Here is a 144,179-nt window from a genome sequence, read left to right as displayed (position 1 = left end):
AAGATTCTTGTTATTTGTGCCTTCAAAAACTACTAATATTGCCGACACTGCATGACCTTTCACATAAAATGAATTGCATCAATGCACAAATATAATTCCGACTGGCATTTCAAGATTGAAATCTATTTCTTTCAAAAAGCATCTCGCCCTATTTTTTGTTTCGTTCTCGTCCGGATTTTTTTCCTATTGCATATTTGTTTGTGAACTTTCAAGTTTGCATTTTCTTTAAAGAGAAGGAAATAGCTAGCTGATTTTTTTTTAGACAACATCTACAAGACTGAAATGATGTATTCAAGGTCGGAACCGGGATTTTCCAAGGGGGCAGTTTTGTTCTGAAAAAAAATCTGACAAGCTTAAAAAAAATGTCTTCACTTGCGTATGCCAGACATTTTCCACTGCATTTCCTGTTTGAATATTTGTTGTGGCTCTCAAAGGAAGAGGGGGGGGGGGGGGTATGCGGACCGTATAAGCCACCGGATCCGTCACTGGATGTATTCAATTTCTTGGTCTTGTCTGTTATGGATGTCGGTGATACCTGGGAATGATAATGATCTGTAAATAAAGTGAGCTACTAGAATAAAACATTATCCACATTGTGTTAAGACACACCCACACGCACGCAGACTTCCTTTTCATAACAGAGGGTTTTATATATATAGCAGCAATCTAATTCTTTTTCCTCTTTTATGATTACATTATTTTCTCTTTGTCATGCTCCTCACTAGTTTCCACTCTCCAGTCCGTTATCTCCTTTATTATCAGTAAATTCATTTTTTACGATCAAGAACTTTCAGCCGTGTTTGTATAGAGGATTATAAATAATTCAGTTTTGGTTCTAGATGGAGATCGGGCAACATCATGGTGCGACGATACAGGTGGTAGGCAGGGGGTGACCAAAAGAAAAAAAATAAGGAGAAAGGGGGAAAAGATGGAGAAAAAATATGAGCATATTGATAGAGAGATATACATATTTAGTATAACCGTATTTTCCCCTGTGATTGAATTCGGCTTGCCCCCCCCCCCTCCCCTGTCCCTTTCCATGGTCACATCTGACAGTGCCGTAGTGGATATCTAAAAATCTCGCGGTAAATTCGTCAGTGTCTTGAGAATGATAGTTAAATTGATATTAGTGTGATGATATAATTATGTGCAATCATTTGAATTTATGTAATGCCCTGGAAGTCACATGTTGTTTTTCTTTCTCTTTCTCTCTCACACCCCCCCCCCTCTCTCTCCCACCAGCCCTCACCCTCTCACTCTCTCTCCTCTCTCTTTTACTCTCCCCCTTTCTCATTCCTTCTCTTCTATTTTTTATTTCACCTTTGTATGTGCCATCTCTCCCTTCTTTTATTTCTACCTCTCTTTTCTCAACTGCTTTAGTTCCCGTTTTTCTTCTACATACTGCACTTCTTTTTAATAATTTCATGCTTGTTTTAATATTTTGATTCGGGGTAATTATAGTAATGTATTGTATATGCTATTATGTTAATATAATCTATGTTATTTATGTATGCCCTGCTTGTTCTGTTACTCAGATATGTCCTGGGCGTTCCTTTCTTCTATGTTTGTATATATTTTATTCCTTTGTTTGAACGATTTGAATGTTAATAAAGTGATGAATTACTATACTATTAATAATAATAATAATAATAATAACAATAATAATGATAACAATAATAATAATATTATTATTTTAATCATCATCATTTCAGGGGCCGCGGAACGGTTTTGCAAGTGGGGGGGGGGGCTGACCATGCAAAAAAAATCACAATTAGATGGTAATTTTTACGTTTTTGGTACACGGTTTGGGGAAAATGTACAGGAGCTGAAGCCCCCGCAGCCCCCCCCCCCCCCCCGTTTCTGTGGCCCCTGCATCATCATCATCATAATTATACTGGTTGTAGATCCAACTCAAGATGATTGTTACAGCAAATTCTTAATTTTCTGCTTCCAACTTATCCAAGTTTATGGCAGCATGTCAGTACTCCCCTTTAATTTCACTTCATCAATTTTACAAACAAATATTGCGTGCTCCGGCTTTGAAAAGAAATTCCATCGATAGCCATAGTGTTATGACACCAATAAAACAAACTATAAACCAAGCGAAGGTTATAATAATTATGTCATTCAAAATCATAGCTTTGATATAGACGGTATCGGATTATGGTGCGATTAACGGTGGGATAATGCATCAAAAGGGAATGGTATAAATGGTTACCCCGTTGTGTCCGACAGAAAATAATTGTTCATAGTCAACCCAATTATTTGTAAAAATCTACAAATAGTAGGCAAAGTTTTCGGTGAAACACATTCACCAACATGACCTTTGAATTGTTTATCATGTATTTTGACCATTAACCAATAATCAAAAGGTGAAAATATTCACGTTTTGTGCTTGATGCATAATTTCAGTTTCAATTTCAGTTTCAGTTTATGTCCATAATTCACATATATACAAACATTTCACATTGGTTGACATGGGTATAACATATCATAAAATTAAATAAATGATTCTTTAGACAAATAGGAGTTTATACACAGTAAGAATTAAAACCAGCGAAGAATGGAGGGGCCTAAGTTGAAAGCATAGCTTGTGAGTTATAGGCCCCAGAGGAGAATAGAAAAATTGGTAAGGCTAGGATATTGTAAAAAAAATGTAAAATCAAAACAAGTAAGTAGTTGATATATAAGTAATGAACCAGTTTGTTTTTACACATCTGAAGCACGCCCTGAAGGAAGAATAATAGTTTTGAGGGAGACATGATAGTAGGAGATAAAAGTAGAATCGAATAGGCCTACCAACATATATAGATCTCATATTATCCTGCATAAAATTGCACTTTTCTGTTTCATGTGGCAAAGAATTAAAAAGGCAATTCAAATTCACGAGGAATTCCATGATTTGCCTGCATGATATCTGACAGATCGCTGTTTAAAATGATATTCAGCGATGCAAACATAATTTTTAAGAGCATATAGCGGTTTGATTTCATACATGCCAAGGGCTAGTGGTAGAAAGTGAGACTCTAATCTTTTCCCCGGTAATAATCATGCTGTAGCTAGGAGCATAATTTTGGTTTGGTTTTCCCTGTCATGAACAATTTATTTCAAGCAATGTTCTACTTCAACCAGTGGCGGATTCAGGGGGGCGGGGGCACAATTCCAGCCTGTGCCCCTGGAAAGCCATAGACAATATCTTTAAATTTAATATGCCGCTCTTACACAAGTGTGCCCCCTTTAAAAGTTGCAACATTAAAGGACAAGTCCACCCCAACAAAAAGTTGATTTGAATCAAAAGAGAAAAATCCAACAAGCATAACACTGAAAATTTCATCAAAATCGGATGTGAAATAAGAAAGTTATGACATTTTAAAGTTTCGCTTAATTTCACAAAACAGTTATATGCACATCATGGTCAGTATGCAAATGAGGAGACTGATGACGTCATCTACTCACTATGGCCCGTATTCTGAAGTCAGGTTTAACTTAGACAGCGGTCTAACTCAGTACTAAAATTATGGGGAGCCAAAAATTCAGATATTCTGTTTAAATTGTATATTTCTTATGTTTACTATTTTGTATCCTTTTGCTTTCATAATGAAGAAAAATACTTCAGTTATCATTCCCAGACAGTTAAGAGCAATATGGATGTCGTGTGAGTTAATAAATTGAATGTGTACTGTTAGGGATTTGTGCTCCAGTTGGCTCTCCATAGTTAAAACCAGGGTTTAATTTAAACCCGAGTTCAGAATACGGGCCTATATCTTTTGTATTTTATTATATGAAATATGAAATATTCTAATTTTCTCTTCATTGCCAAGTGAAACAACGATTAATTCCTCCCTGAATACGTGGAATTAGCATTGTGTAATATTATATGGTTCAGTCAAGTTGGTCCTTATTGTCAAATTTGTAAAAAATGAAATATTGCATAATTCAAACAATAAAAAACAAAAGAAATAGTGAGTGATGGACATCACCGACTGACTCATTTGCATGTCACTGAGTTGTGCATATCGCTGTTTTGTGAAAATTAAGCGAAACTTTAAAATGCCATAACTTTCTTATTTTACATCCGATTTTGATGAAATTTTCAGCATTATGCTAGTTTGATTTTTCTCTGTTTATTCATATCAACATTTTTCTGAGGTGGATTTGACCTTTAAATGGGAATATGTCGTCGATATACAAGTGAGGACCTTTTTGTTTGCTTGCTTGTCAGATCAGATTTTCCGTGGACGAAATGACATTCATTAGTGAAAACTTCCCCCCCCCCCCTTTGAAAATCCTGGATCCGCCCCTGACTTCAACTAATAATTCATAAATGTAACACCGTTTTGTTGTCAATGGGAATACTATTTTGCATGTTGAAATAGATAGATTAAACCTATACGAACAAATAATTGGTATTGCCTCAATATTTCTGTATCCGTAAATCCATATAAACCAGAACCCCCATCCATCCACTGTTTGCTTTATAACAAATAAGAAATACGGGACAAAGAACGGTTATAATCTGGTTATATAAGAACGTATAATATAAAATCAATTTTAATTCTCGCATATATTTGTAGGACTTTGTTTTCTCTCTCTCCCTTCCACTTTCTATTTCCCTCTTTCATTCCCCCTCCCCTCTCTCTTTCCATCTTTCATTCCCTTCCCCTCTCTCCCTCCCTTCCCCTTCCTCTTTCATTCCCCCTCCCCTCTCTCTTCCCCTTTCTCTCTTTCATTCCCCCCTCCCCTCTCTCTTCCCCTTTCTCTTTCCATCTTTCATTCCCCCTCCCCTCTCTCTTTCACTCCCCTTCCCCTCTCTCCCTCCCTCTTTCATTCCCCCTCTCTCCCTCCCTCTTTCATTCCCCCTCCCCTCTCTCCCTCACGTCCCCTTTCTCTCTTTCACTCCCCTTCCCCTCTCTCCCTCCCCTCCCCTCTCTCCCTCCCTCTTTCATTCCCCCTCCCCTCTCTCCCTCACGTCCCCTTTCTCTTTCCCTCTTTCATTCTTTCTGTCGGTATTTCATTCTACTACCATAATTTTGTATCCTTAGGCTTGCACTAAACTTGTATGAGAAGCAATTAAAAAAAAATGATACATAAGAGCTACATAATCATTGTATGTAAATATTCTTATTTTTTATTGACATTTTGAAATAAGACAGAAACTCGAATCAGATACACATGTAACAAGTCAACTCTCTGGGGATGATTACTTTCTAAAATAGTTTTCTGCACCATTAAAGAATGGGGAAAGGAATGTTAGACATGATAAGGTAGGTACAAAGATTTGACATTATCAGCTTGCCTTAATTTAATAAACAGATTTCAACTATGGCCTAAGTTAAATTGGACTAAAGAATTAGGGCCAGCAGGCAAAAAAAAAATTATCAGGGGCTACTTTTCACATCATACTGCCTAAATCTACAACATTGGATAAGCTTTAAAGGGATGGTCCGGGCTGAAAATATCTATATCTACACAAATAGAGTAAAATTCACAGAGCAAAATGCTGAAAATTTCACCAAAATCAGTTAAAAAAATAACAAAGTTATTGAATTTTAAAGTTTATCAATATTTTGTGAAAACAGTTATATGCACATCGTCATGAATATTCATTAGGTGGGCTGATGATGTCACATCCCCACTTTCTTTTTACTTATGTTATTACATGAAATCATAATTGTTTCATTTTTTCATACATGTGTAAATTATGTGCCTCCATTATGATGATATAAGTTGCGGCAATACATAACTAATGCACTTAATCAGTTGCCAATCCAATTGTTTTAGTTCTTCATAGAACATTTTTGAATGACCCTGATTTCATATAATAAAACACAAAAGAACAAGTGGAGATATGACATCATCAGCCCACCTAATAAATATTCATGAAGACATGCCTAGAACTGTTTCACCGGAATAATACTAATCTTTAAAATTCAATAACTTTGTTATTTGTTATCCGATTTTGATCAAATTTTCAGCATTTTGCTTTGTGAATTTCACTCTATTTATTGAGCTATAAATATCTCCAGCCTGGACCATCCCTTTAACATTGCAATGACCATGAATGGGGATTTCCAGTGCTCTTTTGAGCATTTCGAGGGCTAAATCTCCCCCAGCCCCCGGGTAAAATTTCATGTTGGCCAGTGAATCTTGTTCCACTATACGGGCGAGAAGACTAGAGACAATACACAGCTCATTGTCTTGGGTTCAGGTTCAATGTAATAATAATTTGTATCTAATTTGAAGATCATAATAATTTAAGAAATTAAAAAGTAAATGCATCAGAAGGCTGTAAGTACCCACAAATAATTAAAAAAAATCTATAAAAAAAGGCTGATGGTGCAATAGCTTCTAGACATCTGTGCGACAGAAATTCTTCAGGAGTTGAAAAAAAAATCAGCTTTTAAAACTGAAGCTGAATTCTTAAGTCCCTGTTACAGTGATTAATCTGGAAAGAAAAACAGAGAACTGGGCCCCATCTTACAAAGAGTTGCGATTGATCCGATCGATCGCAACTATGGACGGCCAGCAATGTCAACATCTGTAATGCATGTTTGTTCAAAATATTTTCTAGCTATGATGCATATTCATGCATTCATCGTTGTCTATAAAATTCACTGTGCTTCTCTTTGTTTACAACAGACAATGTGCACATTTCCTGTAGAAGAAAATAATGACACTGATGGATTTCCATAGAGTTACGATTGACTGGATCAATCGTAACTCTTTGTAAGACGGGGCCCTGGATTTCAAAACCTTCCAAGCATGCACTCATCTGAATAAATAACTCAATAAAACTCTCCAATTAGAGGTACAGTATCTAAAGTATCTACAGTAAAATCTAAAATCAAATACAGAAGCAATGAAGAGTAAACATTGCTGAGAATAAATTGCCACCCTTAAAAGCATCTCTAGGTCCCATCTTACAAAAGCATGTGTTTGATCCAATCGACCACAACTATGGAAAGCCAGGCACAACATCATCTATTATTTGTAAATCTGGGGCCCATCTTACAAAGAGTTGTGATTGATCAAATAAATCGCAAATATGGAGAGCCACCAAAGTCAACATATGAAATGCATGTTTGTTCCAAAAAAATTCTAGATATGAATTCATATCCATAAATTCATTGATTTCTTGACAATTTGGGGTGTTCTCCTTTGTTTACAAAGGACATTTTGCAAATTTCCTTTTTTTTGCAAAATTATGACACTTTTGGATTTCCATAGAGTTACGATTGATTGGATCAATCGTAACTCTTTGTAAGATGGGGCCCAGGGTCCCATCATCCTAAACTATTTGGAAATCTATCAATGTCATAATTTTCCTTACCGAAATTTTGCACTCGGTCCTTTTGTGAACAAAGAGGAGCACATCAAATTGTCAAGACAACTTGAGCAATGAATGTATGAGTATACATATATCTAGAAAAGGTTTTGAACATGCATTTTAGATGTAAGCTTGGCTGGCTTTCCATAGTTGTGGTTGATCTGATCAATCGCAACTCTTTGTACGACGGGGCCCCATTTAACGTGTTTTCTAAATACGATGTATACTTCATCTGATTGACATATCAGTGTGCTCCTCTGTTTCAAAAGGAAAATTGTGTGCATTTTAATAGATGAAGAATTATGTCATCGATTTTGTTTCATCTATAGCTGAGATTGATCAGGGGCCTGTTTTACAAAGAGTTGCGTTTGATCTGATCAATCGCAAATATGGAAATCAAGCAAAGTCAACATATAAAATGCATGTTTGCTCAACAAATTTTCTACATTTGAATGTATATCCATAAATTCATTGATTTCTTGACAATTTGGTGTGTTCTCCTTTGATTACAAAGGACATTTTGCAAACTTCCTGTGGAAATATTATGACACTGATGGATTTCCATAAAGTTATGATTGATTGGATCAATCGTAACTCTTTGTAGGATGGGGCCCAGTAAAATAACAGCTTTTTGTGAGACAAGGCCCTGGTCTTTCTTGAAGGGTAAGTTATCACAAATATGCTGTGATATGACTGAGGAGTGTTTCATGAACAAAAATGTGTAAATGATTTCTCTTATATCCTAATGAAATCCTCGCATCTGATTGGCCGAGAGAAAAAAACAAGTGGAACGCCTCTGGCAGTCTCGCCTGCATTACGCGATTTAATATAGCAGCTGTGCTAACTTTGAAAACTACTATAAAATAATCATTCACAAAAACACCATTCATATAATGACATAATACCACGTTCATTGACCATAGATGACATTTGAACGGTGACTTAAGACTTGTCAACTCCACCCATGTCCACATTTCATTCACTCCATAAACTTTCGAAGTTATGAAGGTAATTCAACAAATACCCCAACTTGACCAAAGTTCATTGACCCTAAATGACCTTTGACCTTGGTCATGTGACCTGAAACTCAGAAAGGATGTTCACTAATACTTGATTAACCTTATGTCCAAGTTTCATGAACTAGGTCCACATACTTTCTAAGTTATGATGTCATTTCAAAAACTTAACCTTAGGTTAAGATTTGATGTTGACGCCGCCGCCGCCGTCGGAAAAGCGGCGCCTATAGTCTCGCTCTGCTATGCAGGCGAGACAAAAATCACTCAGTGAAAATCCATTTCACAACTCAATTGATTTCTTGACAACTATTTGCAGCAGAATGAGAATAACTTTTAATTGGTGAACGAGTTGACAACTGGCACTCCATAAAAGTAAAATACCATCTAATGAGTTTAAGGCAACACACCAAGGTAAGTGTGGTCAATGGTCAGAGCACTGGACTCATAATTCTGAGGTTGTAAGTTTGAATCCTGGCTCGGCCATTATCTCCACTTAACAAAAAGGACCAAGAGTACTTTCTGATGTGTAAATAAGGTCAGACGCTAAGACCGATTGACTTTGGTTATATACCAGCTTGGCATTGATGCGGAGGAAAGCTGTTTTGCAGAGTTCCTTCAGGAGTTACTTTTAAAAAAGAGAAACCTACCCTTGCAAGGATCAAAGGACCAAAAGCTTTCCACTGCCTTCACTGCAACATATATCTTGCATCATGTATCCCTTTTTTCACTAAAATATCAGACAACAGTGACATTTCCTCCAAAATATGAACCTCTCATTGACTTCAGTCTTTCTGTAAAGTCTTATTTATAATCTTGTCCATTTATGAAAAATTAGTCTTCATCCTCATCATCGCCATCGCTCCTTGATTTGGAATTGGGTAACCTGAACTCCTTGAATGTTCCATCGTTGGACCAGCAGGCAGCCAGATTTAGTTTGAACTCAGCGATGGGCTTGGCAAACAATTTCTGTTTAATAACAAAGATGAAAATGAGGAAAAACTGAATGAAAAGCAGAATCACATATGATTATAATGTTCCACATACAGTATTACATATATATGGTTGATATACTATGACATTTGTCTTTTTTTTCCCATTAACTTTTGTGGTAAAAAAAGAATCATCCAAAAGATACAAAGAGAAAAATGATGAATACAGGGTAATTTGGTACATACAATTTTTTTTTTTTTTTTTTTTGGGGGGGGAATTTGAATTATAAAAACGATTAGCATGCAGGTAAAAAAAACAATAATACTAGTAATGATAATTAATAGTAATAATAATTTCAATAAAAACACATTTCTTTTCTTTCTTCCCCAATAAATAACAACTTCCTAAAATGAGACTGAAATATGTCAAGAATACAATTCCTTCAGGTTTAATAAAATGTAAACCATATTTTATAAAAACATCTGTAATAAAGATATGAATTAAAATAAATGGCAAATAATATATCATTAATATTGTTAAAACCAGATAATGATAGTAATGATAATAACATAATTCATTTATATTTCATAATGCATCAAGTATATTCTAATTTTATATGGATACTCATGTAACTTGCTATTGTTTCATTATATTTCATTTCACCAATGACCCGTGCAAGGTAAGACAAATGACCATAAAGCATATATAATTAGCGATAGCTTTTCTTTAACTGTTGGTCGAATAACCACTTAATTATTTTTTCATTTGTCAATTGAATTCGGTTTAATGAACAGTATATTTTTATATATAGACTAAGTGAATAACTTAAAAAGTGGGTAAACTAACTTTCCTAACTGGAAATTAGACAATCTTGGGATTAATTGCAATTAGACCAAATGGTGAGTAGACAATTGGTTGAAGACGTAGTAGAATTAGACCATGTGACACGAAACCATAAAAGAAAACAGCTGAAATTTTCGGAGTATTTCATTTTATGTCTATTTCGAACAATAATTATGGATTTTCATCACTTTTTTCATCATTTTCTTCATCATTTTCGTAAAGCTTTTCTTAAAGTTACAAGCAACTTTATGAATGACTGGTGATCTTATCTTAGGCGCTAAACCAACACTAATGAAAATTTGGTGTGTAACATTTTCTACAAGGATCACCAGTCTTCATAAAGTCACTCTTAAATTACAGACAGCTTTATGAAACACCCATCAGGTGTAGACCAAGTGGCAATTTAAGGAATCTACTTACCAGTATTCTTGCTTGTTCTGGAGTCAGAGTGTCACCTATATTACATACGGTATGGTCACTGGTAAGATGTATTACACCTTTCAAACAGAAGTAAAAAAATACATTACTGATAGTGTGTAACTAAAAAAAAATCCAAATGCCCAATGTGATGGCACAAAGTACATGCAATATTCATTTTGACTACTGGAATATATCAATTTGGTTTGAGAGGATTTTCTATGTCCCTAATCAAATTATGACAAATTGTGAACTTTTTAATCAGCATCATCAGATGTATTTAAACTAGAGTTGGATTAAATAAACTTTAGCTGTTTTATACATTGTTCCCACTGTCACGATTTGCGCCACGATTCAAACAGCAGTCTTACTCATGGAGTAATCGTAGTGATCTTATCAGATCGTATATGACCATATTGGATCAGTTGTGGCTATCATACTGGTCATAGAAAAACTTGACTGGTTCAAATATTTTGGCGATCAGTTACGAGAGGCTAATCGTGGCTTTTGTAAAGGATCGCGCCACAATGGGAAGGAGGTATTAGCTTCAGTGCAGTGATTGAGAAAGTGAATTGGCATCCAAGTACAGGTTACAGGTCATCAAAGATACTACACGGGGAAGATCGGACACTTCGGCGATTTCTTAAAATGCTCCCAAACGCCCGATAAATGCTCATGGGGAAGGACGCCCACTAGCGTTGAGTAAGTAAACCGTCGCACATCGGCACGCAGCTGTATATAAAACATATGGGGGAAATGAGAGGGGACTTTGGAGAGGGCTCAAGGGTGGTGCATGAGAATACCACCTTTTATTACCCAGAAACCTCTGAAATATATTCATCTTAAATTTAAGGAAAAAAAAATGAATGAAAAAATTTTTAAATGTAAAAATCGTCTATTCCTTCAACCCTTCACCATTTCTCTCATATGTTTTGTACACAACCATCTCGCGATACGCAAAGGTCAAAAGAGGTCGTTACTTACTCAACGCTGTGGGGCGCTCTTCCCGAGCGTTTCATTACGCGGTCTATGTACTGTCCGAACTTCCCCTTGTAGTATCTTTGAGGTCATGCATGAAGTAGAGCTTAACTTTATACAAAACAGCTTTGAAAAACACATCCTACCCAGTTACTGCACTGCAGTGACAAAAGCAAGAACTGAATTGCATTACCAGGCAGCCTATTTCATGCCAAGGAATGAAAGAGAGGATGAGAATGAGATTCAAGGAATAAAATAATAATAATGATACAACCAGGGTATTTTATAGTGTACATATCCACCTTGTAGGCACTTGTACATGTATACTGCCCCAGTTCAGCTACAACATAAAACTATATGCCAAAAGAGCGAAATACAATTTAAAAAAGTAGAAGTAGGGCAATCCCATAAAATATGTACGTCCAACCCCCTATTATGTGTGGGACCTTCGTGAAATTTTCTGTCTCTGCTTTGTTGTTCTTTTGACAGTCTGTAATGTTCTCAAAGGACCATGACTTGGTCAGTTTATAAAAAGAAGTAAGACTTGAGAAATATGGGGGTCGGACGTACAAAAGGTTTATCATTTTATGGAATTGCCCAGTAGCATTCATTGCTGGACCAACCTTTCTTGAGAACTGTTGGAAGACGTAATTGCCTGAGCTGTGGTTCCATAGAGTGTTGAAAGTCTTCTAAGGGGCCCTCGAATAACGTCACCGTTTCCGTCGCAACGTTTCCTGACCTTGCATAGTCTGCTTCGACAAACTCCTCAAAGTATCTTCAATAAGAATCAGGGGGGAGATAGGTTAATAGGTAATCTATTATTCATTATTATTTCAAGATTTCATCTTAGTTTAATAACTGAAGTTATGTTGGACGGTGCGTTTGTAGTTACACCATGTAACTTAGTCCTGAAAAGGACTGTTGGACGAAGAGCAAAGGTTATGTGCTAAAATGTCGAGAATAACCGTTCTTTTAAGAGCTATTATCAGAAAGATAAACAGTCCATTTCAGGACTGACTATCAAGGTATTACCGCAAAATTTACCATCCAGTCTTACGACCATGCAAACCTTTAAAGCTCACATTAAAGTTATACTGCTGTTTATATTTTACATGATATGATCACATGATATCATCGCGAGTCATCACACAATTATCACATGATAATCACATGATTATCACGTGACAACAGAAAAAGATGCATATGGATATTCCTTCAAACATCAATTAAAACAAAAAATCTTTATCACATAGTTGTTAAACCCCCATATCACAGAAAGCAATACTGCTGAAATAACCTTGGAGGACCATGAAATTTTCTTGATCTTTCCATGGTCTCTCACAGGTTTCATGAGCCGTTCCATAGAAGAGACAGTATATGTCACTGTTTGGAGACTGCGGAAAGTCCTTGCGAATTTCGGGTCTTTCAGTGTTCTTTGAAGGATTTCTGTGGAGTGGGGGCCTAAGTAAACAATAAATAAATAAATAATAATAATAATAACTATGAAAAGTTGATAAACGTGACTTACTCAACAACCTCTTCTTTGGTTTGGTTTGTGAAGAGTAGTCCCACGTTGCCTATCAATAGTTTGCTGACCCGGTGGAGGTTGTCCCTGTATTCTTCTTCGGGTGTCTTTCCTAGGGCCACCATCATCACCTTATTCTTTCCAAAGAAGAATCTAGCAGACAAAGAAGGGTAGGATATTAGAAATGATTAGCAAGCTACTGTAGGCTCCATGGACAGTATTCTAAGGTTTAGTTTTAATGCGAATGTTATAATAATCTCGAAGAAAATCGTTGTTTGGAATGAGATTAAGTACACTATGATTCAAGCCAAGAGAAGTAATCACCATATTATTTTGGTATGTTATGAAAACTGTATTATAATGAATGACAAAATTCCACAAAAAAAATTAAAAAAGAATAAAAAATTTAGGAACCAAACCACATTTTAGACTAGAGTTCAGAATGTGTCTTTATATATATATATATAAACACTTGCATATCGTAAACTGTTTTTTCCTGTAAAAATGGCTGTCATTCACTTCTGCTCTGAAAAAAATACATCACCCTGGCCTCTGTCACCTTTTCAGTCTTGTTTGGAAATAACATTTCTTGATTTTCTCAATTTTCTTGCTTGACTCTAACCTGCTCGGTCTCATTGTTCCAGTCCTATTTGGTTGATTCAAGGTTTGAAATCTAAAATCATGTGACATTTTCAATATAGATCATGAAGTGGTTTGTCTTTGGCAACGCTGAATTTCTGATGCATTCTTTATTTCACTAATCAGCCAGTCTCTGCCCATAAATCAGAGGCAGGCACTGGTCAAAAACTTGTAACAACTCATCCCTAGTCTAGTTCACATGACTGATCATGATTGCAGTCAGAAAATGTGAGCAAACCACCCATTCAAAGCTATAGGACTACTCCTACTGTGTTGCCATAGCCCTTAAAGAATGATTGGCATTCTCTTGTATGCATTTTCTTTGGCCATGGCTATTCCACCTACTGTCCAATTCCTGATATTATCTATCCATTAAGTCTTCCTCTGACCTGGCCTGGCATATCCTTCCACTTCACCTTCCATCGTACTTTAAACTACCCTACCTGGCCATTTCTAATGGCTGTATTTGGTTAGTTTTCTCTTCTTCATCTGCATTAGTAGTGTAGACCTTCACCTTTAGGGATCCTTTCTCTCTCCTGCATCCTTGCATTACTTTTCCTTCCTCTCCGACTGACCTGGAGCATTTTGCGCCAGACCGACAGCTTGAATGACAGTATCTTTTTCATGTGACTCTATTCAATTCAATGTCCAATTTTCTGCACCATAGAGGGCTTATATACAATGCAATTGAATGCCTATATTGGGGGGGGGGGGGTTGAACACTGGCCTACCTGCTATGCTTCCAGTTATTCCTGACATCTTTGATCTTGCTGTTCCTCATGTTCTCCACCGAGAACACGACTATCCGGGCATACTTGTCCACACTGTCTCGAACCTGGAAAAAGGAAAAAAAAGTCTTTAAAGACCCTGACAAGGAGCCTGTTGCAGAAAGAGTTGCGTTTAAACGCAAGTCAAAATATCAAGCGCAAGTCCCAAATACGGGTGCTTCATTGGCTGAAAATCAAGTTGCGCAAGATTTTTTGAGTTGCGTTTGATCGCAACTCTTTCTGCAACGGGCCCCTAAGCAATCAAAGAAATTGATGAATCGTTTGAAATGCTCAACTGATTGCTTCAAGCATTCAGGTACTCTTGCAGAAAAGTTACTATTATAATACCTCTGCCATCAAATGGTTACTCCCAAGGGATCCTTGATTTGATTGGCAGGTGAGCATCGTCACATTGGTACACTTTACCGTTAGATGGCAATGTTACCAAAATACTGAATATTATGCAAAAGGACCAACAACTATTCTGCTTATCATATTTATTTGCTTTGTCTGAAGAGTTAACCCTTTAATATTCTTCCTATTAAAATCAATGGACAAAAATATTCTTAAAGATAAATGCCAGTTGTGGTAACGATCTCAAAATGACTTTTTACAAAATCCAATATAATGACCACCCAAGTGTGTGTTTGTATGAATACAAAATATGTGCCAAAGGATTCTGGAAGAAATTGTGTAATTGCTGAGAAATAAGCATAACAAGCGCGGATTTGGGCACTTCCGTCGGGTTTTTATTCCAGCAATAATAATACACTGTCCCACGTGTGCCTATCTGTGTTGGCGATCTTCAGTGTGATCGTTTTTCAGCTTAGATTTTATGATTTCACAAAGTTCAGTTTATGTAACTGTACCAGATCTAGATCCATGATGATATACTAATACTTAACCTTGGTTTTACAGATTTTCTCACGAAATCAGTGTTTTACTGCAACTACTTTCATTTAGCTTTAAAAGATAACTCACCTCCTCAATCAGACTCTGCTTGGTCTCAAGACCTTTCTTCTTTGTTCTTGTAAGTGAAACTGGAATAAATACAAAGAAATAACTCAATTTTATCATACATGTTCAGCTCATATTAAAAAGAAACTCACTATACACTACACATATCTCATTCATTTGTCCATTTGAAAATGCTGCAAGGAAAATAAACCCTGCGGAAATATCCATTTGAATTGAAAGAGAAGAGAGATAGCGAAAAGTTCTAAAAAGTTTCATCAAAATTTGATGCAAAAAATTATGAAAGTTTGATATCTATGTATACAAGGTGTGCCTATGATTTACATTCTTTCAACAAAGACAAAGTCCTACATGTACCAACATTTGAACTACGATTGTTGAAAATATGAGATCAAAGTTGAAATAGAGCTAGCTGTTCATTCCTACTGACCAAAAATGTGCCTAAAATTCATACGCCTTTCACAAACCCATCCTCCAATTCAATAAAAATTGCATTCACAAACTCCGAAAATAATCCGCACTATTTTTTTACGAGCGCCCGACCTGAAAAAGGCGGATAATTGTCATGGCAACTGCACACGCCCCCTCCGATGGGGTTGTGTTGGAAAAGGGTGACCTTTTGTGACCGCACCATGGCAATTATCCGCATTACTTTGGAAATGCGTTCACAAAGCCAAAATCTGGTCCAGATGCTGCTATTATGCAGGTAATTGCAGCATCGAAATAATGCGGATAACTCTGGTCCCGCTCCGATTTTACAACCAAATTATGCCGATATTATCCGCATAATTGGGTTTGTGAAAGGGGTATCAGGTCATCAATTAGATAATGGAGAATAAATCTGGGCAAGATTTTAGCTAATAAAAAGATTGTAAGTTATCATTTCAGTCATCGTCAATATTCTAACTTGAAAGCTCCACTCCAGCTTTCACAAACAAAGGCAATGCCAGTCAACATTCTCGCCAGTGTAGAAAACACGCGTTGCATGTGACACGCGTGCATTCCACAAGCTCTTCATTCATCACATGAAAAGCGCGAGCGACACCGGGAAAAAAATCATACAAAAAGTGGGGAACAATTATCGGAAATAATTGTTGCATCATTCATCATCAATCCTCAAAGGTACAGGATGTTTCAGAATCATTTCAGCAAATTACGATCTTATCATTGATAACCGGATGATGTCCATGCATAGACACTGGCGCATTTCCACTTCCCGCCAGCCAGCCATGCTAGATTTGCCAGCGTGCCGGCGCAGCTAGCTAGGGCTAGCAGAGCCGGACATGCTTGTTTGGAACCGGATTTTCCGTGGTGCGACGTAGCCCTTTAGTTTTACATGATACCGTATTCTGATAGTTTTCAAGAAATTGTGATTTTGAAATGAATTGTTCCACATAATTTTCTCCGCTAATTACTTGCTAATTAATACTCTTATCGTTCTTTCTCTATTTCTCATGTCATTCTGCTGTCATCATGGTCATGTCACAACTTAAAGTGATGGCGGTACATAGGGCGAAACGTGTGTGCATGATTTTATGAAAGGAGAAAAGCGAGATGTAAAGTAAAGATACTATACTACAATGCAAGGGGAAGATCGGACAGTACAGACCGCCCCATGAAATGCTCGGGAAGAGCGCCCCACAGTAACGTATGCTTATTTCATCTAACTTACACGTACCGCCAAAAAACCTCTAACTTTCGCCCCCAAGATTTCTACTTTCTTTCTAAAAGATCTAGCCCTAAATCATGTACATGAGATACAACTACATTTCCGACATTTCTACGTTAGTGATTTCATTTTTAAACAAGAATTCATTCAAAAAACGAGAAAAATTTTATGAAAAGGGGAAAAACTTGCCACCGGCACCATGTTTATCTTGATTAGGGTGTCTGGAGAAAAATATTATTTTTCTTATTTCAAGAAAATATCACATTTTCTTTGTGAATTTGAAGAGAAATGACCTTCAGACTGACAGAAATGTAACATTTTTTAACAAAATCCGATTATTGGCTGCAAAAAAGAAGAATGAAATTAGGTCAATTTTCAGCATTTCTCTGCCATAGACTGTGTAGTGAAGAAATGGACACACACAAATCCAAATTTTTAGCTTCCGAGAGCTGTTATAAATTTATTATTAATGCCAAAAACTTGTCCATAAAGAGTCGAATAGGATTTTTAATGCTCTTTCTGATGGTATGATTTTTATAAAGATTTGGAAACCAGATCACAATGAAAAATTGCGACAAAGTGAAAAAAATTGTGCAAAACAGAAATTTCATTTTCCCATAGAAAACGCATGGGGAAATGGCAATCTCAACACACACAAAAATAAGGGTTTGCAATTTATCTCTAAATCCTTATTTAAAATGATCATATAAACTTGTCCTTACTGTCAAAAGAAGCCCCTGAATTTTCTCTTTCCATACATGCCAAACACAAGTTAATAATCAATTCAGATCACATTTTTCTAGTAGCCTGAACTTCCCAAAAAAATGTGCCATATTTTCCTCTAAATCAGCCTCTCTAGTCTCTTATGCTGACACTTTTCAGTGTGGCTTCAGACACCCTATCTTGATTTCATTGTCTTTCGCTTGGCGACAGTACGCAAATCGTACTGTCACCAAGTGAAAGACAATGTATTGGTGAGTGGAGCCAACAGAGTTCAGCGGAACAACCAAATACAAAGACTGAAGCTTTAGGTCTACCGTTGTTGTTGTTGTTGTTCGTTGTGGGTCGTTTCCACACCCCAATAATAGGGTGTCTGAAGCCACACTGAAAAGTGTCAGCCTAAAACAGGCTAATTTAGGGGAAAATATGGCACATTTTTTCGGGGAAGTTCAGGCTACTAGAAAAATGTGATCTGAATTGATTATTAACTTGTGTTTGGCATGTATGGAAAGAGAAAATTCAGGAGCTTCTTCTGACAGTAAGGACAAGTTTATATGATCATTTTAAATAAGGATTTAGAGATAAATTGCAAACCCTTATTTTTGTGTGTGTTGAAATTGCCATTTCTCCATGCGTTTTCTATGGGAAAATGAAATTTCTGTTTTGCACAATTTTTTTCACTTTGTCGCAATTTTTCATTGTGATCTGGTTTCCAAATCTTTATAAAAATCATACCATCAGATAGAGCATAAAAAATCCTATTGGACTCTTTATGGACAAGTTTTTGGCATTAATAATAAATTTATAACAGCTCTCGGAAGCTAAAAATTTGGATTTGTGTGTGTCCATTTCTTAACTACACAGTCTATGGCAGAGAAATGCTGAAAATTTACCCAATTTCATTCTTCTTTTTTGCAGCCAATAATTGGATTTTTTTCAAAAATGTTACATTTCTGTCAGTCTGAAGGTCATTTCTCTTCAAATTCACAAAGAAAATGTGATATTTTCTTGAAATAAGAAAAATAATTTTTTTCTCCAGACACCCTACCAATAAATGATCTCCTCGGTATGAGTCTCAGTGAGCTGTAATTTTTTGATATTCTGACCTCACATTTTGAAAATCTATAAGCACTGTAATCAAGAATTATAGGATGGGTATCTATCTCAACATTTTCTCAGTCTACCATTTTACAGCAATATCAAGAATTCATAGACACGTACGGTATTAACAGACGTCATTGTCGGTTAGTGGGACCGTGATGAAAAACTGAAAATGTTTTTCGTGCGTTATTTCAAAGAATTCTATATAAATACACCTGTCTGTTCTAACCAAATCACACACAGGACAATTAAATAAATGAAACTTGAATTTCATAAAAACTGTACTCACTTCGTTTGTCACGTCTTGATTTCGGCATCTTCTTGTCTTTGAATTCACACTTTCCTGCACACACGTGAGTTTGGGGTATTTAAGGTAGGCACTTATGATCCAAGTTTGAAAGGAGACTCGTAAAATGACGTCAGTCTCGCCGATGAATATTCATTAGATCGTGGTCGTGTGTGTTCAATACACACTGCGTGCAGGCATGCAGATAGTTATATGCGAGGAACTTTGGCTCCAGAGACAAGTTGTCAAATAACGTGTGTGTGTGTGCGTGTGTGTACCATCGGCTGGTAGTATGCCATGCTGTCTAAGACTTCAAACGCGTCGGAGAGTGCATGGCAATTCGGTAAAACGAAGTTTCCGATATAAGGAGATAATAAAATAACACTATGTACAGTACGCCCGGGGGGCCACTTATATTGACGAGTGGATACCATGCGCGACCAAAAAAACACGTAAAAAGGATGTCTTTTTCAAGAGAGGGCACGTTACGTACGTAACGTGATAAGGGTGTCAAAAACACAAAAATATTGAAAAAAGGGTATCTATTTCCAGTACGTTGAGAGGCAAATGTCAGATCAGGGGAGGCAGGAGTACAATCAGGTTTTTTTAAAGGGAAGAATAGTGTAGAATAAAAGGTATTATATATAGCCAAATGATCTAGGTGAGGGAAGTGAACAATGATGTTTTTAAAAAAAAGAATGAATATACCTTACCTGAATATTATGGCGAAGCCAATTTAAAAGGAGGTGAGCTCAAGTTTCAATGGAGGTTTTAAAAAAGAATAGACTGTATTATGGTGAAGCCAATTTAAAAGGAGGTGAGGCAAGTTTTAATGGAGGTTTTTAAAAAGAATAAACTGTATTATGGTGAAGCCAATTTAAAAGGAGGTGAGGCAAGTTTCAATGGAGGTTTTTAAAAAGAATAAACTGTACTACAAATTATGGTGAAGCCAATTTAAAAGGAGGTGAGGCAAGTTTCAATTGAGGCTTTTAAAAAGAATAAACTGTACTACAAATTTAAAAGGAGGCGAGGCAAGTTTCAATGGAGGTTTTTAAAAAAGAATAAACTGTACTACAATATGGTGAAGCCAATTTAAAAGGAGGTGAGGCAAGTTTTAATGGAGGTTAATTTTTAAAAAGAATAAACTGTATTATGGTGAAGCCAATTTAAAAGGAGGTGAGGCAAGTTTCAATTAATTGAGGTTTTTAAAAAGAATAAACTGTACTACAAATTTAAAAGGAGGCGATCGAGGCAAGTTTCAATGGAGGTTTTTAAAAAAGAATATAAATTATGGTGAAGCCAATTCAAAAGGAGGTGAGGCAAGTTTCAATGGAGGTTTTAAAAAAAGAATAAACTGTACTACAAATTATGGTGAAGCCGATTTAAAAGGAGGTGAGGCAAGTTTCAATGGAGGTTTTTAAAAAAGAATAAACTGTACTACAAATTATGGTGAAGCCAATTCAAAAGGAGGTGAGGCAAGTTTCAATGGAGGTTTAAAAAAATAAACTGTATTATGGTGAAGCCAATTTAAAAGGAGGTGAGGCAAGTTTCAATTGAGGTTTTTTAAAAGAATAAACTGTACTACAAATTTGAAAGGAGGTGAGGCAAGATTCAATGGAGGTTTTTAAAAAGAATAAACTGTATTACAAGTTATGCTGGTGAAGCCAATTTAAAAGGAGGTGAGGCAAACCTCAATGGAGGTTTTTGAAAAGAATAAACTGTATTATGGTGAAGCCAATTTAAAAGGAGGTGAGGCAAGTTTCAATGGAGGTTTAAAAAAAAAAAAACTGTACTACAAATTTAAAAGGAGGTGAGGCAAGTTTCAATGGAGGTTTATAAATAGAATAAACTGTACTACAAATTATGGTGAAGCCAATTTTAAAGGAGGTGAGGCAAGTTTCAATGGAGGTTTTTAAAAAGAATAAACTGTATTACAAGTTATGGTGAAGGCAATTTAAAAGGAGGCGAGGCAAGTCCGTTTTTAAAAAGAATAAACTACTACAAATTATGGTGAAGCCAATTTAAAAGGAGGTGAGGCAAGTTTTAATGGAGATTTTTAAAAAGAATAAACTGTACTACAAATTTGAAAGGAGGTGAGGCAAGTTTCAATTGAGGTTTTTAAAAAGAATAAACTGTACTACAAATTTGAAAGGAGGTGAGGCAAGTTTCAATGGAGGTTTTTAAAAAGAATAAACTGTACTACAAATTATGGTGAAGCCAATTTAAAAGGAGGTGAGGCAAGCCTCAATGGAGGTTTTAAAAAAAGATTTAACTGTACTACAAATTATGGTGAAGCCAATTTAAAAGGAGGTGAGGCAAGCCTCAATGGAGGTTTTTAAAAAGAATAAACTGTACTACAAATTATGGTGAAGCCAATTTAAAAGGAGGTGAGGCAAGCCTCAATGGAGGTTTTAAAAAAAGATTTAACTGTACTACAAATTATGGTGAAGCCAATTTAAAAGGAGGTGAGGCAAGCCTCAATGGAGGTTTTTAAAAAGAATAAACTGTATTATGGTGAAGCCAATTTAAAAGGAGGTGAGGCAAGTTTCAATGGAGGTTTTAAAAAATAAACTGTATTATGGTGAAGCCAATTTAAAAGGAGGTGAGGCAAGTTTCAATGGAGGTTTTAAAAAATAAACTGTATTATGGTGAAGCCGATTTAAAAGGAGGTGAGGCAAGTTTCAATGGAGGTTTTAAAAAAAGAATTAACTGTACTACAAATTATGGTGAAGCCAATTTAAAAGGAGGTGAGGCAAGCCTCAATGGAGGTTTTTTAAAAGAATAAACTGTATATGGTGAAGCCAATTTAAAAGGAGATGAGGCAAGTTTCAATGGAGGTTTTTAAAAAGAATAAACTGTATTATGGTGAAGCCAGTTTAAAAGGAGGTGAGGCAAGTTTCAATGGAGGTTTTTAAAAAGAATAAACTGTACTACAAATTTGAAAGGAGGTGAGGCAAGTTTTAATGGAGGTTTTTAAAAAGAATAAACTGTATTATGGTGAAGCCAATTTAAAAGGAGGTGAGGCAAGTTTCAATGGAGGTTTTTAAAAAGAATAAACTGTATATGGTGAAGCCAATTTAAAAGGAGGTGAGGCAAGTTTCAATGGAGGTTTTTAAAAAGAATAAACTGTATTATGGTGAAGCCAGTTTAAAAGGAGGTGAGGCAAGTTTCAATGGAGGTTTTTAAAAAGAATAAACTGTATTACAAATTATGGTGAAGCCAATTTAAAAGGAGGTGAGGCAATTAGTTAATGGAGGTTTATAAAAAGAATAAACTGTATTACAAGTTATGGTGAAGGCAATTTGAGAGGAGGTGAGGCATGTCTACAATGATTTTTTTTTAAAGAATGATAAGTGTAGAATATAATTCAAATGATGAAGCCATCTTGAGAGGTGCATGAGGCAAGTCTACAATGAGGTTTCTAAAAACAATGAATAGTGAAGAAAAAGATCGCAATTGCTTTTAATAATCCACAAAATTGTGTAGTCATTTATTTCATGCAAATTGCTATTAATTGATTATGCTCATTTGTGCATAATTAGTATACTATACGTACCTATTCCTCTAACTCCCTAAATAAAGCTCCAAATGTTCTAATTTTTGGTTTAGAAACTCTTTGTGGTGTTCTTCGATAATGTATTTCTTGTGTTTTTACCTTTGTATTGCATTGTTTTTTTTTCAACGATGCTCGGACTCTCGTAACAGCATAAAATAAATCAGTTTAGTTCAACAAAACTAAAAACAATTAGGCATTCATGAATTTTGGTTGAAAACGCATATTCCATTGACGTGGTACACAAATATCACAATTTTGAGCCATTTTTGTCTGATATGCACTTACAAATTGTTTGGTAATTTTCAGAACCCAGTACCCGGGCTTCGCAAAACTGGTCTCAAAACATGCAAAAGACTTTTTTTTTTAAATCGCAGAGCTCAGAGCCCCCCCCCCCCCCTGCGTAATAGGTTAAGTTTGCATTAATTTTGAACTTTTCCATTCCCAAATACGTAATATCCCCTCCCCAAAAATGCAATTGTCACTGAAATGGAATATACATAATATATTTTTTAATAAGCCATATTTGCAAAATAATCATCATGTCATCCTTTGTCAACAAGAAATCTGTACATGTCCTCTGGAAGAAAATAATACCTCGGCCGCCTATTAAATTCTAAGTTTTGATTTTGTAAGTATTTTACTTAGCAATTTGGCTGGCTTATCAAAATGCTTAAACTTGTATGCAGATCAGATCTCAGAATTTACCTTATCCAAATTGAACTAAATACTAATACCCATTGTGATGTTATAAATTTTGAGCCAAATAGTGCCAAATGTGTGAATGTATTTCTGTGCGTATCATTTTTGTATATGTAGACTTAAGTCTAGTAGATGGCTGACTTACATTTAAGCAAAATATTTAGCAAAAAAAAAATGAATTGAATACCAAAGATGGATAAGTATTTTACTTTTGCAAAATACTGAGTAAAATATACTTGAAATTGTGGCTTTAAGAGTAGCATTGAATACCGGCCCTGTTCCTCATCATCATTATCATCCCACTACCACACCAGTTTCTGCAGCACAAACTTTAACTTTCATAGGTTGAGTCCATTTCAAAGCCAACACTCTCACTTTAACTTTCTTTTTTCTCTTATAACATGACGTCCACACACTGCCAATCACATCCTTACAACACCAACTGTCAGAGGACAACAGAACTGCAGTTACCATAGCATTACCCCCAAAACACCACTCAATTTTGAATTGATCCAAATGAAATATGACTGTGTTGCACAAAAAAAAGCTATGTAGTCATAGTAGATTTTATTGACTTGTACATTCATAAGGCTATGCATATATTTTGAGTAATTGTTGTGTTGTCTTCAGTGATAGTTGGTACCCACTGTGCTTACGGCCAACTTTGGTAAAGGCATACATTGAATAAACTTTTATGTACTGAAAATGATGACAAATATATTCTAAAAAAATAACATTACAAATGCATGACAGGTAATACAACATATTTCAACATGAACTATTTCACAATTTGCCAACATGACAATAAAAACTAACCTTAAAAAATAGTAGAAGCTGATGTTGGATGGAAAAGAATATTTTTGTCATACAGCTTGAAAGACATTATATATGTATGCACTTAATGGTATCTACATGATCATTAAGTTCTTCTACACAGCTTGATATAATGTTGATTTATCCAGTTTGGCAAGTACTGTTGTGGTTGAGGCAAGGTTAATGGTTTTTCTGAATACTGAACCCCATTTTGTGTAACGAAATGAAATCTACCAGAGTTACATGACAAAGTACAATAGAAGAAAATACCAACAGCTAGGCAAGCTTTTTTACATAAATATTTTTTTCATATACTCTTTGATATTTTTTCTCAAAACAAATGTGGCCAGCCACCCAAATATCAACAATAAGTTGCCAGGGAAGGTTCGTAGAAAATAACCAAAATAGTAATTCAGTTTTCCAAACGCATATTTAGAATATTGGTTTATCCGAAGAAAAAAAAAGAAATTTCTTCATACTGTCAAAATGTGAGGTTGTAAAAGTTGAAGACAAAATACAAGACTTTGATATCCGTGTTTTGCTCACTGCTAAGTAGTTGAACTACATATTACACATCGCATGCTTAAGTGAACCCCAAATCTTGTTCTCTTATTTGTTGAAGCTCTCACCAAACTTCTTCTGCATTCAATGAAGTACTAGCGAGGGATATTATTGATCAATATTAACAAGATAAATCATTTTACAGCTTAGGATGTGATCGCTCAAGATCAATGAGAATCTTTAAATCAATGTATTTATTGTTGGTATTGGGGTGGCTGGACACATATAGCAATATATTCTCGCTGTTAGAAAAAACAAGTGACAATTACATTAGTTAACAGCAAGTATTATAAAACCAATTCATGATCATGGAAAGCAACTGCAGCTTGAGTAAATAAAAATATACGCTATAATACAGTTTAAAATACGTTTATTTTCAGTACTGGCAGGCCTAGGATCATGATAAAAGATAATAAAAGTTAGCAAGTACTGTGTGATAACGGCATGCATTCTAATCAAGTTTTTGCACAAACATCTACAAAGACTGTTGAGTGGGCAGCAAAAATGGTCGCAAATTATGTTCAAAATGATATGAGACAGTCTAAAAATACTGAATAAAACACAAAGGTCATATAATCTTGCATCAAATAGTTATCAAAGAAATTTATCAGCCTCAATGCAGATTAATGCTAACAAACAATGTATCATTATTTACACAGGTGATTCTCCATGATTTAACATTAGCAAGTATCGTAGGAATAAGAAACCCTAAGTTGAATGGATACAATTAGCCGTTAATGTTTTATGACTATAACTAAATGGATTCTCAACTACATGCAGTCAAAATTTATGGCACTGCCTTTGCTAGACCAAGAATATATTATATATTTACATTTTTAACATGACCTTGCTGACAATAGAAATTTGACTAAAAATCTTCACTCACACAAGAGGTAACCCAGGACCAAAATCCAATTGAAACCAGTTGGATTTCCAACTGGTTTCAATTGGTTTCAACTGGAATATAACAATTTCCAGTTGAAACCAATTGAAACCAGTTGGGCAACTGGAAATCCTAACTGGAACCAGTTGGGTAACTGGAAATGACTTCCAACTGGAAATGATTTCTAACTGGAACCAGTTGGGTAACTGGAAATCCTAACTGGAACCAGTTGGGTAGCTGGAAATGACTTCTAACTGGAAATGATTTCTAACTGGAACCAGTTGGGTAACTGGGAATCCTAACTGGAACCAGTTGGGTAACTGGAAATCCTAACTAGAACCAGTTGGGTAACTGGAAATCCTAACTGGAACCAGTTGGGTAACTGGAAATGACTTAACTGGAAATGATTTCTAACTGGAACCAGTTGGGTAACTGGAAATGACTTCCAACTGGAAAGGATTTCTAACTGGAACCAGTTTGGTAACTGGAAATCCTAACTGGAACCAGTTGGGTAACTGGAAATGACTTCTAACTGGAAATGATTTCTAATTGGAACCAGTTGGGTAACTGGAAATCCTAACTGGAATTGACTTCCAACTGGAAATGATTTCTAATTGGAACCAGTTGGGTAACTGGAAATCCTAACTGGAACCAATTGGGTAACTGGAGATGACTTCTAACTGGAAAGGTGATTAACTGGAAATTAATTCTAATTGGAACCTGTTGGGTAACTGGAAATCCTAACTGGATCCAGTTGGGTAACTGGAAATGACTTCCAATTGGTTTCCAATTGGAAATTTTCCAGTTACCCAACTGGTTCCAATTGAAACCAGTTAATTTGCATATTATCTGCCAGTGTGCACAGATTAATGTTTTATGTGATTCATCATCATTTAAAATGTATCTATTTAATTCTTTTCTAATTCAAGTACCATACTTGTTTCAGATAAGTGTTTAGAATGCTTAGCAGTGAAAACCATGTTCATAAATGTTATAGATTATAATTAAAACAGATTATGAGATAATTAGTACACCACTAACTGTTACCAAATTACATCAAATACAAATACATATATTTGAAGATCTTTCATATAAATATATATACATGAAGAAAGTCTGATTTATCAATGCCCTTTACATTGGTATTAATAAACATATAGCACTGCTTCTTTGTTGGCATGAGCAATAGTTAGTGCAAATTCTAATTAATTTGTCATTAATTAAGTTATTCCAACTGGAATTTCCAATTGGATCCAGTTGGAAACCAATTAGTTTCAACTGGATCCAGTTGAAACCAGTTGCCTCCAATTGGTTTCAACTGGAACCAATTGAAACCAGTTGCCTCCAATTGGATTCAACTGGTTTTAATAGGGAAATTGGAACAACTGGAACCAATTGAAACCAGTTGCCAACTGGTTGCTTAAATTGGTTTCAACTGGAACCAATTGAAACCAATTGCCAACTGGTTCCAGTTGCCCAATTGGTTTTAACTGGAACCAGTTGGCAACTGGTTTCAATTGGTTCCAGTTGTTCCAATTTCCCTATTGAAACCAGTTGGCCAACTGGTTTCAATTGGTTTTGCTCTAATTGGTTTCAACTGGATTTTGGTCCTGGGAATTTTCAAATTGATCCTTTCAAAGAATTCAGGAGATTAAAAAGTTATCAGTCAGAGTGCAGATTCATCGTAATCCTCTCGTGGCTTGTGTTTTGGTCTTCATCAAGCTCATTACATATGCAAAACATCTGTAGTCACAAATATCACTTGGAAGAAAGAATACGCTTTTTGAGGACATACTGTTATACCATGCACTTTGACCTCATGGGCTAACATTTCACCAGTCATATGCACAGATAAGCCATATTGGCAGTAGAACCCTCAAATGATTCTATAAGACTTGGGAATAGGAGATATTTTGGGTATACATGTATATTGATGTCTGTGACCTATGAACTTGAACTACTACTATTTACTGAGATTATCTGCCTTAAATGTGCATTCAGGAACCAAGCTTGAAGTTCACCCTATTGACAACTGTACAGTTAATATGAAAATGAACTATTTGAATTTATATAACGACTGCATATCTGTAATCTTGCAATATAATCAGATCCTTAGCTAAACTTCGAATATGAAGTTGATCCCATCCATGATTCTTTACTGAGTTACGGCAAGAACAGGATATATTATGTATTTGATGAGTCATTGACTTTTAACCCCAAAATCTGATCAGATCGTCTCTACTCAATTATACACACTTAGACCAAGTCTAAAGTTGATTAGACCAACGATTCTTAACCCTAAACAGGCCGGGGGGGGGGGTGAATCAACTCCCCCCTCAACATTTTCTGCGATCATTCCGCCGCGCAAATTTTTTTGACTGCACCACTTGCAAAAAAAAGTCTTGCGCATCTTTTGAGACCAAATTTACGACCCCATGTACACGGTTCTGAAATTACGCAACATTTTGTAAGTGCATATTTGACCAAAAATTGTTCCTAAACGTGATTTTATATACAAAGTCAATGCGAATTGAGTTTTCTCATCTTAGTCATAAAGATATGATTATTTTTACTTTAAACAGCTGAAATCAATTGATTTTAGCATAATTATGCTTCAAAAAGGTTGTGCAATAAATCTGGTGAAAAAAAAACAAAGAAAAACAAAAGGTTGAAAAACAAAGAAATTCATAAGAAATTTATAAAACAATGAAATACATAAGAAATTGATTTCCAAAACAATTTTTTTCAATTGAGATTGTTAAGAATGCTACAAAGAATAATTTTACAAAAAATTTGCATTCTAGGAGCTTTATTTAGTGAATTAGAACAAAAAGTATGATTTATGCATAAATTAGCATAATTAACTCATATCAAATAAAATCTCATTATTTTTGAAAATTTTATCATACAGCCTTGTAGATCACATCGCACACTACCAGCGTGCAAATTTTTGCGGCACTCGCGCCATCGGCGACCGAGGTCTTGGGGGGGGGGTGGAATCAACCCCCCCCCCCCCTGGCCACTGAACAGCCCTAAAAGCCCGGCCTAGTTAAGGTTAAGTTGTCGGGATATAAAATTAGCCACACAAGCTGGAATAAGCCTCCTGCAACCATTTCAAGAAGGCAGAACATAATCTTGTATATAGTTGTTAAACAATCCATTTTCACATTTTGTATATGGTGAAGATTAGCTTTTTCTTGAAAGAGCTGAACTTTTAAGTAAAGGTTGCAAAACTATGCTTCTACCCCTTTTGTCATTGGTGTGATGTAGTTTAATGTTCAACTTGTAATGAACTTATTGAAACAAGGTATAACTACACAATCACAGAGTAGACCTAATACAAATCAAATATTTTTTTCACAAGAGATACTGTTATGGAGTAATTTAGTACTGTTTTACAACAATTACATTAAAGGACAAGTCCACCCCAACAAAAAGTTGATTTGAATAAAAAGAGAAAAAATCAACAAGCATAACACTGAAAATTTCAGAATTGGCTTCACCATAATTTGTAATACAGTTTATTCTTTTTAAAAACCTCTATTGAAACTTGCGTCGCCTCCTTTTAAATTGGCTTCACCATATATACAGTTTATTCTTTTTAAAAACCTCCATTGAAACTTGCCTCACCTCCTTTTAAATTGGCTTCACCATAATACAGTTTATTCTTTTGAAAAACCTCCATTGAAACTTGCCTCATCTCCTTTTAAATTGCATGGCTTCACCATAATTCTTAGTACAGTTTATTCTTTTTAAAAACCTCCATTAAAACTTGCCTCACCTCCTTTTAAACTGGCTTCACCATAATACAGTTTATTCTTTTTAAAAACCTCCATTGAAACTTGCCTCGCCTCCTTTTAAATTTGTAGTACAGTTTATTCTTTTTAAAAACCTCCATTGACACTTGCGTCGCCTCCTTTTAAATTTGTAGTACAGTATATTCTTTTTTAAAAACCTCCATTGAAACTTGCCTCACCTCCTTTTAAACTGGCTTCACCATATAATACAGTTTATTGTTATATCGAGGTTTTTTACCTGACTGCTAGCTAAGAAAGCACGAATGCCTGTGAGCAAGCAACCAGGGGACCGACAGCTTAAGGTCCTCTCCGAGGGACCTAGCTGGTAATGAGGATAAATGCCTTACCAAAGGGCACTAGCGCACCACTTGGGAATCGAACCCGGGTCACCGGAATCCGAAACCCCCGCTCTACCGACTGAGCTATCGCGCCTCCACTTCTTTTTAAAAACCTCCATTAAAACTTGCATCACCTCCTTTTAAATTGGCTTCACCATAATACAGTTTATTCTTTTTAAAAACCTCAATTGAAACTTGCCTCACCTCCTTTTAAATTGGCTTCACCATAATACAGTTTATTCTTTTTAAAAACCTCCATTGAACTTGCCTCACCTCCTTTTAAATTGGCTTCACCATATATACAGTTTATTCTTTTTAAAAACCTCCATTGAAACTTGCCTCACCTCCTTTTAAATTGGCTTCACCATATACAGTTTATTCTTTTTAAAAACCTCCATTGAAACTTGCCTCACCTCCTTTTAAATTGGCTTCACCATATACAGTTTGTTCTTTTTAAAAACCTCCATTGAAACTTGCCTCACCTCCTTTTAAATTGGCTTCACCATAATACAGTTTATTCTTTTTAAAAACCTCCATTGAAACTTGCCTCACCTCCTTTTAAATTGGCTTCACCATATACAGTTTGTTCTTTTTAAAAACCTCCATTGAAACTTGCCTCACCTCCTTTTAAATTGGCTTTACCATAATTCTTAGTACAGTTTATTCTTTTTAAAAACCTCCATTGAAACTTGCCTCACATCCTTTTAAATTGGCTTCACCATAATACGGTTTATTCTTTTTAAAAACCTCCATTAAAACTTGCCTCACCTCCTTTTAAATTGGCTTCACCATAATTTAGTACAGTTTATTCTTTTTAAAAACCTCCATTGAAACTTGCCTCACCTCCTTTTAAATTGGCTTCACCATAATACAGTTTATTCTTTTTAAAAACCTCCATTGAAACTTGCCTCGCCTCCTTTTAAATTTGTAGTACAGTTTATTCTTTTTAAAAACCTCCATTGACACTTGCGTCGCCTCCTTTTAAATTTGTAGTACAGTATATTCTTTTTTAAAAACCTCCATTGAAACTTGCCTCACCTCCTTTTAAACTGGCTTCACCATATAATACAGTTTATTGTTATATCGAGGTTTTTTACCTGACTGCTAGCTAAGAAAGCACGAATGCCTGTGAGCAAGCAACCAGGGGACCGACAGCTTAAGGTCCTCTCCGAGGGTCGACCTAGCTGGTAATGAGGATAAATGCCTTACCAAAGGGCACTAGCGCACCACTTGGGAATCGAACCCGGGTCACCGGAATCCGAAACCCCCGCTCTACCGACTGAGCTATCGCGCCTCCACTTCTTTTTAAAAACCTCCATTAAAACTTGCATCACCTCCTTTTAAATTGGCTTCACCATAATACAGTTTATTCTTTTTAAAAACCTCAATTGAAACTTGCCTCACCTCCTTTTAAATTGGCTTCACCATAATACAGTTTATTCTTTTTAAAAACCTCCATTGAACTTGCCTCACCTCCTTTTAAATTGGCTTCATCATATATACAGTTTATTCTTTTTAAAAACCTCCATTGAAACTTGCCTCACCTCCTTTTAAATTGGCTTCACCATATACAGTTTATTCTTTTTAAAAACCTCCATTGAAACTTGCCTCACCTCCTTTTAAATTGGCTTCACCATATACAGTTTATTCTTTTTAAAAACCTCCATTGAAACTTGCCTCACCTCCTTTTAAATTGGCTTCACCATAATACAGTTTATTCTTTTTAAAAACCTCCATTGAAACTTGCCTCACCTCCTTTTAAATTGGCTTCACCATATACAGTTTGTTCTTTTTAAAAACCTCCATTGAAACTTGCCTCACCTCCTTTTAAATTGGCTTTACCATAATTCTTAGTACAGTTTATTCTTTTTAAAAACCTCCATTGAAACTTGCCTCACATCCTTTTAAATTGGCTTCACCATAATACGGTTTATTCTTTTTAAAAACCTCCATTAAAACTTGCCTCACCTCCTTTTAAATTGGCTTCACCATAATTTAGTACAGTTTATTCTTTTTAAAAACCTCCATTGAAACTTGCCTCACCTCCTTTTAAATTGGCTTCACCATAATACAGTTTATTCTTTTTAAAAACCTCCATTGAAACTTGCCTCGCCTCCTTTTAAATTTGTAGTACAGTTTATTCTTTTTAAAAACCTCCATTGACACTTGCGTCGCCTCCTTTTAAATTTGTAGTACAGTTTATTCTTTTTTAAAAACCTCCATTGAAACTTGCCTCACCTCCTTTTAAACTGGCTTCACCATAATACAGTTTATTGTTATATCGAGGTTTTTTACCTGACTGCTAAGAAAGCACGAATGCCTGTGAGCAAGCAACCAGGGGACCGACAGCTTAAGGTCCTCTCCGAGGGACCTGGTAATGAGGATAAATGCCTTACCAATTAAGGGCACTAGCGCACCACTTGGGAATCGATTGACCCGGGTCACCGGAATCCGAAACCCCCGCTCTACCGACTGAGCTATCGCGCCTCCACTTCTTTTTAAAAACCTCCATTAAAACTTGCATCACCTCCTTTTAAATTGGCTTCACCATAAAACAGTTTATTCTTTTTAAAAACCTCAATTGAAACTTGCCTCACCTCCTTTTAAATTGGCTTCACCATAATACAGTTTATTCTTTTTAAAAACCTCCATTAAAACTTGCCTCACCTCCTTTTAAATTGGCTTCACCATAATACAGTTTATTCTTTTTTAAAACCTCCATTGAAACTTGTCTCACCTCCTTTTAAATTGGCTTCACCATAATATTCAGGTAAGGTATATTCATTCTTTTTTTAAAAAACATCATTGTTCACTTCCCTCACCTATCATCATTTGGGTATATATAATACCTTTTATTCTACACTATTCTTCCCTTTAAAAAAACCCATTGTACTCCTGCCTCCCCTGATCTGACATTTGCCTCTCAACGTACTGGAAATACCCTTTTTTCAATATTTTTGTGTTTTTGACACCCTTATCACGTTACGTACGTAACGTGCCCTCTCTTGAAAAAGACATCCTTTTTACGTGTTTTTTGGGTCGCGCATGGTATCCACTCGTCAATGTAAGTGGCCCCCCCGGGCGTACTGTACATAGTGTTATTTTATTATCTCTTTATATCGGAAACTTCGTTTTACCGAATTGCCATGCACTCTCTCCGACGCGTTTGAAGTCTTAGACAGCATGGCATACTACCAGCCGATGGTACACACACGCACACACACACACGTTATTTGACAACTTGTCTCTGGAGCCAAAGTTCACCTTAATTCTTCGAACGAAGAGGGCGCTAAACCAAATCTGAAAAGTAAACACTCAAAAGTGACATAACTACGAAGCCCCAAACCGGACATTTTTGACAACGAAAAAAAAAAATTATTACATGTTCATAATTATAAAAAGTGCTTAGAACGTCCAGTTTTTAGGTCCGAATATCATTTGTTTGCAGCTCGTACGTGCGACTTTAATCTTAAAGGGCACGAACAAAAGTTTCAGATTTAGAAACAATTTATTGATGAGAGCGGAAAAGTTTGAGACTGAGATCTAGAAACTGAATACTATATTTGTAATTATGAAAAGGATGGTTATCTTCCTTCATGAATAATGCGAGCGCGAAGGAATACATATAATGCAACTAAACAATAATTGATGCGGCGCGCGCAAAGCGCGAGCGGAAAAGTGTGAGATTTAAGAAAACGGGATACTCTATTTTGTATCTATATACCTAGAAACGGGACATTCTAACCACATTTTGTCATCAATTATGAAAAGGATAACTACTCAGAAGGAAAAACCAGTAAGACCAGTAAGAATTTTTCCTGGTTTCCAGTATAATTTTACTGGTTTCCAGTATATTTTTACTGGGCCAGTTGATTTTTAACTGGACCAGTAAAAATCAACTGGAGACCAGTTCCAACGATTGCATTCCAGTTGAAGCATTTAGTAATACCAGTTAAATTTTTTTTCATCAAACTGGTGTTTCTGGTCCAATAAATGGTTTTCAGTAGATTTCTACTGGTTTCCAGTAAATGTTTACTGGACCAGTTGATTTTTAACTGGACCAGTAAAAATCAACTGGAGACCAGTTCAAACAATTGCATTCCAGTTGAAGCAAAGTAGTAATACCAGTTAAATTGTTTTTCATCAAACTGGTGTTACTGGTCCAATAAATAATGACTTTATTTCAAGTCATCATTTGACGAATTATGGAAAATGAATCTTGCAATTCAGAGAAAGTTATTATCGTTATCATTGTTATCATCATTCTTCTTATAATTATCATAATTATTATTATTGTGATTATTATGATCATTGTTATTATCATTCTTATTACTGTTACCATTGTTATTGATATTGTAATTATTATTATTAATATTATCATAATTATCAAGTATTAACATTATCATTAAAATAATTATTTCCTTTAATTATGATTAAGATCAAAGCAAGATATATTCCTCTGATATAGTCACTAGCGTACCTACGGGGGGGGCAGGGGGGGCACTCTGCCCCCCCTGACGAGTCACAACCCATGCAAAAACGTATCTTTGCCCCCCCTGACGGGCTTGAAAAAAACTTTTTTACCCCCCCCCCTGACGAGCTTTAAGACCTCTAATGCCCCCCTGACGAGCTTGAAGACCTTTTTTTTTTTTTTTTTTTTTTTTTTTTTTTTTTTTTTTTTTTTTTTTGTCAAATTTTTGGGCGGACGGTTTTGCCCCCCCTGTGGAAAATCCTAGGTACGCCACTGGATATAGTCAACTGGTCTAAAGTAGTTCATTGTTTGAAATTGAACTGGTCAAGACCAGTAATACCAGTAATTCTGATGATGCTGATCACGTGGTTTACCTCATTTGCATATTTTCTATTTCAAAAAGAAAAATCAGGATTTAGAATCGAATATCCTTGCAATGGCACTCATTGTTGTTTAAAAACTTTCCAAATAAGTGTGTGAACTAATTCACAATGAAAATGTGTAATTTCATATATCACATTTAAAATAACAGCAGAAAGATTAATTTACTAACCATCTTTTCCATCACATTTCACTGACCATGGTATATAACAAACCAAATGCATGTAATAAATTGATCCAGTAAGACCAGTACGAGGACCAGTTCGACCAGTACGAGGACCAGTTAGACCAATAGAAAATATATTATACCAGTAAAGACCAGCTTGAATTAGATTGGATACCAGTATGAAGACCAGTGAGACCAGTAACAACCACCAGAAACAAGACCAGTATAAAATTCCAGTAATTCAAGACCAGTTTAATTTTTATCTGGACCAGTAAAATTTTAACTGGACCAGTATGACCAGTTAGACCAGTAAACCGATGTTCCAATTTCCAGAGTTACCAGTTAAAATTCTACTGGTCTAACTGGTCCAGTGGAACTGGTTTTTCCCTCTGGGTATTTTTAGTTCCTGTATCTAAGCTCTAGCTGAAAATATGGTTGATATTCCGATCTGAAAAAAGAGACAATAAGGATTATGAATTCTTAAAAAGGATTTTTTTTCATTTAATAATAGGCCGAATGAGAACGCGAAATTTTGGAATTCATACAGAAGTATTCTTACTAACCAAAATGCGAGCGCGTATAGTGCTAGCTGATATTACAATCAGACCTGAACAAAAGGGATTTATTTAGTATTTAATTATTACGTACGTACGTAGTATTTATTACGTACGTACGTAGTATTATCACGTACGTACGTAGTATTATCACGTACGTACGTAGTATTATTACGTACGTACGTAATATTTATCACGTACGTACGTAGTATTTATTACGTACGTACGTAGTATTATCACGTACGTACGTAGTATTATCACGTACGTACGTAGTATTATCACGTACGTACGTAGTATTATCACGTACGTACGTAGTATTATTACGTACGTACGTAATATTTATCACGTACGTACGTAGTATTTATTACGTACGTACGTAGTATTATTACTTTTGATGGATGTCAATCTTTCGATTTCCACACCTTTTGTGACTATAGATCTGCTGGTCACCCCTCCCATAATAGTGTTGGCATTATAATATTTATACATTATGTGGTCGAGCTAAGTCAGTTTGTGGAGTAGCAAGAATATAAAAGTTAGCATAATGTACGTTCATAGAAACATTGCTATTATCAACCACATCCTAAAAGATTTTTTTAAGTGCAGGGGTCAGCAAAGGCGGATCCAAGAGAATAAGACAGCGCCTCCCCCCCCCCCCTTCCCCCTATTGGCGGCGCAATAATAAAAAACTTCGGGAGAAAGAAAAAAAGGAAAGGAGAGGGTAAAAAGAATATGAAGACGGGTCACGAGTGAATAAACTGAGGGGGTCAATTTATAAAAGTTGATATGGAGCTTGAAATATTCAATTTTAAGTCAGTACACAGTCGGTACATCAAAATTTGTTCAGTTCGCGCTTCGCGCTCGCATCAATTATTCAAATAGATACCCATCCTGTTCATAACTACCAAAAGTGCTTAGAATTTCCAGTTTTTGGTTCGGACATTAAAATTTGTTTAGCTCGCGCTCGCATAAAAATGTTGAGATAGATACCCATCCTATTCTTAATTATAGTGCTTAAAGATTTTCAATATTTGAGGTCAGAATATCAAAAATTATCAGGTCACGTTTCGCGCTCACATCAACTGTTTGGATATGGACAGTGGCGTACCGTGGGTCACGGCATTAGGGGGGGGGGGGGGGCACCAGCAAAAATTTTGAGTCACTTAGTGAAGCGAGCTCAGTTGCTAGGTATATTGACCTAATAGAGACATTTTAAGGACAGTGCCATTAAACGGATATGTATGTCACTGATCAAAATTAATAATGCGAAGCGCTAGCTGAAATTTTCGTATATAATCCCAAACAGGGATATTTTAAGGACTATATTTTAGGAATCCATTAAGAGTATACATATCTCACCAGGGGCGGATCCAGCTTTCGCCAAAAGGGGGGGCCGAAAAATATTTTTATCAACATTTTTGTCGATTGGCCGCTATAATCTGATTTTGTTTTGTTGGTTTTTAGGGTGTAGTTCTAACTAAAGATCGAAGTCTTAAGTATATGTTAGTTTTTATTGTTATAAACAAGATAAGGTATCTCATGTGGTCTTAATATATAATGCGAGCGCGAAGCGCGAGCTAAATTTTTTGATATTTATGTCCTTAAAATTGAATATTCTGAGCAGTTTTTGTAATCATGAACAAAGATAAGTATCCAACGAAACAATGCGAGCGCGAAGCGCGAGCCGAAATTTTATTGTAGTAACGTGAAAAGAGACTCAATTAGAACTGTTTGTAGTGATTAATGAAGAGGATACAAGTATCACCAATTAAATAATGCGAAGCGCGAGCTCAAAATGTTTGATATTCCGACCTGAAAACTGAACAGTCTAAGCGCCTTTTTATTTAAAATTAAAGAACAAGCTTTTATGTCTCAAACAATTAAATGCGAGCGCGAAGCACGAGCTTAATTTTTTGATATACTGACATGATAAAGGAGCATTTTGACAAATTTTGGAAAGAATTTCCAAAGAGGATAGGTATCTCATAAATCAAACAATGCGAGCTGAAAATTTTGATATAACAATTTGTGTAAATCAAACAAATAATGAAAGCTTGATGTGCAAGCTAAAATATTGTGTGTAAAATTGATATCAGAACTGGATATATGAAGTGTCATTTAATCCTCTTGAATGGGATTCATTACATAGGTAAAGCGCGCGCGAAGCGTGAGCAAAAATTTCTATATAAAGTTTATTTTCCAATTCTTCCCCTTTCAGGGGTCGGGCCGGCCGTTACGAGGCTGTAAATTGCAAATCATTACTATAATACCTATTTCTTACTTTTCTTTCTGTTTTTCGTAGTTTCTATCAAGATAAAGAGTACACTTTTTTTCTGCAGGCTGTCAAAAAATAGGGGGGGCCGGGGCCGGCTCGGCCCCCTGCTGGATCCGCGCCTGCTCACCATAGTTACGCCACTGGATATGTATACCCATCATGTTCACGGTTGCAAAAAGTGCTTAGAATTTCCGATCGGGAAATATATAGATGAAAATATCCCCCCCCCCCTTTGTTGGCGAAAGCTGGATTCATGCACCCATGGTAAAGAAATTACAGCTCCCGCACACATAATTTTAGTAGGGCCTACCACTCTGATGAAAAGTTAAACTAAATTGAAACCCCAAAGTGCTTAAAATTCTATGTTTTCTGGTCGCATTTATTCTTTAAAAAAAAGTGGCATTACAACATATTCGTGGATATTTATTTTTTCATAAACACATAAAAAAGTGATCTTCGATTGCCTTTTATCATGTGATTATGAAATAATATAATTCAACATACATTTAAGGCACCTATGATTGCCTGGCGAAAAATTCACAGGGGCGCCAAAATTAGGTTGGGCCCCTTGGGATGCAAAATTCTGGATACGTGCCTCAATTTGGGTGCAGTTACCTAAAGCTTGTAGCTTATTTGCCACTCGTCACGTTGGATAGTCTCTGGTAGAGTAAAAAAAAACCCATGTGTTTTAGAGCCAGGGTCAGTTTCATGACGAGAGTCTCAATGCGGCTGAGCATTTTGAAATACTCCCCCCCCTTTAACCACTATTTTTAAGTATAGGTCTTATATACTTCACAATTTTCATACAATTTATTTTTTTTGCCCCAATGATAGCTTCATTTATTTCTAGTTCAAAAATACTTTGATACCGTCGGCCAATTGCCAATTTGAGTCTCAAGTTATATTTTATTTCAAGATTCCCTGTATCCTAGTATGGCCTATTTGAACTGAAGTCAACATGACTATACTCGGAATGTTCTCGAAAATTCTTGCCCGATGATGCTTTGAAAAAAAATAGTGTAATTTCTGCGAAAATGTGATGTCTAATGACAATACCCGAAGTTCTTTACAATAAAGCCATATCTACCCAGCCAAATCGATTCAAAAGGCATATTGAAATGCTTTAATACAGAAACTTGAAAATGAAATTCCTAGAACTTAAATTATTAACAATATATGTTAAACTGAAGTACGCATTTGGAACACCTCTGACAGTCTCTTACCTGCATTACTACATTCATTTTTACATCATAAAATTTTCCATTTACCCTTTAAAATAATCCAAGACCCAAAGGGGACATTTCTGGATGCCCTAGCTGTTGAGTGGTCTTATTGTCCCTTTGAGGAAAAATTGCTGACTTTTTACAATAATTTTCCCCATTTGTGATGTAATAAAGAAATAGAAATATATTTTTAAAACGTGTATATAGGCCTATACATGCACGCACAGAACTATATTTGACAGACAAGCTTAATGATCGTTTTACTTATAAACTATATAAGAAAATATTAATTCTCATCTATTTTTTTAAAACTAAAATTACATTTGACCTTCAATGAATTGCCTGTTCTATTCACTAACATAACTGCTGATACATGACCGTCCACATACATGTTATACAAGCCGCACGCGGAATATGAAAACAAACAAACAAACAGTATTTATTTCAGGGGACTCACATAAACAAGCGATGCTTTCCAGTAAGTTCCCTTTTTTCATTTCTGCTATTCATATTCTGATTTGTTCTTACTTACTTTGTAAATTTGTTTGAAATGAAGAAGAATAAATTCAATCAATCAATCAATCAATCAAACTTATTTGATTTTAGGGTCAAAATTTGAGAAAAAAAATAGGCATACATTATGTGAATAAAAATCATCCAAAGTTCATTGATCTAAAATGACATTTAACATTGACTTGGAAACAATTATCAATAGTGGTATCCAATTACCATCTCACACAAGTTAAATCAATTCTTTATCAAAGAAATTAAACAAAGTAATAATTTGTATCAAAGTAATGAAACGAGCCCTTGACCTTGACCCAGTGACCACCGTCAAGTCAATCAAACTATAATGACCTATAATTTTCAACTTTGTTCGAATTTTGTATGAGTAGATACCAGTTCATTGACCCCAAGTGACCTTTGACTTTGGGCTAGTTTCCTGAAGTTGTATTGATCTATTGCAATTCAATTCATGTTATTATCGTTCTATCGCTAAAAACTTAGAAATCTCCATACATATTATGTATGGAGATTTCTAAGTTTATGCTCCACCCTCTCTACATCCAAACAGTATAAGCATAAACGTTACATTTCTTTGCAACATTTTCTATTGGGAATTCTCCTGTCTTTTCTGTGAAGTTGATTTTTTTGTTTTATAATTAGGCCTACTTATTTAAAATAATGTTGTTCCTTGAAACCCTTAAAGTCATGGGAAGCTCGAAATATGCCCAGTATTTTGTAAAAGACGTTTTATTTGTTTCTCTTGACATAAACTCACAGAAAGGATACAAAAATGAAGATAAAAATCAGAAGCCATCATTCACCACTATTTTGACTCCCTCACACAGCCCCGCACAAACACATACAAGTCAAACACATCGACATGCTTACGTTGACAGGAAATAATACTCAAAGAAATGCGTGTGAGATTGACAACGGCTGGGGTCTCGTGTAACCCAAACCGTGTCACGTGATGTGTTGCAGGGGTAGGGTGTCTTGGGTTGGCGGGGAAGTATAGCCTATCGTGCCTGCCCAAATTTAGTTCAGCAGCCTATTACTTTATCGTCTGCGCATGACAAATGGGAAGTAGTGGAGTATAGTGTATAGGCCTAATCACTTCATGTTGAAGGGAAGGTCTTTTACTTTGTGCGTGTGTTTGAGTGTGGGGTGAGTCGGGGTGTGTGCGTGTGTGTGAGGGTGAGGGTGTGTGTGTGTGTTAATTCCGCGTTAGATTTGTGTATGACTGTATTCATGACCGTGGAGTCGAGGCGCGTTATCCGCGCGAGCGATCTACTGAAGATAACATCGACACCCCTCATTTCCTTTATAGTGACCGCACTATCACCGTGCGATCCTCGTACGGTTTCTTTTCGAATAAATGAATTATTACGACAATTAAATTTCATTAAAATTTATTTTCATTGTTTCCTCTTTTTTTATTTAGCAATGTCTATGGATCTGGAGCAAATAATATATGATCGCGATAATTGCTCGACTGCAAAGCGACTATATAAACCGATTATGGACCAGTTTCTTTATCTTCCAGGGAGATAGGACTATATATTCTTTGATTATTTAAAATCCTAATTTGTCTAATGATGATGGTGACAATGGTGAAGATGAAGGCTAGATGGCTCATGGTCGAAATAATAATGCTGATTAAATCGAATGAAGAATGATTTCATGATAAACTAAAACATTGACACGAAATATTTACTTGAAATATTCTGGAAATAATATGGATTTAATATATGCCTTTTATGAGTAAAGAGACGAGCATGTTTTAAGAGACTCTGGAACTGACTGGAAGAGACTTTCATAAAATAATACCGAATACAATGATTTTTTTCAACTTCAAGCCCCCCCCCCCCTCTTTCAGTTGTAAGATGGCCAGTTTTCATAACATATTTATGTGTTTGCCCCTCCCTCACTTTGATTTCACATTCTATTTTTGCTGCCCAAGTAACTTCTTCTTTAAAATCTCCCAACTTCCGTATAATGCATGTGTTTTAATGTTAAATTCTTAGGCCCGTATTCTGAAGTCGGGTTTAACTTAAACCCAAGTTGTGGTTTAAGTTTGGCGAGCCAATTGTTATATAAAACACTAATAGTAGAGATATCATACTTCAGCTCATTTGGCTCTCAAATCATTCATAATTGTCTAGGAAGTATAAAAAGATTATTGGCTTCACCATCGATGAATCTGGAAAGAGCACAGTAAACATAAGAAACATACAACTTAATGACAAATTTGATACTTTTGGCTTCCCATACTTAAACCACAACTTTAAACCTGAGTTTAACTTAAACCCGACTTCAGAATATGGGCCTTAGTGTTTAAATATGTAATGACTAATGAGTCACTAAATTATATGTCTTACCTCCATTCCCTTCTCAGTCTGAAGATTCACTTAAAGGTCAAGTCCACCCCAGAAAATTGTTGATTTGAATCGATAGAGAAAAATCAAACAAACACAATGCAGCGAATTTCATCGAAATCGGATGTAAAATAAGAAAGTTATGACATTTTTAAATTTCGCTTATTTTTCACAAAACAGTTGAATGCCCAACTCAGCGATATGCAAATGAGAGAGTCGATGATGTCCTTCATTCACTATTTCTTTTGTTTTTTTATTGTTTGAATTATACGATATTTCAATTTTTACAGATCTGACAATTAGGACCAACTTGACTTAACCATAAGTGTTAAAATAACGGTAGCTCCACAGGGAGGAATAAAATTTTGTTTCACATGACATTGAGGAGAAAATTAGAATTGTTCATATTTCATATAATAAAATACAAAAGAAATAGTGAGTGGGTGAAGTCATTAGTCTGCCAATTTGCATACAAGCCAGGATGTGCATATAACTGTTTTGTGAAATTAAGCGAAACTTTAAAATGTCATAACTTTCTTATTTTACATCCGATTTTGATGAAATTTTCAGTGTTATGCTTGTTGGATTTTTCTTTTTTATTCTAATCAAATTTTTGTTGGGGTGGACTTGTCCTTTAAGCCGTAGCCGCCACTGGTATTGGTTCTGTAAGTAATACCATCTCCTCTTGTTGGTCGACCTGTAACCCAACCCCCTCAATGTCTTAACTCATTATCATCTGACCCCGACCTTCTTCCAGTTCCTGCTTGTGGGTAATTTTTAATTCCTCATTGTAGATTGGGAATATAGGAGGTAACTACCATCCGCCCTAGCAAGGGATCGACAAAATGATTTTAAAGGTAATCATTTTCAGGCACCCAATATCACAGCACAATGTTTTGATGAAAAAGCACAGTCTCTGATTTGTATGGAACTGGAGGTTGATCGGAACCTTCAGTGAATGATTTTTATTAAATTTCTTGCTTATTCGAATAATTTATAATTGATTCTACAAACAGGCAGCAAATGACCATCTTCGTCTTTACCACACATGCACACACCCACACACCCGCATACACACACACGCACCCTCTTGTACATCTTTCAATATGTTTTTCGTGATATCATATGAATTATCACATTTCATACCTATTTTTGAAATGTCTAACTGTTTAATAACTTGTGTATTCTTGTATTTTCTTTTAACCACGGCCTCGCTGAAAAACAGCTATATGCTGATTGCGGGTAACTATTGTATTTTGTTTTTAATCGTGAGTGAATAAAGTCAATCAATCAATCAATAAATCATACAATTTCACGGTCTTGAAACAAAATGTAACAACACGCAGCCTCACACTCCCTCTCGTTCTCTCTCTCCCCCCCCCCCCCCCCCTCTCACGCATGCACACCCACATCCAAGAAATGAATCTGTCTCCTATAGTATCTGTATTCGAATCCTCGTCCTTCCCCCTAATCTCTCTCCCTCTCATTCCTTTCCTCTCTCTCCCTCTCTCACGAAACACCCCCCCCCCCTCACACACACGGTCACATGCACCCAATATCTGCCATTCACCCCTGTTTACCCATCATAGACCATGATTCAAGAGGCAATTAATGCTGGCAATAAAATCTCGTTGGATCTCGTTCTATATACTCGGCTTACAAAAGTGAGAACTGCAAGTTCAATGTTGTTTTGGCGCAAATCCTTTGATCACACCAACTGTCCGTTCGTTATCACTTCCAAAGCTGACATTTAATAGTAAGAGTTTTAAAGGGTGATGAAGAGCAAGTAGGCCTACGTTATCATTTCAGTGCACACAAATGTCAGTTCCTGTAGCAAAAGGAATAATGATAATCAGAAAAGTTAAGGTTTCTCTTAACAATGATCGTATTAATACGGTAAAAATTTATATTGGCATATTTTAAACAATCATGTTAAATATTAATATCGTAGTTAAATAGTTTTAGAAACCACAATCATTATTATCAATATTATCATTATCAAATATATTCCATCAGGATAAAAATATCAATATAAACAGAGTGGTTGATTATATTCTAATCATGAATTTTATATGTTTATAGGCATATAGGCCTATACATCTTTGTATCATTATGTGCCTATACGTTATTTAATTATTATTATATTTAAGTGTATAGGTTTCATATAATACGATTATATGTTATGAATGTTTGATTTATTTCTTCAATGGTAAAATATAAAATATGTTTCAATACAGTGCATTTGTGTTTTGTATATGTTTATGTTTCATGATGAAACATCAAAAGAATTATGATTATACACATGTTTGAAATATCAAAGTATGAAGGAAGATAAACTACATAAAATTTCATATCGGTCAAATAACGAGGGAGTGATTTTTTTAAGGGGGCATCTTTGTCATGTCTAATTCCCAATCAACAAATCCTCATTATCTTCTAGAAATTATATTATGTCTATGAAACCAAAAGCAGATCTCCTATACAGGCCAAATGAATAAATGTGATACAACAGCTCCTATGAGAATAAGTATTCACAATTTTAAGTATACACGGTCTAAAAGTTTTCAAACTTCCAATTAGAGTAAAGCATGGCTGATAGACATGCAGTAGCATCTACATATCTCCCGACATATCTGTATTGAATTGATCCCGTCCATTTGGTATGTCAGAAATATTTGTTAACACGCATTACTGGGTAAATTTGACGAATGATTTAGAGTATAGAGCGCGGGAGGGTTGATTATTTGTCTATGCGAGCCGATCAGCGACCGGTGACAGCTATAAAGACATGGCGGGCTGGACCCTATCACCTCCCTTCGGATGCCCTAACGCATACCATATACCTCGCGATCGAATGTCGGACCCAAATACTTCATTATTAACGGGGCTGGAATCTCGATTAGTGCAACGCGTGTGAGAGCGAGAACGGGGTATAGTCGGTTATATCACACGCACAGTATACTCTCCCCTCCGTCTTTCGCTTATCGCAGCCTCGCTTGCATGCGGATCATCCACGGTCTTTCTGTGCTAAAACTCATGGCGTAGGGCATAACACGACCCAAGTAACCTTTCTGGAATACCATTTGACTGGTAGCGGACTTCATACGGAAAGAAAACATTAACTACGCCCGACGGGACGCTTTCATAAAAACTCACAAGGAATTAAGCATCCAAGGTAGGTGTTTTGATTTTGAATACAGCATGTTCGGAAGTGATGGCTCAATAATAAGTTTACATCTGATGTAGATAGTGCATGAATAAATGTGAAATGGTCGCACGCTCTGTTATGCACTCAATCCGTAAAGATGTAAACTTCATTGCTTATGAATGTTCAGTTATCTCATGTTTGTCTATCGCCTCGCCCTAATGTATATCTGTTATTGTCATGACGTCTTTAACATTGTTAGTCTTTAACATACCTATGTGATAAAACATTGCCAGTCCTATCTGATAGTGCATGCTAATGTTTGTGATATGAAAATGATAAAATGAAACATCATTGCAGCTTGTATACAAGTCTATCGAATTTGAATGCAGTTTTATATGGATGTGGGGTAGGCCTACATCGAAAAAAATCCTTCACGGAACGTCTGATATTTTTCATAAGTACCCTAGTGCATCTTATAATATTGCTCTGCGGTGTATATACAATAAAAAGATATATACCATACCAAGGGACGCACATCAATTTGAAAGCTGTTTAAAAAAATGTAATAAAACATGAGCCATGTGGAAAAAATATGGTGAAAATCAAAATAGAACATTATAACGGAAATTATTCAATACAATGTTGATGGACAGAAAAAGAAGCGGAAAATAAATGCTCACAGATTTGGAAGAAGTGCATGATAAAGTTTATGTATATCTAAGGTTCTGTCAAGGAAAATAAAGAAATATGAGTAATGATGAAAATAATAATGTTAGTAGTACTTATACAAATAATCAAAAGAAGAAAAAAATGAAATGAAATGCAATGTATGCAAATATATCAACGTTATATCTTTCTGTAAAAACAATGAAGTCAGAGTTAAGTTCCCCATGGTTCATTTACATATACAATCCAATCCATTCCAAAGCTAATTTTATTTGATATAGCGCCTTTTCCTTTCGGTTACAAAGCGCTGCACACACACACGACTCCATGTTCGGGCCACTTAAACAATGATCAAACACCGCAGCATGGTCACCTTATTCCATGCCTTTTATACTAAAAAAAAATAGCGAATAGTATTACAAATTCTTAATAATGGAGAGTCCGTGTAGTGGTTCATTCTCTTTAAATCTCAACCTCTCTCTTTCGCCTTCCTTCATTTGCCCCCCTATTCATTTTTCCTTTCACTCCCCCCTTGCCGGGTTCATTGGTGTGAGGGCTGTTCCCCATATCCTCTCAAAAGAAACCTTTGACAATCGTTCACAGCTGCGAATAACTAATGCCACTATTTCCACACCATCATTGTTATCTATATTGCCGAAAAGAGAGGATAACACCACTTCCGAATCCTACCACCCTTCCCCTTTGGCTCCGCAACCTGTGCCATCCTTGCATGCCACCTTCGTCAATTTATCAGACCAGCCATTCTTGCCACCAATACCACCACCACCACCATCAACAACAACAACAACGATACCAATGCCTACATTGTTATTGCCGAACGGCTTCACCCGGCCTACCATCATCGTCGTGTAATGAACGCCACAAATCCCAAGTATACCACTTTAACAATATACATGCCATGCATGTAGGCCTATATGTTAACCTTCAACATCACCCTCATCATAGCAACAGATGCGCCACCACCGTCATCGCCACAACACCACTACCATCACCAAATCCACCACCATCACCATTACTACTACCACCAGCACCACCTAATTAATCCGAATGCACTTCTACTTCTACCACGACTTCAATCTGCGATAAAACAACCCCTCCACCACTTTTTCCACCACTTATACGTCTTCCCGCCACCACTCTATTGCTACTTACACACCAGTAACTCACAATTACCACCATGGCTACCAACATAATGCATACCACCAGTCTGCTACAAATACCATCCACGGTGTCCCACTGTGCATCGCAATGTAATTGACACCAGTCACCAGTACCATCCGATGAGGTATCCCCGTGGCATACAGTCATATACACATCTAATATCATACTGTCTTCATACGGTACTCTATTTGTAACTATAATGTACAAATAACATATTCGATCCGCTCAAACTTCACGAAACAGCAACGTTTTAAAAATACTCCGCAATGCCTTTCATGTTCATATGCCATGTGGACATATAGGCCCTATCCAGTATTTCTTCTACTACTACTACTACTACTACTACTACTACTACTACTACAGTACTACTACTACTACCACTACTACTACTACTACTACTACTACTACTACTACTACTACTACTACTACTACTACTACTACTACTACTGCTGCTGCTGCTGCTGCTGCTGCTACCACTTTTACTACTGATAATATACTACTACTGCTTCAACTACTATTACTACTACTTCTACTACTACTACTACTACTACTACTACTACTACTACTACTACTACTGCTACTACTACTACTACTTTTTCTTTTTCTTCTGCTTCTACCACTATTACTACTACTATATACTACTACTACTACTACTACTACTACTACCACTACTACTACTACTACTACTATACTATTACTACTACTATTACTACTACTACTACTACTACTACTACTACTACTACTACTACTACCACTATTACTACTATTGTGGCCCAGTGGATTAGTCTTCTGACTTTGAAACAGAGGGTCGTGGATTCGAATCCCAGCCATGGCGTAATTTCCTTCAGCAAGAAATTCATCCACATTGTGCTGCACTCAACCCAGGTGAGATGAATGGGTACCTGGCAGGAATTTATTCCTTGAAATGCACTGAGCGCTGGAAGGCTGCTTGAGCTACACCCGTGGTAATAATGTCCAAGTCCTTTGGAAGCTTGGACATTATGCCATAATGTGATATGCACTATACAAGAACTGCGTATCATTATTATTATTATACTTGACGACGACGAATTCCCTTCTACTACTATTACTACTACTACTTCTACTCCTAAACTACTACTACTACTACTACTACTACTACTACTTCTACTACTTCTACATTTCCATCACCACCACCACTACCACTACTACTACAACCATCGCCGCCACCGTCACAAGCAACGTCACATCTACTACTACTACTACTACTACTACTACTACTACTACTACTACTACTACTACTACTTCTAAATCTACTTTTACTATTACTTCTGCTATCACGTACTACTGTATACATTACTGCTGTTGTATAGACATTAGCCCACTACTTTTATTGCTTCCAATTTTGCTCAGGACTTTTAATTTGAACCAGGAAATTTCAAATCATCCAATTACCAATGGGTGAGGTTTTACATACATTTGGTATATTGAGCATGGCCCCAATATTCATGTTAGACAGACAGGAATTCTATTGCACTAGACATCATTACTTTCTACTTAGTTTTGACATGACCGCAATTCAATTCGTGAACATGATAATACATCCTACAGCTCTTTTACCACTGACGTCATGAATGCCTTTGTATTACCTTAAAGAGTATTGAATCGAAGATATTGGGCTTCTTCGGAACAGTTATTGATGAGGAGTGAATATTTCCGACTTATTTGCTAAAACAAAATCAGTTTAATAATAGCAAGTAGATTAATGTTACCCATCGTCATTATCATCATAATAATCGCGTGTTATTTCCATTCAATGGACAGAATAAAAGAGCAATGTATGTGGAATCTTAATTATGACAACTTTAAAATAAATACATCTGTGAGGCGCATGCATAATTATTATATTCATTTCACATCGGACCTACATAAAAGAAAAGTATCGAAAAGTCATAATTGGCTTTGAATAAATAATCCCCCTAAAAAGAATAAAAATCAAGAAAAGAAGTACATAAATGTATAAATAGACAAATAAATATAATGAAATAAATAAAATAAATGAAAATAATAAAGTTAATCAATCAATAACAAATATATTATAAATAGATAGATAAATAGGAAAAATACAGAAAATGGATTTAGAAATATCGGAATGGCTGACATTATAATGACATTTAGAATGCACATAATTTCAAGTCGCTTTTTTGTCTATTTTTCGTATATCCTTCGAATATATTTGTATATCTTCCAACGCCATTCTATTTATGCTCCTATATATAATGATATAAGTCGGGTAGTTTCATTTGTATGAATTATTCATTTTTTTTACAAAGATATGGCCCAAATTGTTGATATTTGCACACCCTTATCAAAATGATGTCAGCATATCGGAAACAGATGTTCAAATTCCTCGTTTGATAAGGTTTTGAGGATGATTTGGGATATCGGGTTCTCAGCGCCTAACTGGTTCTTGTGTCTTCTTTATTTAAATTATACAACAATCATTTCACGATTGAACTAAAAACAAGACATCCCCGTCGAAATGGTCATGGGGCACCCCTACCCATATTGTCTGTGTATGATATGTCGTAATCAATGCATGCGCGACACACAATACTCATTAATCATTTACGAGGTACACTGCACAGTGACGTAAGCTATGTCACTGGAGTATAATTGTATCGCTCATCTCAGTAGGTCATTCGGGGGTACCACTGTACACTCCACCCCACCCCACTCCAATACACATACATACAGTCACCCTTACACTATGCAAACACACATACACAAACACACACAACCTCACCGTAGTCTGAGAAAGTGAACAAGTCAGAAAAGAAACGTACTTTTTTCAAAGTAAATTCCGATTTTCAAACTACACGCACACACATGAAGATTTCCGATATTTACTCTGTTTATCTTCGGGCTATGGTTCTAAAAATAAATTTACATATTTCATAGTATATATAATATTTGTTCTTCTTAGACCAAAACAATTACCCTAATTACATAGTGACGTAGAATTTCAACTATCAGGTCATGTATTGAAAAAGTTAAAAGTAAACCATGACATTTTATACATGTGCGTGTATCTATGAAAATAAACTTTGAGCTATGGAATTGAAATAATGTATAAAAAAAAGAAGAAAAGTGGGGGGGAAAATTGGTTAGAAGAGAGGGGGAAGTGGAGAAAAGAAAAAGATAAATATGAAATGGTAGATCTGGGTAGATTTACTATAATACCAGTCTTATTCAAAAGAAAAACAATCATGTCTCTTTAAGTCGTCTTTCATTGTCCTGGCACCCCTGTTTTATTTACTTTTTGGGGCCCGCATTTATTGGTGTTGTTCCACTTGTAACGGAATCTCCGATCCGCATCTGTCTCTTCCATGTGAGATAGATCAAAGCTAAATCAACTGTTGTATAGGTCTGTAACAATGATTAAACGTGGGCCATATGATATTACTAATCGGATGATACATAACTTAGTTATGGTGTTTCAAGTTTAATGGATTATAGGGAAAAAGTAATAAATTATACATGAGGTCTTGTATGCAAATGTCGAGCTGTTGTTATTCAACAACTGATAAGTTGACCTATCCAGTGGGTTTAATTTTATGACATCTGAAATATATACAATAGATAAATAAATGTGACATTATCACCCCCACTCCCCCTCATTTGCCCACAGTTTTGTTCACTATGTCTTGGAAACATAAATGTATTTTCCCAAATGCTCTACATGTAAGGTACTATTAAACAACCGATTACCATGGTAACTGTTTTGTACAGTCCACCTTTTCATTCTGATCAAATTAATTTAGAGTTCGGTGTCCCATTTACGCTTATTTTGGTGAAAAAATACATAAAATAAAACGTGAAACAACTGCAGAAGCGTAAGTTAATAAGTAAGTGAAATAGTATTTATCTAGGTAGGTGGCGATGTTTATTTTCAATTCGTCGAATGCCGGTTCGTCCGATTGCCAACTCGTCTACTATCATTTGGTCTACCATCAGTTCGTCCACTGTCCACATGGTCTAGGTGCCAATCGTCCATTCACCAATTCGTCTAATAACCAGTTGGTCAAATAGCCGTTTAGTCCACAGGCCATTTGGTATAATTGGACTAAGTGTTAATTGTGAAAAATGAATGAAATTTAATTGGACATTAGACCAACTGGTTATGAGACGAAATTGTCATAAACGAAATGGTGATTAGACGAAGTGATGCTTGGACCAAATGGTTGTTAGACGAAATGGTGATGAGCGGAATGGCATTAAACTAAAATGAAATTAGACCATGTGGTGAGTGGATGAGTTGGCAGTGGACAAATTGGCAATTTACCGGTAGCGAACCCCTTACAAAAATATCCAGTCAAGTTCCCGAAATGGCGTTTAAAATCAATAAAGTATCAATGTATAGGAATTCTTGGGTAAACTTATAAAACTGTATTTCGGTAATAAGATGTATAGAACATTAAGAAAGACCACAGATAGAATTAGAAGGCATTACAATGGGCAACTTGGAAATATCCGTAGTGAATGACAAGATAGCATCTTTAAAGCACGGTTTATTAATTACCGTATTGTTTCCTAATATGTTTTTACAGATAATAACCTGACATATACGGACAGAACAGGGTCAAATCGGTAAGTATAATGGTGTTGTTTACTATGGTTATATTTTTATTGGTCATTTTTGGGAAGCGTGAAAATCTGTTTTTTTTTTAAATGGCCTACACTCTAAAAAAAGGTTTACCCAAAATTGGGTGAAATGGGAACATGCATTTTGGTTGGGTAAAGATTCCAAACATTTTGTAAATGTTACGCAATGTTACGTTGAAATAGCTATGGGGTAAAAATATTACCGGCTTGTGCTACAAACAATGACTCCATTTAATGTCTCCATGTTGCCTTAATACATCAATTGTCGGTCTGTTCCCTTTTACCGGGGAAGATTGGTAATTGAATACAATTCAATTTTGGCAGTTGTGTTAAATCAAGACGTTAGGATGAAATAAATTTCATATAGTTACCCGAAAATTAAGGCTAAACATATACCTTTGAAATTGCCCGTTTCTGTATGTGTTCATGATGATCTACCAAATAGGAAGTTATAGACAGCTGGGATCGAGGTCATTTGGAAATCTAATTTGTTCAAAATGTCACCGCTAAGTTGACTGATCTAAAACTTTGCGAACAGAATGAATACCACGTGATTCTGAAATAGCACATGTGGGGGAGGGGTGGCAGGGATTACAAAATTTCCTCCATAGTTTTTTTCTTTGTTTATTTCTTTGGGGCATTTTTGCCACGATCGAATTTTTAAGATCTTTCTTATTTTTTGAAGGGAAAATGTTCTGGAAATGGCGATGGGGCTTCAGATAATTCCCCCTTAACATGCCTAAGATGTCAAATATGTTTTGCCCAGGTTCCCAGCAGGTTATCCAGGTACACCACTGCCTCCACCGCATCTCCTCCCCCCCCCCCCCATTGGAATAATTCCGGTACCAACCCTTTCCATTCCAGGGTTCCGTTTCACAAATACTTGTTATAATAACAAATGCATAATTTCTATAACAAACTTACTATCAGCCAATCAGATTGAAGGATTTCGGTAGCTTTTAACTGTCACTGAAAATGTGTTATTATAACAAGTTTAATGAAACAGGCCCCTCAGTGGCGGATCCAGGGGGGGTGGCGCAGGGGGCGCGCGCCCCCCCCCCCCCGCGCGCCCCCCCCCTCCTCCTAATATTTGAGCGGCGCCGAAGGCGCCGCTCAAAAAAAATAAAAGAAAAGTAAAAGAAAGAAAAGGCGCTGCTTGAAAAAATAAAGGAAAGAAAAGAAAAGGCGCCGCTTAAAAAAATTATACACTGATAGCAACAGTAAGGAAAGACTATCCTCCAGCAAAGCACAATCATATCATCTTCCTTATCTTTTCTTTTTAACTACCCTTTTCCCAACAACTTCGCCGGTTAAAAATAATCAGCAGTGCGCTGCTTGCATATAACTGGCACCAATCAAGAATAATCAGCGCCACCTTGATCTAAATCGGCGCCGGACAAGAATAATCAGCGCCATTTGGTTATAAATCGGCGCCAGTCGAGAAAAATCGGCACTGCCAGAGTCTTAACCGGCGCCGATCAAGGATACTCTGCGCCACCTAAATCTAAATCGGCACCAGATTAGAATAATCAGCGCCATTTGGTTATAAATCGGCGCCGGTACAGAAAAATCGACGCTGCCTGAGTTCTTAACCGGCGCCGATCAAGGATAATCAGCGCCACCTAAATCTAAATCGGGGCTGGACAAGAATAATCAGCGCCATCTGGTTATAAATCGGCGCTGCCAGAGTCTTAACCGGCGCCGATAAAGAATAATCAGCTCCACCTAAATCTAAATCGGCGCCGGGCAAGAATAAACGGCGCCATCTGGTTATAAATCGGCGCCGGTAAAGAAAAATCGGCGCTGCCTGAGTTCGTAACCGGCGCCGATCAAGGATAATCAGCGCCACCTATATCTAAATCGGGGCTGGTCAAGAATAATCAGCGCCATCTGGTTATTAATCGGCGCTGCCTGAGTCTTAACTGGCGCCGATCAAGAATAATCAGCTCCACCTAAATCTAAATCGGCGCCGGACAATAATAATCAGCACCACCTGGTTAAAAATCGGCGCCAGTCAAGAATAATCGGCGCCTCCTGATTCTAAATCGGCGCCAGTCAATTATGAATTGCCGCTGCCTGAATCTTACGTGACGTCGGTAAAAATAATCAGCACTACTTGTTCTGAAAAAAATCGGCGCCGGTCAAGAATAATCAGCGTCCCCTGGTTCCAATAATGAGGCGCCGGTAGAATAATGAAGAAGGGCCTATTGCCAACCAAATCTAGATCGGCGCCGGTCAAGAATGATCAGCGGCACCTGGTTATACATTTTATTGTTGAATGGTCATAACAAAGCTTATTGCATGCCCTTACAGAGTAGACTGGGGCGGGGCAGTTGCCCACAGAATGACATGCAGATGTCATGAAATCTTTAATTTATTTAAAAAATCCCAGAATCATACAAAAGCGTAGAGCAAATCCTTTAATTATGATCTTATTTTCCAATGCTTTAATAAAAAGAAGGTCAGTCACTTTTTCTTCTTTACACATTCCACATTGTGCCATCTCTATGGCCTTTAGTTTAAGACAGCTACTATAGTGTTTTATGAAGATGATTCGACATTTTAGCCCAAAACTTTGCTAAAACCCGTTGCTAGTACCGGGAGTGTATAATTACGCAACCAGTCGTATATTGAAATTGAGCTACACAACTCGTTCTTTGTTTAAAATCGTGCTTAAATTATCCGCTTCTCAGATTGGAATATAAAAATTTTCAGCTCGCGCTTTGCGCTCGCATCATTTCTGTAGCAAAACCCCATACTTTTCATGATTAAATAGGTGAATAGAATGTCCCTTTTTCAGGACTAAACGTCAAAAGAACTCCCGCTTCGATTTGCAATAATCTTTTGCTGGATATAATCTTGTTCTTTATTACAAACGTCCATTAAACTGTCATTTTTTCAGATCTAAATATCAAAATTTTAAGCTCGCGCTTCGCGCTCGCATCTACTGTTTTTTTAGATACCCATCTTAATCATTGGTAACAAAAATGCATAGAATATCAAGCTTTCTGGTCAGAATATAAAGAAATTTCAGCTCGCCCTTGGCACTCGCATTATCTGTGTAGTGAGATATGTATCCTCCTCATGAGTTACTACAAACAGTCCTAAACAGGCACCTTTTTCCTGTTTTCAGGTCAGTATACCAAAAAATTTCAGCTCGCGTTTCGCGCTCGCATTAATTTGTTGGTGAGATATGTGTTTCTATCTCATGAGTCATATAAATATATATATACATATGCATATGTGTGTGTGTGTGTGAGTTTGTTTGTTTTGTGTGATATCGAGCGCCTTTGGAAAGTTGATTCATGATTTTGCCCCCCAAATCTTAAAAAAGGATCGACGCCCCTGTGTATATATATATATACATATAGTAAAAAAAAACTTGTATCTCTATTAATATACAAAAGTATTGGCCTCATCGCAATAAAAGGGTTAATACACGAGATTTTGAAATCGCACATAACATGCATAATTTGTGTTACTTTTTGCTTGTTTCTTTCTTTAATAAGTTTTTCAGTCTCTCTCTATATATGTTTTAGAAATATTATATGTTTAAATTGATGTATATTTTCTGTTATAATGAGATATGTTTAAGTGGACTTCAGGGAATGGTCGTACGCAGCAAGGGTCGAAGGGGGGGGGGGCACATTCGCGATCTGCTGTTGTGAAAAACAATTTTTTTCCCTTAACATTTCATAAAAACTATGAAAAGTGTGCAAATGTGAGATGTGCACCAAATTTTCGAGTCTTGCCCCCCCCGGAAATATTATCTGCGTGTGGTCATGCAAAATGGCATGACTGGAAATCCTACATTTTGAAAAGAGCATTTGACAGGGTCAGACTTTACCCCTTTTTCAACATTTTCTTTTATGGCGCCGGTGAAGTGCAAAAATATGTGCGCCGCTCGGCAGTGCGCCCCCCCCCTTTCGCCAAAAGCTGGATCCGCCTATGCCCCTGGTCTTCGTTCAATCATACTCAATCCTGGAAAAAAGAAAGTAACCCCCAATCACAGTCAAAAAGGCTTTGATGACAAGTATAACAAACAAGGGGTAGTCTATCGTGAGGGGTGGGAGGATTCGACCTACAGGGCTTCGATAAACACCCGTCTAGCTCCTTGAATGACGTGTATGTGTCCACTGACCTATAACCAGCCATTAATCAAAACATTTAATTGCTTGCCCTGTGAATACCGTTAGGGTTCAGAGAGATGGAGATATCTTAAAGGGGCAGGTTTAAACCGATACTTGATTCGCCCTGCTCTCTCCGCACGCTTTTGAAGCCGACCGGGTATTAAATCCCATCCTGTTCAAAGCCGTGACGATCAACACACTCTAAATTGCAGGGATTCATTAAATCCATGCAATTTAGGGACCAATCAAATTCTGGATTTATTTTTAATCCTAAAACTTTATTTTTAAATCCCGAGGATTTGAATTTAAATCCCTCGCGATTTAATAATTATTCTATAGGAGTAAAACTTAATTCAGAATTCGACCCTCCTACAGCTCACCTGTAAATACCTGCAATTTAGAGTGTATGGCCATTGAGATATATACTAATAATTAGTATACATCTCTATGTGTAGGGCTCAGTGACGTAATACAAGAACAGAATAATTGCAAAACTTACACTGACCAATCAAAATCATCGTCGCATCAACACATAGTCCAGAGAAAACCGCAACCAATCACAACATTCGTTTTATAGGCGCAGTTGATTGTACACCCTTATGTCAAAGCCTGTTATTGGGGGCAGATCTAAGTAAGATGTGGACTTACTGATTTACTATTCCCTTTTATTTGGCCATATTTTTTAATCACCTCTCTCTCTCTCTCTCTTTGTAGAACATTACCAGGGAACGTGAAGAGGCAGGCAATTTGATTTAACGTTCTTAAAAAGAAATTCAGACACTGAGGAGAATCTAGCTAAGGAACAATGTCAGGTTTGTTTTAACAGCGTTTATATGCATGTATATATAAAAGTTTTTATTTTGAAATGAGGGAAAAGTTAATGTTGTACCTTTCCTGTCAAATTTAGGTACAATGTAAAAAATATTGGGTAAAATTTTGATCAGCATGAGGGTAATTATGTGTCCAACCAAATTTGGGGCAGTATCTTACCCAACGCGGGAAGCTTATTGTCCTGTAAGGTTAAAAAAAATAAGCAGCAGTTGCTTTAGAGGTTTAGAATGGGTACAATTTTCATCACTGGATGAATAAAAATGCCCAAAAGAAATTCCCAATAATTACCCTCATAGAGCAAAATTACTCAATATTTTTTAGAGTGTATTAATAAGCTATGATAGAAATATATTTAGGCTGTAACAATACATTATTCAAGCATCTAACTGTTTTAAAAGTTGTTTAATACATTTTGTGCTTTTTCTGCAATGTAAACGATTGAAATAAGGCCCATCATATTTTATTTGTGATTTCATATGATAAATCTGTATTTATTTTGTTTTTCCTCTCCACTGGTAATCCTTATAATAAAACCGATATATCAATTCTGCGCAAAAGCAAGTAAGTATCGAACATTTAAAAACGAAATGGAATTCACTGATTTTTGGTCTGCATCTTTGAAAAAGCTCACCCGACCACGTTTTCATCCTCCATTTTGTTTTATTGCTCAGACAGAAAGACAAAGTCATCTTCTGGCGTTCTTAACCTATTCATTTTAAAGTTTAACCAATCTGTTGCCATAGTAACAGATTTGGTTGTATAATCTTTCTTTTGAGCTTAAGTCTGCCAAAAGAAGACGAGTCGTTTTTACCTGCAGCGTTCCATATCCAATTTAATCATTTTTTAACTTTCATTTGGGTCGTCGCATGGAAAGAATAGCAGGATTAAATACAGGGTGTTTCTATAAAAAAAAAGGGGGGTGAATCGAAGTTCAAAGGTCAGCTATATCAATAATACCTGATTTATTCTTGTAATTTCTATTTTAAATAATTGAGTAACTCATTAACTTTAATTTGACACCTACCTTGCATCACATTTGTAATGGGTCACATAGTTATAGTCTATCGAAGGCGAAGGGTACAAAACCCACTTTTTCTAAGTGTTGGGTTTTAATGTACATGCACGAAGCCAATTTGGTGCAAGGTTTTGGTTTCATGAGAGTTTTCCCTTCAAAATTTATTGACGGACGCAAGATGTTTAATTAAAGTTGATGAGTTACTGACGGATGTAGAATATAAATATCAAGAATAATATATGATAGCAGACCTTTAAACTTCGGTTACCTTTTATACGTTTTTTTTATACACCCAGTATATACACGTTAGAAGTTATCTATGCAGCAAATTAGTTGCTTATGAGGATGACAAAATTATGTGATGTTACTTCAAATTTTAAGTAAAATTGATTTTCATTCTACACTTTCCCCATAGTGCAACTTAAATATCAAAATAAGACAAAATAAAAAAGAAGTTTATATTTGCAACAGAAAGAAAACAAAAACAAACGAAATGGGCTGCCATAAAAATGCGATATTGTGATGATCTTCTCTTTCCTCTTTAAATTCACTATTTCTAGCTGTCTTGGTTCGCAATATTATTTAATATCTCTGACATTCTTTTAAGCGACGTCTGCTGCATAAAGTGTCCAAAGTTTTATTTAATTGCCAGTTTTGTCCATCAAAAAAGTAAAGCGTTTGCTGTTAGCCACGTTGTCATCAAGGGTTATCATGTCATTTACATTATTTTGTTCTCAGAAATCTCTACATTCCATAATTCAATTTATTAATCCATACATAATATACATGTATATAAAAGGTATCTCATCATTCGTTTAATCATTCATTCCTGCCTAATACTGTTTGAATGAAAATAAAATTATCAAAAAATCTCATCGGCTCATTTCAAGACTATGTTATATTCATATTGGTAATTTATCACATTTTCCAATCTTTGAAAATAAACACAATTCATTTTATGAAAAAATTCTAGACAATGCTTGCAATAAAACGCAATGTATATATTTCATTTGTAAAAACATGGTTATATGCAATTAAGTTTGATGTGATTGTATTACAAGCTATAAAAATATCAACATTAATGCTTTGTACATGTATTCAAAAAAAGGTTGTGTAAAAATGAAAGGTTACCTTACATGTCAACTTGGCAAGATGTTCAATTAGCGTATTGAGCATTTTTTTTTTACACAACTGTCTATGAGTGTTGGTTGTGTTCATATCACCATACCATAATTTACTTATTCATTCACTCCATCCATGTTGTTTCTCATCCTTTTTCTCCACCCATTCGTCACCTACCCCATTTCTTGTCATCCGTGTATGTTCCTCTGTTAATCATCCTTTGCATGTGTGTCCACTTCTTCCTTTCTTCTGCCCATTGGCGTTTGAAAATGCTATCCTTTCCTTTTCGTATGTCTTTGACGTGGCTGTTTGTCTCTATTTCTCTCTCTTTCTCTTCCTCTGCTTTTGGTTGACTCCTTTCCCGTTTCTCTTTCAATTTGTCCGTTGGTCTTCTCCCTGATCTGGCTCTACCTGCCCTTATTCTGTCTCTTAATTTCGTCCCCCTCTGCTTGACTTTCGTTTTCCCGGTTTTGGTTGTTCGTCCGCCTGTCTCTGGCTTTCATTCTTCCCTTCAGTTGGTAACAAGCCAAGCTACAAGGGGCCCAAGATCGAGGTCCGTCAACAGTCGAGGTCGATTGAAGAAGGCAAGAGAGTCAACCTGTTCTGCAGACTTACAGAAGAACCCGAATCAGGTTAGTGATACTACGAAAATCCTGTAGGAGCCCGAAGACATGGAAGACTTAAGACACGTTCCCGTTTCAATGAACTTATATTCAGCAACAACAATTTCAATTCTCCTTCATGCTCGCCTCTCATATTCTCAACTAATCACATTTGATGTTTTCAGTACCTTTCGACAGTAGTTGGTATAACATGGGAGTCTTCGCTTTCAAGACGACCGTCGGATTCAAGAACATGAAAAAATGGATCGTCAAACGCCCTTCATGACAATGAGCAACCGAGAAGTCTTTGTCCAAAATTGGGATCAAAATTAGCAGTTTCGTCCTAGACTCTTGACAAATGACAAATTTGCAATTTTCGTCATCCCCTAAACTTCGGACGAAACTGCTGTTTCGGTTCACCAATTTTCGACAAAGACTTGCCAGCTGTTCATTGTCATTTGACGGGTATTTTGATAATAATGATAATAATAGGCATTTATATAGCGCCATATATCTAGAAATAATCTATTCCGAGGCGCATTGTTTATTATTATTACCCCAGCTTTAGCTCGAGCTGCCTTTCAGCGGTCAGTGCATTCAAGGAATTAATCCTGCCGGGTACCCATTCACCTCACCTGGGTTGAGTGCAGCACAATGAGGATACATTTCTTGCTGAAGGAAATTACGCCATGGCTGGGATTTTCAATAGATTTACTTTGTTCTTGAAATCGTCGTGCGTAATAACCTGCTAAAAACGAATCATAGTCCGGATATTTAGAAAGGCAGGGTCCGAGACAGACAGATGTGAATTTAACAGACCTACTGGCACCGTTTCATAAGGTGTCATCAATGACAGTCATGTTTTCATCCACTAATAGTCACCAAAGTAACGGTTCTTTTCAGTCAATATCATCGACACTGAATGACAAGTTTCAGTGGCAACCTTCATGTCACTGCAAATTAACGGAACGGTCCTTTTCAGTCAATATCATCGACACTGAATGACAAGTTTCAGTGGCAACCTTCATGTCACTGCAAATTTTCGGGCGTCTTACCTGTTTAGTAGGACCTTGATCTTGTCGGATGTTACGCAAAAAGTTTAGAGACGCTGGAAAGCATTATACATTGACATTGTAACAAGTTCTGAATGTTATCTTCTTGTGTCTAGAAAGGGTTGGGATAAAAAAGAGAATAAAGTGCCAAAGATACATCTTTAATCCAAATCTCTCTGTACATCCCTCGCCAATTCCTCTGCTTTCTTCTTGTTTTTAGTACACTGGATCCTGGATGACGAGGACTTGAAGAGCGGCGGTCGGTTCAAGGTTTGGAACGACAAATGCGATTGCTACTGCCAGATCCTCGTCACCAAAGAAGACGACGCCGGGCTCTACGTCTACAAGGCCCGCAACAAGCGGGGAGAATGCTGCACCACCTTCAGCCTCCACGTCATACCCGCCGTCAAACCTCTCAGTGACGTAGACGTGAAGGAGCTTCTTTGGCAGAACACCCAACAGAACGAAGAGCTTGTAAAACCAATAGTATCTAAATAATTTTGTTTTTTTAAATATGCAAATGTAAAAGACGTTGTTTGGCATCAAATGGGTTCCGCGTCAGACGTCACCACCACCACCATCATGCATGAGATCTTTATGCTTGAGATCATCAGACATTTTAGTTCTGGCATGGGGAGCGTTCATCAGCATGTGTCGTCTGATAAGTTGTCGGATCAGACAAATTTCATTAAAATTTGATTGGCTGAAAAGCACCGTTACTGTGGTAACTGTCGGATAAAACAGCACCTGTTGGATAAACCAGCCGACAGGTGTTTCCATGAAACGCCCCCGGGACAGCGTCTCATTAAAAAGTGCCGTGAGAGAAGTTGTCCGATCAGACAACTTTCCTTGATATTGATTGGCCGAGAGGCACTGGTGTCTGACTGTTACCATGGTAACTGGCGGCTACAGCTGACCTTGTCGGATAAAACACCCGATAGGACCTTTCATGAAACGCACAAAAAATCTTTTGGAAGACTTGTCAATGTCTGTCCCATGCAACAATACAATGAATGTTCCCAGCTTCAACTGTAGAAATACCACAGTGATTGGCGTTGTCACGGGACGGGACAGCATTGACAACGTTGACGCTGTCTGATGGATGATAATCATAACAATTATTATTAGCACAAAGGCAATCTCAATCGCAAATGCGATTCATGAGCCCTCGGCTTGTATCCACAGGCCCGAAAGCAGGTGGCGATGCAATCAAAATAACTCCTTAATGACTGCAAACTGATATGAACGCGCGCCTCCAGCCAGTTAACAAGAAGTTCTCCTTCAATAATTGTGGCAAAAATAAATTCTACATAATTATAAGTGGCACCAAACGGCCGAATTTTTATGTACCATTATCCATTCATCTACCACGATCCATTTTCATTTACTCAATTGATTTCAAAATCAACTTTTCAAATCCATTTTCTTGAATACGCGGTACCCGTCTGATGCTTAACATTGTGGGATTTGTTCATTTTTTTTCGAGGACAAAAATCCAAGTTTTTGATTTTTAAAAGTGGTTCGTTGAGGTCTTCCTGCCAACTTGGTTCCCTCCGCTATATCCAGATATTAAGAGGTCTTCCGAGTTTTCATTTAAAGTATTGATATGATATTGATGAGATGATGTTCATGTCAATTGCGATCTATACAATGAAGGTGAATTGTGTCTGTCAAATTGAAAAGCAACTCGTAATTTACTCGTTCTGTAAAACAGTATACTTGATGGTAAATTGTATCTGTTGAATTGAAAAGAGAAACAATTTGCATTGTAAAATGTTATTTATTCACTGGAGGTAAATTGTATCTGTTGAATTTAAAGGAGAAAAAAAAATCTGTATTGTAAAATATTATACAGTGAATGTAAATTGTCTGGTAAAATTAAGTGAGAATAATCGGTACGGCGTTACTCTTATTTTATTTGCAGGACGTTCGATAATCATCATAACTCTTTGAAGATTGTCTTTGAAAATAGCAAGCAACAATTATTATCTTTATCAGAAGAAAATGGCTTTCAATGCAACGGTTTCTTTCATTTATGTACCGGAAAACTCCCTGAATATTATATAGGCCTATGTACATGTACAAAGGACTATTGAAAATTACCACACTAGATAAAACATAATTCCTTTATTGACTTCAGAGAAAATACCAGTTACACAATATAGCTTGTTTTATAATAATTTCTTTTTAGAAACTTATTACTAAAAGCAGTGAATGGGAAAAATTTGAAGGGCAGGTTTTTAGATATGGTGAGATAATCCTACAATAGGTAAACGGGGAAAAGAAACAATATTGAATCATTGATCAATTTTGTTCGTCCAAAGTTTTTGTATGTCGAATCGGCGAAAAATTCAATGAAATTCAATTAAGGAATAGCATGTACATAATATACAGAACAATTATTTTTATTATATATATTTTTTAGAGGGAGACACCCCAGCCCCAACCATTTAAGCGCGTGACGAAAAACGAACAAACAAACATTTTGTGACCCGTTTTCATCTTTTACTGACACCCGACTACATCAAAGTCCAATCATCATTAGCATTCGGTTATCAAAAGCAGAATGGGTAGTCTATTATGGCTCCCTTAGCTAGCAGATTCCAACTTAATTTGTTATTTGTCATGTATTGTTGAAGTTACATAATATTATTATCGAATTTATCGGGGTTAACAAAAATGATCTTATATGCCAACCCCCTCTTTCTCTCCCCCTCTCTCTATATATCTCCATCTTAAGGCCCCATCACACTTATTCGGAGTCAGCAGGAATCAAGCAGAAGCTAGAACGAAAAAAATATTAAAAAATAATCTAGAAATTTTTGGAAGGAACTTATGAATTCACCAAACTGGAGTTGAAATTCAGTAAATCGACTAGGTGAATCATTATACACTAGTCAAAATGAACCGCAATGGAGTCAGATTGACAATTCTTGCTACATTCTTGTACATTCTAAATATTCTGACTGCATTCGAAATATTTTTGTCATTTCGTTTGGCCGTCCCGAAGGTTTTGGTCATGTTCAAAACATTCGAGGGGTATTTTCGAACGGTGTTCGAAGTAGATTTAAATGACCATGCAACTGGTGGTCGAACAATAGTCCTTTCATTCCGGTCAATTCTGCTTGATTCGGAATAAGTGTGATGGGGGCTTAACCCCTAAACCTCTTCCTCTCTCACATCCACATATTTCTAACGCCAAGATCAAAAATAAATGTTGTACATAGTGTATATCTTCATTGGAGACTTGGATTCCTTTTTGCAGTGTCTGTTTCAGTAGAGATTGACCCTCGCCCCATTATCCTTTTAATCGCCTCTTGTTGGTCACAAGTTTTTAGTATACTTGAAAATATATACATCACTTTCCCATTGGTGAACAGAAAGACGAGAGCGGCAATACAAATAACATTTCAAATTTCTCTGTGTGGCATGAAGAGTGATGCGAGGTTCATTTGCATAAGAAAACCTCAATATGCGAATTGCAGGAGCAAGACTTTCCTGAATACATGTGTGCAATGGGCTTCATTTTTTTTTCTTTACTTCTAAGATTGAATATTGATATGACCATACGCAGGGGAGGGGGCAGTTGCCCCCCCCCCCTGAAAAAAATGTCTGCGTATGGCCATGAATATTTCATATCTAGCTTTAATGGTAGCATATATTTCTTATTTACCGATACCAAATGTAATATTCAAAATACCATATACCTTATTTCAAATTATGATTTGATTCAGATGTGGGCTTTTGAAAAATGATCACAATTGTTATTTCAAATGTGTGCTTTTTAATATTCCCTTCCATTCGTGTGCTATTTTTCAAAGTATGGTGATGGAATTGAAGTTGTTTAAATTATGCAAGAATAAAGGTAAGCACGATCGTAGCCTCTCTTCCTATTTTATACAACACTTTACCCAGAATAATATTAACTGGGTCTTGCATTGATACACGGAGGCTGATGTGGGATATAGATATAGCGGCTTTCAACCATTTTGTGCCTTTCAGTGTTAAGCAAGTTACTGAATATACAATGTTGGTCGAATTCAAATGCCTCGGTGCCTTGAATCTAAGAGAAAATGAATTTTAGGTGTACATGATCTATGCTGGGTGGGTAATATATTTTTAAAAGGAAACGCATTATTTTTGGTTTCACATTTTAACAGTTTCTGTTGGGTAAATATGGATGATACACTGTAATGTAATACTTATACTTATATCGATGTAAAGGTTGTCATGGAATTAAATGTGTTATCGTTCACCTGTTTTAAATATATACTATGCATTGGATTTGTTGTACTTGACGTGTTTGAGTGAATTTGTCATTTCAGAAGAATGATCTAATTTACCTGTATATTATGACTATTTCAGTTTATCAGATGCACAAAAATCTTTTCACCAACTTTTCTTTTACAAATTATATAATATTGTCCTTCAAAATTTTATTTTATTTTTTTTATCAAAAATTATTTTAGTTTCATGGCATGAAACTTTCACTTCTTAATTCTCTCTCTCTCTCTTTATCTCTGTCTCTCGCTCGCTCTTATAACACTTCTTACATATATTTTAGTTTTATCAGAATATCTATTTTCTACGACATCCAAACACATCAGGGCCTCGTTCCATAAAAAGTTACTACTATAATGGTAACTTAGCCATCCACTGATACTACGCATAACCATTAACAACGCTCAACAACCAATAAGAATCAAGGATTTCATGACAGTAAACACTTAATGGCGAAGTTACCAAAAAGATTAACCTTTATATCACAGGGTCCAGGGTCTGACATAAAGAACAAGAAGTTTCTCATTCTCCCACAAGATCGAGCTATCATTCTTTGGTAACTTCCTTTCAATGGTGTATCGGGGGGGGGGGGGGGGGGGAGTGCACATTGCCCAACATTTGGGGGCTAAAAAACTTTAAAAAGAAGGAAACATAAATTGTAATCTAATGACAAAAAAATACTGGCCTGACAAGTTGGAAGGCCGGAAGGGGTGAGGCATCAGTGATTTCCCAAACATCTTGGGCTCGTTTCATAAAGGACTTGCAACTGTTGTAACTTTGCCATTATGGCAACTACCATGGCAACAGGGCTCAGCAGCCAATCAGAATCAAGGTTACCATGGTAGTTGCCATAATGGCAAAGTTACAACAGTTGCAAATCCTTTATGAAACGGGCCCCAGATGCTCGCCTTGGGTACCGTTTTAGCTAGATAAGCTATTAATTCCATTTGCCCACAGACTCGATGTGCAATGCACTGGAACATGAAGAATCATGCAAGACTTAAGTGTCTCATTAAAGGACATTTTCTTTTTAATGATGTGTTAAATGCAGGAATGTCATACAATTAAGGTGGGGAGACATTTGAAGAATTGGAAATGAGAACAATACTTTTTTGTATATAGGCCGGGTTGAAGGAGAGAATGTGAGGGTAACAGAGAGGGGGGGGGGGGAGGATGGGGGAGGAGTAAGAATAAAAGGTAAGCAGAAAACTGTTTTTAAACAAAACCACATGTATATATCTGCTAAAATAAACACAAATTTCACATTAATAAGTAGCCGATCGTTCAAAAAAGCATCTAGGCAACAAAAAGGTCTGAAAAATGTATCATAGAAATATAATTCATTGTGGCAAAGAACTTGTGACTCAATTGAACATAATGTAACATATACCATAAATCATTTAAATGGTGTTAGTCTCATCCATCAGTAAATAAAGCATCAAGGTTTATAAAAGCAAGCAACCAGAGGACCAAGTGATTTACATCTTATCAGAGGGACAATGAAATGTGTATTAGTGCCCTTCTGCAGGGCTCTAGTGCACTTTGCTTCGAACACTGATCACTAGATCATACGACCCCTTCTCTACCAACTAATACCCCTTTCATAAACCCATCCTCCAATTATCCGCCTAGGAGTAATGCGGATAATTTAATAAAAATTGCATTCACAAACTCCGGAAATAATCTGCACTATTTTTTACAAGCGCCCGACCTGAAAAAGGCGGATAATTGTCATGGCAACTGCACACACCCCCTCCGATGGGGTTGTGTTGGAAAAGGGTGACCTTGTGACCGCACCATGGCAATTATCCGCATTACTTTGGAAATGCGTTCATAAAGTCAAAATCTGGTCCCGATGCCGCTATTATGTGGATAATTGAAGCATCGAAATAATGCGGATAACTCTGGTCCCGCTCCGATTTTACGACTAAATTATGCTGATATTATCTGCATAATTGGGTTTATGAAAGGGGTATAATATGCAAAAATTACACATACACTTGATTGCCAGAAATCCTCTACATATAAACTGAACGTAGGTATAATATGAGGTATGTAAAAACACAAACTAAAATAATGATGTAAAACCAGACATTGAAAATGCATACTGCAACTCCATTTCAATAATACAAGTAGGTTTGTACGTCAAACTTGATTTAATACTCAGGATGCAATACAAATATAGCACAATTTTTTTAAATAACAGATTACTCGATTGTTCCCACTTATACCAAATTAAAATTGTATTACATCAAAAATTGAATCAATGTCAGCTCAACAACTTTCACCAATAAACATATTTTTGTACTATGCACATAGGATTCATTGAAATATATGAGAAATTTTATGTCGTGCTTCGGGCTTGCTGTTCAAAATTCTTAGCAGTATTAGAAAAGGAAAGTCCAAAGACCTTTCCATCAAGAGTAAATATCATCCTTTCTCACAGGAATATTATAGTAATCCTAAATGTTTTCCTTATACATTGTATTTATGTAATGTTTGTGATTATAATCATGTCCCTTGTTTAACATAACACCTTGACCCTCTTAAGTGATTATTCATCAGAAAAAATAATACAATGTAATAAAGACTATTATGCCCATGCACTGCAATATTAAACAATGCTATATGATATGATTTACATAGGTTCTGTAGATTTGAATCAATCAGTGATATGTCATCATGACTATAGCTGCAACGATTGCTTTGGTTATACACTGCAAAAACTCTGGTGTTGATTTAACACCAGCCCGGAATCTGTATATGTCCACACCAGAGAAGTGTTAAACAACAGTGACCAGTTTTGTTTTGGTTTAACACCCGATAGGTGTTTATACAACACCAATTAGTATTAAAACAGCATCGGTTTTATTCCAAACTGGCGTTGTTTCAATACTTCTCTGGTGTGGACATATATAGATTCTGGGCTGGTGTTAAATCAACACCAGAGTTTTTGCAGTGTATATTTTGAGTTTGACATCGCCTCAGTGAAAATAACTGTGTTGTGTTGTATTTCAGACCGACGGCGGTATATTCGCTGAGGTGACGTCACTCACTGCCTATAAGTTGCATATTTTATTCTTGATGTATGCACTAGTGTGAATGTATAGATTGCATGAAGCATGTGCTAGCTGCGTTTTTCTATTATGATGTAGACGAATCAGAGCTGCAGCAAACGTTGCGAGTATATCGTGAAGCCAATGCAGACTCTGACGGTGAATCTACATAGACTATAAAATACAACAGATATTCCCTGGTCTATATGTTTAATGAATAACATTTTAACTGTCCTAAGCTATTCTCCCCTTGGGGAATATTTTCCCTCATCGTAGTGCGCTTTGGGCAAAATATTATCCCTCGGGGAAAAATAAAGCTGTCTGGGAAATAAATGATATATTCCAATTCTCGGTAGGCAAAATCTGTACAATCTCCACCATTCAGTGTTTGATTAATTTGCAAATTCTAAATGGCCAAAGCTATTGCAACATACATCGTACATAAATGGCACATTTAATGTATAAACAAAATGCACGTATTGTCTTCATAGGATTAGCAGCTTACACACAATTACCTTGCTTATAGATTCCAATTGCATATTCAAATGACTCTCTATATACAAATAATGCAATCAATCAGTGGCAAACTTACTCCAATCCATAAGTTGTTCATAAATAGAATGTAATCATAGTATTCTCAATAAATCTTACCATTTAGATATCATTAGATTTATCGTAATCACTAAAAGCTTTTAGAGTAGATTATACAAAGAAATGTCAGAAGGAGAAAAAAAAAAAAGTCGATGACAGAGAATGTGGGGGAGAATACATAGGATTGTTGCGTCGGTGCAAGAACGTCCTTAGCAAAACATTTTCGCGCACCTCACGCAATGCACCGATGGGTGCCGCTAAGGGCACTTTTGTATACATGTGATGCGCGAAAGTGGTGTTAAGGGCATTCTCACACCGACCCAACAACATAGAGGTTGGGAAAATGAGGGAGAGGGGTAGGGAGGGGGAAGAGAGGGAGGGGGAAGAGAAGAGGGAGGTGAGAGAGGGAAGGGAAAGGAGAAGGGAAGAGGGAAAGGAGAGGAGGCGGAGACAGGGAGAGACGAAAGAGAGTGGGGAGAGAGAGCAAGAGATTTTGGGAAAAAAAAACAAATATCAATTACATGTAATACCATGTCATCTGATGAGCCCTTGAATCTGACCCCTCTGTTGGAAGGTCAAAGGCCAATTTTCAGTGCCGACAACCATGGTCTTCGTCAGCACTTCATACGCAGCCCTGAAGTGGGGATTGAAAAATACAGTGATGCATGCCGGAAAGAAGAACGCCATGGAAAAGTTCTTGACTAACGACCTCAGCAAAGCTCTATGGCATTGGAAAGAACACATAAGAAAAGTTTACAACTAAATATGGTTGCATTTCAGAACACAGGATCACACACTGAAGATCCAAAATAATGACATTCCTTTACATTGTACATGTATGGTCACAAAATTATTTCAAGCCTCTATGTACTGAGAAAGAAATGGGAAATAGAGTTAAAACAAAAGGCTTTACTTTTGGCTTAAAACATTATTCGACAAAATACTTGCTCAATATCATGAAGTAAAGAAATTGCAAATAGATCACTCCTGAATAAGTATCCCCCCCAAAAAAAATTGACAAGCAAAAAAAAAAAAAAAAAAAAAAAAAATGGAGAAGTTATGGACCCATGTTTAAGCCAGTATCTAAAAATTTGGGCCATGGACCCATGTTTAAGGCCAGTATCTAAAAATTGGGGCCATGTTTAGGGACTTTCCAGCATAAAACCATACCCCATGTTCAGGGACTTCTTCCAAAAAAGTGACCCATTCCAGCGGCACATCCCTGTATGCCTAATTTCGTGAGTACCCCCCCCAGACAACTTAGAAACATAATACATTTGTCACCTTTCAGGTCGGATGAATATAAAAATTTGCATAATTCTTTGGACCTGTTCCTGAAGATGACCCCTTCTCCCCTCGCCCTCAGGCTTGACCAATGGTCATTACTCACTGTGTAAAACCAACACTGTCAGGTAAGGTGACCTGGACCCGTCCTGGACCTGCTGACTGGACCTGCTCCAGCGAGATAACCCTCAATCGCATGAAGAACTTGCCTGGTGTAGCACCACCGAGAATCCGATTGACGCTGCTGCATAAAAAGAAGGTCTGTCGAAAAAATGAATGAGAGAAAAAAAAGACATTTTATGATGGAACTTTCATTCGAAGTTAGTTCATTATCACAAGAACAGGATATTTTCAGTTATATAATGATCCCAAAATGTAATCGCATGACCATTCTTCCAAAGAAATTTGATATTGTGATTGACTAAGCAACTACACCCATCAGTGATTTTTTGTTAGAATCCAGAGAGCCATGTCATAAAGCTGTTCGTAAGTTAAGAGCGTCTTGAAGAACGACTGGTAAACTTTTCTTATGCGCTAAACCATCACCAATGAATAAACCATTCACCGCAAGAAAGGATCACCAGTCGTTCTTAAAGTCGCTCTTAACTTACAACAGCTTTATGAAAACCAGGACTAAGTTACTAATTTTCTTTAAACAAAATAGTTATCTTTTAGAAGAAATTGAGCCAAAATATTTTTGGTCACCTACGGAATACAGTATACGTCTACTTCACCTCATAAATGCAGACAATGATTCTATAGATGAAGGCAAAGAGAAGCATCTGCTGAAGTTCTTCCAACGATGTGTCCTCTTCAATTTCTTCAACCAAGAATCGCATCATGAAACCTGTGGTATCACTGCTGGGAGTAAGAAAATAAAAAGCTTTCATAAATGATTGAATTTTAAATTTTAAGATTTAATTGATTGCATTTTCATTTTTTAGATTCCTGTCTATAACTGGGCAAAAAAATTTCATAAAAAATTAAAGTATACCACAATGATTATCATTTTTATACTTTTGTTATTTATATGTTTATCATAACTATCATAATTATTATCATCACTGTTACTAAAATTATCACTACAATCAATTATTATCATTCTCATCATTGTTACTTGTTACTATCAATTTCTATTATTATCATTTATCTTTATTTTTAGGCATGAGTCATATTTTCTTTCTACCATAGCTCGCCATAAATTTTTGGTAGAGACTGGTGGACCAGCAAAAAACAAGTGTCACCAAAGACTGAAAATTTGCAAATCTAAGAACTATATTTCTTTATCTAGGCCCTACATATCAAAACTTTCACAGGATATTCAATTTCAACCAATTAGAACTATATTTCTGAGCTGGAATTCTCAATTTTCTTGCTTGAAGTTGTTGGCCCATAATGTATGATATAATTGCATTGCCTGGCCATATTCGTTTTTGTGTGTTTGAAACTTATCGTACTTCGATGGACAACTGGGGTTAAACTTAAAGTGACATCTTGGAGCCAGAAGCGAAGAATGGTAGTTAGCTTTATTTTTTAAACACATATAGCAGCCCGAATGCAACAGTATAGCGTTATGGGCCAATATCAAATTCAAGCAAGAAAAAAAGTTTCTAAGTCCAGAATGGTAACATCCATGGTCCCACTCAATAATCTTGTATTAAACTCTGAGGAAATTTAGTTAAAACTTGTTAAAAGTATTGTGAATTTCTTAGGCACTCTGTTATTTCATTGGTCGATATGTCTACAGGAAATGACGCCAGTGAACTCAGCATTGGGCAGGCACTGGTGGACACCTCGGTTCGACTCTGCCCTAATCAATCAAAAACACCATAAAAATTAGTTTTTTAAACTTTGATGCAGATAATATTTTATAATACAGTAATTCTGTTTATGATAACTCCCGTAGGAACTCGGCAGCACAGCGTTTTTTGCCGGTAAATGCCAAGCTAGTAATGACCAATTACCTAGAAAGCATATTACGTCTAGTTAATCAGTCATATTTGCCGACCTTATAGACAACAGATATTACTCTTGGGTCTTTTTATCAAAGTGGAGACAATTGCAGAGTGGGGATTAGGACTCACAACCTTGCGATTATAAGTCCAGTGATCTATTCAAACCACTGGACCACACGACCATGGATTAACACATTTAATTCTGTCATATGTCAAGAGTATTTTTTTCCTACAAATCACATGAAAAACATACATTGTTCCTTTTTTGATAATTTGCCATATCCCTAAGGCAACCAAGTTGGGCAGAGGCATAAAAGTAACCAATAATTTCAAAGTGTCAATAAATCCTGCTCATTCAAAGCACTAAAGTTTATAAGATGTGTCTAATTAAAGTCTATTATATTGCCTTGAAAGTTGAATTAGTGATAACAATTTGTGAAATTTATATTTACGCTTTGATACAATGTATATTTTTGTTTTTTAACAATATATTTCCTTGAATTATCAAAAGTAATTATTTTCCATCCATGTGACTTCATGTACATGTATGTACATGTACTTTTTTTTTTCATTTAATATTTATATCCTTTTAAGTTGCAAACATTTTTCAGCCTTTGGCCGTTACGCCAAAAAATGTTTAAAATTAAAATGAACTGATTCTAACCTGATTCCAAGGTAGTCGATGATGATCAACATCAAGCCTAACTTTGCAGAGAAAAGGAGGAAGAAGTCAATCACCTCTGCAAAGACACGCCGATATATTGATGGCACTGAAAAGTCTAAGACTGCAAAGAAATCAAAGAATAGGTTTACAACTTTAATAGAAATTTGCCTACGATGCTTTGGTACAGGTTTACTACTGTTGATTATTACCCGTATCAGACATCTGAGCTTGTTATTTACAAAACCGTATTGCCCTAGATTTTCTGAATATCGGGAAAGGATAGGTATACTGTTTCTATTTTGCGCAGTCTCTATGCATGCGTGTATTGAGTTTGCATGCAGAGACAACACAAAATGTACCTTCGTATTTTCCCTGGTCTCACATCCAGGCATTTGAGGATGCGTAGAAAGAGATACGCTTCACAATGATCCGCGCAGCAACAAAATACGTCATAATAAAGACAACACTGGATTCGGGCATTGGATGTGTCTCTGGGGACGCAATCTTATAATTACAAGTACGTCATAATGGTAAAGTGCAGAGCCTGGCCCCTGATATAAACATGACACAAAAGAACCATATTCTTGAAAGAAACAGAGCTCCATTTTCAGGATTTTTGCTCTAGATGTCTGATATAGATGATAATAAAAATATTGACTGTCTCTTTTTTCGGGGAACATAAAATATATTGCCATTAAAAGAGCCATATTGCCCTCGTCTAAAGACTCGGGCCAATATGATTTTTTTTGTGGGCAATATATTTGATGTTCCCCTCAAGGCCAGTCAATATCATATACATGTAATTATTTACTTAACTATTAATAATAATAGTATGATTAGTATCATTTTTCATTCAAATCATACAGTAGTGACCATGTCTGTTATATCATTTTTCATTGACTGATACTTGAAAATTGGAATACATGTTATATGTAAACATTTAGTTTTATCTCATATCCTGCAATTTTCACCCCATTCCCACAATCCATCTTTTAATGGAGAAAAAGGAAATTAACATAATGCCAGCCTTTTTCAGTAATTCAGACTCCTAAAATATCAGAACTTTATTTTAGAATCATATCTTTCACAGTTCACACACATATACATGTATACGATGCACGGCCCTTCGGGGGCCATGCACCAGGTGAGGGTCCAGATGCAGGGATGATTACTTAGAAGGTTCTGTCAATAGCCCTCTTGAATGTGTTTGTTTTATCTGAAAATGAATTCAATTTTCAAGAATAAAATGAATTATCTTTAAAATTCAGATCAGATCAAATATCTCTTTTGATATTCTCAACCCTACCCACTTTTTTTGTAAATTTGAGGAATAGGTCTAGATCCACAGCTGGGTTTATTTTAATAGTAGAAGACTACTCCTTTTTTTAAATAAAATTTAAGAATTGGATGCAGGGCCAGGGATTAGATTTATGAAGATCGAAAGTCTAAACCTACATCTTCATAAATTTAAACTAAGATCTAACTCAGAATCTTATCTAGAATACAATTCAAATTATGTTCAATAAATATCAAGATCTTGATTTTCTTGATGTCTGAGAATGAAAATTGAGATGCAGTAAAAAAAAAAAAATTGTGGACCTGGGGCCCAGAGGATCTGGGGGCCGTTTCACAAAGCTGTTCATAAGTTAAGAGTGACTTTAAGAACAGTTGGTGATCCTTTCTTGCGGTAGATGTAAATGACATTTACGATTATCTGATTATTATTTAGCATGTAAGAAAGGACCACCAATCGTTCTTAAATTAAAGTCACTCTTATTAAGACTTTAATGGCACTACTAATGATGTGACACGTTTCCATGGCACCTCTCAGTCTCAGAGGCTCACACAGTCTAGGTCAGTATACAGACTTTGAAATGCATATTTTAGCCACTAGCCTATGCAGTATAGCATATAGGGATGGACCAATATCCTACATGCATTTTTCAGCACATTTTATGGAGTATTCTTCTTCTTCTTCTTCTCTATAAGTACAGGCCTCCGTCTGGCGTATTGACTATTGTACTGTATTTAAGCCTTATTTTTCACTATTTATAAAATTTTGAGGTAAGTTTTGGGCAATGTCTGTCAGGGATGTGTGTGTTAATGCTAATAAACTAGGTACCGATAGTAGATCTATAGACATGAGTTAGAAATTATGTTTAGTTTTTTAATTGTTTTTAAATTTAATTAGGCCCTAGCCTAGGAAAAAATAGATCTAACATTAAGTGATTAACAACGTTAGATCAATCATCTAGATCTATATAGCTACCTGCAATCTGAGGAATATTGTTTCCAGCCTGGGTTACATTCTGCTGATTTTGGACACCGTGGGCTGCTCGTATATCATTTTGTATCTGTTGATTTTGTCCATGAATTTGACCTCCCAACTGTTGTTGCTGTCTAGCATTGTTAAGCGGTTGCTCGCGCGTCACTCCGCCAGAGGTCTGGCTGGCTGTCGTTCCCGTTCCCGCTGACTGTTGTTGGAGAAATGAAGCAAATGTCATGTATGGCATCATTAACATCATATGTTGTTGCATATACATATGCGATCTGTACATAAAAATCCACCTCCTGAGTCTTTCATAGTACTCTGCCATCGAGCTACACCGGTGATGTTGTAAAAACTCATGATTTTCTCCGGGAATCTGATCTTGTTCTTGTTGAGATTGAGAAGAAGACGAGGCTGAGCCTGACGAAATGGGATTTTCCGTTGCAGCTGCAGACGAATTTCTCTTACGAACGCTTGCAGTCGGTATTTCTTCTGCCATTTTCTTAAAATAATGGATTCCGCCAGACCACAGCTGACTGTTCAATGATTCAAGCTGCTGAAAATACAAGAAATTTCGTATGTTTTGTTAATTTTTTGACGAAAGTCAAAGAATGTTGTCATCCGTTTCTGGAAATTTACTGCAGCTGATATCAATACCGGTTATTTGATCGGCGCCGGATATATACCGTATACCGGTACGTGATCCGATGGTGGGCGTGGCATTTTGGGGAGGGTCCAAAGACCGCCAAAGACCTCCTCTTTCTCATTACGTCATAATTTATCACTGTTGTGCATATTGTTTTGTGAAATATTAGTAAATTTGAACCTACACATCCAATTTTGAAAAAATTGTTCTATTATTATACATGTAGTCCTCTTTTTCTCTTTTTATTCATCACTTAAACGTTTTGTTGGGGTTGACCAATTCCTAATAAAGGAGTTTGACTCCTATTTCATTTCCACTTGCTAAAGCAAACAGGCTATAGACCCACATGACTTCATTGTGGTTAGACCGAGTAAAGAATAAGATTAGCCCTAGGATGCCTAGTGTGAATCAGAAAAATAAAATAAGGATCAAAAGTTTTTTTGTTTTTTTTTGCAATTATGGAACTTTCAAGTGATAAAAAAATAAAAATACTGAACCTTTCTCCATTATCACTTCCCAATAAACTATTTTTTTTAATTGTAATTTACTGTTTTTATTCCAGTTTATATAGCCTATAAAGCTGTTATATATATCAGGGTTCCCAGCTTTTCAAGAAAACTAAATTCCCTGATGAAGTCTAAAAATTTCAGACCCTGATAATTATTTAAACCCATCCTGGCAGTTTCGTATGTTTTCTAAGTTGTTGCAGTGAATTACATTTATTTTCAGTCTAAAAACAATAATGTAAAACTAATTAGTACCACCATAACAGTCATTCAATTATGTTGTTTTGATAAGCAACAAAATATAACAGAGTCTGACTGACTGCCAAGCTTTCGACTTTTGGGCTGATCAAAATTCCCTGATTTTCTCTCATTTGAGGCATTTCCCCTGATTTTAAGAATTAAAAAAAAATCAAATTCCCTGATTTTTCCCTGATTGGAAAAAAGTTAAATAATTTTCCCTGATCGGGCTGGAGGTTTATTTCCAATTCGTCTACCAATTTGTCCAACTGCCAACTCATCATTTGGCCTACCAGAGGTCATGATAAAAAATTGTACATTCTGAGGTCAGTAACTGAGAAACGTAAGAATTCTTTTTACATAAGAATGAGGAAACCTTGGAATAGCCTAAGTAATGAATTAGTAAATGCACCCAGTGTCCACAGCTCCGAGAATGAACTGGATAAGTATTGGAGATGTGAACCTGTGAAGTACAAGTTTGATGCTGACCCACCAGAACATGATCCAGCCAACCTAAAGATGGAGACAGAATTTGGAGCTGAATATAGAGTCTTAGACTGCGGTCATAAGCATCCATAGGTACCCATAGGTATCAGATCGTCCACTCTAATAACCAGTTGGTCCAATAGCCAATTAGTCCATATACCATGTGGTCTAATTAAACTAAAGTGTTAATTGTGCAAAATGAATGGAAAGAAAATGAGTGTTAGACCAACTGGTTGTTAGACAAAATGTTGATGGACGGAATGGCGTTAGGCTAAATGAATATAGACCATGTGGTGAGTGGACAAGTTGGCAGTGGACGAATTGGCAATTTACCGGGCTGGGAATCGTGATATATACATACTCTTTTATGTTAAAAATTGTATAATTTATATTGAAAAAAAAAATACTGCTCCTATGTGCCTTCTTTTTAAAAATGTTAACTAATTAATCCGGACTGGCTTCCTTCCTATAAATCAAGTATCAAATTTTAGCACTCTTTTTTTGCAATGGCAGAAAAGGGTCTCAGTTTTCTATCTATTTTTTTTTGTGGGGGCAGGGGGTGCAACCTTATATCTCTTTCTCCCTCACATCATTCCTTTTCCCTTGCTGTAGCTTGTTTGTGGTCTTTATTATGGTTGTTCCACGTTATATGTTTGTCATTTTGCCTCCGACGAAGATTCTGCTAGGATCGAAAGCTTATAGGCCCCTTTTTGACTTTCTAATTTACTCCATTGGCTCTCTTTTATTAGATAAGCAGTTTTCAGCAGCTTCTTTTTGCCCTTTAAATTATGTCTGGAGCTCTCTTTTCATTGTCAATTTTCAAATAATTGCACACAACATTCATGCCTCACTGGGCCTATCATATTTTTGGTAATATCAATTTCCTGTTCTAACCTTTCATCTCACTCCTTGCTGGCTTCTCATCAATCACATTTCCTTCCACAAATTTCATTACTACTTGGTCTACAAGAGTTGGTCTAATTTTTGACATAATTAATGTTCAGAAAATAAATATCATGTCACCCTTTTTTTTTTCCTTCTCTCTTTTCCAATATTTTTCTCGTTGTGAAACTTTTTGTGGGTCCATGCCCCACCTCATCTGTATGTTAGTGGTCTAAATGACATTCAGACATTTTGGACTTATTTCATCGTACTTCCCTTAGTTTTCATATTGAATAAAGGTGATATAGAAAACATAGGCAAAGTGGACTTAAACTACTAAAGTAAGTGGATATTAGACAAACTGGGAATATCCAATAACTAGAAATTAAACATATTAGTAAATTTGCTGTATGGCAAATAGACGAACTGGTCATTGATAAACCATGGGATTAGAGTTGGGCCAATTGGGAAGAGAACAAATTAATGGTAAATGGATGAAGAGATTGTAGACTAAGATATAATTTTAACCAACAAAATGACCTCTTCATTCAATTTATTCCTTTCGCTTTTTCTCTTTCCACCGCACGGATCTACTACTCCATTTTGAAACATACAATAATCACAATGAGGAACAGAAATCTCAATGAATACATATTTTTACTGACATTGTGCACAGGGAACAAAATAACATCATAATTACATTTAAATCAAAGACGGAAAGGATGACTGCAAGCTAGTCAAAGGGTATTACATTATGGCTTCTACATGACACTTGTAGTATAATTTCAAATTATCCATGAATATTTCCATAAATTTACCTTCATTTGTAAAACAAAATGTCATTTTCAAGAATATGTGAAAAATAGAGGGGTAGATAAAAATAATTCTGAATCATGATTTTGAAAAAATGCACATCAACCAAAATAGTTGTACTGTACATTTTTTTTTCGGTAAAAAAAAATCCCTTTGTATCTGATCAATGTTTCCCATGCACGACTGAATATTATTTATAAGAAAATCCCCTTGAGTTACTAAAAATATATATTGATAAAATGAGATGTGACATGTTATTCAAGAAAAACAATCAAGTTCATCTGTGTAATTGTAACCATCTGCCTCAAAATCTGTAAGCCAAAAAGAAATTTGAGATTTTTATGAAGTTTGAGGAAGCAGATCCTGAGCACTAAAATGATACATAACTTGGAAAAATTTGATCAACAATATCCCACACAAGTGCTTGATTCAACGTAGAATTTTTGTGAAGAATGCCTTGTTTAGATTATATTTGGATAACTCGAATTACACATTGTCTCTTTCGATATCAAAATTTGGGTTTCAACTCCAGTGATATTGCTAGAGATAAAATTGCATTTAAGGCTTTGTGATTGTGTTGACAAGATCTCAATATGCAAGTCAATATTTTAATAATAACTTTTTTTTTTCATTCTACCTATAATTATTTATGAATATAATGCACAAACACACAATATTCAAACAATATTGAACATAAATGCACTAAACATTTAGGTAGTAAGACAAAAGAACAAATGCAATCTTTGTTTTTAGGTTCTGCCTTATTAAAAGTATTTAGTATATTACTGTTATTACATCTACAATACAAGTTCTTCAACCCCGAAAGAGTGAGAAATTTCTTAGAGGTTTCCTTTCCAACAATTTCAAAAGGTAATCTCATATATCTTTGATCTGCAAGAAAGCTTATCCAACACCTAGGTTCTAATTGTCAGGCCTAAATACAAGGTTCTTGCCTCATCCTTTCAGAGAGGCAGTATACAACTCCCTAATACTCCCTCACTTAGAATACTGTTGGGATCCTCATCTTATCGCAGGTAATCAAAACTTTGTTTTGAAAGGATCCAAAGACAAGCAGCTCTCTACATCCCAGCTGATTACCGAAGAACAAACTGTAACCAGCATGATCGACCCGGGAAGGGGTCAAATATATTGCTGTACACACGCATGACCAAAAAACGCGTGTAAAGGAGTGTTTTTTCTGTTTTGGACGCGGGCCGCGCGTGCACCCGTTAAGGGTATCAAAAACACTGATTTTCAAAAAAAGGGGTAGTTTTGAAAGGCTGGTCAATGGTCAATCACAGGGTCAAACGTATTTAGTGTTTTTTTTTCAAAAGCTTTTTTTTTTAAGACTAGCCAAACGTGTTTAGGGTATGTTTTTTTCCCCAAGCTTTTTCCTCGGGGTCATGATCTTGCAACAACTTGTTTAGGGGCCAAAATGTGGAAATAAAGCCCGCAAAAAACTTGTTTAGGGGGTTATTTTGCACACAGAGAAAAAACTTGTTTAGGGGGTGTTTGGAAATAATTTGGCCACGTGTGTGTACAGCAATACATTTGACTGCCCCCCCCCCCCGGATGATTGACCACACAGTTGATGTGGCCTAGCCTCTCTTCAAACACATTACAAGCAGACTCAGTATTTTGTGTAGGATGGTGAATGACCTCATTGAAATACCCCAAGACAAATTCTTCTTTTCGAGCACCTCTGTCACTAGAAAAATCATGCCTTCAGACATACCGTCCAAAAGTTTGCCTATGCCCAATGATCTGAAAGCAAGTAGTTATACCAAGTTTCACTTGGCAGATTCTGGAATCTCCTGTTCGAAAATATTTAGATAATGCCCCTCAGTCCTCATAACTTGCACACAAATTAACTTTCATCTTCAAAATAAGACTGCAGAACCCTTTAAAGATTACAACTTAAGAATAACGATGGTAATTATAATAATAAGAAGCAAAGATGAGATGAAACTAATGCTACATATATAAGCAATAAGTATAAATATAAGTAATAAGTATAAGTTCATAAAAATAAATATTAGTTCCTTCATGTATTAAACTTTCTCTACATTTCAATTCAGCCTATTTGGTATATATATAGCGTATGACATTATCGTTACACAGCAAAGTGAAAAAAAAAAACCACTGGATAATAACCACACGACAAATAGACTCTATGCTTTATTACGAACATGCAAGGTGACTGGATACAAGTACATATAATACACTATTAAATCCAAGGTGAACATTCAGCCTATCAATGTGGTCACAAAAAGACCTGCCGAACAAACAAAAAAGTGGTAAAAATATTGACATTATACAATTGTAGCTGAATAAAAATATGACCAGCATATATCCTTGTTTTAAATAAGTTTTTGTTCACCAATTCAACTGTATATAATGATATTTTTCCTAGGATAAAAAGCCTCTGTCTTCATTTTGTAAAAAGGCTGGAAAGTACCTGATCCTTAAATAAATCATCAAATCAATTAAATAAGTCTTTTAATTTTTTTTTTACTAGAGTTAATCTTCAAATATTGCACAAGTACTAGAAGTTTTATTAGAAAGTAATTCATAAGGTAACAAGTGGAATGCCTCTGGCCGTCTCACCTGCATCACGCGATTCAATATAGCAGCAGTGCTGATTTTGAAAACTACTATAACTCGCACAAGATGTTTAGTGATACTTGGTTACTCTTTATTTCCACGTTTTATGAACTAGACCAATACACTTATAGAGATATGATGGCAATTCAACAAATACCCCCAACGTGGCCAAAGTTCTTTGACCTTACATGACCTTTGACCTTGATCATGTGACCTGAAACTCGCACAGGATGTTCAGTGATACTTGATTACTATTATGTCCAAGTTTTATGAACTAGACCAACACACTTTCAAATTTATGGCTGTAATTCAACAAATACCCCAATTTGGCCAAAGTTCATTGACCCTAAATGACCTTTGACCTTGATCATGTGACCTGAAACTTGCACAGGATGTTTAGTAATACTTGATTACTATTATGTCCAAGTTTCATGAATCAGATCCATAAACTTTCAAAGTTATGATGGTAATTCAACAGATACCCCCAATTCGGCCAAAGTTCATTGACCCTAAATGACCTTTGACCTTGGTCATGTGATGTGAAACTCATGTAGTATGTTCAGTGATACTTGATTAACCTTATGTATAAGTTTCATGAACTAGGTCCATATATTTTCTAAGTTATGATGACATTTCAAAAACTTAACCTTAGGTTAAGATTTTGATGTTGATTCCCCCAACATGGTCTAAGTTCATTGACCCTAAATGACCTTTGACCTTGGTCATGTGACATGAAACTCAGGCAGGATGTTCAGTAATACTTGATTAACCTTATGGCCAAGTTTCATGAACTAGGTCCATATACTTTCTAAGTTATGCTGTCATTTCAAAAACTTAACCTCAGGTTAAGATTTGGTGTTGACGCCGCCGCCGCCGTCGCCGCCGCCGTCATAAAAGCGGCGCCTATAGTCTCACTCTGCTATGCAGGTGAGACAAAAATTAATGTTTTATCACAGCCTCAAAACAGAATCATCTCTTGATAATACATACAAGTATGCAGCATAACAATACTATCTCAGTCAGCTTTTGCTGGCTCCCGTAAACAAGAATAATAATCATTTTTATTCTTAAGTATTTTTTGTGAATTGAAGACTGTAAATGTATGAATGGTAGATAAAATTATATATGATATCAATGAATACATATTGCACCAAGTAGTAAATAAAACAGTTTTTTTTTCAAATAAATAAACTTCTCTCTATTAATTTTTTTTCTACAAGATGTATTACTTCTTGTAATTTCCCCAAATGCTTAGAGTCAATTCAATGATGTCTGCGTAACAAATCATGACAGGGGAAATGAAATATAATCAAAGTCCAGATGACCAAGGCCCTGCAGTCTAGGACCATGGCACATTTTCCAACCAAAATGAACGTACATGTTTATAAAGCAGCAAACTACTCCCTTTGTATTGTAAAAAATTAGCAAACTTTGATAGGAAACTTGCCCAAGCCTTCAATCCATATCCATCGATCACTTTATTTCAATTGGCTTTAATTTGGTGTCTCCAGATACCACTCTTGGAATACATCATGATTCATGAAATTATGAACTTATATCATAGTCAACTTTTTTGTTTTGAATACTCAGGCAGGGGCCGCGGAACGGTTTTCAAAGTGGGGGGGCTGAGCCAAAAGTGGGGGGCTGACCATGTTAAAAATCACAATCATATGGGCATTTTTACGTTTTTGTACACGGTTTTGGAAAAAAGTGGGGGGCTGAAGCCCCCCAGCCCCCCCCCCCCCCGTTCCGCAGCCCGTCAGGTACAGTACAGGTTGTGTGGTCTAGTGGTTACAGGGCATTGGACTTATAATCATAAGGTTGTGAGTTCTAATCCCTGCTCTGCTATTGTCTCCACTTAATTGAGACATATAATGTAAACACAACAAATGAAGTAATGAAGTAATATGAATACATCAGACATATTTTTTTTTCCATAACTACCATAACCACACCAACTAGTGAATAAGCTCAATTTAAATGACAACCCAATTCCGGAAAAACACATCAAAAAGACTTACAAACCAAAAATGTTTTAAAAAGAAAATAAACAAAAAGATAAAAAAATCAAATAAAATTTTATACAGATTATAGAGAATTAATACCTTTAATATTCTCTTTTCACATTATTCACCTTCATAATCAAAAGCATCACTGATTAACAATGTGGCAAGATCCTTCTCCATAAACTACAAATAGAAATATATATCTTATATAATTATATCTATATTGTACATAATCTACATCATTCAATACGTGCGCCTGAGCACAAACCACAAAAATAAATACGACGTGAGAAATACACTTGAATTTTAAATCAGCCGTGTTGAATGATAAATACATCTCCTTTTGAGTACTTTTGAATTTAAATTTAAAAGCACCATTGATCCAACATGGCAAGAAGTACATGCACAAGCAATGAAATATGCAGTGTAACATTTGAATTCCACAATACACAAACAATAACAATTTTATCTATAAAAAAATAGCATAAAAAACAATAAAAAAATATTGGTGAAGGTTTGAGGAAAATTCATTAAAGATTGAGAAAGTTATTTGAATTTTTTCTTTTTTTTACTTGTGATGACATAATAATAGCCAATTTTTATAAAGCGCTTTTCCCAGAATGGCTCAAAGCGCGTTACAGCATATTATTACCCCAGTCATTGGATTCATTTCAATCCCGCACGAAAAGTGCACAATTTCCACTCGCTGGGGAGCATTCCTTGCATTCATCGCAGCCTCATTATGGCGCTGGCAAAATCAAACATACAATATCTTTCGCATCCTACCGGGTACATATGTATACGAGCAGCTGCCTCATATGTCATATAATATAAAATGCATAAATTTCAATTTTTTAATGGTTCATGATGACTAAAAAATGTTCTTCTTTCAGGATCGGGTGTGAAATGATTTGTCTGTTGATATACTGAAGGTACAATAAAACCCATTTTCATTTTTTCAGAGAAAATTACATTTCATTGATTTTATAGAATTTACGATTCATAGGAAGCTGCTTGCATATGACGTCACCCCCCCCAACAAAAAAAAAAATATATAATAACTTTTACAATATTTAATGGATTTTCCTCAAATTGTCACCAATATCTATGACTATTTCTTCTGTTACTTTTACAATAAACTCTTTGTAAGGGTGAGCTTCCCGTTTGATGCACAAATAAACACTAACATTGCAATTGATTTTTGTATATTACATAGGATAATCTTGTTCTTTATACCAGTACTATCAATGTTACTTTGGGTTTCATGCAGACTAGTACTATATAACTGCGCTGACAAGAACTTCATGGATATATATAATGGCATGTATCACATTTGAATGACTCATACAAGCCTCTAGCTGTGTACAGTACATACAGTCAAACCTGTCTTAGCGGCCACCCGTCTATAGTGGCCACCTGCTTACAGTGGCCACTTCAAATTCCCCCGCAGGAAAATCATGTGTTGTTGACCCTGTCAATAGTGGCCACCTGTCTAACGCGGCCAGCGGCCACTCATTTTGCGTCCCTCGGTCAATATACCATCCTCTATAGTGGCCACTGAAATCAGCTTCACTGAAGCTTTTGACTCTGACAGTAATTGAATTTGCTGGTCCTTACGCTTGCAGCTGCATCTGAACATGAATCTTACCGTACTCTTAATATGATTATACAATCTACATAAGTATTTGGTGGATTGGAATAGATCCAGGTATGCAATTTTATATTTAAAATAATTAACTCATTTAGAGACACATACTGTATGTCCAGTATATTGCACAATATCTACAATACATGGCATATTCAAGATGGCTGCCAACCTGTCTATAGTGGCCACATTTGTTTCCCTTTGGTGGCCACTATACACAGGTTTGACTGTATATATAATATATGATTGTCATACATGTACATGTATATTAATCTGTTTTATTTCCTTGTTACATAAACCACACAATATCATACTACAGCGATCAACATTGCTATTATACCCTGTAAATACATTATTGGTTCCATCTGCCTTGTGAAACTGTGCTTGTATGATGAGGAGCATACTAAAGTCTGTTTTATCCAACAGTTAACGTAATAGCAGTCAGACACATATGCCTCCGAGCCAAATGAAATGAAGTTAAATAGTCACATCTGACAACATGCAAAACAACAAAAAAGTTCATGAAATTTACAATCCCCCCTGGGGGGCATTTCATCAACAATTTTCATGCAACAAGTTGTAGATCTGACAACCGATTGATTTTGATGGCTATTTTTTATCTGACTTTGTCAAATAAATCACCCTGCAAGTTCTTTTATAAAATGATCCTCAGGTGTTTTTTTTTTTAGTGTTAAAAGAAGTTTGATAACATTTATGCAGGAAAATTATTGAAAAATTATCCAGTTAAAGTAATGTTTTATCTGAAATCTTCTTCATGAATTAGCCAGTATACCTTGTCAACGTAATTCAACAAATAGCATACTGCTGTGTAACAATCTAAAGCATAAACCACATTTTAATTAAATCAGACTGAATTATAAAGAATTAAAAAATTTTGAATAAAACAACAAGAACAACATTATAATGCAATTAAAAATCTTACACTTCATGTAAACTCTTTATCTCTTTTACCAAATGTTGCACTGAAACCTTAATCAATATGTATTGCACATAAACCATGTAAATGGACATGATTTTGTTACAAATTATCCTTTGGATTAAAGAATATATCTAAATACCATTACATTGAGAGAATACTGTTGAGAACCACACCTGTCATATTTCCTTTGGTATTTCTAGCATGAATACTTCTAAATAGATTTTTGGAATGATCATTAATTGAAAAGAAGGGTATTAGATTCTTTCCTCAAATATATATACGAAATACAATTTTGATTTGGATGTTAAAGCTGATTAAATTGGAATGCAAGCACCTACATGTACGCTAGACTGCATAGTGTATATTACATCTGTGCCCTGAAGCACATAAAGGTATAATCAATCTACAATCACTTGTAACTCTTAATTTTGTACACAACATGCCAAGGATTATGATCCAGTGAGAGATTCTGTATCTGTCATGGATCAGGTATCAAAGAATATGTCATTGATTCTGTGATTAAAAAAAAGTCCCCATTATGAACTGAGTTGGCCCTTTTTTTTATGATGATAGAATTCTTTGCTATCGACAATAACCAAAAGTTCCTGGATGTAGGTCATGCTGTGTACTGGTGTGACCCAGTAACTTCTGATACCTTGAAGGTAACAATTAGTATACAGTGAGAGGGATAACATGACCCAGTAGCAAATTTTACAATGATTCCTCCTCGAAATGTAAGAAGAGACTGAAAACGGTGAAAGCACAGATGCGACCAGCCTAGCCCTCAGCTACGGTAAGCGTAGATCGGAAGTTGTAGGGTCCCACATCACTAAACAGGAAGTAGGATTTTCTAGTTCAGTGCACAAAATTAATTGAAAATTCACACTTTGTGCTACATATCTGGGGCCTGTTGCAGAAAGAGTTGCGTTTAAACACAAGTCAAAATATCAAGCGCAAGTCCCGAATACGGGTGCTCCATTGACTGAAAAATCAAATTATGCAAGATTTTTGGAGTTGTGTTCGATTGCAACTCTTTCTGCAACGGGCCCCTGGGGTCTCTTGGTTATTGTCCATATAGCAAGAGGCTTGAGGCTATCAGTATTCCATGTGTAATCTTCAATCTCTAAACAAAATGGACCACAGAATCGTCTTTCATTTTAATATCTAGGAATGTATGCACAGAAGCTCCATTTACCACAAGGTGCAATCTGGTGTAACCTTGGTGTTAATTAAGTGCCGTGGTGTAGGTTTTGAATGTAAAATTCCCGGATTACAAAATCACCTGCAGGTTCAATAGCTATTGTGGTGGTGGGGATGGATGCATAGAGGTACCATTTGGTTGGTACAAGATGCAATATGGTGTAACCTTGGTGTCAAGTGTTTATGTGGGTTTTGAATGTAGAGTCTAAGCATGCCTGGATGGTACACTCTCATTAACACCTTACACATTCTGAAACTCCCTGCTGGCTTGGTAAGGTGGTGGGAGGGACGAATACACAGAGGTTCCATAAGGATACACCATGGTGCCTAATTCTGGTGTAAGCTCGGTGTCTGGTGATATGTAAGATGTGAATGGGGGTGGTGGTGACCTCTCGGTGTTGGTGTCATCCTGCTGCACCACAGAGTACGGTGGCAAGGCAACTCCCTCTTGGGAGAGGACTTCCCCATGGCCAATTGGATAAACAATGTCTCCAGCTGCAAATAAAGAAACAAAAACAGAAGAAACATAGGAAAATACATACACGGTTTATGAAGACAAAACAAGATTAGCAATCGAATATCTGATCGGTGCACACGCTTCGGTACATTTTTCACAGACCAGCTAACAGGTCAAATTTCCAAGAAAGGTTCCAAGAAAGCAGTCAAGGCCCCCCCGGCCCAGCAATGGCAAGAGGCACATGAAAAAAAAAAAGAATTTTAGTCCACACATAAAATAAAGTCTAGAGGTCATCTTCTATATTAATTCTTTTTTTCAACAGGGCATAGCTGCATGGCAAGCCAAATTACCTCCTGGCTCTTGGGTTTAAATGGGATGTGCCGCCTGACACAAATTTCTGGAAAATACAATAATAGAAATAAATTTTGCTTAATGTGTACCAATTCGTGTTTAGCTAGAAAAGTTGTAGCTTTTGCACAGTGCAAATTCTCACCATCGATCTCAACTTCAGCTTCATCTCTTCACTGCAGATATAAATATATATATTTCTGTATTGCATTGTACCATCTTAGATCTTTGTGAGTTGGTACCCACGTGTCATGGACAAGCACAGATGGAAGTCTTACTTTCACTTCTCCCTTCCCTGCTCTCACAGAACTGCAGCTCATAATGAACGTATATATAGAATTTTAAGACTAAGCAAAATATATCATGTTATTGGCGATGCTTTGCTGGCGATAATCAACTAACACTGAAATCAAATATCAACCAGTACTAATCCCACAACTCAACAAATTTCCAATGAATGGAGAAAACAATATTTTTAATTCTTTACAAGAAAGAATTTTGGTTTAAACAAAATTAAAAGGTTCCATTTTTAAACATGCACTCTCTTTGATCAATCGATTGCTTCTTTTACCATACAAACTGCTAGGCAAATTACCTGAGGAATACGGGGCTTGATGAGACATCCCTACAACAGGTGCAGTCGAAGGAAGAGTGTCCACGCTGGTATGCAGAGGTGGGTGGGTGGTGGGCTGAGCTTGGGCGTGGAAAGGCAGGCTCTGATCCTCGGGGTACGCCATGATGCTACCGGGAAGGGTCACAGGATACACCGATGGCTGGTCGTACACATGCACTACAAGGACACGGTGGCAAAGAGATAACCCAAGTTTGAATACACTTCTTAAAGCAATGTCTTTATCAAGGTCAATATCAAGAGACAACAGATGCATAGGCTGACTCTGCAGCAGGCAAAATTTTCCTTTTTTTAATTTTTTAATATATTCATTCATTTTATTACTATTATTCTATATATCTATTTTAAAAAAAATTTTGAGGGGGGGGGGCTACTTTCACGATCTACTGCATAAATCTGGATCATTGGAAAAGCTTTACTATTGCAGTACAGTGAAAACATATTTTTTTCTGGGGCCCTTTTGATGAGCATTATTAGGGCAAAATCATCCCGAGCACTGTGTAAAGAACGAACAAACCAATCAATCTTGTCAAGATTTATCTCGTAACCTGATAACATTACATCATCTTTGACAAATTTTGATTTTTTTTTTGAAAGCCAGTAAATAATGAAATAGAGGGGTCTTGCAGTTAAATTTAGCTCAAATAGTCTGCAATTTTCATATCACTAGAATTCATTAACATTTATTCTTAACCACCATTACAATGACTTTACTTTTTCATACATAACAAAAATATTCAAAATGCTGATTGTTCTGAAATAAGGTTGCAGTCTTCAATTTGGGGGTTATTATTATTTTAATCTATATATTCATATATTCATTTGTCTATCTTTAACATTATTATCTAATAATTTTCAGTTAATCTTATTTTTGCAACTTTATTCTAACATTTTTTATTCCTAGACAATTATAATTTATTTCTATATTTATCTTTCTATATCTATATTCATCTATTTCTATTGTCATCTTTTAATTTTCAATGAATTTCCCTTTTACAATTTCATTCATTTTTTTAGTGAAGGGGGGGGGGTAATTTAGTTTCCATGGTAACCAGAATAGCCTAAAACTTACATGGCAAGTTAGCGTGATTCTGCTGCTGCTGTTGTTCATTGGTCATTAGGCTCGCATTCTGTCCAGAAGTGTAAATTGTCACCCGACCACCAGATGATGGGAAAAAATGTTGTACCTAATGGCAGAAGAAAAGACTTGGTTAATATACTATTCAGGTAGAAAAGTAAAACTTTAACCCTTTGAACCCGTAAAGCCGGAATACCAGCTTCACCATGAACGTGTAGTCGCGCATATACCAGAAAAGCCGTAACACCGGCTACGAGTCATGTGATTCGAAAAGCAAGGGTTTTAGATATCAGTTGACCTTTAAAAATGATGTCACTTTACATATATTAAGTTGATAACTTCAGTTTACACTTTCGTCAACGATTGGCTTTCAGATTTTAGCATAAAAAATGACCAAAATATACTACCCTACCAACGAGGCTTGTGCGATAATACACGGCGAGGCGCGACCATGCGTAAACTATTAATTTTACTTCCGTCAAAGCAGTGAGTTTGATACAAAATTTGAGATTATCATGGGAAGCTAAACAACATCAGCCGGGCCAGGCCAGGTACCAGCGGAGTGAGCTGCCGCTGACATGGTTGAGCTCGAATCAGAATAGAGCATTTATTTCAAATGTCATGCATTCCTTCATTTTGCCGATTATCTTGATATCTGCAAATAATTCAGGGTTCAAAGGGTTAAAGGGGTACTCCAGGCTGAAAATAATAGGATTTGAATAAATAGAGTAAAATAAGACTAATTAGAAATACACTGGAAATTTCAACAAAATCGGAAGAGAGAAGAAAAAAGTTATGTCATTTTAAAATTTTGCATCAATTTATTAAAACAGTTCTATGCATGCCTTCATCAGTATGCAATAAGCAAGCTGATGATGTCATGCTCCCGCTTTCCATTTTCTTGTTATTAAAATCGTCATTATTACGATTGCATACCTATTGCATATTCATGATGGCATGCATATATATATGTTTTCACAAATATTGCTAAACTATAAAATCCAATCAATCTTTAGGCTCAGGATCATGACAGGCTTAATGCAGTCTGATGTTTTTGTGCCAGCTGACTATTCTCTAGACTTCTAGCAACCTTTTCATCATCAGTCGGGTGGTAAAACCTTGTATAGATCTCGAAATTTAATGAATAAATCATTTTAAATTATAAATCAGTTTAAGAATTAATGATAGCAACAGTGTATGAAGACAGTTTCCTTATTTCTGTAGACAATTCTTCCTTGGCAAAAGAAGGTTGCCATTTACGTGATAACTCTGAAATAGAACCGTATACTTGAGCGCCTAGGTTGGCAGAGCTGCCAACCTCTGTTGACCAAAAAACATACTGATCCATTATTAAAATCATATTTTGAAGGGAAAAAAAATATTTTGGTACAAAAAATGATAAATTACGCATATGAAGCATGTGAATCCAATTAAAAAAAACCATATATGGCAATTAAAAATCATATTTTTTCACTTTTGATTATGAAAAAAACATACAAATATCGTTAAAACATATTAGTTGACAGCTTTGACTTAGCTTTTATAGCAGTCCTGAAATTTCGATAATTAAAAAAAAATTTGAGATACAAGATGTCAGCAGCTGACCAATGTCTTATCACAGTCACACCAATGATACAAGGCAAAAAATTAATAAAAAAAAAAACGTCTGGGGCTACTTTTCACAACCTACTGCCTAAATCTGCAGCATTGTGAAAGCTTGAACATTCCAGTGAATGAGGATTTACCGGGGCTCTATTGGGGCATTCGGGGGGCAAAATTGCCCCAAGCCCCTGTGTAAAACCGACTCCAATAACCAATAGTTTCAAATCGGTCAGTAGTCGGTTTGATGTGATCGTGACATTACAGCTAGTGAAGAGACTTACCACGGTTTGTGTGGACACGGAGGCCTGCGTGCGTCGACAGGATACGGAGATGGACATGATGGAGATGATGCACTCCATCAGACCGACAATCGCGACAAGAACATCCACCGAGATCCTACCAGCCTGGATGAATGAACAATTGAAACATGGTAAATTGAAGCATTACAGCAAATTATACCAACCAGTAGCCTTGTTTAGCCCATCGAAAGTCCTCAACTACTTAATGTTCCTACATGTGCCCCACAAAACAACATTCTGAGCACTTATCTTGATTAAATGCAAATAAATTCAAAGTGGACAAGGTGATAGATGTCACTGCATCTATGTATTGGTTCAATTCAATTTATTTACATTCTCAATAAAAACATGAACATACATAAAATACATAAGTAATACATTGTCACAACATACAGAAAACATATTTATGAGAATGAGGGGCCAACAAAAAAGAGCAGATAGCCTTATCGACCGACAATCGAGACAAGAACAAAGTTGAATATTGCAGACTTGTACATGTAAACCAGGAAGACTTTATACTAAACATCTTCTTTTAGAAAATTACAATGAAGTATCCAATTGAAAGAAATGGAAAGGTCTCTTGTCAAAAATTGCAATAGAACTAATGGCGATGTCTTCTAGAGCGCACACACCCTCCAGGCGCTCATGGCGCTAGCGCAGCTACAGTTGCTTTGGATATATACGTATACACATAAACAACTACCAATAAAAATGTAAACAAAGTCAACAAAGAGCTTTGGGAGATGTTAACATCCACTACACTCACCTGTCCATTGCAAACAGTAGTGCAGTAGGCAGCATTACAGGTATGTCTGCAGAATGCGTACTCCGTACTAGCAGCGACCAGCATCGCGATCAACATCACAAAAGCCACTATGGCCGACATCACTGACATCACCATGAACGAGGCCACCTTCGAGAAAATGAATGAAACATTATGGTGTAATTATGTGATGGGTTGGTCCGGTTAAATGTGTTTTTAACTTGTTTTTATGGTATAAATATAATTCCTTTCTATTACCAAATTTTATATTTTATCACTTAAATTAGCATTAAATGTTATATTGTAGTTTCAATGAGACTTATTACAGGGTGGTTGTCTCCACAAACGTTTAAGGTTTATACAACCACCCAAATCCAATTATATTGTATCTTTTTATTGCTATATGTATCTGTTTATTCCCCTGTTTTATCTTACATTTGCTTGCCTTTTCATTGTTGTACATTGCTATTACTCTATTCTATACTTTGTATTGTACTTATTTTTTATTTGAATTGAATTGAACTGAATTGAGAGAATGGAAGTCTATCTCTTGGTCAAATTGAGTTAACATGATAAACGGTTGCCTAGACATGAGCCTATCTTGTGTGTAGGCCTATTTCATATCCTAGAATTCCACCAAGTGCCCAAAATGAATTAAACTGAACAAAATCCTCATCGGACATGCACGAAAAGTAATTTTGCTTTTCCTATTATACTCAGAATGAATTATCATGAACTTAGAACATGAACTCAATTTGGTAATGAGAGAACACAGAAAATTAAATTACAAATAGATTGAAGAAGTAGTTTTATGAGACTGCTGGAAGGGTTGTGAGGGATAGACCAAACACAAATCAATTCACACACATTATCTTATACAGGGATGATATAAAGTTTCAACTGAAGTAATCTGTTCATTCATTCAATGATTGTTATCAAACAAATAGGCTCAAATTCACAAAGGTTGTTTTGAAAACCCACGGTCGAATCCATGGTTTATACAGTTTCCTGTATAAATTACGCTTATTTTAGCGCGTATCGGGCGCGTGTATAAAAAATGTCCAATGCTGATGCGCGCTTTTGTCACAGTATGCCAAATTGACGCCCGTTACCATGGTTAGATATGCTCTTTTATTCATGAGTCCACTGTTTGAAGAGTGAACTCATTATTCAAAACAGTGGACTCCTGAATAAAATAGCGTGGATAACCACGGCAGTAGGCGTCAATTTTGCGCACTGTGACAAAAGCGCGCATCGGCATTGGACATTTTTTTTAATATACGCGGTAAAATAAGAGTAATTTATGCAGGAAATCTGCATAAGCCATGGACTCAACCGTGGGTTTTCAAAACCACCTTTGTGAATTCGGGCCATAAAGTTTCATACCACTATTTAATTTTGTATCCCCCACAAAAAATGTACATATGTAGGCCTATTTACATGCATGAGCATATTTGGATAAAAGATTATAAAAACAAATGTCTAAGTTTGTAATTAAAGAGGCAGACAGGTAGTGACAAAATATATCTGTTGCCTCTGATCATTCACTTCTTCATCCAAATTTCAAAAGCGTACAATTCAAAGCCTTATGAATATAACAGCGATCACTTACAGTGCATGTGTCATTTGGGCCTGCTGCAATGCCGAATATCCCAGCAACAAGGAAAAACTGTGGCAACAGAAAAATGGTAAGAGTACAATGTTACCAGGGCCTCGTCTTACATAGAGTTACAATTGACCCAATCAATCGTAACTCTATGGAAATCCATCACTGTCAATTTTTTCTACAGGAAATTTTCACAATATCTTTTGTAAACAAAGAGAGGCACAGCAAATTTTCAAGAAAGCAATGAATGCATGAACATACATCATAGTTAGAAAATATTTTGAACAAACATGCATAATAGATGTTGATGTTGCTAGCTTTCCATAGTTGTGATTGATCGGATCAATTGCAACTCTTTAAAGACGGGACCCAGAACTGTGAAAAAAAGAAGTGTGGAAAAAAGAAGATGGAAGGGTACAAAATAACCAATTTTCGCACCCACTCAGTAATATCTTACCTGAATAATATACTGGATAAAACATGTACAAAATTTCATAATTATATTTCATTATCTATTCACTGCTGCAACCATGAAGTTGAAGGTTGGAATAGTCGTAACATATATTGATTTTAACTTAAAAAGAAAGCTTTTTACAGGTGCCCTCATTCAACGTGGCCTTCAAATGCAACCCCTTCCCCCCTAAAAAAAAAGAAAAAGAAAAAAGAAAACTTAATTTGATACCTAGATTTGTTGCACAACAGACACTGAAGCTTAATATATTTACAATGAAAAAACTGAAAATCAAACACCCTAATGTCATACAGATATTAATCTAAAAAGTATGTCAAGTACCCAGTAGAACACAATTATGACTTGAAGAAAAATCATTTCCGAGCACATTAGTCTACTACTTCAACACGTTTTCACTCTGTCTATGAATGGACTACCGCAAAGAAAATTGTCAAGCTCCCCCCTCCCCACCCCCTAAAAAAAATTATCATCCCACTCATACTGTTCCCTCACCTTATGCCAGGGAGGGGACACATTTTTTTAAATTTTCTCTTGTCTTTTTCAAAAATTGTACACATTATCTAGCCCCCCCCCCAACAAAAAATAATCTGCCAATGCATGGCCGGCCACTTACCGCTAATCCTGACCAGAGCGGGGAACCCAACCAGGCCACTTGGCACCTCAAGATGAGCGTCACGATACCCAAGAGGATGCAGAGGGCAGCACACGCAATGTGGGACCATCCCAGCTTCCTGGCAAAGGCTGCATTGTAGAGCGTCGAAGGAGCGGAGCCACTGTCCGCCCTCACAGTCTGGACAGAGAGAGGCTGGGAGGCCGACGGGCCAAGTATGTTGATTGAGTGAGAATGGCAGAGGTTCTCACCCGCTTCGATGGACATGCTGAGGCGAGTGGTTCGGGATGTCCTGTTCAAGAGGAAATCCATGGTTGCGTCTTCCTTCCTGTTTAAAACAAGAAAATAATAAATTATCTTAAAGCTTATTATGAACTAGGTTTGACCATGCACTCAACTGTCATGGTCGTGAAGAATAAGTAAAATTCAGATTCAGATTTTATTTCCAACAGAACATAAAGAATAATACAAATTATTATCTTACATTTATAGGAAACTTTTACAATATGAATCATTGTCATTTGAATTATATTCAATAACATCAATGATAATTAACACAGGTATTTACATAATATGGTACATTTTGTAGACAAATTATAATGCATGATTTAAATAGAAAAAAAGGATCTGTGGAAATAGGAGATTCACTCAAAAGCATAGCTTGTATAATGTGAATCTCCCCAAGAGAAAGTAGAGAGAGAGGGAGTGAGGGAGAGAGAGAGAGAGAGACGCAATAGTTGCTATTTGCCTAAGGAGACTTGCTGGTAACAGATGTCTAAAGATAACACACAAAAAGAGAAAATTAAATAAGAAAAAAAAATAAAAAAATAACGAGACGACAATGCGGAGATATAAATATGAGTACAAACAGGATGGATTGCGACCGAACATGTAGAAAGAGTTTGAAATAAAATAATGATGAAGACATATAAAAATAAATTGTGGTCTTAGGGGAAACTGAGGTGGGAAAATTAGTTTTGAAGACCTCTGTAGGATTTGAGTAAAAAAGGTTTTCAGTTTTCTTTTAAAAGAATATAGAGAAGGGCTGTTTTATTATGTTATTGTCGAGGGAGTTCCAAAATCTGGGACCATTGAACATGAATGCACTTTTTGCCAATAAAGTCCTAAAACGGGGTAAATGAAATTTGTTAATTTGTCTAGTAGGGTAATTATGAAATGACCTATCAAGAGGAAACAAATGAGAATCAAATGAGTTGAATAACAAAATAATATCTTTATTACAGGGAGCAGGGTCATATAGACTTGAACCCAAAAAGACGAGAGCCACTCGATACACACATGATCAGCAAAAAATGTTATAGATTTGAGTTTTCATGTCAGGTAACAATAAAAAGACTCATTTTGATGCAAGTTGTTTCCATTTTATAGTCATCTAACAAAAGTTCACTAATCCTGGTGTTTATTTTTTATTCACTAGAGCACTCAAAAACTGTAATTTCAGGCATTGTGCGGTCCTCCATTGGTGGAAGGTAAAAAATGTATCCCACAATTTTTTTTGTCAAAAAAATATATAGTTTTGACTTTTTGGCCCAGCCCCATGGCCAGGCATCAGATGAATCACTAATAAAGTTGTCTACTGATATGCAAAAAATTATGCACTAACATTACATTTCGAGAGAAAATATTTGAAGAGAAAATAAGCAAAATTGCCAAAAGGCTACATGACCCGTGTTCGCCATTGGATTCGGAGGCAAATGATAGGTGTGGGGTACTGCGGACCGGCTTCAAATCACAGATTTTGAGACGTTTACAAGAAAGGGCAAGTAATCTTAGAGACACAGCCTTTTGTGTTTTTCTTTTGATTTCTTGCTTTCAATTTTTGGACGAGGTTGCATTGCTTGTGCAGGATTGTGTGTTCAGTCCCAGGTATTCACTTCGGTGTGGGGATTTAATTCTATCTATGGTTGAGATTACTTGTGAGTATGTATGTACACTAAGTTTCTGGTTATATGAATGATGAATAAATCTATCTTTATATCAGATATCCTTGGATTATAAACTCATATCCTTTTTAATACTCTTATTAAAAAAAAAAAAAAAAAAGGTTTGATAATTTTTATTCACCTGTACTACTGTAGGCCTAGGCCCGGCCTACTGCTGTACTCCTGTATATACTGTACCGGTACTCTGTCAGTGTCAGTGTCACTGTCAGTTTGTATTGCAGAGCTGAGCAGAGAGTGGGAGACAGTCACATAACTGCCTGGATTTGATTGCAAAGTTCTGATACTAACAGAATATTCAATGATATTAGGCCTAGATATATAGCAGTATTAGCACTATTTTTAAACTTAAACAGAATAAACTTTAGATCTAAAAATCTTACGTAAAGAAAAAAAAAAAAAAAAAAAAAAAAAAAAAAAAAAAAAATCAGTTAACGTTACTAGTGCCGTGGTCTGACATTAGATTCTCACTTTTGCTAGGCTTTTTCAATATTATTGCTGCAGCATGGCTAGCGGAAATGATATAGAAAATTTGGAGACTTCTCAATCACAGTCTCAAAGTCATAGACATAGTTCTAGCATTAGTAAGGCTCGCTCCAACTCGAGCAAAAAAAGGGGATATGTCAATGACTCTGAAGACGATTCACGATGTATTGGGCCTTGTGGCACATTGTACGGCAACTCTTCTGTTGAAATGCTAGAATGTGATTGCTGTGGTGGGTGGATGTGCTATAAGTGCTTGCCATACAATAAGTCAGAAAAGAAATTGTTGTCTAAACCTGAAATTCAGTGGAAATGCCCTTCTTGCGTAAATTCTCAACACGTCGGTAGATGTACTAATGGTGGTGTCGTAGATCAGTCTGCTCAGGCGCAATTACCTGTTGACAGATTAGCAAGTATTGAGAGCAAGTTAGACCAGACTATGCAAATGTTGGCAGCTAGTGTCCAACAGCTTAACAGTAAGCTGGAACTGAAAGCAGATAGATCTGAGGTTGTTTCCATTCAAACTCAGTTGACGTCTGTTCAATCAGAGCTGGATCTGTTGAAACGGAACCATGAGGATCCTGTGAATGCGAGTATTGGCCCCTGCGTAAACGAAATATTAGAGAGGGAGGATAGAAAAATGAATGCTATCATTTTTAATATCCAGGAAAGTGACAGTGCTGATGTGGATATCAGAAAGAATGAGGATGTGGAACTTGTTAATGCAATGCTTGCTCAAATTGAGACCCCTGCGGTCACCATCACTGATTGTAGACGACTTGGAAAATATAGACGTGAGGTTGCAGCTGCTAAGCCTAGGCCTGTTCGGATTAGCACGGCCACTGTTGGGCAAAGAGATGCCATCCTACAATGTGCGCCTAAACTAAAACACTTTGACAATACAAAGCGAGTCGTTATCCGTAAAGACCTCACCCCAATGCAAAGGGAAGAAGAAAATACCTTGCGCAAAGAATGGCAGAGGAAGAAAGAGGAATCTATCCAACAAGGTGATGTGAATGCCCAGTGGGTAAGGAGAAGAGGCAAAGTGGTTAACATAGGTATGTACATTTCAGAAGCGCAAAGGCGACAAAACCAATCTCAAAGTCCTAGTCGTGGTAATGTGCAAAATCAAAGTCAGTTTCAAAAAAAGGAGGAAGTTGTCAGAGAAAGAGTCAGGGTAAACACGCCGACTCCTCCAAATCTAGCGAGCAACGAGGATTTTCCTCTAATAGGTGCTCGTCCTTAGGTGTAGGTCAAGTAAAATGTGTATATACTAATGTAGATTCATTGTTAAATAAGAGACACGAGTTAGAAACTTTCATTTCATTGCATCATCCTCATGTTATTGGTTTAAGTGAAGTCAAACCTAAAAATTCGCGTTATAGTGTTGACCCAGCTGAAGTTAAGCTGGATGGTTTTGATGTTTTTCATAATCTTCATGACGCTGGTCGTGGTGTTTGTTTGTATATTTCTAAAGACCTCAAAGCAGAGGTATATGTAGGTTTTTCTCATCTTGCTTTTAAGGAAGCAGTGTTTGCTTGTGTGGGACTGAAAGATGGCGGTTCTCTTTTAGTTGGTCTGGTGTATAGAAGCCCTAATGCAAGTGATGAAATCAATGATAAATTATGTTTGTTACTTCAGGAAATAGGACAAAGCAAATTTCAGGAAGTTTTGTTATTTGGGGACTTTAATTACCCAGAAATTAACTGGGAGCTGGAGTCATGTTCATCTGGTGAAGAGCACCCAGCTCATAAGTTTTTGGACTGTAGTAAAGATGCATTTCTGATTCAGCACCAGGTTAAGCCTACACGCCACCGTGAAGGTCAGCGTTCAAATGTTTTAGATCTTGTCTTTACTCTAAATGAGAGTGCTATCTCGAGTATTGTTACTTCAGCAGGTCGTGGTAAAAGTGACCATTGTACTCTGATTTTTAACTTGAAAGTTGGTGGCCGTTCGAGGCTCGATGATCGAGAACGACTGGTATATGGTAAAGGAGACTATGATGCCATGCATGATAAGTTAGTTGATATTGAATGGGCTGATGAATTCTCTGTAAAGTCAATGGAGGACTCATGGATCTTTTTCAAGAAAACGTTGCTTGATGTATTTGATCGCTACATACCTAAGAAAAAATATAGAGAACATACACGAAATAAGTCATGGGTCAAAGGAAAAACACTTGATCTTGTTCGAGAGAAACACAGGCAGTTCAGAAAGTGGCGCTACATGCATAGTCAGAAAAGTTATGGAAAATATACTCCCTCAGAGCTCAAAAAACAGGAAGAACGCTATAAGAGGGCAAGTAATCAGGCGAGGTGGTATTGTCGGAAAGCTGCTAGTGATTTTGAGCGCTCAATTGCTTCAGGTGTCAAACGAAATGCAAAAGGTTTTTGGTCGTATGTCAAATCAAAGACAACAACTCGCGAAAATGTAGCAAATCTTACAAAGGAAGACGGAAGTGTTACCTCTTCTGACCAGGACAAGGCAGAGATTTTGCAGGCCTTTTTTTCGTCTGTTTTCACAAAGGAGAATGTTCATGATATTCCTCCCCTCTCACAGGAAATGCATTATGATTCCCCTCTTAGTGATGTTGAAATAACTTCAGGCGATGTTTTTAAGTTGTTGTCAAATTTGAAGACTAATAAATCTCCTGGACCTGATGGTCTTCATCCTTTTCCATTGAGAGAATTGGCTGATGTATTGGCGCTGCCGTTGTCCTTACTGTTTAACAAGAGTATGAATTGTGGCTTGTTACCATTGGATTGGAAGTCTGCTAATATTTCACCTATATTCAAGAAAGGCAGTAAGGCTGATTGTAAAAACTATAGACCAGTGAGTCTAACAAGCATTGTTTGTAAAATTATGGAGAAGTTAATCTGTGATAAATTGTGTGTATATTTGGTAGAGAATGATTTAATTTCTATGTGTCAACATGGCTTTGTTGATGGAAGATCAACTGTCACTAATCTTTTAGAGGTGCTTGATGAGTGGACACAGGTACTGGATGAGGGTGGTACAATTGATGCCATATACATGGACCTCATGAAAGCGTTTGATACGGTGCCTCATCGGCGTCTCCTTCTAAAGTTGGAATCCTTCGGTATCTGTGGTAAACTCCACGTATGGCTTATGTCTTTTTTAACGGGAAGACGGCAGCGTGTAGTTGTTGGTGGAAAATCGTCATCTTGGGGAGAAGTACTGAGCGGCGTACCGCAAGGTAGTGTGTTGGGTCCGACCCTCTTTTTGGTTTTTGTCAATGATCTGCCAAGTGTTGTTAAGTCTAATATTGTAATGTTTGCAGATGATACAAAGATGTATGTACGTTCTGATAGTGTTGTTGGTGTCAAACAACTCCAAAAAGATATCTCCCTTTTAGAAGAGTGGGCTAAAAAATGGCAGCTACGATTCCATCCGGATAAATGCACCGTCTTAAAGCTAGGAAAAAACAGTACGGAAGAGCAGACCCAGTATTACATGAAAGGAGAGTCTAATCTAATTACTCTTAAGGAGGTACAAGCAGAAAAAGACCTAGGGATATTAATTGATTCAAAGCTGTCTTTTAAAGACCAAGTGTCACAAGCAGCATTAAAGGGAAACAAGAGTCTTAGGAATCATTAGAAGATCTTTTGTTTGTCTGGATGCAGTTACAATGTCATATTTGTTTAAAGGTCTTATCAGACCCCTATTAGAGTATGGACAAGCCGCATGGTCACCACATAAATTGAGTGAACAAAGAAAGTTAGAAAGTGTTCAGAGGCGAGCCACAAAAATGATTCCAGGTTTTAGAAATCTGTCTTATATGGAACGTCTCATGAAACTAAAATTACCGAGTCTTGCTCATAGGCGAAGGAGAGGTGACATGATTGATGTCTACAAGTACATGACTGGAATATATTACACACAACACAACCTTTTCACTAAGTCGCAAAGGAGGTCTAGAGGTCATAGGTTGAAGTTGGAAAAGAAATTTTCTAGGCTTGATATTAGAAAGTACTTTTTCAGTAACAGAGTTGTAGATATGTGGAATAGTCTTCCTGACAGTGTTGTTTCAGCCTCTTCAGTCAACTCCTTCAAAATTTGTCTAGATAGGCACTGGTCAAAGAATTATGATTTGCTCTATAAGCCAGTGTAGGCAGTATTGTCTTTGTTTTCCCAAGGTTTTTAGCACACATGTACAAACTTCTGATAGTCCTTTCTCGTGTTAAGTACCGGTATATATATTTTGTTTTAATAACATGGATACTGTACTACCACCAGAGGAGATACTACGATCGATGAACAGGCACTCAACTCAAGCCTACAGCATCGTGGACTTAAAGTAAAAGTAAAGTAAGTAAAGTAATTTAGACTGTCTTTACTCCGACCATAAGTTCGGCATAACTTAACCTGGCTTAAGTTAAGCCTTAGGCTTGCCGCAAACTGGCAAAGTAAAATAAAAAATATGATTTTAGTTTTCCTAACAATATGCCACACTCTAAATAAAATAATTTTACTTCTTGGTCTTGGAACTTTCATATTGAATACAAAATGCAATTTCTTGAAAAATTTCATCACACCGGATTGCATAGTGTGAGACCCGACGGGCTTAGCTTAGTTTTAGCGTTAGGCGTGACAGACTGCTGTTGACGTTGCTGACTTCATAAGATATTGAACTACCGTGCCATAATGCAGTACAGCGCAGCAGCGTATTGGTCATTGCATTCACTTCGCTGCGCATGCTGCAACAACGCAAGGCAAAGCCGAGCGAGGCCCGAACGAAGATAAAATTTAGAAAAGAAAAAATAAATAAATGAATTATAAAGTCATACCACTGGTACATGACTTGAACTTTGCCAACTAATTCCTGGTGAGGTACCCAAATAGAAATTTACCATCTGCTACTTGGGTCGTCTTAATTCGTAGTCTAATTCCCTAATTGAAGGGGAAAATGGCAGTGTGGGACTGCGACTTCTCGCTGCGCTGATGATGATGCTAAATCCGCACGACTTTTCTTTCTGTCACGTCGTGGATCGTCGCGGCGCGCTGATGTAAAGAACTTGCGAATCGAGATATCTCTCTCTAAATTTTCGTGTAGTAACCTCATGCATACCGGTACTACGAAAGACCGTATCCGTGGCCTATCATCAAGACGTGTGTATAGATCTTTCTTATATATCTCCTTCATTAACACAGTACATTCAACGACAGATGGCGGTCGACAAATTGGGCGTTCATAACGTTTTTTAATACGTTGGTGAGAAGAGTAGAGTATTAAAGAATAAGAATAGAACAATTTCTACAAATATGATCCTGCCTATTTAATATCTGTAGGCCATTATTATTGACTTGTCATTTTTGTCTCACATTCAGACAGTTGGGAGAAACTACACGGCTCGCACAACGCATCCTGACGCAGTCACAATCTGCAATATCTGATGAGCGGTGACAGAGTCGATAACAACGGGGAACTTCGGCGACAGTAATACACCAACATCAGACTCGGACATGGCGGCCGCGAGTACCGGTAGGACTCAATCCGAGGAAATTGATGATGTGAAGTTATCACTTGAAGGCATCAACCTTCTGCTCAACAATGGCTTTAAAGAAGCGATGGAAATATTTTCCAAATACAGGTGAGTTTTTGTTAGTTATGTTACTCCATCATGTCCAGGCTGAAGCTGAAATTATTTACAGACATGAAATTGAAAATACCAGTAGGATGGGGGATCGGGTGTCCGGACACTTTATATTTTTGAAGCCTTCTTTTTTGTCATTAGATTACACTAAAAATATGAATTCAATAGTTGTAATCATCTTCTATTTTGTTCTCTATAATATTTTCTAAATTTTTAAACTAAAATTTGATGAAACTTCGCTTGTAATTTTTTCCAAATGACTTTCTAAAATTGATCGTCCGGACACACAACCTGTCCGGACACACAACAACTGGGTATACGACAATACACCAGACGGTGGACTGTACTGTTTCCAGAAGAAGAAGAAGAAGATTGATACGGTAAACAAAAGTCAAAAAGGATAAACAGATATTTAAAGATTGACAATGAATGAGCCATGATTGACACGATTTTGAACTTAAGCCTGTTGTGATATTTTTAAGATTTGCATAGGGAAAAGTTCCTTTTGCGACAGCCTCGTATTCATAATATATTGCATTATTTCAGTGAAACATTTGTATGCATAATTAATATAATGCAATAAGCAAGCTGATCATAAATTATAATTGTTGATTTTTTTTAAATAATCAATGGATTGACAACCAATTTAAATATGTAGACAGGACTTACTGTAAAGTGTGAGATAAATCATTGCTGCAACTTATTTCATTACGCTAGTACTAAGTAGTACTTAGTCTAAGACTAAGTTACTGTAGAGACATCTGTCATGTCTGTGCACATCTACATTGTAGATTTATATAGTAAATATTGCATTGCCTATTCATGACTACATGCAGATGTTTTACAATGTTATCTTTTATCAGATGAAATGTTCAGTGTTTTACTCAAGTTTATTTAGATCTAGATCTGGATATGATTATTTTCAGCCCAGAGTATACCCCTTTAATGATAATCATATCTAGTCTAAAATTAAAGCAAAGAAGACCACCAAATATTCTGCACACCCCCCCCCCCCTCCGGACTATGTAATACTTGTTGGTCTATTGAATATTGTCCCGGGGGGGGGGGCAGTCAAATGTATTGCTGTACACATGCGTGACCAAATAATTTCCGAACACCCCCTAAACGAGTTTTTCTCTGTGAGCAAAATAACCCCTAAGTTTTTGTGGGCTTTACACATTTTTGCCCCTAAACAAGTTGTCTCTAGAATATGACCCATAAGGTTAAACAAGTTTTGTCTCGAGCCCAAACACTTTTCAGAAACGAGGAGGAAGAAGCCCCAGGGGAAAAGCTTGGGGAAAAAACATACCCTAAACATGTTTGGCTAGTCTTAAAAAAAAAGCTTTGGAAAAAAAAATACCCTAAATACTAACATTTGACCCCGCGATTGACCACTGACCAGTCTTTCAAAACCATCCTTTGTTTTGAAAATCTGCATGTGTAGCAATACATTTGACTGCCCCCCCCCCTCCGAATATTGTCAAGCACATTTACTTGATCAAATCTGCACAAAAATTAAACAATAGGTTCTTAATACTTGTAATCATGTAGGGTCTACACTGGACACTGTTAAATACATGTAACAAACCACTTGTTCACTGCAACCACCCTGCCTGTGGGGAATCTACAGGTTGGACTATGGCATGCCAATGCTGTACAGAGCACACACTTTAAAAAATGATTAAAATATCACTTTTGTGACCAAAATTACTAATTTCCGTGCAGTTGCAATTTATTTTTCATTAGTAACTTGGGAATAATTTTTGTATTCACTAGAGCGCTCAAAAACTTGAATTATTGGTGGAAAATAATATGGCAAGAAAATTTTCATTTTTTTATCTCTATTTTTAATTAAGAAAAAATAATTTAAAGAATCAAATTTACTTTAAGGGCCAAGTTGTATGACAAATAGGTGTAATGGAAACTGTCAGTGTAAAAAAAATCAAGAATTTGTCCCAAAGAAAAAGAGAAAATAAGCCAAACATTGCCATCCTTATTTTGCCACACATGGAGATATAACTGAGAACAAGGTTATATCATAACCTTGTTCATTGAATGAGTGTAACAAACTTTGAGCAGAAAGAAGTTGATAATAATATAATTATTATTATCATTATTATTATTATTATATTTTTATCATTAATGATAATGTTATTATGATTATTATTATTATTATTGAACTATTATTCCATATTACTTAGCCTATACTGCACTTGTTCCAAAGATACAAGGAAGTTGGATGAAGCATAGTTGACAATGCCAATGGTTTCATCAGGCTAGAAAACATTTATAAATAGACACCAAAATCAGTTCAGTAGGCCTTCAAATTAAAGTAAATTAGGACTTATTCCATCCTCAAGAGACAATGACTCGGTATTTTTAGGCCATGCATCCTTCAAAATAGTCTTTTTGCCTGCACTGTCCCACTTTTCAACCAATTTTCTTCAGTGGTGTCATAGGACAACAATCTGCCTCATATGAGATGTAAAACTTGGTGTTGAAGTATCACCCATTTATATAGCCCACCTCTAGTGAAAAAAAGACCTGGAAACTCTGCTACAGATATATCTAGACTGCACTTTCCAGTACAGCCAGTAATGATACCACAGCTGCGAAAGAGTTGTTTATTTTACACTGAATGAAACATGTAGAGTTCAAAAATAGGAATAAGCTGTGAGTTCTGTGTCCATGGCATGATAGCATGGCGTGATTCCCCAAGTTAAGGGTCTCAATGTGCAGCCTATAATGCCTTGTGTATTGAAACAGCATTGAAACAGCAAGTTTTATGTGTTCTAGTCTTTGCATGGAGACCCACTTGTTGATCAATGTTTCAATCGGGGTCTGTGCCTGCAGACTACCTGTCTTCCAAGGAGTATCATTACGATAATTTTTTTACGCTAACTTTTTTCTCATGTTTCTTGTTTAAAATGAAGGCAAAACTTTAACAAAAGTCAAGTAGTCTGATTCAAGTCATTAAAAAAAAAACAATTTGGAGACTTAATAAGCTCCCCCCCCCCTCAACATTTGTTGCAATAAATCTGCTGCGCAGAAATTGTTGACCGCATCGCTTGCTAACTTCTTACTTTCAAACCTCGCGCAACTTTTGAGACCAAAATTGCGACCCCCAGGCCCTGGTACATGGTTCTGAAATTAAGCAATATTTTGTAAGTGCATGCAGACCTAGAAATGCACATAAATGTGAATTCGTGTACAAATCCAATGCAAATAGTGTTTTTAGCCAAAATTCATAAATCATTAAATGTATCATTATTTTTCCTTTTACTGATGAAAATCAATTAATTTCATCTTGTTTATGGTCAAAATAAAGTCCCAACAATTTTCATTGAAAAAGAAAACAACAAAAAGTCAAAAAAAGAAATACATAAATATTTAGAAAACAATAGAATACAAAAGATAGATGTGATGTTGAAATTTTTTTCAAGTACATTTTATCAGATTTCATAAAGAGTCTGTGAACCAAATATTAGTATTTTAGGGGCATCATTTAGTTAATTCCAGTGAACTTTTGATTTTATGCATTAATTAGCAATGAGATGTTTCACGGAATTCGATCCTATAGTTTTGTAGATTATGCCATGGGTAATGAGCGCACCAATTTTTGTTGCGATTGACGGCCAAGAATAGCCCAAGATCATAAGGAGGCTGAATCAGCCCCCTCCCCACAATAAAGGCATCGAAATAGCCCAGTCTATGAATAGGGTTAAGCAGATTAAAAACATCCATTTAATCTCAGATTTTTTTTCTCTTAACATACATGTAACACATCCTATGTAGCACAAAGAATTGAAAGGTTTGTACTTTGTGATATTGTCAAACAGACATATCTTTAATACAATGCATGGAAATATTGCATGCAAAGTTCTTGAAATTTCTATCTCGTCTTGAGAAACAACCTGTTTGAACATACAACATTGTTTATGTACATGTACATGTTTGTGTTGTAATGATTATAATACAAAGGATGAATGTACATGTAGATCATATTAACCAGCCATTCATACAGTAGTATGTAATGTTAGATTGTCATTGACTGTACATGTATACATTCATGGTATGCTATTATTCTTCTTGCAGACATTATAGCCCTTTGATGAGTGCAGGGTCTAGCTTTGTCAGTTTTATGGTGAGTAAGCCTCTATCTGTTTATAATTTTTCTTTTTTTCTCAAACTTTTCTAATGTTTGCCGTAGTATTTGCTCTTGTACAAAGTCCAATTCAATTTAATTCAATTTTGGTTTTATTGTGAGAAATGATTACATGACAAAAGTCTGAAGACTTATCAATATCATATTTACAAAGTAAAAACATGTACACATACATATATGATTTTGACCTAGGTTTTAAAACAATACAATGTATAAAAATGACGGTGCTAGCCTATTAAACTAGATACATTATAAGGCCATATTATGCAAATCATTCTGGCAAGTTCCAAAGATTGCAATTGATTAAATAAAGATTAAAATCATAAGATTTTAAAAGTCAAATGGACAAAAAAATAAAGTGTTTGAGTATTAAAAAGAGTAATTTTGAAAAATCAGCAAAGCTGTATGAAAAAAAATATATTAATGTAAGATAGATTGTCGAATGATATTTTTAAATAGTCATGTTATTAAAAGTGGGCAAAGACCATGCAAAATAACAACTTGAAAATAGACAATTTAGATTTACAGAGAGAGAGAGACAGAGAGGGAGAGAGAGAGATCATCGTGAGATTGCAAACCAGGGGCCCATCTTACAAAGAATTACGAATTTACGATTTATCCGATCAATCGCAACTATGGAAAGCCAGCAATGTCAACATCTGAAATACATGTTTGTTCAAAATATTTTCTAGAAATGATGTATATTCAATTTCATACATTAACTGTTTTCTTGACAATTCAGTATGCTTCTCTTTATTTTCAAAGGACATTGAGCAAATTTCCAAAAGAAAAAATTATGACTGATGGATTTCTATATACTTGAGATTGATCGGATCAATCGTAACTCTTTGTAAGACGGGGCTCTAATCAATGTTGCGAATGATTAAATTACAATTAGAATTATTTTTAGAGTTGTGGTATGTACAGAAATCAAAGGATAAGTAAATATAGCCATTCATAATAGAAATGTACAGTCTGAAATTAATATTGATAGCACGCATTATTTACATGAAGAAAACAGGAAACATCCATTAAAAGTAGACCAAAGTTACTTGGTACATCATAAGTATTAAATAATGGAACTTCAATCATTGAAATTAAAAGGTGACGTTTTAGTAATGTACAAGAAATTTTGGTAAACAATAGGGGGTGGAGTAAGTGGTACACATTGCTCAAAACATGGACATTGCATTACATTACATTACAATGTAGCATGGGAGGAAATCTCTCCCTAAAGGTAGGGGGACCAGGGGCGGATCAAGGATTTTTTCCCCTCGGAAAATTTAACGAGCAAAAAAAAAGAAAAAAAAGAAAAAGGTTATCACCCTAAATGTAAGGTAATTTTGTCCAAAATACATGTAGGATCCCACATGATTGAATGATGTATTTTTCCCATCATAAAAGACCACAAATAGTAGGGGGGACATTTGATATTGTGTCCCCCCCCTTTCTGAATGGTAGGGAGGATGCGCCCCCCCCCCCCCCCCCCCCCGTCCCCCCTGGGATTTCCGCCATGATTACATTACAGAGTAACAATTTCACAAATTGGGGTATTTAGAGATAATGTGCATTTCTTAAAGAAAGTTCAGTCCTAACACTTCGGGTTTCCGGCAGGAAGTGGCGATGTCATTTCGATTTTAGCAATGAGCGTGCAAATCCCTCAACAAATTCACTTCGCCTGTCTCTAAGAGATGGCACATTCATAGTACAATGTATGCAGAAGTTCATTGTATGGCAAGACATTCGGCCCTCTTCTGAACTAGCTCAATGATTGTTGGTAGGTAATGCTAGAAGCCCAAGCAGGCACAGCAAACTCAAATGGTCTAATGTAGATCTTGTAGATAGTGACAAGTTCCCGACATGTCACACCTTCTCTCTGAAGGAATATTAAGAATGATCAGCCTACGGGAAGCATTACTATAATGCACTATCCAGTCCAGAGAGGTCCTTATAAAGACACGTGTCTTGCCGCATATGTTTGTATTCATAAACGTGACTATGCATTTATTATCATCACCAGACATAGATAGAGGAAGTGAAGTACTTAGGAAATGTTAATTGCAATTGCATAATAATGAAAAAACACACATATACATGTATGTGTGTGTATTTTATTCAATGGTCAAGGGAATGAGCTTTGTATCACTCTTGTAGGATTTAACGAAATCATTCAAATCATAAATAAATCAAGATTTTTATCTCTCCTTTTGCATACAGTACATGTAGTTTCATTAAATTTGGTGTGATGGCAGTAGGCAAATATGGAATTGTTCCAGTTATTAACATTTGAGCACTGTTATTTTCTTTTCCTTTATCACATTTTTGGAAAATTGTATGAGAGAAGAATTCAATGTATATACATTTGTTGCCTGTTTCAGAATGCCCTGATGACATACGAAGACGACAAGCTGGACGCCGCCATGGAAGACATCAAGGAGACGGACAAACTGTGCAATTCCTACCAGGATGGTTTCATGAAGTCCCTCAAACACAGGATCCTGAAGAAGGATTCCTCAGAGTCCAAGCTCAGCGTCGAGGAGAGGCTCCAGAGGAGGATCCTGTCCGCAGATTGTCAGCTCTACATGGCCATGCTCATCTTCTCAAGGAATGAGGTCACAGGGTTCATCAAGGTGAGGTCAAAGGTCATATGCTGATGAGGTCAAGCACTCTGACTCATTTATTTATTTGTTCGTTCGTTCATTCATTCATTCTTTCATTTATTTATTCATATGTCTTATTTTAGTAGGGTGGCTCCATCAGTAATTGGTATACTGTTGTACGAGGCCCCACAACAACAGAAACAAATATTACAAACATATGAGAATCAATATCAAAGGAATATCATATTGGGAATGTTTTGAGGCGTGCTGGGGAAGTGTGAATAGTCAAAAGTTATTTTTCATTTGCATGATTAGATTCTGGATATATATATACATGTTTTACTTCAATTGACAAAAGTTAAAGAATTTTTTTAAATATTTAGTGCATGGTGATTGTTTTCTTCCCCATTGAAGATTGAAAAGATATGAGTATAGTGGTTGACAAAATTCTGTTTGTTATACAGGGTGGATGGTTAATACGTAAGGGCTACAAGCTCTACGAGAAAGCCTATCGGGACATTGGTAAAGTCTACGAAGCCCGTGGGGAAAAGATGGAAGAAACGCCCGTGATGCTCGTGGAAGATGCCTCGGCCGCCCTCGAAATGGAGCCAAATTCAAATTCCATGTCAGCCGAAAGTGCCTCCAACCACAATAATGAGGTCGCGACCCTTGACCTCGACGACGATGCCTCGTTGAGCCAGAAGGACCTTGTGGCCGTGGAAGAAGATGCCTTGGCCAGGTTGAAAGGGGGCGTGTCCTTTGGCTATGGAGTCCTGCAGCTGGTGATATCCATGATGCCTCCGAACCTGTTGACGGTTGTCAATCTCCTGGGCTTCCATGGAAACAAAGAGTTTGGTCTGAAATGCCTGGATACGGCTAGTCACAGTACTGATATGAAGGCCCCCCTGGCCATGTAAGTAGAGGTATCTTTAAGGCACTTGCACACCAAACACCATGAGGGTAACCATACCACATCAAATCGCTCGCAGAATGACCACTCCTTTAATCCTCGGCGTTAAGCTAACAATATACACATGCAATTCCTTGATTTGATCTGTAGTTTGCAGGCAAAATTCCATGGTTGTTTCATTATACAGTGGTCTGAATTTGAAGACTAGAAGGGAGGGATGGAAATTGTGTACTATACCTGCTCAAACCCTGGCAGAAATTGAAACATCTAGTAGACCAAATAGATTTAGACTACCTCAGATATAGACCACACAGGTCGTGTGGTAACTTGGTTAGAGCATTGGACTCATAATCGCAAGGTTGTGAGTTCGAATCCTCACTCTGCCATTGTCTTCACTGTGATAAAAAAAGGCCCGAGAGTGATATCTGTCATCTATACGGTCAGCCACTATGACTGATTAACCTAGACGTAAAATGTTTCCTAGGTAATTGGTTATATACCAGCGTGGCGTTTACCAGCAAAATGCTGTCCTGCCGAGTTCCTACGGTAGTTACCATAAACAGAAGCAGAAACAGAAATGAAATAAAACCACTTTACTTGTGTTCATTTTTTGTTTGATACCTATTTTCAGGTTAACTCTCCTGTGGTACCACACGGTAGTCCGTCCCTTCTTTGGTATTGACAGTAAGAACAAAGCTTCCTGTATCCAGGCAGCTCAGAAGATCCTCGGGGAGAGGAAGGCAGCATACCCCAACTCAGCATTAGTGATGTTCTATGAAGGAAGGGTACAGAAACTTGAGGTTTGTTCCATTTAGTGATTTTATTTGGTTGTGTCTGTAGCAGTCTTCAATATGTCCTGGTGGGTGTTTCATAAAGCTGTTCGTAAGTTAAGAGCGACTTTAAGAACGACTGGTGATCCTTTCTTGTGGTAAGTGGTATACACCATTGGCGATGGTTTAGCGCGTAAGAAAGGTTCACCAGTCGTTCTTAAATTCGCTCTTAACTTACGATCAGCTTTGTGAAACGGCCCCTTGTTGCAAGACATAATAATAATAATAGAGTATTTGTATAACACATAAGTGCTCAAGGTGCTCCTATATTATATTACTCCTGTTCAGCTAGTCTACCGATCTGGTGCTCACAGCTTTTTGAGGAATCCGTTCCTGACGGTACCCATTTACCTCACCTGGGTTGAGTGCAGCACATTCTGGATCAATTTCTTGCTGAAGAAAATTAAGTTATAGCCGGGATTCGAACCCACAACCCTCTGTTTCAAAGTCCGGAGACTAACCCACTGGGCCAAAACGATAATATGTTGTTCAGCATTTGTTTCAAAGTAAATACTGTCAAACCTATTTCAGCGACCGCATGTACAGAAGCACCTGTCAATTAAGACCATAAGTTTGGATTTGCTTGAATTATTTTGCCAAATGGCAAAGTAATTCAAGCTGTGTGGTCTAGTGTTTAGAGCATTGGACTCATTATCATGAGGTAGTGAATTTGATTCCCTCTTTGCCATTGTCTCCACTTTGATTAAAAAGGCCGAGAGTAATTTATGTCGTCTATAAGGTCAGCCACTATGCCTGACGTACAATGTTTCCTATGTAATTTGTTATATACCAGCTTGGCATTTAATTAACAATAAAAAAAGCTGTCCTGCAGAGCTCCTGCACCAGTTACCATAACCAAAACAGAAATGCCAATTGAAAAAAAAATAGTATCACAGGAACTGTTCTTCAAGAGCGACTCTGCTCACAAAGACCACTTGTCTTGTCTTGGTACTCTAATAGATCATCTTTTTACTCATTTCCATATCAACAAATGCACACATTAAAAATGAAATTTATGACATCACACTATGGTATTAGATCTTTTTACTCATTTTCTTATCAATATTACAGGGCAACTTGGACGGTGCCTTGAAAACGTATGAGGCTGCATTGGAAGCCTGCTCAGAACAGAGAGAGATTCAACTTATATGCCTTTATGAGCTTGGATGGTGTAATCTGATGCGGCTCAATTGGGAAGAGAGCCTGCTGGCGTTCGCCCGGTTAAAAGAGGAGTCTAGGTGGGCTCAGAGTTACTATGCATACCTCACTGCAAGTATGAAGCCATTTTGATTACCTCAGTCTAGGAATATAATTACCTTAATTAAAGCTTTTAAGGATGAATTTGTTTTATAATGGTAATGTTATTGATGACAGTGTTTCCATGGTGGTGGAAGTAGTGATGGTTATTTTGTCTTTTGAGGTGATTAATAGCATTCCTTTAGAAGAACATTTTATATCTGCTGGCTCCAAAAGTATATATACTGATGCTACAAGATATAAAGTACATTTCAAGGTACTGAGTGATGTAAGTTTTAGAGACAGTGATTTTCCGTTTCAAAAAATGGTCTTTTCCGTTTCTGAAAATCTGTAATTCTGTTTAAACTTTGTCAGGAAAATGCTTGGACACAAACAGATTATGAAGTCGAGGAAGATTAAGTTTAGTCTCCCTTTATTATCAGAGTACTCATGATGCACTTAATAAGCTCATAGTCACTTAATATTGGGTGTCAACAAGAATAAAAATAAATATAAATATATATTTGTGGAATTATGTTCAGTAACTAGTCTGGCAGAAATCAAATCATTGAAATGAAATTGAGTCGGACTTCTATGGAAGTTGGCTAGAGTTCAATGTCCGGAGATTGCGACATAAATGTTCCTTGCTTTAGGCATAGCAAGTAGAGCGGACATGTAATAGCCAGATGGTACTGTTCTTACTTTCCTTTTGAAGATTAGCTAGTCGCAAATGGGTACAGCACGAAGATAGTAGAACATTTCCCCACCACACAGAAGCTTGATGCCATCATCTCTCACTCAGTATTGCGAGATCCACGAAGTTAGTTCACCACACAGGAGGGGGAAGTTCTGCCACATGCAAGCTGACTAACCCTTCACTTGGCTTTAAAACACTGAGTTCTAGTCCCCAAAGGGAGGAGCCACCTGTAATTACAATCCAAACTTCCATAGATAGCGATAGGCAAATAATACCTTATCTCTATGTAATACAATTGTAACGGTTTATTACGATTTCTGTTTGACACCCACACTTACTTTAGATCAAATAACAATCAAACCAAAAGCAAATCATCATTTAGAAATATCTGTGTGAAGTTAAAGATTAAGGTAAATACTTGTTTTACTGAATAAAATGTTACCTATTTTGTATGCAATAAAGAGACAACTGTAAATCAGGATTAATCCTGAGCGGCAATTATTTATCAATCATCAATCTATCTTCACACATTATGCCTGATACAACTCCACAGTCTTTATAATACTAAAACATCTTCCTTATAATTCAATATCAAATTCTTCAGAGAATAACACATCATAGTAAGTGTGAAAACAAGACAATTTATAACTTACAATTCAGCTTTGGTAGTGCTTGGCTTCAAAATAAATTCAGCAACATGGCTGATAAGTAATGGACATGATAGAAGTCTTTCCTCTTTGACCACATAAATAGCTTCTTCAATTAGCAGTGAGACAAACTGAGAAACCCCTCACATACATACCTGCCCATTCACTTGAACACACTCTCATTCAAATCCGCTCAACCATCCAAGAGTCACTCTCACTACCACTCACACTCCTGCTCTAGCAACTTATTTGCATTACAAAGAAAAGCGAATTGCAGCTCCTGTATATCTGAAATGAAGAAAAAGTATTTGGTTACAAAGAAGGGTAGTTTTCTGACAAACTTGATCTAAAAATGGAAATTCTGTTTTTCACTTTAAATACACACAGCAAAAACCTGAATTACATCTTGCAAAGGTGAATTCCATGATTTTCTGCATGAAAAGTATAAGCACCAAACAGATGTTCCATTTCTTTTACCGGTAAAACAGAAAGTTACTGTCCCTAAAGTTTCAAACAGCAATGGCATGTACATAGGGAATAGGGTGATTAGCCCTAAGAGCCCCAAACGGCCAATTGATGGATTTTAAATGTGAAACAGCAAAACGAAGGAAATTAGTTCCCAGTTAGAAAAAAAAAATTCCCATAGTTTTGATGTTTATTCAACTCATTAAATGGATACTCCGGGCTGGAAATATTCATATCTGAATAAATAGTGTAAAATTCACAGAGCAAAATTTCATCAAAATTGGATAACAAATACAAAAGTTATTGAATTTTAAAATTTAGCGATCTTTTGTAAAAATAGTTATATGCATGTCATGAATATTCATTAGGTTGGCTGATGATGTCACTCACATCCCCACTTTCCCTTTTCTTATGTTATTACATGAAATCATAATTGTTTCATTTTTTCATACATGTGTGAATGATGTGTCTCCATTATAATGAAATAAGTTGCAGCAATAAATAACTAATGCACTTAATCAGTTGTCAATCCAATTGTTTCAGTTCTTGGTAGAAAAATTTTGAATAAACCTAATTTCATATAATACAATAGAAAAGAGCAAATGGGGATATGTCACATCATCAGTTTGCTCATTGAATATTCATGAAGACATGCCTAGAACTGTTTCACCGGAATAATTCATATCTTTAAAATTCAATAACTTTGTTATTTGTTATCCGATTTTGATGAAATTTTCAGCATTTTGCTCTGTGAATTTTACTCTATTTATTGTGATATGAATATGTTCAGCCTAGAGCATCCCTTTAAGATGGTTTACATGCAAATCCTGTCAATTTTTTTTTTTTTAAATCAATGATCTGAACAATAGATGTGGTGATAATGATGTCCTATTTATTGAAAAGCAAGGTTTATGCCTATCATCTCATATCTTATCCTACAATTTATATTCCAGTTTGTCAGGGAGCACTTGGTCAGGTGGAGACAGCCCAGGAGCTCTTCAGAGAAGTTCCAGGTCTTACCAAGAAGAAGAACAACCAACTGGAGTCCTTCGTCCTCCGGAAGTCCAACAAGTTTAAGAAGAAACTGCCAACCCAGGCTCAAGCTAAACTGATGGCCATTGAAGTGCTTTATCTGTGGAAGGCAATGCCTGATTGCAACGAAGAAGCCTTGAGGCTTATGCTTAAGGGTAAATATTGCATTTAAATGCATTTTAGTCACTTTTATCATGTTCCAATTGGTGCATTTCATGTTCAGTTCATACATTTATCTCTCTTTCTTATCTTCCATTTCAATAATAATAATAATTGCATTTCTATAGTTCCTTTTTCTTGGAAAGGTGCAAAGCGCATTACATATTTAAAAAAAATTACAATGAAACAAAACAAACTTAAATGAATGTAAAGTAAAGAACATTGAAAGACCAATGCTGGCAAACGGGCATTAGCGGAAAGGTGTTTTTTAATTTTTTTCTTGAATATATTGAGTGAAATTGCATTCTTTATAGAATTGGGAAGATTGTTCCATGCTCTTGGAGCAGTTGCCAGGAACGCGTGCTTGCCAGAATTGGTTCGACATCTTGGGATATGGATTACTTTATTGGCATTAGATTTTAGGTTATACCTAAATTGGGTTACATGAGTGAGATCACACAGGTATCAAGGTCAGGGTTTCTGATATACGTCGCTGGCGGATCCAAGGGGGGGGCGCACAGCCAGCCCGTGCCGCCCCCCCCCCCCTTTGAGAGGCACAATTTAAATTTGAAATGTAAAAATGCCTTTAAAATAGAAGTGTGCCCCCCCCTTTTAAAGTGAAGACCTTTTTTTTTACCTTGTCAAATTTTTTCTCGGAAAATGTGCCCCCCCCCCCCCCCTTTGGAAATTCCTGGATCTGCCCCCTGACATACGTGATATATCAGATGCAGGGGCTTGTCTAAAAGCTGCTGCTATATTGAATCATGTAATGCAATTAAGACTGCTGGAGGCATTCTACTTCTTCTAATAGACAATTTTTATACTCTTTGCAAAAATTTGATGTTCCTCCTTTTTTTTTCTTTCACAGAGTGTGATGTTGCTGAAAGTGACAAGTCTCATAGAACCTTAATATCACTTCTAAAAGGTGCAATACATCGTTGCCTTGGAAACGTTGAGATTGCTATGCAGGTGAGGTGAACTTCTTTCTGAATTTAAATCTACTGACATGGTTTGATACAATGGGATGGTGACTTAGAATGAACAGAGAATACACAGGGAAAAGCATTGTATAGTTAACGCCTATCTTTAGTTGTGGTAAATCCCCCATAAAGTGCGTATCACTATTACATTTCATCATTACTAGGTGACCTTAATGCATGTGGCCCAAAGCAGATGTGGTGTGAAAAATAGTAACCAGAAAATGTATTTGATAAATTTACATATTTTACATCAGGGCCCCATCTTACAAAGAGTTACGATTGGTCCAATCAATCGTAACTCTATGGAAATCCATCAGTGTCATAATTTCTTCTTCAGGAAATTCGCACAATGTCCTTTGTAAACAAAGAGTAGCACAGTGAATTCTTTTAGAAAACAATGAGTGCTTGAATATACATCATAGTTAGAAAATATTTTGAACAAACATGCATAATAGATGTTGACATTGCTGGCCGTCCATAGTTGTGATTGATCGGATCAATCGTAAATCTTTGTAAGACGGGGCCCATTGAGTTCTATCAGGTGCCAGATCAAACTGTATTGTGTGCGCTGGGCTTTAGAAGATGATATTGGGAGAAGAGAAAATAGCGTACCTGGTATTAACTTTTAAAAAAGATCAAACTACGTTTGATACATCGTGAGACAACTGGTTATTTCTTTTACTCAATCCTTCACCATGATGAACCTCTTCCACATCTTCAATATAATTGTAGTTGTTTAAAACAAATTTTTCCGATAGTTTCAATCAACGAACGTAGAGGGCAGCAACACAGCAGTGTTGCTTTTAGGAAGGTCCACTCGATCCGCGCATGCAATTGAAGTGCGCGAACAATTTTGTAGTCATGCCAACGAAACCATGAACCGATGCAATACACTCACAGAGTAATAGCAAGATAGAGGTAAACTGATAGATTATGACATACCAGATTCAAATAATAGAAACAAAAAAATATATAAACAATGGAATAATAAAGTACCGCATTTTGAAAATGAAACTGTCACTAAATTATTGTCTTATTTTTTTGTAAATCTTCAGTAAAGCAGGATTAGATTCTGCCATAAATAAACCAGTCTGCTAATTTCACCCGGATTTAGCCAAGCTCATTTTGTGACCACCAAAATTCTCTCAGAGCACTTTTTTAGTAGATTGTAGAGTTGTTTATTTTCATTCCCTCTTTATCATTATTTTTGCTTGAAAAGTTTTTACATCAGATATCATGCTTAAAAATATGAAATATTTGTCCTTGTATTTTTCATAAAATATTATGTGGTGGTGACAACGGTTTTATGACTTTGCATATCAATATGATAAAGAGGATACGTGAGGTTGTTACGTTCTTCATCTAAATTTTGCTGCACCACATTAATGCGCCTACACAATCCAGCACCACCTCTTGAATATACAAGCGCCATGGCTGGCATAACCGCGCTGACGCCCCGGCCCTGTCGGTTATGAGGTATGGTACGGTTGGCTGCATGCATATGCTAACACAAAGTTTTGAAAAAATTAAGGAATGAAAATAGTAGATGTGACATAGACCTTCGCCCCTTGATAGTTCGTCTCAAGTCAAGACCTGTCGAAATATACATAGCTTGATACTGAACTAGATAATTTTGGTCTAATATTAGGTCTATTATTTGACTAGGACTTTGCTTTGCTAGTGTAGTGGCAATTTCGATCCTGCCTGATGGATTGCAAAATCTGGGTTGGATTTGTGGATATAGCATATTTAATTTAGATTTTCAGACTACAATCTACACTGTAAGTGAAAATTAAAATTCTAACCTTGAATATTTATCGTTGCTCATCCGTCTTGGTGCCACATCAATGACAGACCAAGTCTATATCTAGTTATGTCGAGTCGCGTTGAGATTATCATGGCCAATGCAGTGAGGCCAGCTGCCGCATATCATTCGCGCAGTAGGCCTATGCGCACCGAGGTGACCGGGAAATTTCGGCGCAGCCAGGCCAGAGCATCACGGTCTTGGCTTGGAGCTCTCAATAATGCACTGGTTAAACTCCAGAATTGTATATCAGATATAAGACAGTGGATGATAGTGAATAAGCTCAAATTAAATGACAAAAAAACTGAATTTTTTGTTGCGGCCTCTACTTATAACTTGTGCAATCTTCCAAATGTTCAACTTGATGTTGATGGTACACTCTTTAGACCATCAGAAAAAATAAGAAACCTTGGTGTCATATTTGATTCCCGCATGTCAATGTCGTACCATATCTCTCATATCTGTAGCACAGTCACTTTTTATTTAAGGAACATTTCTAGAATCAGAAGGTTCATTGACCAGTCTGCCTGTCACAATGCTGTTCGTTCATTGGTTCTGTCTCGTATTGATTATTGCAATGGGCTCCTTTCTACAATTCCCTCTAATCAATTAATTCGTATTCAACGACTACAAAATTGGGCAGCACGATTAATTTTACAGGTTTCCCGAGATCATCCTTCCCAACCACTCTTTAATTCTCTTCACTGGCTTCCTTTTAAACAGAGAATTACGTTCAAATTACTCTTGATTGTCTACAAAACACTGAATAAACAGGCTCCACAGTATTTAAGTAACTGCTTGAATCTGTATACACCAACTAGAGCACTTAGGTCGGCCAGTGATCAACTTTGCCTCACATATTCATTAACTCGTACATTAGCTGGTGACAGAACTTTTACAGTGTCGGCTTCAAAATCCTGGAACGACCTGCCACTAATAATTAGACAGTCTCCAACATTAGCAATTTTCAAAAAGTCATTAAAAACTCATCTCTTTCGTACTTTGTAGTTTTTAAAATATTACATTTAATTAATTCATTGTAAGCGCTTTGGGCCTAATGGGAAAAGCGCAGTACAAATAATAAGTAATAATAATAATAATAATAATAGCTTGTGTAGGTTTAGTAGGGGCAGCGAAATTAAGCAGAAGAACAGTAACACAAATGTCATTAGTCTATGTATTTTTATTGCTCTGCAAACTACAAGAATAATGATTTCCTTTTGTCTTACATTTTTTTAAAATACAAAAATACTTAAATAATATAATTTAACATATTTTCTTTGTGGTTTGATTATCCATAAAAAATAGTAAAATTGAACAAACGAACAAAAATCAACTCTACAATCTTCCAATAAAGTGCTCTGGTTGAAAATGGTCACAAAATCTGAGTGAAGTGGACCTTCCTTTTAGCAACACCGCCGTGTGTTGCTGCCCTCTACGTTCGTTGGTTTCAATTTTGAAAATGACTTTTATTTTAACTTATATTTATATTGTCTTTGTTTGAAGCTACCCTACCCTGTGTGATCAAACCACCTGGGGATGGTTAACAAATATATTGGCCCATATTTTTTTTAAGAGGTTTCAACTGTATCATGGCACAAAAACGTGGACTATGCAGATTTTTGTACATACAGTAATTGCTTATTTCATTTTGTACAGTAAGAAAAAAAAACATATATATAATAATCCGCATTTATATAGCGCTTAATACATCGGAACGACGTCTCTAAGGGCTTTACAGACATATTATCAAATTAAATCCAATTAAATGTGCGCTGTTGGCTAATGGCGCTTACAAGAAATCTGCATACATGTAACCCATGGTTTTGTACTATGGTACAGTTGAAACCTCTGTTTAGAGTACAGGCCTCAGTGGTCAAGTCCATACAGAGAAAAGGTGATTTGGACATAGATTACAGGTTGCAAGTGGCATGTAACAAATCAATACATTGTCAGATTGTGCTCAAGGAGTGTGCTCTATTGCATATTGAAAAATGAGATTTCATATTCAATAGCATGTGCACATTAATAATAATGATGATAATAATATGCAACATTGATATATTGCATAATGTAAATGTTTCTATAAAGTGCTGCGTACTACTACCCCGGCTTTAGCACGGCCACCCTGATCGGATGCTCAAGCATTCAAGGAATTCCCACGAGGTACCTATTTACTACACCTGGGTTGAGAGTGGAAAATGCAAATAAATGCCTAGCCAATGGACGCGAGTACTGGTGTGGGATTGAACCTCGGACCTTGTGGTTCAAAGTCCAGAGACTTATCCACTGAGCCACAACACCTCTATGTTAGTTCTTACACCAAGCATGACTTTTTATTCATACTCAACTCTTAGTAAAACATCCTTCTGGACTCTCTTTGCTTTATTTGTTTTATCAGTGTTTTGAGGATTGTATGTCAAGGTCTTCTTCCAAAGAGCCTGAAGCCCACGCTGCCCCCTACGCCTGCTTTGAGTTAGGAGCAATGCTAGCCGGAGGTCAAGCGGTATGTTTCTTTGCTTCTTTGTTTCATCTGATTTGAACATTAACCTTCTACAATCATTTATCAGTAGCTAGTTGAGAATCAGTCAACAAAATACATTTGTTTGCAAATAGGAAATGTAAAAGATGCATTATCAATATTATTAACATTGCTTGTTCATTTTACTCATAATTGAAAATAACCACATGCATGTGTTGAAAATAATCAGAAAGATGAATCCAAGGGTTGAAGGGCTGGGTGATTTAGCTTCGGGTCACATATTAGAGTGATGACAGCAGGCAAAACAAGTATATTTGTTTTTAATTTTCGGGGGGGGGGGGGGGAGTTATTTTCATACTGTAACCTATTGCCTAGATTTCTACATGGCAGTGAATGGGGTTTTTTCCAGCGCTCTCTTGAGCATTTAGGGGGCAAAATTGCCCCAAGGCCTGTGTATTGTTTTCCCTGGATGACAGACTAATTTGTAGGCTTATTTGCTGCTCTGTTCAAGGTCTAATCAGTATCCTTATTACATTGAAATATAGGGATATTGAAGCTTTAGCAAATTGAGGGTATATCTTCCATCATTATGAAGCGATATTGTGTCAATTTCGTGATTTGAATAAATTTAAAGGTATGGTTCAGGCTGGAGATATATATACATGTATCTCAATAAATAGAATAAAATTCACAGAGCAAAATGCTGAAAATTTGATCAAAATCGGATAACAAATAACGAAGTTATTCCAGTGAAACAGTTCTAGGCATGTCTTTATGAATATTCATTAGGTGGGCTGATGATGTCATATCCCCACTTGTTCTTTTGTATTTTATTATATGAAATTAGGTTTATTCAAAATTGTTCTACCAAGAACTAAACAATTGAATTGATAACTGATTAAGTGCATTAGTTATTTATTGCCGCAACCTATTTCATCATAATGGATACACATCATTTACACATGTATGAAAAATGAAACATTTATGATTTCATGTAATAACATAAGAAAAAGGAAAGTGGGGATGTGACATCATCAGCCCACCTAATGAATATTCATGAGGATGTGCATATAACTGTTTTCACAAAATATTGATAAACTTTGAAATTCAATAACTTCGTTATTTGTTATCCGATTTTGATGAAATTTTCAGCATTCTGCTTTTTACTCTATTTATTTAAATATAAATATATTCAGTCCGGACCATCCCTTTAAGTTGAACTCTGTGCTAAGTTTATTTTCTCTCTTTTTTAGGTAAACCATCATATTTGATTAGAGTTACGGTCAATTGTTTATGTATTTTTGTTACTTTTTATACAGACTGCAAGCAAAGGAAAGAGTCTCATTCTAAAAGCAAAGGTAGGTTGATACATACACAATTACACCCATGTATACATGCATAACATATATTTCGGCGAACTGGCTCTTTTGTGCTAGTAGGGAACCCTATCTTAATTTTTTCCTCAAATGTGTTCTTTACTGTCAATCCTTTCATCTTTCATTCCATTGATTACTGTGTATTTTAAGGGTCGGCACATGCACCTAACTTTTGTGTGAAAATAAACTTTAAAATGCCACAACTTTGTTGTTTTGCATATAATTTCAAGGAATTTTTCAATTGTATGCACGTCTGGGTTTTCTCTAAATATTAAACTCAACTTGTTGTTGGGACAGACTTGGCCTTTAAATAGTAGTGCTTCGTTACATTTTATTTTCTTATTTCACTCTTTAGGACGGTTACAAAGACTATGACTTTGAGCAGAGGCTGAGTGTTAGGATACATGCCGCCTTACAGCAACTGAAAGGGGTCGACTAACCGACTGTCTTTCCTAGCGAACAGCACAACTACTCATCTACATGTATCTGGGACAGTACCAATTATTTGCATCAAGATTAGGATACTTGTAAGTCAGCAGTGATCCACTGTTTTTTTTGTAATCAGACAAGATATTTACTGGAATTTTTCATCGACTATCAGTGGTAATATATTCAGATATTAGTAGACCTTATGCATATGACATCATCATCTCATAGCGCCCTCCCTCAGAGGATATAGGAATGTGTGTAAATGGAGTTGTCAGAGAAGGGCCAGCTTCTGATTACCAATACATAAAAGGCAATGGCTTCAGCCTCTAAGATAGCGGCGCAGTCCATCAATGAATAAGGTCTGTCTTGGTAACAGGGCACTCAAAAGAGAGGCATCGTCTATTGGGAATGAAATCAGAATAATAAATGCACTTGGATTCTGACCCGTCTTCTTGTATAGAAGTGTGGCAGGTGCATTGGATATCGAGAGTGCGAGAAGTAGCAGATTTTATATTGCATAGTCAAGAATTGAATAACAGAAATATTTCATGAGTTGGGGAATATTGCACAAATCGTCGATGACAATATCGGCCCTCACAAGAGGAATATCTCTGATATCCCATGAAGAAAAGCCATTCAATAAAGTGATTATTTTCTTATGACCATTATTCGTTAGACCATGCAATATGGCATGATATTGCACAACAAGCTTTGTACATGAGCCTATGGGGAATATGTCAGATTTCTGTGCAGCGTGCTATATGCTGTGATATTGCACGGGCAAATCGTGCAGACTAAACTATGCAATGGGACATTCCAAGAAACTTGCAAAAATAAATTTTCGAGTAAAAAAAACAATCATAAGTCTGGCAAGCAATTGCAAATTTGCACTTGAATGCTTGGTCTCATCTTACAAAGAGTTGCGATTGATCCGATCAATCACAGCTATGGACGGCCAGCAATGTCAACATCTACTATACATGTTTGTTCAAAATATTTTCTATCTACGATGTATATTCATGCATTCTTTGTTTTCTTGAAAATTCACTGTGCTTCTCTTTGTTTACAATGAACATTGTTCAAATATCCTGTAGAAAAAATTATGACAATGATGGATTTCCATAGTTACAATTGATTGGATCAATCGTAAGTCTTTGTAAGACTCTTTGCCCAGGGCTGCTTCTTGCAACAAGCAGTTAAAATCAATTTGCTCTGGTTACAATTGAATCGATATCAATTGTAAATTTGCATCACAGATTTGCAATTGATTGCAAATATTTGCTTTTTGCACCCACTATGACATTTTAACTGTGGAATGTTATTGCCAAGAAACGTACATTCAATGACCACCCAAGAGAGAATTAAAAAAAAAGGTCTTTACAATGAACATGCTTGTGTAGCATTCTCCCGTGGGGAAAATAATCAAGGAAACCAACAACCAAAAACATTTTGGTGTGATTTTTCTTCTATACTAGTGGCCACTATTAGGTTTGGTTTATTTTGTAGTGAAACCTGGGCCCAGTAACAAAGAGTTTAGCGATCAATCGCTAAATGATATTGCATATCAAGAACTGGTTGCATGCACATTTTGCACAGTAGATTGACTAGGAACCAATCAGAATTGCTCTTTCAAATCTTTATCTTTGTGTTATACTTGACGTTGATCAGATTGATCGTAAGTCTTTGTAAGACAGGGTCCTAGACTACTATCATATTAACTTACATAAGTCCATGGGCTTTGTTGGGTAAAATGTATCGACGGAGGGGCGTCAGCTGCCCATTTCCAGTCACCTAGCCCGTCAGCTTTTATATTTTTCATAATTCATACCTAGCTAGACTACTATCATTATAAACTTGCTTCTGTCCAGGGGTTGAAATTCAACCCATGGACAGAAGCAACTTGGAATGGGGTATTCAAATTGTAACTTTCAAGGGGTGATTTTGAGGGGGCCTGGGGCCAAACCCTACCAAAGGCTCACCCCCCCCCCAGCTGACACCCATTGTCTGACTCCCAGTCATAGTCTGAACACATTTCAGTAGTCTAATATCATGGGTTGAGAGCGGCGAGTCATGATGTCGCGGGCTCCCAGACTATTTCTTGAATAGTGATGAATAGTTTGAGAGAATCTGACCCAAGACAATCTTTCACATAACTTGTTATTGAGGGTAACTTTATCATCAACATCGGATACCGTGGTAACGTCACAACACAGCCACTATCATGCAGGGTTTCCAAGGAAATTGATGGTAAAGTTGCCTCCAGTATGGTATCATTTATGCAGGATCGTCTTCTAGACTAGCGTGTTTAAATGTTGCATGAAGCTGTGAGGCAGGGAGGGAAAGATTATATGATACAGGTCTTCACAAGAACTAAGATGGTGGATAGATCATGCAATGCATGAAGAAATTCATGCATTTTTTTATCTTATGCAATTTCAAATTGCTTAGCAGTCTAAGTTAACAGTGTCTTCTGCAATTTATGAAAATCAGTATTTTCCATTAATTTGTACACAAATTTGTGAAATACAGGGGCTTTTTCTAATTGACATGTGAATTACAAAATGAGCCATGACCTTGCGACCTTTCATCCAATTATCTTAAGCTTGGTACCAATAGATGCTTGTGACTTGAAACAAACAAGTAATGAAACGATAAGTTCACATCAGTTACGGTAAGCGAGGGGGGGGGGTAAAACTGACCCCACCCCATTAATTTATACCATAGTTAAGTCATTTAGTAGTCAGCTAATAACATTGACCAAGGTACTTGTGCAGTAAATGGCTTGCAATGGTTTTTAAGGCTGAGCACAGCTTTGGGTAATATTGGCCTTGTTTAGTAATAAGGCTTCAATTCAGTCTCAATTCAAATCACAAAAGCTAGAAATATGGGACAGATTTCAGTAGTTTGTAACAGTAGAATGGAGTCTGCCCTTGATAACAGATGTACATATATTAAACAAATACCGGTAGTCTGAGATTTTCACTGACTATTGATTGTTAAAAGCTACTGCGAATCCTTGCGTATGATTGGCTCAGAACAAGATAGTAAGTAAAAAAAATGTTTGCTTCATGAAACCACTCCCCTGAACCAGTCTGCTGGCACAGACCCTTTGGTTTTCACGATTTGCATAGTGCATAATGCAGAGTCTGAAGTGGTGAGACTACATTCAAGTATGTACTGTGGCGGGCTGTTGTTTGACACAGACGGAGAGCTCGGTGTTTACATGTAGTCTTCACTCTAGACATGGTATGATTGGTGAAAGTGTCAAATGTGAGCCTGTGCTTGGAGACTACCCCTGAACTGCACACAACTAAACTTCCTCTTAATTCAATTCATTCCTGTTCAAGGAAAATAAAAGAAGGAAAACAAAACATGAAATTGATTTCATGTGCGAGCTGCACATTTATAGTGAGAGAAGGAAGGAAGGAAGGTAGTTGTGTGATTTAAATAGCATGTACACCGGAGTTGAACCCTTTAAAGGGAAAGCTGGGATCTAAAAATCAGTAAGCACTCACCAGGACAGCATTTCATAAGTCTCTTTTATCCAACGGTTACAATAGTAACAGTCATATGCCTCAGCTAATGATTTTGGCGAATGTTGATGGAACACTTTCAAGGTCTTTATGTCATTGAGAGAGAAGTGTATCAAGGTCAAATCTCAGTCACACTTCAAATGATGTCAGTAATCATTGATGATTAGAAAGAATATCACTTGGGGTGAAGTGTTCACTTCTCAATAAGCCAGTTCGTAGTTCCTTTCTGCGCATGATCAAAAGATTCTACGCATGATCAGAGGAAGGTCATTTGTACTAAAGTGACATGGTGGTTTAAAATCTAATGAGATAAGCACCAACTTTGATGTCTTGATTATTCATATATTCATTTGAATTGTGGTTTTCATTTACATCCACAAAAAACAACAATGCGTCCACGAATGACTGGTATTTCACAGATTGCCAAGTACATTGTGCAACATGCTATGATATGCATTCAAAGTAGGAATGCAACAAATACCTTCGTAAAGTGTTCATTGGTGTGCTATTCTAGTCACGTGGTCTATTCAATTTCTTCATCCTGCTTTGTGAGGCAAGCTTACGTAATATCTTGCTTTGAAATCTGCCTATCATAATGAAAGAAATGAAAGGTCATTTGACCAAAATTGTCCATGAAGTAACTACGAACTGGTCTATTGTGCAATGTATTTTGTGTTCTTTGCTAATTGAGCAATTGTGAGAAAGGCTTGGATTTTTTTTTTAATGGTTTCCCCACTGTACTCTAAGGCTATATATAAACACCGCAACACATTTTCTGCTGGTGGCACAAACCCCCTTTTATAATGTTATATTCATCCAGTTTTTTATATTGTTCACAAATTCATTGTGATTGTCTCTGTCTCGTTGTCTATCAATGACGTTTCATTAACATTCCGTTCGTTTTTCATCACTATCATGTGACGAGGTCCTCCGCCAAATAAGCCAAAACAGAATTAACATAGTGATTTTATGCGTAGATGATAGAAACATAAAATCATTTGTTTTAATATGAAAATGCATTTCTGGTTTATAATCAGAGATTATTGTTCAGTGTATGCTATTTTGCATGAAAATTGTGTTGTCAAATTATGATATCACAGTATTAATTAATAGAGGTTGCGTTTTTGATTGATCGTTTATAATCGAAGATCCTGTCTTCTCTAAATGCTTCATATTTTTCCACAGTTACGATGAACTTGTGTGTGAGAGTCTGTGAATAAGTAATTGTATATCATAAAAATCATCCACTTGACAATGTTGCTGGGCCCCAATTGAAAGTTTTTTTTCAGAAATATTCATACAAATCATTTATATGCATACAAAGCTCATCACTCAAATGAAAACAATATGCTTTGCAGCCTCTTACCATCTATTAAAGGGGAGGTCCATCCAAACAAAAAGTTGATAAAAAAAAAAAGATCACAGCTTAACCTTAAAAGGACTGGGCTATATGAGATGTATTGAGGACTGAGGGGGGGGGGGGGCATGATGGCCCCCCTTCTGATTTCGGTCGCCGATTGCGCTGAAATTTGGCACGCACGTTCTTTACCAAATATACTACATGTACAAGCCACTAAGCCAGTATTTAAACAAAATTCCAACAATAAATATTTTTTTTATTATGAATAAAATATGCAAATTTATTCATGAAAAACATTATTTGCCTATTTAACACCCAATTTCACTTCAAATTTTCATTTTGTTTTCCAGATGTCGTCTTTGCGATCAAATTTAAAGGTTTTTCACAAAGAAATATTGCCAAAGCCAAATTTTTCCTCATGTATTTCATTGTTTTTAGAATTTCTTATATATGTATTCCTTTGATTTTTCATCTTTTGTTTTTCTTTGTTTTTTTCAATAGAAATTGTTAAAGACCATGTAGCAACTAAATCAAACCCTAAATTAATTAAGCAGACCAATAAGAATGAAAAATAATCACCCTTTTATGAATTTCATCTCCCATAGACTTTGTGCACAAAGTATAGAAATTAGTCATTTTCGGCATGATATTGTCTTGTAAAAAGTCATGTGGCGTCGTTATGCTATACTCGTATGTCGCTATCTTTTTGCGTTCCGGAAATATTGCGCAAAACGTTGATGGGGAGGCCACCATGCCCCCCCCCCAGTCCTTTGAGGGTTAACACTGAAAATTTCAGCTAAATCAGACACAAAATAAGTCATGAATAAAGCGTTGCTTTAATTCACAAAAAAGTTGCACATCCTGGTTGTTATGCAAATGATAGAACCAGTTATCCAGTCAATTTTTAATATTGTATTACATGTTATTGTAGATTTTATTTCCGTATTGACTTTGTTTTTTAATATATTATTTTACTACAAATTGTGAAAACATAGTAAGCTGTAGTTGAATAGGTCTAATAAATTCATACTTCATATTGAAAATGTCCATTGAAAATATTTTTCTCAATACTTATATTAATCATGAAGTCTGAGCTAATCTTTTGAAAATATTGATGATATTGACAATTTGACTACTGAATTATGCAATCCCCATAGGTTTTGTAAAAGGACTTTTTTTCATGTTGAAATGATTTAACATAGAATAGTCCTTGACCAATTCTAGTGGAGAATTTAGAGACACATGTGATACACAACATCATGCTCATTTTTGTACGCCAGCATGGTTAAGATCAAAATTCTGCTTTTATAATCATATGTTGCTTAATACTACACTGGCAATGTCCAGGGCCATTATTCAATTCAAAACTTTAGCAGGAATTTGAAGTATTTTGCTTTTTCTTAAGTAAAATGCTTATTCTTCTTTCGTATTCAATTATATTTGTGGGCTAAGTATTTTGCTTAGGTCTAAGTCAGCCACCTTCCTGGCTTAAGCCTGGCTTGCGTGCAAGTTTACAAAAGTGCAGTTATACATACTGGAAAGATGGATAGATGGATTGCATACATTGCACATTTTCTTGCTTAAACTTTATGGTCATTAGTAAGTATTTTGCTTAAATATGGCTTGATAAAGTAAAATACTTAGATGAGATCTGAATGCGACTTTAAGCATTTTGCTTTAATAGCCAAGTGAAAGTCAAAGTAAACTACTTAATCACTTATTTAGTTGAATACCAGCCCAGGTCTCTAAACGTCTTTTGTACTGATTTTATCATTATCTCTTGCCTGCCCATAATGGGTTTGGTATTGACCTTTTGGTTTCGATGAGGGATCAATTTATTTTCATTAACACAGCACTGAACTGAAATTGAATTTGATCTTGGTTTGAATTCCAGTAAATGTTCAACTCTCATTCATTGAAGAAATTGTACACATTAAAACGCTTGCTGAGAATTTCATAGAATGCTGTCTACACTGTGAGCCTTCCAGTTTTTGTTTAAACAGTTAAAACAGGTGTTTAAAATCTTAAACAATAAAGTTTAATTTTTAATACGGAATTCTAAAATGAATTAAGCATGGGTTAAGCTGTTAAGCAACTGCTGACATAGGTTCTTTTAGTAAACAATGTATGAATTATAAACACCATTTTTGCAGTGTACCGTGATCAAGGAGTCATATTTTTTTACTCTTGAAAGTAGAATGTCAGGAAATTTGGAAAGGGCTAAGGGCACAGTCTCTAATGAAGAGGTGAGAGAAAAAAATTAGCAAATAGATACAGAGATTTTGTTTTTTAATTACTAGTATTGGAAGCTCTTCCATTTCATCTCCTAATCCATGCTTACATGTATTCACTGTTGTGTGTATGTGTGTGTGTGTGTGCGTTTTCATGTCATATTGGTAGGCCTATAGCTCACATCATATATATTAAGTCCTTATTTCACTCATTTTTGGTGATCATTTCTTTGATTTTTTGTTTTTAACAAGGGACCTGATTTTTTTTTTCTTGTCAAATCATGCTTTGTTAAAAGATATATTTACAAAATGATGTCACAATGAGTTATGGTTTTTCTGACATTTTGTCAGTTGTAATTACAGTAGGCAAACAATTATGGACAGGATGCAATTTAGCTACACAGAGATGTGAATGTCAGTGCTAGGTCCAAGACTAAGAAGGTCTTGGACTAGAGAGAGAGAGACCAGGACCAAACTACACGTATGATCCCCCAAGACAGTCATTTGAAAACTGATAAGCAAATCAATTTGTAATTCTTGTTTCAAAATCAAAAGCACACCTATAATTGAGTACAATTGATGATCCCAAGACAATTACGTCCCAAGACAATTATTATTTCTTGCTATTACTCGTCATCTTATTATTACTCCCATTATCATATTTCAACTTATTGCATTTTCTTACGCCTACACTTGCGAGTGAGTCCCAAATTTTCCATTGTTTGATATCATCTTAGGGGATCTACACTCTACAAGCAATCTTTTAGTGGATCCCCTCATTTCCATATATGATTTTGTTATATTGCAAACGTTTTGGAATTCGTAGGTGATTTGTAATTATTGTTATCATATTTCATTTGTATTTGTTTATATTTATGATGTATGTTTGATTTGTATTTGTTTATAATGTTGATAATGGAAATAAAAATAAAACTTGAACTTGAACATGTAACTGCAAACCTATTTTTCAAATGTAAAATTGATAGAGTCATTTCAACTACAGATAAGCAAATCACATTGTGATTCTTGTTTAAAGAAACAAACCTTTAATTGAATGCAAATTTGCTATGATATTGAGACCAAAATTTACCTGCAATTGATTGCAAGTCAACATTCCATAAGACTGAGATGCATCTCAAGACCGTACTGCGGCAGCCCGAACACGTCGTGTCGAGGTCCCCGGGGCAACTCAAGACCCAGCAAAGAAAATTTTCGTTAAACTACCAAGATTAACTTGTCAAAATTGAGCTTTTTTTCAGTATCTCACTGACGTTTAGGCCTCTGAGACATGACACCTCTCCCTTTAAGAAAGAGACCAAGACGAGAGACATGTGACACACAATCACTGGTACATATCCTCTGTACATAAAGCTATCTTATCCAAGCAAAGCTGATGAACATTGTTTCAATTGCTCTAGAAAGTTTAAGTGCATCTGAAATCCTACACCAAAAATCAGAGACGATTGTTTGATGTGTAATGTTTATTTTGAAACATGTTTAACTTTTCTTAATGTCAGTATGTACTTTGCTGGACCACCAGTAATGTTGATGAATATATGATAACTAATACAAATTTACAGAGTGACCCATTTAATAGTGCCTATTTATTAAAAAAGAATAGTGATGTCGCTTTTTGACTACATGAACTGAAGAGATTATTATCCGCATTACTCTTAGGCGGCTAATTGGAGGATAGGTTTTATTGGGTTTATGAAAGGGGTATTACTGTAGGGTGCAGCAAGCATCAATCACATATGATCAATTTGCAATATGATTCATATTTATATTTCTAAATACCACCAATGACAATGAAATGGCTCTATGATATGAAGACAAAAAAAAGAAATGAAAAATAATTGGCATTATAGGCCTATGAATATCACATAGGCATTATTTATTATGGATAATATAATAATGCAATACAATCATTGAAGGATATTTCTGTATATATAGGACAATGAAATCATTCTCATTTATGTGGATATTCTCATATATTGTGTGTGTGTGTGTTTTTTGCTTCATATTTTGTTTCCTGTTTCTTACTCATTGCAATTCAATCATTCCAAGAGTAGGGTATAATGTTTAGAGATAATTATTCTCTTCTCCTATCGCATCTTTTTTTTTTCCTTGTGAAAATCATTCTGATTTATTTAGTTGTCTTTTGTCTTCTATCGGGATATGTTCTGTTTTATCAATCGACCATTCTTCCTCATCTCCGCCCATTTCTTTACCCTGTTTATTTTTACCCCCCCCCCCCTCACTCACTCTCTCCCTTTCTTTCTCTCATTCACCTTTCCTATCTCTTTCTCCCCCCTCTCTCTCTCTCTACCTATCTCTCATTTAGTTATGTTGATTTTATACAACTTTTATGTATACAAACAGTATATGTTTCTTTTTCTCTTTCTCTCTCTATCATTTAGTTATGTAGATTTTATGTATACACAATTATTTTTCCATTTCTCTCTCTCAATCACTCCCTCTTTTCTCAACTCTTTTTTTTTTTTGGGGGGGATGTCTCCCAATCCACACATGCAGACTGTGTACACACGTATATACATCTACACCCCCCCCCCACCCCCACACCCCCCCATTCCTCTCCAAGTATTAACATTCTTGTTGATATACTGTATAGTGTGTTGAAAATTATGTTTAAAATTTGATTTTATTTTGATTTCTTTTTCTCTATCATTTAGTTATGTAGATTTTATGTACACACAATTATTTTTCCATTTCTCTTTCTCAATCACTCCCTCTTTTCTCAACTTTTTTTTTTTACATTACAAATTTTATTTTATTTCATTTCATTAATTGCCATTTCCAACATAATGGCAGGGGTGAGGGAGGTTATAACTTATGAATCAAAACTGATATACTGTATTATAGCTTGGGCCTACTAGGTCCATGGTTATAGCATATTATTGTGCAATGATTTTACATATATGTACTCCTAATTCAAAATTCATTATTTCATGTAAACCATGCTTTGTCTATGTGTACTTGAATGGTAATCTACTAATAATTATTTTCATTTCAAGTGGATAAATGTCCCAAAGGTAAAAGAGGAAGTGTACTTTACCAAGGTCCTTATGTGGCCACTTTCTAAGTCCTTTGTATTTTATACCTTTTTTAAGTGAACAATTTTGAAAAAGAAACTCGTTCATGAGAAGGCTTTTTCTTGATATATTGAATCAGTGGAAACATGTCATCTTTGATAATTATTGCACATCGATTTGTGAATAACAATTTGTACATTTAATATAAAATGTAAATAGAAATGTTAACCTATGATATTTTCTAATGAGATTGATATTATCATTATTCAAAGAGTAAAATAAATACAGAGTACTAAATTGAACTTCATGTTTATTGGTTGTGTTTTCCCATGACAAGGTTGATTTTATTATGTTTGAAACACAGATGATCATGATGATAGTGGTAGTTGTAGTGGTGATGATGTTGATAGTGGTGGTTATGATGATGTTGATAGTGGTGGTTATGATGATGTTGATAGTGGTGGTTATGATGATGTTGATAGTGGTGGTGGTTATGATGATGTTGATAGTGGTGGTTATGATGATGTTGATAGTGGTGGTTATGATGATGTTGATAGTGGTGGTTATGATGATGTTGATAGTGGTGGTTATGATGATGTTGATAGTGGTGGTTATAATGATGTTGATAGTAGTGGTTATGATGATGTTGATAGTGGTGGTTATGATGATGTTGATAGTGGTGGTTATAATGATGTTGATAGTGGTGGTTATGATGATGTTGATAGTGGTGGTTATGATGATGTTGATAGTGGTGGTTATGATGATGTTGATAGTGGTGGTTATGATGATGTTGATAGTGGTGGTTATGATGATGTTGATAGTGGTGGTTATGATGATGATAGTGGTGGTTATGATGATGTTGATAGTGGTGGTTATGATGATGTTGATAGTGGTGGTTATGATGATGATAGTGGTGGTGATGATGATGTTGATAGTGGTGGTTATGATGATGTTGATAGTGGTGGTTATGATGATGATGATAGTGGTGGTGATGATGATGTTGATAGTGGTGGTTATGATGATGTTGATAGTGGTGGTTATGATGTTGATAGTGGTGGTTATGATGATGTTGATAGTGGTGGTTATGATGATGTTGATAGTGGTGGTGATGATGATGTTGATAGTGGTGGTTATGATGATGTTGATAGTGGTGGTGATGATGATGTTGATAGTGGTGGTTATGATGATGTTGATAGTGGTGGTTATGATGATGTTGATAGTGGTGGTTATGATGATGTTGATAGTGGTGGTTATGATGATGTTGATAGTGGTGGTTATGATGATGATGATAGTGGTGGTTATGATGATGTTGATAGTGGTGGTTATGATGATGTTGATAGTGGTGGTTATGATGATGATGATAGTGGTGGTTATGATGATGTTGATAGTGGTGGTTATGATGATGTTGATAGTGGTGGTTATGATGATGATGATAGTGGTGGTTATGATGATGTTGATAGTGGTGGTTGTGATGATGTTGATAGTGGTGGTTATGATGATGATGATAGTGGTGGTTATGATGATGTTGATAGTGGTGGTTATGATGATGATGATAGTGGTGGTTATGATGATGTTGATAGTGGTGGTTATGATGATGATGACAGTGGTGGTTATGATGATGTTGATAGTGGTGGTTATGATGATGTTGACAGTGGTGGTTATGATGATGTTGATAGTGGTGGTTATGATGATGTTGACAGTGGTGGTTATGATGATGTTGATAGTGGTGGTTATGATGATGTTGATAGTGGTGGTTATGATGATGATGATAGTGGTGGTTATGATGATGTTGATAGTGGTGGTTATGATGATGATGACAGTGGTGGTTATGATGATGTTGATAGTGGTGGTTATGATGATGTTGACAGTGGTGGTTATGATGATGTTGATAGTGGTGGTTATGATGATGTTGATAGTGGTGGTTATGATGATGATGATAGTGGTGGTTATGATGATGTTGATAGTGGTGGTTATGATGATGTTGATAGTGGTGGTTATGATGATGTTGATAGTGGTGGTTATGATGATGATGATAGTGGTGGTTATGATGATGTTGATAGTGGTGGTTATGATGATGATGATAGTGGTGGTTATGATGATGTTGATAGTGGTGGTTATGATGATGTTGATGGTTGTGATGATGGTGATGATAGTGGTGGTTATGATGATGATAGTGGTGGTTATGATAATGTTGATAGTGGTGGTTATGATGATGTTGATAGTGGTGGTTATGATGATGATGATAGTGGTGGTTATGATGATGTTGATAGTGGTGGTTATAATGATGTTGATAGTGGTGGTTATGATAATGTTGATAGTGGTGGTTATGATGATGTTGATAGTGGTGGTTATGATGATGTTGATAGTGGTGGTTATGATGATGTTGATAGTGGTGGTTATGATGATGTTGATAGTGGTGGTTATGATAATGTTGATAGTGGTGGTTATGATGATGTTGATAGTGGTGGTTATGATGATGTTGATAGTGGTGGTTATGATGATGATGATAGTGGTGGTTATGATGATGTTGATAGTGGTGGTTATGATGATGATGACAGTGGTGGTTATGATGATGTTGATAGTGGTGGTTATGATGATGTTGACAGTGGTGGTTATGATGATGTTGATAGTTGTGGTTATGATGATGTTGATAGTGGTGGTTATGATGATGTTGATAGTGGTGGTTATGATGATGTTGATAGTGGTGGTTATGATGATGATAGTGGTGGTTATGATGATGTTGATAGTGGTGGTTATGATGATGTTGATAGTGGTGGTTATGATGATGATAGTGGTGGTGATGATGATGTTGATAGTGGTGGTTATGATGATGTTGATAGTGGTGGTTATGATGATGATGATAGTGGTGGTGATGATGATGTTGATAGTGGTGGTTATGATGATGTTGATAGTGGTGGTTATGATGTTGATAGTGGTGGTTATGATGATGTTGATAGTGGTGGTTATGATGATGTTGATAGTGGTGGTGATGATGATGTTGATAGTGGTGGTTATGATGATGTTGATAGTGGTGGTGATGATGATGTTGATAGTGGTGGTTATGATGATGTTGATAGTGGTGGTTATGATGATGTTGATAGTGGTGGTTATGATGATGTTGATAGTGGTGGTTATGATGATGTTGATAGTGGTGGTTATGATGATGATGATAGTGGTGGTTATGATGATGTTGATAGTGGTGGTTATGATGATGTTGATAGTTGTGGTTATGATGATGATGATAGTGGTGGTTATGATGATGTTGATAGTGGTGGTTATGATGATGTTGATAGTGGTGGTTATGATGATGATGATAGTGGTGGTTATGATGATGTTGATAGTGGTGGTTATGATGATGTTGATAGTGGTGGTTATGATGATGATGATAGTGGTGGTTATGATGATGTTGATAGTGGTGGTTATGATGATGATGATAGTGGTGGTTATGATGATGTTGATAGTGGTGGTTATGATGATGATGACAGTGGTGGTTATGATGATGTTGATAGTGGTGGTTATGATGATGTTGACAGTGGTGGTTATGATGATGTTGATAGTGGTGGTTATGATGATGTTGATAGTGGTGGTTATGATGATGATGATAGTGGTGGTTATGATGATGTTGATAGTGGTGGTTATGATGATGTTGATAGTGGTGGTTATGATGATGTTGATAGTGGTGGTTATGATGATGATGATGATAGTGGTGGTTATGATGATGTTGATAGTGGTGGTTATGATGATGATGATAGTGCTGGTTATGATGATGTTGATAGTGGTGGTTATGATGATGTTGATGGTTGTGATGATGGTGATGATAGTGGTGGTTATGATGATGATAGTGGTGGTTATGATAATGTTGATAGTGGTGGTTATGATGATGTTGATAGTGGTGGTTATGATGATGATGATAGTGGTGGTTATGATGATGTTGATAGTGGTGGTTATAATGATGTTGATAGTGGTGGTTATGATAATGTTGATAGTGGTGGTTATGATGATGTTGATAGTGGTGGTTATGATGATGTTGATAGTGGTGGTTATGATGATGTTGATAGTGGTGGTTATGATGATGTTGATAGTGGTGGTTATGATAATGTTGATAGTGGTGGTTATGATGATGTTGATAGTGGTGGTTATGATGATGTTGATAGTGGTGGTTATGATGATGATGATAGTGGTGGTTATGATGATGTTGATAGTGGTGGTTATGATGATGATGACAGTGGTGGTTATGATGATGTTGATAGTGGTGGTTATGATGATGTTGACAGTGGTGGTTATGATGATGTTGATAGTGGTGGTTATGATGATGTTGATAGTGGTGGTTATGATGATGTTGATAGTGGTGGTTATGATGATGTTGATATTGGTGGTTATGATGATGATGATAGTGGTGGTTATGATGATGTTGATAGTGGTGGTTATGATGATGACGATAGTGGTGGTTATGATGATGTTGATAGTGGTGGTTATGATGATGTTGATGGTTGTGATGATGGTGATGATAGTGGTGGTTATGATGATGATGATAGTGGTGGTTATGATGATGTTGATAGTGGTGGTTATGATGATGTTGATAGTGGTGGTTATGATGATGATGATAGTGGTGGTTATGATGATGTTGATAGTGGTGGTTATAATGATGTTGATAGTGGTGGTTATGATAATGTTGATAGTGGTGGTTATGATGATGTTGATAGTGGTGGTTATGATGATGTTGATAGTGGTGGTTATGATGATGTTGATAGTGGTGGTTATGATGATGTTGATAGTGGTGATTATGATGATGTTGATAGTGGTGGTTATGATGATGTTGATAGTGGTGGTGGTTATGATGTTGATAGTGATGGTTATGATGATGTTGATAGTGGTGGTTATGATGATGTTGATAGTGGTGGTTATGATGATGTTGATAGTGGTGGTTATGATGATGTTGATAGTGGTGGTTATGATGATGTTGATAGTGGTGGTTATGATGATGTTGATAGTGGTGGTTATGATGATGATGATAGTGGTGGTTATGATGATGTTGATAGTGGTGGTTATGATGATGTTGATAGTGGTGATGATGATGATGTTGATAGTGGTGGTTATGATGATGTTGATAGTGGTGGTTATGATGATGTTGATAGTGGTGGTTATGATGATGTTGATAGTGGTGGTTATGATGATGTTGATAGTGGTGGTTATGATGATGTTGATAGTGGTGGTTATGATAATGTTGATAGTGGTGGTTATGATAATGTTGATAGTGGTGGTTATGATGATGTTGATAGTGGTGGTTATGATGATGTTGATAGTGGTGGTTATGATAATGTTGATAGTGGTGGTTATGATGATGTTGATAGTGGTGGTTATGATGATGTTGATAGTGGTGGTTATGATGATGATGATAGTGGTGGTTATGATGATGTTGATAGTGGTGGTTATGATGATGTTGATAGTGGTGGTTATGATGATGTTGATAGTGGTGGTTATGATGATGTTGATAGTGGTGGTTATGATGATGTTGATAGTGGTGGTTATGATGATGTTGATAGTGGTGGTTATGATGATGTTGATAGTGGTGGTTAGAATTATGGTGGTGGTGTTGGTGATGATGATGGTGGGGATGGTCGTGGTGGTAATGATGATGGTGATGATAGTGGTGGTTGTGATGGTGGTGATGATAATGGTGAAGTTGATGATGGTGATGATGGTAATTATCATGATGATGATGGTGATAATAATGGTGATGATGATGGTGGGGATGATCAATGGTTAAAACCATTATAGTTTAATTTTCTTTTCTAAAACTATCTAAAGTGCATAGAGATTTGATAGTATCATAAATGTATTATTCATATACTAGCATAAGAAATGTTAACTATTGATTTTATTATCATCATTATTACTGTATTTTTATCATTATTATTAATAATAATATCATTATTATTATTATTACTATTATTTTTTCAGTTTGTATTATTGATGGGGGTGAGGCTGGGATATGAAAGTTGCCAAATTCGAGGGTTTCGTTTGGCGTGGGTAATCAGCATACGTTTGGGCGGTCGTTTCAACTTTTGTCTACTTCCTCGGTTTACTCCTATAGTGCTTCTTAAGCAGTGGCGTAGCTAGGATTTTTCTCCCGGGGGGGCACTGGGGGGTCCTTGCTTTTTCAGGGGGGGCACCGACCATTTTTCCGGTGTGTGTGTGTGTGTGTGTGTATGTGTCACAATGGACGGGGCCCGAAATTATCTTCACCTATATCAGTCACTTCTTAGTTTTATTCTTTTAAAACAACATAAACATGAAATAATCTCATAAGCCTGATAAAAAGTGCGAGCGCGAAGCGCGAGCAATTTTTTTTTTAACTTTCATGTATTTTTAATTTAATTTTCTGGGCAATGTTATGTGTGATCCTGAACAAGATTCGTATGTAACTAGATGGCTACTGCGAACGCCAAGCGCGAACAGAAATTGTTATCAACTGTTCTAGCTTATCGAAAAGGGACCTGTTAAGGACTGCTTACAGTTACCCACGAAGACGGTATATATTTCAATAATGCGAGCGCGAAGCGCGAGCAAACTTTTTTTTATATTCCGACCTAAAAAATTGTCATTCTAAGCACTTTTTGTATTAATAAATGGGATAGGTATGTAACTAAACAATTGATGCGAGCGCGAAGCGCGAGAGGAAGAAAATTGAGATTTTAGACCTAAAAGCGGGACATTCTATTCATATTTTGTAAATCATAAATAGGATATAGTCGATAAGGTATCATTAATAATGCGATCGTGAAGCGTGAGCAGACAATTATTGATATTCTGATGTGAAACTGGATAATTTAAGTACATGTATATTTTAAATAAAGAACATGCAGGCTATCGCGCGATGTTGTAGATTTAGACCTAGAATCTGGGCATTCTGAATACATTTGTTTAATGGAATATTATGGAATACACGTAGACATTATGAACTTCGCAAATCAAACAATGTGACCACGCAGCGTGAGCTTAAAATGCTGATATATGTAGACCATAAAACGGACATTTTACAGAGCACTGAAATTTGTAAATGAAAAAAAAATAATGAAAGCTGGATGTCCGAGATAAAATGTTTTGCATATTGACTTCAAAACTTGCTCCATATCAGCCTATTGAGCAAGATATAAATCTCATCGAACAGGCAATTCTGGCGCGAAGCGCCAGCAAACATTTTATATAGTAACATAACAAGATTTTTTTTTAATTACATTATTTCATTCACTCGTCTTCCTCCTCTTATTTTCTTCTTCTTTTTTGTTTTCTTCTGTCTTTCTTCTTCTTTTCCTTTTTTCTTTTCTTCTTTCTCCGTTTTTTCTTTCCTTTTTTTTTGCTCTGCCAATTTTTTTCTGGGGGGGCACCTGGGGGGGCACACCAAATCTCAGGGGGGGCACGTGCCCCCCCAGGCCCCCCCGTAGCTACGCCACTGTTCTTAAAGCCCCTTTCACAATTGACGTACGACCATTTGCGACCTTTTGGTCGTGCGACAGGCTGCAACAGGCATCAATCGCTAGTCATCTCATAAGATCGCACAGAGGCTTTCACAGTTGCAACAGCTGTTTTACAACAAAAACAACCAGTAAACCCCGTTGCACGAGTAAGTCGCATATGCTCTTATTGTGCTCGTGCGATCACATGCGAGTGTTGCACGAGGGATTGCGAGTGGAACGGTCGCATACATGCGAATGAAATGGTAGTGCAATGTTGTAAGCCGTTGCGATCGGTCTTGCAACAGTCTTATGGCCCATATTATTATCGCAACCAGTCGCAAGACAGGTCTCTGTACATGTAGGTCGCTTGCACATGTGCAAGTGTTGCACGACCTCCAGTCAAGTAAATGCGACTACTTAGTTGTGCCACCTCTCGCACCAAGTCGTACAACGTTGAACAACACTCGCACGATGATCGCCCGACCGATGGTACGACCCCGGGTACGGCCTGATGCGAGTGAATCGATCGTATTTGATCGCGTTCGGATTTTGAACATGTTCAAAGTTCAGATGTGACCAGCCACGACCACCTCGAGTTCGTGCGACCGTCTACAACGACTGCGAGTGCTCGCAAGACACCAAGAGATCGATCGTGCAACAACAAGAAAAAACTGTTGCAGGCGGTCGTAAACTGGTCGGACGTCAATTGTGAAAGGGGCTGAACGGTCGCATACATGCGAATGCAACGGTAGTGGAATGTAGTAAGCCGTAATTTCGATCGGTCTTGCAACAGTCTCATATTATCGCACCCAGTCGCAAGACTGGTCTCTGTAGGTCTCCAGCACATGTGCAAGTGTTGTACGACCTCAAGTCGACTAAATGCGACTATACTTAGTTGTGCCACCTCTCGCACCAAGTCGTACAACGTTGAACAACACTCACACGATGATCGCCCGACCGATGGTACGACCTGTTGCGAGTGAATCAATCGTATTTGATCGCGTTTGGATTTTGAACATGTTCAACGTTCAGATGCGACCAGTCACGATCACCTCCGACCACCTCGAGTTTGTGCGATCGTCTACAACGACTGCGAGTGCTCGCAAGACACCAAGGGATCGATCGTGCAACAACAAGAAAAAACTGTTGCAGGTGGTCGTAAACAGGTCGTACGTCAATTGTGAAAGGGGCTTAAGGCCACCGCACACCTTACGACTGTTCGCGATCCGATTTTGGAACAAATCGCATTTTGCTCATTTTCTGAAAATGTGAATGGAACACATCATTTTATTTGAGGCTTAAATTAATTGAAAGAATACTAATATAACCATTTTGAAAGATTGCAAGCCTTTTTTTCAGAGTAAAGGCCAAATTAGTTTCAAATCGTAGCCAATCGTACGACTGCTATGACGTCATTATGACTAGATATTAAATTCGCTTTTATTCTATAAAAAGAAGGATTATAGCATAGTCACAGATTTCAACATTGGTATTCGTACGATGATTTAGAACATTATTTTCACAGTATAAGATATTCCAGGTCTCAATTTTAGCATCAAATTCTACTACATTTTAAGCTGAAATCGGGTCGCAGACCAATCGTAATGTGTGCGGTCGCCTTAAGACTTGGCACACAGTCACAAACGCTTTAAACGGATAATGCAGGCCTATATATCACTGATCAAATAACACGAGCAAACGTCAGAGGTCATTTAGGGTAATTGAACATAATATACTATTTTCATATGAATGCTGTTTTTTGTGAATAATTATTCAAAAGTTGTTTATCAAAGTCAGCACTGCTTCTTATATCTCAGGATTCAACTTTGCATTTTCACTCACCAATTTTTTTTCTTTTGACGATCTGGGGCCCGTACTTATATAGCAAATGTCGTATAACATTATTCTACGATTTGATTCCATTGACTACAATGTACAATCAATTATAGTGAAGATCAAGCATACGATTGATTGCTAAGCTTACGGGCAAAGACAGACGTTATTGCTTATACGGGACTCAGCTCCTTTTAAGGGGGGGGGGGGGTTGTCTACCCATGTACCCTCTCGTGGCGCACCCTATCTTTACATCTAATAAAAATGGGAGGCTTTGGATTCCGAATGAATGGCAGAGTGTTGTTTTTTTCCATTTACCCCTCTCTTTTTTTTTCTTCTTCTCTCTCCCCTCAAATAAGTTATTAACTTTATATGCCTACATCCAAGGTATTATTAAGATAGGGTTGTGTCGTGTCCTTGCTTTTCTGCAGATTCTAATGTTTGTTTTTTTATTTTTCTTCTGTGAATTCCTTGTGTACTTTCCGGGGTTTGTCTAGGTCCTGCGGATAGGGAGGCGGCTTATGGAGTGGCCGGGGAGGGGGGGGGGGACCTGAAGGACAAGGATTATTATTTTTGTGTGGGGGATGTTTGGGCGTGTTTTTTTTCTCTATATAGTTATTATGTTCCTTCCAGTGAATCGGAAAAATGGAATGAATGGATCAATTGAACTGATTCATAAATTTATGAATTACATGTACTTATTTTACTGGTACCTTGAAGTATTATTTATGAAGTATAAGGAAGTCAGTTTGTTTGTATTCACTGGAAGCAGCAAAAAAAAAACCCATCCAATCAATATGGGACTACGGGCGATGTGGCCCATGGGCTACTGCAAGTAATAGACAGGGGCCGCGGAACGGTTTTCAAAGTGGGGGGCCGACCATGCTAAAAATCACAATCATATGGTCATTTTTACGTTTTTGTACACGGTTTTGGAAAAAAGTGGGGGCTGAAGCCCCCCCCCCCCCCCCCCCGGTTCCGCGGCCCCTGATAGATACTTTACGCGAGTGTCATATATCATTCCCGGATTTCATTATCGGGTCTTTGACGAAAATCAATAATTTTAATTGGATACGCATACATTAATTGCGCATTGTCTCACTATAGTTCTTGTTAGCTCCATGATGATGGCCTTTGAACAGAGGACGTGCCCCGAGCTACTAGTGGGTTTTCGCCCAGCGTCGTACGACGCTATCTACGACGTAGAACGATCTCTTTGTTCGTGCGTCCGTCGCGCTCAACTCTCGCTTGTAAGCAGTTTCGCAAATCGCTGAACGCGGCCGGATCGACCGGCTGGCATGGTTGGCATGTAATGTTGACACGCCAACATGTGCATTGTATATGTTCCTACTATGTGCACACAACTGGCAGTGCCATGTGTCTTGCAGTCGCGTCGTCGACCGAGCCATGCAACGGCTTTTCAATCATATTTCAATAATCATACTCGTTTAAACTTCTACTGTAACATTTTGAAATTATACTTAGCTTGATTTTAGTATAATTGAAATGGTACTCACCGAAAAACTCGCATTCGAGTCCATGTTTTGAAGCTTTCAGCTATCAGTGTAGTCAGAGTAGAGTACAACATGTACTGTGCATGCACGCGATGGGCGAATGTCGATCGGCTCAGCTTGCTCGCTCTACAAGCGATCTGATTGGCTGTTGACGGCTGTTGACAAATCCTACGTTCTAATGCGGACGCCCGCTAATTTGCGGAAGAACCGTCCGTGATTTGAGCTCAAGAACGCTCGGGCCTCTGTTTCCATGAAAGTTGGCGATTTTTGCACACGTACGTTCTACGTCGTACGACGCTGGGCGAAAACCCACTAGTATCATAATGATAACCGACAAGGGTAGTAAATGCGATTTAAGAAAGAAAAATGATAAATCGCGCAATGCCTCGACGATTATTACAGAACTAAATGACATTGATTATCAGACCGTTAAGGCGCTGTGAAATATTTGTAAAAGACCGCGATTCCGCAGCAATAAATAACAATGCCTGAGATGGGCCTATTCATTCGATGGCCAAGGAATCTTCAGAATTGCATGTTTAGCTTTCTTGTCACTGGAATATTCTTCATGACTGTTTTTATTTTCAACATTGGGGATAACATCACAACAAATTACAGAGGTTAGTGCCAGCTGAAGATTTTCTTTTTTCAAGGAGATTGTTTGAATTCAGTTTTTTTTATAGTTTCTTTGGAGGTGTCATCATTATCCTAAACCAGATATGCATTTTGTTGTTGTTCTTCAAAGCACTTCACCTATTTCGATTGAACTGGTTATCCATATTTCAATAAATTGCTTGTTTTTCTGAAGATTGAATTATGATCAAGTCAACTTTCATTCGTCGCATCAGAAAGTCCAATACTTGTTGCCGCTATATACCAAAATTCAAAAGCCACCTTGTTGCGTGCCACGGGGACACACTGAAAGGCCGGGTATAGGGGTGTCTGGTCCTATACCGGCCTCATGAACTTAAAGGGGTACTCCATGCTGAAAGTAGTATGGGTTCAGGCTGCATGGGTTGAGCAGATAGAGAAAAATAAGACAAACAAAGTATTGGAAATTTCATCAAAATCTGTGCATGTCTTCATGAATATTCAATATGCAAGATGATCATGTAATATCCCCACATATTCATAATTATGAAATCATATTTATTCAAATTTTGCCCACTAAGAATTTTAAAAAATGGATTGACAACTAATTTGATGCATAAG

At 36.5% G+C, this 144,179-nt stretch overlaps 5 protein-coding genes across 11 annotated transcripts; 2 read left to right on the top strand and 3 right to left on the bottom strand.

Annotated features, from left to right (window-relative positions):
• Positions 1 to 5,105: 5,105 nt before the first annotated feature.
• Positions 5,106 to 19,305, bottom strand: LOC129263085 (mRNA turnover protein 4 homolog). Its single transcript, XM_054901010.2, has 7 exons — positions 19,197 to 19,305; positions 15,424 to 15,482; positions 14,407 to 14,510; positions 13,040 to 13,189; positions 12,135 to 12,286; positions 10,537 to 10,613; positions 5,106 to 9,309 (listed from the first exon to the last, which is right to left on the bottom strand). Exons 1-7 carry the CDS (start codon positions 19,222 to 19,224, stop codon positions 9,175 to 9,177), a joined length of 705 nt encoding a protein of 234 aa, XP_054756985.2. The 5' UTR covers positions 19,225 to 19,305; the 3' UTR covers positions 5,106 to 9,174.
• Positions 19,306 to 44,665: 25,360 nt separating this feature from the next.
• Positions 44,666 to 64,454, top strand: LOC129253729 (titin-like). The gene is made up of 5 exons (XM_054892152.2): positions 44,666 to 44,967; positions 51,378 to 51,417; positions 56,277 to 56,374; positions 59,046 to 59,162; positions 60,405 to 64,454. Exons 3-5 carry the CDS (start codon positions 56,368 to 56,370, stop codon positions 60,680 to 60,682), a joined length of 402 nt encoding a protein of 133 aa, XP_054748127.1. The 5' UTR covers positions 44,666 to 44,967; positions 51,378 to 51,417; positions 56,277 to 56,367; the 3' UTR covers positions 60,683 to 64,454.
• A 1,018-nt stretch (positions 64,455 to 65,472) lies between these two features.
• Positions 65,473 to 74,964, bottom strand: LOC129253714 (uncharacterized). Of its 2 annotated transcripts, none has more exons than XM_054892143.2 (5): positions 74,285 to 74,964; positions 72,016 to 72,136; positions 70,131 to 70,254; positions 69,503 to 69,657; positions 65,473 to 68,833 (listed from the first exon to the last, which is right to left on the bottom strand). In XM_054892143.2, exons 1-5 carry the CDS (start codon positions 74,781 to 74,783, stop codon positions 68,647 to 68,649), a joined length of 1,086 nt encoding a protein of 361 aa, XP_054748118.2. In that variant the 5' UTR covers positions 74,784 to 74,964; the 3' UTR covers positions 65,473 to 68,646. The 2 variants fall into 2 exon arrangements, with proteins under 2 accessions (XP_054748118.2, XP_054748111.2); XM_054892136.2 differs by having other exon boundaries at positions 70,131 to 70,257; positions 74,285 to 74,939.
• Positions 74,965 to 84,372: 9,408 nt separating this feature from the next.
• Positions 84,373 to 101,697, bottom strand: LOC129263074 (uncharacterized). 5 transcript variants are annotated; one of them, XR_010294285.1, is made up of 9 exons: positions 101,368 to 101,588; positions 94,119 to 94,443; positions 93,040 to 93,096; positions 91,431 to 91,577; positions 90,647 to 90,769; positions 88,758 to 88,872; positions 87,650 to 87,844; positions 86,097 to 86,744; positions 84,373 to 85,949 (listed from the first exon to the last, which is right to left on the bottom strand). XR_010294285.1 is itself a non-coding variant. In XM_064103096.1 (8 exons), the coding sequence occupies exons 2-8, from the start codon at positions 94,425 to 94,427 to the stop codon at positions 86,491 to 86,493; spliced, it is 1,200 nt and encodes a 399-aa protein (XP_063959166.1). In that variant the 5' UTR covers positions 94,428 to 94,443; positions 101,431 to 101,697; the 3' UTR covers positions 84,373 to 86,490. The 5 variants fall into 5 exon arrangements, 3 of the variants coding, with proteins under 3 accessions (XP_063959166.1, XP_063959160.1, XP_063959168.1); XR_010294296.1 differs by having other exon boundaries at positions 84,797 to 85,949; positions 101,431 to 101,531; XM_064103096.1 differs by having other exon boundaries at positions 84,373 to 86,744; positions 101,431 to 101,697.
• On the top strand, positions 101,632 to 123,789 carry LOC129263062 (tetratricopeptide repeat protein 39C-like). Of its 2 annotated transcripts, none has more exons than XM_064103081.1 (12): positions 101,632 to 101,792; positions 101,913 to 102,171; positions 106,270 to 106,318; positions 108,718 to 108,969; positions 109,404 to 109,852; positions 110,481 to 110,649; positions 111,751 to 111,952; positions 114,678 to 114,911; positions 115,784 to 115,884; positions 120,101 to 120,205; positions 121,501 to 121,539; positions 121,913 to 123,789. In XM_064103081.1, exons 2-12 carry the CDS (start codon positions 102,044 to 102,046, stop codon positions 121,994 to 121,996), a joined length of 1,812 nt encoding a protein of 603 aa, XP_063959151.1. In that variant the 5' UTR covers positions 101,632 to 101,792; positions 101,913 to 102,043; the 3' UTR covers positions 121,997 to 123,789. The 2 variants fall into 2 exon arrangements, with proteins under 2 accessions (XP_063959151.1, XP_063959144.1); XM_064103074.1 differs by having other exon boundaries at positions 101,719 to 101,792; positions 101,909 to 102,171.
• Positions 123,790 to 144,179: the final 20,390 nt, after the last annotated feature.

This window comes from Lytechinus pictus, chromosome 1, assembly GCF_037042905.1.
Source record: "Lytechinus pictus isolate F3 Inbred chromosome 1, Lp3.0, whole genome shotgun sequence".
Taxonomy (NCBI): domain Eukaryota; kingdom Metazoa; phylum Echinodermata; class Echinoidea; order Temnopleuroida; family Toxopneustidae; genus Lytechinus; species Lytechinus pictus.
Note: the sequence above shows the minus strand (reverse complement) of the source record. Positions and strands in the feature narration are given on the sequence as shown.

Bases quoted from the DNA above. Each gene is read 5' to 3' on its own strand.
- LOC129263085 (XM_054901010.2), bottom strand. From the start codon at position 19,224: ATGCCGAAATCAAGACGTGACAAACGAA. The intron at 15,483-19,196 runs GTGAGTACAGTT...TATTTATTCCAG, and splicing joins ATCAAGACGTGACAAACGAA to TTTCACTTACAAGAACAAAG. The intron at 10,614-12,134 runs GTTGGTCCAGCA...TCTGTTTGAAAG, and splicing joins TCCAACAGTTCTCAAGAAAG to GTGTAATACATCTTACCAGT.
- LOC129253729 (XM_054892152.2), top strand. The intron at 59,163-60,404 runs GTTAGTGATACT...TCTTGTTTTTAG, and splicing joins TACAGAAGAACCCGAATCAG to TACACTGGATCCTGGATGAC.
- LOC129253714 (XM_054892136.2), bottom strand. From the start codon at position 74,783: ATGGCAGAAGAAATACCGACTGCAAGCGTTCGTAAGAGAAATTCGTCT. The intron at 72,137-74,284 runs GTAGCTATATAG...ATTTCTTTGCAG, and splicing joins CAATATTCCTCAGATTGCAG to TCTTAGACTTTTCAGTGCCA. The intron at 69,658-70,130 runs GTGAAGTAGACG...TTTTTTCGACAG, and splicing joins TCATTGTCTGCATTTATGAG to ACCTTCTTTTTATGCAGCAG.
- LOC129263074 (XM_064103090.1), bottom strand. The intron at 88,873-90,646 runs GTAAGTCTCTTC...TTCTGCCATTAG, and splicing joins CCGTGTCCACACAAACCGTG to GTACAACATTTTTTCCCATC. The intron at 87,845-88,757 runs GTAAGTTTTAGG...GTGTCCTTGTAG, and splicing joins GAATCACGCTAACTTGCCAT to TGCATGTGTACGACCAGCCA.
- LOC129263062 (XM_064103081.1), top strand. From the start codon at position 102,044: ATGGCGGCCGCGAGTACCGGTAGGACTCAATCCGAGGAAATTGATGAT. The intron at 108,970-109,403 runs GTGAGGTCAAAG...TTTGTTATACAG, and splicing joins AGGTCACAGGGTTCATCAAG to GGTGGATGGTTAATACGTAA. The intron at 114,912-115,783 runs GTAAATATTGCA...TTTCTTTCACAG, and splicing joins CTTGAGGCTTATGCTTAAGG to AGTGTGATGTTGCTGAAAGT.